The sequence below is a fragment of the Phyllobates terribilis genome, unplaced genomic scaffold, assembly GCF_046119375.1.
Source record: "Phyllobates terribilis strain yellow unplaced genomic scaffold, ASM4611937v1 Scaffold_3__8_contigs__length_932513732, whole genome shotgun sequence".
Taxonomy (NCBI): domain Eukaryota; kingdom Metazoa; phylum Chordata; class Amphibia; order Anura; family Dendrobatidae; genus Phyllobates; species Phyllobates terribilis.
In genome coordinates this window covers 208966188-209110366 of record NW_027362763.1, presented here as the reverse complement: position 1 = coordinate 209110366, position 144179 = coordinate 208966188, and the positions used below count along the sequence as shown (strand labels likewise).

At 42.6% G+C, this 144179-nt stretch overlaps 1 protein-coding gene across 4 annotated transcripts; it reads right to left on the bottom strand.

Annotated features, from left to right (window-relative positions):
• Positions 1-31270: 31270 nt before the first annotated feature.
• EPHA4 (EPH receptor A4) lies at positions 31271-103373 on the bottom strand. 4 transcript variants are annotated; one of them, XM_073674619.1, is made up of 18 exons: positions 103143-103373; positions 99087-99154; positions 96401-97064; positions 73935-74090; positions 67826-68161; positions 57599-57723; positions 56788-56947; positions 55728-55839; positions 51635-51693; positions 51371-51517; positions 51097-51282; positions 49323-49384; positions 46982-47191; positions 38794-38943; positions 37656-37849; positions 34295-34453; positions 33448-34151; positions 31271-33056 (listed from the first exon to the last, which is right to left on the bottom strand). In XM_073674619.1, the coding sequence occupies exons 1-17, from the start codon at positions 103234-103236 to the stop codon at positions 34037-34039; spliced, it is 2997 nt and encodes a 998-aa protein (XP_073530720.1). In that variant the 5' UTR covers positions 103237-103373; the 3' UTR covers positions 31271-33056; positions 33448-34036. The 4 variants fall into 4 exon arrangements, with proteins under 4 accessions (XP_073530720.1, XP_073530721.1, XP_073530722.1 ...); XM_073674620.1 differs by having other exon boundaries at positions 34295-34450; XM_073674621.1 differs by having other exon boundaries at positions 51371-51484.
• Positions 103374-144179: the final 40806 nt, after the last annotated feature.

The window sequence follows — 144179 nt, the reverse complement described above, 5'->3', positions numbered from 1 at the left end:
TCAATACAAATATAGGTGCAAGGAGGTTATGTACATGTGTTGTTTCCTGAAATAACAGAAAGTTACTGTCTAAAAAGAGCCCCAGTGGCCAGTGTGAAAATTGCAATATTTCTATTTTTATTTGTAATACATATTGTGATATGTAAATAAACAAACATTACCAAAAAAATTAAAATAAAACATTTAACAAAGGAACTTGAATCAAACAATAGGCCATTTTTTGATGATAGCTTCCCTTTACATTTTCTATCCCAAGCCATCATCTTCTTTGGCTAAGTGCACACTGCTTTAGTGCACTGCACTTAAATAATAGAAAGAACCACTGCAAAGAAACTACATTTTTTGGCATCCATCCTGAGTGTGACCACTGTCGACAGCATATGTCCTGAGGGTATGTGCCTGACAGTAGGCATACATGCACTGCGTACATAGCATTACTCTATCCAAAACAGAGTGGCTTCTTGGTTTCTTCTGCATCACCAGTAGGGGATTATATTTCTCCTGACTCCCTCTCCCAAATATCCCCTGGTCACAGTGGCCACAGGCAACTGATTACTAGTGTTGAGCGAGCACTAAAATGCTCGGGTGCTCGAAGCTCGGGCCGAGTTCGTCGTGATACTCGGGTGCTCGACCCGAGCAACGAGCCCAATCTTAGTCTATGGGAGACCCGAGCATTTTTGCGGCGGCACCCCCGGCAGTCTTTTAAAAGCCTAACAAGTGCCCAAAACGATAGTGACAGTGCTCAAATGACATGGGGACAGCATGGGGATCGCCCCAGGAAGCATTTCTGACCCCCAGGTCACTGCTGTCAACAACGTGGTCAGAGGTATTAAGCCACTTTTAAGGGCTCACAATAAAACGTTCAAAAACGAAACTGAAACTGCTTTCCTGTGAAATATGTTAAGGAAGTTCCTTTCCAGGGTAAAGACTTGTGTATAAGGAAAAATAAATAACCCCCCAAAAAAATACTCCTCCACACCTTGGGCTATGTTCACAAGTAGCATTTTTTATGCGTTTTTGCACTCTTGTATTGCTTTCAACCGTGAGAAATGCATTCACCGGGAAATGTCATTTTAACATTTTACAACCTTATCTGGCCATGTGCTGTGTGACACATGCATACAGTGCTGAAAAGACATGGGAACAGCATGGGGAAGACCCCTGGAAGCATCTCTGACACCCAGGTTACTGCCTAAAAGTGTGCCCTTCAGAAGTCATCCTTGCCGCATCAGAAGATGCAGACTTGCAACTATCCCCGTGCAAGTTCTTGTCCCAGGGCACTGTTCAATTGTACCTCCCCCATTACTTGCAGTGCAAGCTCAAATATGCAGCCAACCACCCACCCACCCCCAGGCTGCAATACTATACTGCTTGCTTTCACTTGAAATTGGGCCTTTAAGGCATGTTGAGGCTGCGTTGGTGGCCGGGAGTCCATACTCGGTCCCCAGCCGCCCCTCGGCCGGGTTTCCACACACGGTCCCCAGCCGCCTGGGGGCAGCCGGGTGTCCATAAACGGTCCCCAGTCGCCCCTATTTCTCCTTGGAACTTCCCCCACACACTTTTCTTAGCCCGGCCTGCTTTAGGGCAGCATTGGACGAGCCCACCAGAGAACCAGATTCCTCCGGTGGGCCCTGGCTTCTCCATCAGGGGAGTTGAGAGTGCCAAGGTGAGGAGCATGATGATGATGATGGAAGTTAGCATCTGCTTTGTTTTCTTGGAATGCAAGCGCATGTATGTAGTAGTGGCTAGGCCTGAGGTGGTCAGCGTTTTGGCGCATATCCTACCTCCTCCGAGGATTGCTGGATGTTTTCCTGCTACTATCCCAGTTCTATGACTCCCGTTAAAACAAAGCTTCAGGTGATAAATGATGGATGAGGTAGTGGCAAAGGAGAAAGAGCAGGAGGAACAGGGACCATTCACATCAATAGTGGGTCTCCTTTAGTTTTCGCCTTTTCATTGAAAAGCAAAAGCTGACTAAAATTAGGAGGAAATGCAATGCCCGTTGGAAGAGTCGTGGAGGTTAGAGGTAATTAAAAAAATCATTTCAATGCCCCTTGGAAGAGCTGTGGAGTTCAGAGTGGCTTAAGAAGACACTTTTTATGCCCCTTTGAAGAGACGTGGAGGTCACAGCAGCTTAACAAGACGGTTTGAATGCCCCTTGGAAGAGATGTGGAGGTCCCAGTAGCTTAACAAGACGGTTTTAATGCCCCTCGGAAAAGTGGTGGAGGTCACAGTAGCTTAACAAGACGCTTTTAATGCCCCTCGGAAAAGTGGTGGAGGTCACAGTAGCTTAACAAGACGCTTTTAATGCCCCTCCGAAGAGACGTGGAGGTCCCAGTAGCTTAACAAGACGGTTTTAATGCCCCTCTGAAAAGTGGTGGAGGTCCCAGTAGCTTAACAAGATGCTTTTAATGCCTCTCAGAACAGACGTGGAGGTCCCAGTAGCTTAACAAGACGCTTTTAATGCCCCTCAGAAGAGACGTGGAGGTCCCAGTAGCTTAATAAGACACTTTAATGCCCCTCAGAATAGACGTGGAGGTCCCAGTAGCTTAACAAGACGCTTTAATGCCCCTCAGAAAAGTGGTGGAGGTCGCAGTAGCTTAACAAGATGCTTTTAATGCCCCTCAGAAGAGACGTGGAGGTCCCAGTAGCTTAACAAGACGATTTAAATGCCCCTCGGAAAAGTGGTGGAGATCTCAGTAGCTTAACAAGACGCTTTTAATGCCCCTCAGAAGAGACGTGGAGGTCCCAGTAGCTTAACAAGACGCTTTTAATGCCCCACAGAAGAGACGTGGAGGTCCCAGTAGCTTAACAAGACGCTTTTAATGCCCCTCGGAAAAGTGGTGGAGGTCACAGTAGCTTAACAAGACACTTTTAATGCCCCTCAGAAGAGACGTGGAGGTCCCAGTAGCTTAACAAGACGCTTTTAATGCCCCTCAGAAGAGACGTGGAGGTCCCAGTAGCTTAACAAGACTCTTTTAATGCCCCTCGGAAAAGTGGTGGAGGTCACAGTAGCTTAACAAGACACTTTTAATGCCCCTCAGAAGAGACGTGGAGGTCCCAGTAGCTTAACAAGACGCTTTTAATGCCCCTCAGAAGAGACGTGGAGGTCCCAGTAGCTTAACAAGACGCTTTTAATGCCCCTCAGAAAAGTGGTGGAGGTCACAGTAGCTTAACAAGACGCTTCTAATGCCCCTCAGAAGAGACGTGGAGGTCCCAGTAGCTTAACAAGATGGTTTCAATGCCCCTCGGAAAAGTGGTGGAGGTCCCAGTAGCTTAACAAGACGCTTTTAATGCCCCTCAGAAGAGATGTGGAGGTCCCAGAAACTCTACAAGACGCTTTTAATGCCCCTCAGAAGAGACGTGGAGGTCCCAGTAGCTTAACAAGATGCTTTTAATGCCCCTCAGAAGAGACGTGGAGGTCCCAGTAGCTTAACAAGACGCTTTTAATGCCCCTCGGAAAAGTGGTGGAGGTCACAGTAGCTTAACAAGATGCTTTTAATGACCCTCAGAAGAGACGTGGAGGTCCTAGTAGCTTAACAAGATGTTTTTAATGCCCCTCAGAAGAGACGTGGAGGTCCCAGTAGCTTAACAAGACGCTTTTAATGCCCCTCAGAATAGACGTGGAGGTCCCAGTAGATTAACAAGACGCTTTTAATGCCCCTAGGAAAAGTGGTGAAGGTCGCAGTAGCTTAAACAGGCGCTTTTAATGCCCCTTACAAGAGCCATACAGTGCAGCATCTTAAAAACATTATTCCCATTATTGGGGAGTGTGTCTCCCATAGTATTTGCTTATGCCTTCCAAGCAAAAGCTGCCAAAAATTAGGACGGAGGAACTTGCAATGCCCCTTACAAGAGCCATGCAGTACAGCATATTACAAACATTATTTCCATTATTGGGGAGCGGGTCTCCCATAGTCTTTGCTTATGCCTTCCAAGCAAAAGCTGCCAAAAATTAGGACGTAGGAACTTGCAATGCCCCTTAAAAGAGCCATGCAGTACAGCATATTACAAACATTATTCCCATGATTGGGGAGTGGACCTCCCATAGTATTTGCTTATGCCTTCCAAGCAAAAGCTGCCAAAAATTAGGACGGAGGAACTTGCAATGCCCCTTACAAGAGCCATACAGTACAGCATCTTAAAAATATTATTCCCATTATTGGGGAGTGGGTCTCTCACAGCCTTTGCTTATGCCTTCCAAGCAAAAGTTGACAAAAATAAGGACGGAGGAACTTTCAATAATGGCAACACGGACCATGGTCACCCTGGTGGTATAGTGATGGTGGAGGCTGAGGATAAGGAGAAGAACATAAAACAGCCGAAATGAGGAAGCGTATACCCATGTGCATGTGACTACACCTCCCGAAAAAACACAGTGGATTTGACTTTATGTTACTCTGCTGTCATTTGGTGGTGATGAGAAGTCAGGCCCAATCCAGCCCTTGTTCATTTTGATAAGGGTCAGCTTGTCAGCATTGTCAGTTGACAGGCGAGTTCGTTTATCAGTTATAATTCCACCAGCGGCACTAAAAACACGCTCCGATAACACGCTAGCGGCAGGGCAGGCCAGGACCTCCAAGGCGTACAGAGCGAGTTCATTCCAAGTGTCCAGCTTGGATACCCAATAATTAAAAGGCACAGAGGAATCACGGAGGACGCTGGTACGGTCGGCAAGGTACTCCCTCACCATCTTTTGAAACTTTCCACTCCTTGTGAGAGTACCCCGCGCCTCAGGGCCTGTAAGCTGGGCAGGTCTCAGAAAACTGTCCCAGAACGTTGACAGTGTTCCCCTGCCTCTGCTGGATTAGAGTTGCCTCTCTCTCGCTTGTACGCCTTGGTTGGTCAATGAACTGTGACCTCTGCCGCTAGCGTGTTCAGATGGGAACTTTTTTAACAGTTCTGCAGCAAGGGCCTTCTGGTACTGCCCCATTTTTGTAGACCTCTCCACCTCAGGAATAAGAGAGTGAAAGTTCTCCTTGTAGCGGGGGTCTAAAAGTGTCACCAACCAGTAATGACTGTCACCCAACATTTTGACAACGTGAGGGTCACGGTCAAGGCAGCGTAACATAAAGTCAGCCATGCGTGCCAGACTGGTAACGGGCAAGACTTCCGTGTCCTCACCAAGATGACGACTGACCATGCTCTCCTCCTCCTCCTCCACCTCCCTGTCCTCAGGTCACCCACGCTGAATCGACGGTATGACAGTTGTACAGGTACTACCGTCTACAGCGCATGATACAAGCTCCTGTTCTTCCTCCTCCTCCTCCTCCTCCTCCTCTCCCTCATTGTCCCCCAATGCACGTTGGGATGAGATGAGGCTGGGCTGTGTGTAATCGACCGCTACGGCTTCTTGATCCATCTCATCATACTCTGGCTGCAATGCCTCCTCTTTAATTCTCTGCAGAGAGCGTTGCAAAAGACAGACAAGTGGAATGCTGACGCTAATGATGGCGTCATCGCCACTCACCATCTGGGTGGACTCCTCAAAGTTTGTCAAGATGGTACAGATGTCAGACATCCAGGTCCACTCCTGAGGTCTTATGTGTGGAGTCTGACCTGAATATCGACGGCCTTGTTGCAGCTGGTACTCCACAACTGCTCTCTTCTGCTCACAAATCCTTTGCAACATGTGGAGGGTAGAGTTCCAACGTGTGGGGACATCACACACCAGTCGGTGTGACGGAAGCTGCAAACGCTGCTGTAACACAGCAAGGGCGGTGGAAGCTGTAACCGACTTGCGAAAATGAGCTGACAGGCGGCGTACTTTGACGAGCAGATCTGGCAACTCGGGGTACGATTTAAGAAACCGCTGAACCACGAGGTTAAGCACATGAGCCAGGCATGGTACGTGTGTGATCTCGCCTCACCTCAGAGCCGCCACCAGGTTACGGACATTGTCACACACGACGATGCCTGGATGTAGGTTCAGCGGTCTCAGTCACAGATCTGCCTGCTCTTTCACAGCTGTCCACAACTCACAAGCAGTGTGAGGTTTCTCACCTAAGCTTAGGAGTTTCAGCACAGCCTGTTGCCGCTTGGCGGAGGCAGTACTGCAGTGCTTCCAGCTTGTAACTGATGTGGTGATATCTGAGATGGAGGCTGAACATGAGGAGGAGGAGGAGGATGACGCACAGGAGCTGTACACTGTGGGGGCAACTCTGACTGACATAGGGCCCGCAATCCTCGGTGTGGGGAGGATGTGTTCCGTCCCAAGGTCCGACTGGGTCCCGGCTTCCACTATGTTTACCCAGTGTGCCGTCAGGGAGATGTACCGTCCCTGGCCACAAGCACTTGTCCACGTGTCCGTTGTCAGGTGGACTCTCCCAGTAACTGCGTTGTTGAGGGCACGGCAGATGTTTTTGGACACGTGCTTGTGTAGTGCGGGGATGGCACACCGGGCAAAATAGTGTCGGCTGGGGACCGAGTACCGAGGGACCGCCCCCGCCATAAGGTTGCGGAAGGATTCCGTCTCCACCAGCCTAAAAGGCAGCATTTCCAACGCAAGCAATCGTGAAATGTGCGAATTTAGGACTGTGGCCTGTTGGGTGTTAGCTGCGAATTTCCGCTTTCGTTCAAAGGTCTGGGATATGGACAATTGAACGCTGCGGTGGGACGTGGACGTTGATGCTGTTTCTTGAGAAACTGCCATAACAAGTGAAGACTGAGAGGAGGGGGCATCTTTGCATGCAGTATGGACAGGGGATTGCCTTGCACACACAACAGGGGGTTCTATTGCATGCACAACAGTGGAAGAAGCAGTGGTGACTCCCGCTGACACTGGTCGTGGACCCTGGGGTTCACCCCACAAAGTCGGGTGCTTTGCTGCCATGTGCCTGATCATGCTGGTGGTGGTCAGGCTGGTAGTTTTTTCACCCCTGCTGATGCTGGCATGGCAGGTGGTACAAATGGCCTTTTAGGGGTTATCAGCAGAGTCTTTAAAAAAATTCCAGACTCTGGAAGACCTACCGGTTGTACTGGCAACGTCCCTCGTGTTGGTGTTACGGGGAACGGTTGCCCGCCTTCTGTGTGCGGCCACCACACTGCTTCTTCCTGCCTGTTGGGGTACTCTGCCTCCCTCCCCCTGTGTGCTGCTGGCCTCACTCTGCATGTCCTCCTGCCATGTTGGGTCAGTTAACAGATCATCCACCACCTCCTCCTCTTCCACTTGCGCACCACGATCCTCCTCCTCACTTCCTGGCAATTGTGTCTCGTCATCGTCCACCTCTTGTGACAAATTGCCAGTGTCGATTTCCTGTGGCCGTGGCTGTTCAAATATTTGGTCATCGCTACATGGGATCTCCTCTTCCACCACTTCAAGCGGAGCAGGCGAGGGGCACAAAACTGGAAATGGACCAGTGAACAGCTCTTCAGAGTGTTCAAGTGTGGGATCAGTTGCTGTCTGACGACACTCAGCATGGTGGGAGGAAGGAGCATCAGGGTGAGGAGGAGTATGCGGTCAAGACTCACGGCTACTAAGAGTCGACCATGTGGAAGACAGGCCGGAGGTGGTGGTGCCCGGGTAACTGGAAGTATTATCTGCTATCCAATTAATAACCTGTTCACACTGATCAGTTCGCAATACTGGTGTTTTTCTGTGCTTCCCTAGTAATTCGGTCAAGAAGTGGGAGCGAGAAGATGTGGCTGTTGGTTGTGGCACATTTCCACCTTGGCCACGGCCCCATCCTCTGCACGCACCATCACCAGAACGTCCACTTCCACGTCCCTTGCCACGCGCCTTGCCCATTGTAAAGTAAGTAAAATAGCTTACACTCGCACTATCAATGGAAAAAGGGTAATAAAAAGTAGATTAGAACCGTGGAAGAGGAAAACCACAGTTCTATTTCTCTGGCCTACACCTGACTCTTTTAAACAATCTGAACAATCAGGGAGAAAATATTACTGTTTTTCTTTACGAAAAAAATACCAAAAGCTGAATAATAGAGATTTCTTACCGTGGCACAGCAAAACCACCGTTATAATTTACTGGTTTATGTATACCAGACTTTTTTAAATATATATATTTTCGGCTGAACAGTGAGCGACACACTCAAACTGTTTTTTTTAGATACAAATGGCCTAAAAGTGGATAATACAGAGGTTTGAACCGTGGAACTGCAAAACCACACTTGTATTTCTCGGGCCTACACCTGACTATTTTCAACAGATATTTTTGTGTCTGAACAATCAGGAGACACTATTTATTTTTTACGGCAAAATATGCCAAAAGCAGGATAATAGAGATTTTTTACCGTGGAACAGCAAAACCACAGTTATAATTTACTGGTGTATACCAGACTTTTTAAAATATATATATATTTGCGGCTGAACAGTGAGCGACACACTCAAACTGTTTTTTTTAGATACAAATGGCCCAAAAGTGGATAATACAGAGGTTTGACCCGTGTAACAGCAAAACCACACTTGTATTTCTCGGGCCTACACCAGACTATTTTCAACAGATATATTTGTGTCTGAACAATCAGGAGACACTATTTATTTTTTACGGCAAAAAATGTCAAAAGCAGGATAATAGAGATTTTTTACCGTGGAACAGCAAAACCACACTTGTATTTCTTGGGCCTACACCAGACTATTTTCAACAGATATATTTGTGTCTGAACAATCAGGAGACACTATTTATTTTTTATGGCAAAAAATGCCAAAAGCAGGATAATAGAGATTTTTTACCGTGGAGCAGCAAAACGACAGTTATAATTTACTGGTGTATACCAGACTTTTTTAAAAATATATATATATTTGCGGCTGAACAGTGAGCGACACACTCAAACTGGTTTTTTTTAGATACAAATTGCCCAAAAGTGGATAATACAGAGGTTTGACCCGTGGAACAGCAAAACCACACTTGTATTTCTCGGGCCTACACCAGACTATTTTCAACAGATATATTTGTGTCTGAACAATCAGGAGACACTATTCGAACCAGTCACGGAAGATGAAGTGATCAGGCTCCTTGCATCTTCTCGCCCTACCACCTGCACCAGCGACCCTATTCCCTCACATCTCCTTCAGTCCCTTGCTCCAGCTGTCACCTCTCACCTAACTAAAATTTTCAACCTTTCCCTCTCATCTGGTATCTTTCCCTCTTCTTTTAAACACGCCAGCATACAACCATTACTTAAAAAACCATCCCTCGACCAGAACTGCACGGCCAACTACAGACCTGTTTCCAATCTTCCCTTTATCTCTAAACTCCTGGAATGCCTGGTCCACTCCCGTCTAATCCGCTATCTCTCAGACAACTCTCTTCTTGACCCTTTACAATCTGGTTTCCGCTCTTTACATTCTACTGAAACTGCCCTCACTAAAGTCTCTAATGATCTACTAACAGCTAAATCTAATGGTCACTACTCCCTGCTGATTCTCCTGGATCTCTCTGCAGCATTCGACACTGTGGATCATCAGCTCCTCCTCACTATGCTCCGCACTATTGGCCTCAAGGACACGGTTCTCTCCTGGTTCTCCTCTTATCTCTCTGACCGCTCCTTCTCTGTGTCTTTTGCCGGCTCCTCCTCCTCCCTACTTCCTCTTACTGTCGGGGTTCCTCAAGGATCAGTCCTCGGCCCCCTTCTTTTCTCCTTATACACCGCTCCTATTGGACAAACAATCAGTAGATTCGGTTTTCAGTACCATCTCTATGCTGATGACACCCAATTATACACCTCTGCTCCGGACATCACCCCTGCATTACTACAAAAGACCAGTGATTGTCTTTCTGCTGTGTCTAACATTATGTCCTCCCTCTACCTAAAACTGAATCTGTCAAAAACTGAACTACTCGTCTTTCCTCCCTCCATTAATCTACCTGTGCCCGATATTGCCATCTCCGTTTGTGGCTCAACCATTACTCCCCAGCTACAAGCCCGCTGTCTTGGGGTCATTTTTGATTCAGATCTTTCTTTCACTCCTCACATCAAATCACTCGCTCGTTCATGTCATCTACACCTCAAAAACATCTCAAGAATCAGGACTTTTCTCACCTTTGACTCGGCAAAAACTCTTACTGTCGCTCTTATTCATTCTCGTCTTGACTATTGCAACGCTCTACTAATCGGTCTCCCTCTTACTAAACTCTCCCCTCTCCAATCCGTCCTGAACGCAGCAGCCAGGATCATATTCCTCGCCAACCGCTACTCAGATGCCTCTTCCCTGTGCCAGTCATTGCATTGGTTGCCCATCCAATATAGAGTTCGTTTTAAACTTATCACGCTTACCCACAAAGCGCTCCATGCTTCAGTACCCCCCTACATCTCCTCCCTTGTCTCAGTCTACCACCCTACACGTGCCCTCCGTTCTGCAAATGACTTGAAACTAAAATCCTCCACAATCCGAACTTCCCACTCCCGTCTCCAAGATTTCTCGCGTGCTGCGCCAATTCTCTGGAATGCACTACCCAGGACAGTTCGATTAATTCCCAATACCCACAGTTTCAAGCGAACCCTAAAAACACATTTCTTTAGACTGGCGTATCACCTAAACACACTCTGTCCATCCCAGCTTTCCCCCATATTAAAATCTTCTTCAACTTCGGGTTCAAACCAACCATGCACATAAAAGCCTCTGTCAGGACTGCACACATACTGGCTGGCGACCAGTCCATGTATTATTATTTATCCTATTCAGTATATCAAGGCTGCATTATACAATATATGTACTTTTTACCTTTTGTGTCTCCCCCACTTCCTCATAGACTGTAAGCTCGCGAGCAGGGCCCTCACTCCGTTCGATATGAGATATGCTTATTCTGTATTGTCTGTATAAGTCCCCCCTAAAATTTGTAAAGTGCTGCGGAATATGTTGGCGCTATAAAAATAAACTATTATTATTATTATATTATTATTTATTTTTTACGGCAAAAAATGTCAAAAGCAGGATAATAGAGATTTTTTACCGTGGAACAGCAAAACCACACTTGTATTTCTCGGGCCTACACCAGACTATTTTCAACAGATATATTTGTGTCTGAACAATCAGGAGACACTATTTATTTTTTATGGCAAAAAATGCCAAAAGCAGGATAATAGAGATTTTTTACAGTGGAGCAGCAAAACCACAGTTATAATTTACTGGTGTATACCAGACTTTTTTAAATATATATGTAGCACCCCGAGGGCTCGGCTGCTACAGGGGTATTGCACCTCGAACCAGAGGTGTGGTATTCCACTTCCGGGTAAGGATGGAGTGTGGACTAGAACTCAGTTAGCTGCATGCACCACATACATCCCATTTCCGGGGGACAGATCAACAGTACTCCCACCAGATAGATGTGCAGGTACGACAGCGTCTGTCCCTGGCTGGAGTGGGAGGGGGGGAGGAATATCCCAGTGGTGCAGGAGCAGAGAGGGGAGGGACTCTGGGCATAGGAAGGAGCCCATTGGTGGCTAGTCACCTGGGCTCGGGTGTCAGAGGGAGTATAAAAGGTGGGCACCATCTAAGGAGTTGAGTCAGACAGAAGAAGAGGAGAAGAGTAGTGATAGGGAGCAGCAGCCCTGTCTGGGTGCTGCTCCTGAAGGGAGCAAGAGAGAGAAAGACAAGAGGAAAGGAACAAGGAACAAGGAAGGAATGGAACCTGGAGAAAGGCTCAGAGACATGAAGGAAGAGGGAACCCGAACACGCTAGGAGTCAGCGGGTGAAGGGTTGGCAGATCAGGGTACCGGATCCCGAACTGGTGGAGGCCACTTATCCTCAGCCAGGAACCGGAGGTCGTGGCCACGTCTTGGCGCGACCACTCACTACACTCACCACGAAGGCACGCCACATAGGGTCAGGGAAACCGGAGATAGGTTTCGCCACCAGAAGGCCCGAGGAAGCTGGACATGGGTGGGTCCCTAGTGGGGACGGCCAGAGAAAGGAACGGAGAAAGGAGTTCAAGGTCACACTCTGGAACTGCCTGGGGGTTGGTCGAGCCCCGTACCTGGTGGACGCAGCACGGCTCGGGTCGTCATCACCTGCAGGACTGACACTGATAACATCTGTGAGTAAAGCATTGAAAACTGCAATCAGTCTCTGTGTTCTGTAACGGGTCTGGGAGGCGGAACCTCTGAGCTACTATACAAGGGGGCGGTCCTTGTAAGGGAGCGGGTGGCAATCAGGGATGACGGGCAGGCAGTCACAGCAGGTGACCGGGACAGTGTCTGAGTGGACGGGCTGGAGGTCACGGAAAGTGACCGTGGCAGTGTCTGGATAAACGGGCAGGGAGTTACGGCAAGTGACCGGGGCAGTCTCTGGATGAACGGGCAGGGAGTTACGGCAAGTGACCGGGGCAGTCTCTGGGTAAAGGGTAGGTACGACCTATGATGGCAGAGCCTCCGGGTAGGCTAGCAGGCAGATGGTAGATGTGTGCTCCCAGGTGAGCAAGCGAGAGTCTCTGGAATGGTAGGTGGTCACAGCACGTGACGGCGAAGCCTCCAGGTAGGCTAGCAGGCAGGTAACAGGTGGGCGCTCCCAGGTGAGCGGGCAGGAGTCTCTGGAAAGGCAGATGGTCACAGCACGTGACGGCGGAGCCTCCAGGTAGGCTAGCAGGCAGGTAACAGGTGTGCGCTCCCAGGTGAGCGGGCAGGAGTCTCTGGAAAGGCAGATGGTCACAGCACGTGACGGCGGAGCCTCCAGGTAGGCTAGCAGGCAGGTAACAGGTGTGCGCTCCCAGGTGAGCGGGCAAGCTGGTCCATAGACAGACTGACAGGAGTTGGAAGGCAGACCGTCGGACCTCAGGCTAGCAGGCAGGTGACTGGATATCAGGCAGGACAAAGGCAGCAAGCTGGCAGGAATCTGGCAGGTAACTGGCAGGTAACTGGCAACGGGACCTGAGGGCTGAAGCACAGGTGAGACACAGGTGCAAACAACATTGCTCGGGCACCTCCATTTTGGAGGAGGTGCCCTTTATATGGGAGGTCCTCCGGCAATTGGCCGGGGACTCCTTAGGACGGCGCGCGCGGTCCCTTTAAGAGAGGGGGAGCGCGCGCGCCCTAAGCACACTGCCGGGGAAGGAGCGCGCGCCGGAAGCAGCGGGGAGAGCAGCGCTGGAGGACGCCGCGCCAGGAGCGGGGAGGTGAGAGGGACGGCGTCTCTGCCTAGAACGGGGCAGAGACGTCGATGCTACAGTACCCCCCCCTTTAGGCCCCCTCTTTTTTAGGCCAGAAAGAAATTTTTCAAGGAGAAGCGGGGCGTTGATGTTCTCCCTGGGTTCCCAAGTTCTCTCCTCAGGACCAAACCCCTTCCAATCTACCAGAAAAAAGGTTTTTCCTCTTACCCTCTTAGAGGCCAGAATACTCTCTACCTCAAAGATGTCATCAGTGGAAACCGGAGCAGGAGGGGCACCTGGATTTTTGGAAAAAGAGTTAAAGACAACGGGTTTGAGGAGAGATACGTGGAAGGAGTTGGGGATCCGTAGGGTGGCCGGGAGTTTTAATTTGTAGGCCACAGGGTTAATTTGCCTGAGGACTTCGAAGGGGCCGATGAATCGAGGACCCAACTTGTAGGAGGGTATTTTGAGCCGCACATGTTTGGATGAGAGCCAAACCTTGTCTCCCGGACGGAATTGGGGCGGATCCAGACGTCTCTTATCAGCATATCTCTTCATCCGCTCAGAGGAGAGAAGAAGAGCGGACCTGGTGCTCTCCCAAATAGTAGAAAATTCGCTGACAAGAGACTCCGCAACAGGGTTGTCCACAGAAACGGAGACAGGAAGTGGAATCCGGGGATGTTGGCCACCAACTATAAAGAACGGGGATTTGGAAGAGGACTCGCTCTCATGGTTGTTATAAGAGAACTCGGCCCACGGTAGAAGATCCACCCAGTCCGAGTGGTGAGCATCCACGAAGTGCCGGAGGTAGCTGGACAAGATCTGATTGATCCGCTCCACTTGACCATTGGACTGAGGGTGGTAAGCGGAGGAGAAATCCAGGGTAATGTCCAGCAGCTTACAAGTGGCTCTCCAGAAAGGAGAGGTGAACTGAACCCCACGATCCGACACGATGTGGAGGGGCAGACCATGGAGACGGAAGATGTGGCGGATAAAGTCTTTAGCCAACTCGGGTGCAGACGGAAGACCAGGCAGGGGAATGAAGTGGGCCATCTTAGAAAAACGGTCAGCGACAACCCAAATGACGGTACAACCGGCAGAAACTGGAAGGTCGGTGATAAAGTCCATAGCGATGTGTTGCCAAGGAGCAGCAGGTACGGGAAGGGGCAGGAGATGGCCGGCAGGTAGATGTCGGGGAACTTTGTTACGAGCACAGGATGAACAGGCCGCGACGAAGTCTACCACGTCCTTACGTAGGGTAGGCCACCAGTAATGCCGGGCAATAAGTTGAAAGGTCTTTTTTTGGCCAGCATGGCCAGCTAGTTTAGAAGAATGTCCCCAGCGAAGAACCCTCTCCCGATCTGGCACAGCTATGAACGTCTTACCGGGTGGAAGACAAGTTAGATCCAAGGGAGCCACATTCATCACCTTGGAGGAGTCGATGATGTGCGTAGGTTCCTCCTCTTGATCGGAGGACAGGAAAGACCGAGACAAGGCATCAGCTTTGACGTTCTTGTCCGCCGGACGGAAATGAAGAGTGAAGTCGAAGCGGGCAAAAAACAACGACCACCGGGCCTGGCGAGGATTGAGCCTCTGGGCATTTTGGAGATATGCCAGGTTTTTGTGATCCGTGTAGATAATTACCGGGTAGAGAGCCCCTTCAAGCAGATAGCGCCACTCTCCTAGTGCCAATTTGATGGCTAGCAATTCCCGGTCTCCAATGGAGTAGTTGCGCTCCGACGAGGAGAAGATTTTGGAGAAGAAGCCGCACGTTACCATTCTCCCGGTAGAAGACTTCTGGGTGAGCACCGCTCCGGCTCCGGAGGAGGAAGCATCAACCTCCAGGTAGAATTGTTTATTACAGTCCGGACGGTGCAGGACGGGAGCAGAGGCGAAGGCTTTCTTTAGGGAAAGGAAGGCCTCCTCGGCTTCAGGCGACCATATCCTGGGGTTAGCCCCCTTACGGGTAAGTGCAGATATGGGAGCAGTCCGAGACGAGAAGTGTGGGATGAAAAGACGATAATAATTAGCGAAGCCCAGGAATCGCTGTATCGCCTTCAAACCTTCAGGACGAGGCCATTTTAGAACGGAAGAGAGCTTCTCGGGATCCATTTGCAGACCTGTTTGGGAGATGACATAGCCCAAGAACGGAAGGGAGGTCTGATCGAAGAGGCACTTCTCGTATTTGGCGTAAAGGTGGTTCTGCCGAAGCCTAAGCAGGACCTGACGAACATCCCTCCGGTGTGTGGGGAGATCCGGAGAGAAGACCAAGATATCGTCCAGGTATACCACTACGCAGGAGTACAGGAGGTCACGGAAGATGTCATTGACTAGTTCCTGAAAGACCGCGGGAGCATTACAGAGACCGAAGGGCATCACAAGGTACTCGTAGTGACCGTCCCGGGTATTGAATGCCGTCTTCCACTCGTCTCCTTGACGGATACGGACCAGATTATACGCTCCTCGAAGATCCAGCTTGGAGAAGATCCTGGCGCCCTTGAGCCGGTCAAACAATTCAGAGATGAGTGGCAGGGGATATTTGTTTTTTACCGTAATGAGATTGAGTCCTCTGTAGTCAATACAGGGACGTAGCGAGCCGTCTTTCTTTTTGACAAAGAAGAATCCGGCTCCAGCCGGGGAGGTAGATTTTCGGATAAATCCCCTAGCCAGATTCTCTTCAATGTACTCAGACATGGCTCGGGTCTCGGCTGCAGATAACGGGTAGATACGCCCACGGGGAGGAGTGGTGCCAGGTACCAGGTCGATCGGGCAATCGTATGGCCTATGGGGCGGCAACGTCTCAGCTTCCTTCTTACCGAAGACGTCCGCATAGGGCCAGTAGGGAGCCGGGAGACCAGGTAAGTTAGCTGGAGTAGGCTGAGGGCGAAGTGGACGGACCGGAACCAGGCAGGTCCTATGGCAGTCAGGACCCCATCGGAGTACTTCACCGGACCGCCAGTTCAATACGGGTTCATGTGTCTGGAGCCAAGGTAGACCTAGCAACAAGGAGTGAGAAAGTCCGGACAGCACATGGAATGAGATCTCCTCAGAGTGCAGCATTCCCACCTGTAGGGTTATAGGTTCGGTGACGAGCAGGATGGTCTCCGAGAGAAGTCTTCCATCCACGGAAGCAACTGACAATGGCTCCGCCAGGGACTTGGTGGGAATATGGTATCTCTCTACCAGAGACTGGGCGATGAGGTTTCCAGCAGCTCCAGAATCCAGATGGGCGAGTTCGAAGAGACGGTTTTCTCCCCAAGCAATAGAGACCAGTAAGGTCAGAGACGGAGAGGACTTACTTTTGTCTAGGATGACCTCTCCGAGTGGTCCTAGACACTGGCGTTTCCCGGCTTTTCCGGGCAGGAACGGATGAAGTGCTTCTTACTGCCACAATAGAAACAGCTTCCCTCGGCTCGGCGAGATTCTTGGCGAGAACCGACCATCTTGGTCTGGTCGACCTGCATAGGCTCAGGAGAGACGGAGGGAGTGACGGGTTGCTGAAAAGTAGGAGCTAGGCGTGGAAACCTCCTCTCACGGGTGACCTCTTTGGCACGCTCCTGGAACCGCAGGTCAATCCGGGTGGCAAGAGCTATCAGGTCATCGAGGGTGGTAGGAATGTCCCGACCGGCAAGTTCATCTTTAATACGGCCGGACAGACCCTCCCAGAAGACTGAAACCAGAGCGTCATTATCCCAGGCCAGCTCCGAGGCAAGGGTACGGAACCGTATGGCATATTGGCCCACGGTGAGGCTTCCCTGACGGAGGCGTAGCAGTGACGATGCGGATGAGGTCTTCCATCCGGGTTCGTCGAAGACTTTCCGGAAGGCCGTGAGAAAGGCAGGCAAGTTGGACACCAGGGGGTCTCCTCTCTCCCATAGAGGATTTAGCCAGGCCAGAGCCTCTCCGGTGAGATGGGACATGATGAAGGCAATTTTGGCCCGGTCGGAGTTAAACTGGTGGGACAATAGTTCAAAGTGCAGGGTGCACTGATTTATGAAGCCCCGAGCCTGAGCGAAGTCGCCTCCGAAGCGAGGAGGTGCAGAAAGCCGGGGTCCGGGGTAGGATACCATAGTGTTGGTGGATAGCGGAGCTGTCGGATTGCGAATCATGGCGCTGGCGGAGGTTGCTGGCGGAGCAGTCAGAGTGTCCAGGCGAGAATTGACATTCCGCAGGTGACCCAGGATGGACTCCTGTTGGGACCTCTGGCGGGACAGTTCATGACACAGGTCCGAGAGCGAGGGAGCTTGGGTGCCACCGGGTTCCATGGCCCGAGCAAACTGTAACGGGTCTGGGAGGCGGAACATCTGAGCTACTATACAAGGGGGCGGTCCTTGTAAGGGAGCGGGTGGCAATCAGGGATGACGGGCAGGCAGTCACAGCAGGTGACCGGGACAGTCTCTGAGTGGACGGGCTGGAGGTCACGGAAAGTGACCGGGGCAGTCTCTGGATAAACGGGCAGGGAGTTACGGCAAGTGACCGGGGCAGTCTCTGGATGAACGGGCAGGGAGTTACGGCAAGTGACCGGGGCAGTCTCTGGGTAAAGGGTAGGTACGACCTGTGATGGCAGAGCCTCCGGGTAGGCTAGCAGGCAGATGGTAGATGTGTGCTCCCAGGTGAGCAAGCGAGAGTCTCTGGAATGGTAGGTGGTCACAGCACGTGACGGCGAAGCCTCCAGGTAGGCTAGCAGGCAGGTAACAGGTGGGCGCTCCCAGGTGAGCGGGCAGGAGTCTCTGGAAAGGCAGATGGTCACAGCACGTGACGGCGGAGCCTCCAGGTAGGCTAGCAGGCAGGTAACAGGTGTGCGCTCCCAGGTGAGCGGGCAGGAGTCTCTGGAAAGGCAGATGGTCACAGCACGTGACGGCGGAGCCTCCAGGTAGGCTAGCAGGCAGGTAACAGGTGTGCGCTCCCAGGTGAGCGGGCAAGCTGGTCCATAGACAGACTGACAGGAGTTGGAAGGCAGACCGTCGGACCTCAGGCTAGCAGGCAGGTGACTGGATATCAGGCAGGACAAAGGCAGCAAGCTGGCAGGAATCTGGCAGGTAACTGGCAGGTAACTGGCAACGGGACCTGAGGGCTGAAGCACAGGTGAGACACAGGTGCAAACAACATTGCTCGGGCACCTCCATTTTGGAGGAGGTGCCCTTTATATGGGAGGTCCTCCGGCAATTGGCCGGGGACTCCTTAGGACGGCGCGCGCGGTCCCTTTAAGAGAGGGGGAGCGCGCGCGCGCGCGCCCTAAGCACACTGCCGGGAAAGGAGCGCGCGCCGGAAGCAGCGGGGAGAGCAGCGCTGGAGGACGCCGCGCCAGGAGCGGGGAGGTGAGAGGGACGGCGTCTCTGCCTAGAACGGGGCAGAGACGTCGATGCTACATGTTCCATCGCACTACCAGCACTAAAGGTACCGGGACGCCCTTTCTATCACTCCCTTCACCCGCACCAGCTGCCCTGAGGCCATACCTCTCCCGTTGGGGGTTATACCACCATTGCTGCACACATACCACCGGCCTCAGCGGACTGTTCTGCAGCGGCGGCCTTGCGACCGCAAATCAACGGGTGGCGTAGTCGACACTTAAACAACATCTACAAAGACTGCCACACACTTAGTTTGACCACCCTGGGCACGGACCGGGTCCCCGCCACTCGGAGACTACTACCCCCATCGGATCCGGCTCCGGGTATTCCCCCGCGCACACGTGCGCCGCACTACAGCACTGGCCCAGGGGGCGCATCATATATATATATTTGCAGCTGAACAGTGAGCGACACACTCAAACTGTTTTTTTTTAGATACAAATGGCCCAAAAGTGGATAATACAGAGGTTTGAACCGTGGAACTGCAAAACCACACTTGTATTTCTCGGGCCTACACCAGACTATTTTCAACAGATATATTTGTGTCTGAAAAATCAGAGAGACACTATTATTTTTTTTTTTACAGCAAAAAATGCCAAGAGCAGGATAATAGAGATTTTTTACCGTGGAACAGCAAAAGCACACTTCTGTCTCTCTGGCCTACACCAGACTATTTTCAACAGATATATTTGTGTCTGAAAAATCAGGGAGACACTATTATTTTTTTTTTACGGCAAAAAATGCCAAGAGCAGGATAATAGAGATTTTTTACCGTGGAACAGCAAAACCACAGTTATAATTTACTGGTGTATACCAGACTTTTTTAAATATATATATTTGCGGCTGAACAGTGAGCGACACACTCAAACTGTTTTTTTTTAGATACAAATGGCCCATGGGACTGCAAAACCACACTTCTATTTCTCTGGCCTATACCAGACTATTTTCAGCATATATATTTGTGTCTGAAAAATCAGAGACACATTTTTTTTTTTTGGGGGGGGGGGGGGGGACACACTAAAAGGTTAATAAGACGGGTATTTGTACAGTGTGAAGGAGGAAAAAAAAAAGAGGATTTAGATGAAAAAAAAAGGATTTCTACTGGCCCCCGAGACCTGGACCTAAGTTTAGCAATTTCAGCAACATGAGCACACAGGACTGTAATGCAGCGTTTGCTGGTATAACCACTGCGTCTCCTATACAGCCTGCCTGCCTGCCTGATATACCTGGCATGGATATTAGTCCTGAGAAGGACTGTTTGTTTGATCTGGCAGCCTTTACAGACCCTACACTATTTCGCAGGATATATCTCTCCCTAAATCAGCAGCGCTGTCCCTACACTGTCTGATCCGGAGCGACTGTGTCCAAGATGGCGGCGCCCGGTTTTAAATACTTGAGGTGACGCTGTGCGGCCAGCCAATCACTGTAATGCCCACAAACATCATGGCTGCGGCATTACAGTGACTGGCTGGCAATCCCTGAATGTTCATTGGCTCTGTAAAGAGCGCCAAACATGCAGGTCGGAGACCCGAGCTCCCGCCTGAGTAACCCGGGAATGCTCGGTGCTCGCCGAACATCCCGAGTAGCGTGATGCTCGGGCGAGTACCGAGCAGTGTCGAGCATGCTCGCTCAACACTACTGATTACCAATCACCTGATTACCAGAGTGACAACATTTTATCTACACTGTTACCATATAGATCTATATTAGAGCTTATACAGTAAATGAGGTGAAAATCATTGATCCTGTTAACCCTCTTTGAAAAGAGAGTGTCCCTTTGAGTTATTTCATCTCTCCCCTGGACTTATGTTTAGTGCACTTATTTATGTTTTGTTTTTTTGATCTGCTAATTTTTATCTTTGCATTCTGTGTACACTTTGTGTCTGTGGAAAATGTTGAGTCATGCCACATGTAGTAGCCCAGACAGTTAGGCATTAAGTGTGTGGATGACTGAAGTCAGAGAGGTGAAAAAGTTTGTTGATCAAGGTTATTTAGGGGCTGGTGCCCTGCCACATGGGTTCAGTCAAAGAGGACACACAGATCAAGTAGGAGCTAAGCTACCTAATATCACAAGCAATTTGTAAATGGATAGAGGATACATTTGAATATGGTTTGTCACACTAGATTACAGAGGTGATATTCCCTCTGTGACTGACTGGGGTCAAGGAAGCTGTGCCTACCAGTAAGGAGTAAAGCAATAGACCGCTCTAGGATAAAGCTGCTCCCATAGTAAGACAAGAGCCAGGGATAGGTAGATGCCTACTGGAGGGTTTGGTGGCAGAGAGATGGAGCTATGGGAGGAGAAACTGACCCCTGAGGAAATAGAGAGGTGTAGTCACCAATGGGAGGTGAGTGACTGCTGCCTAAAGTAAGCTGATAAGTGCAAAGACCAGGTGAGGTATTTGAGAAACAGGAACTGTACATGAAGGTTGTGCCACTTCAGGGAGGAGGGCCCGAGGTGAGAAAGAACTGGGCCAAAGTGCTGTGAATAAGTGAAAAACTGTCTAAAGTGTGGACTAAAGCAAGGAGGGTCTGGAGTACAGTCTGATGTTGAGAGGCACCTGTGTAAAGAGAGAGTGAGATACTATAAAAAAAGTTGTTGCTGAAACATTTAAAGAGACCGTTCCTTATAAAACAAAGTAAAGTTGCTACTTGTGTCCCTAATGCTTTGTCGCCCTGAGAGGATAATCCCCAGCCAGGGCTGTCGCCATACTGTACGTTAAGGCTCATTCAGATATCCAATATTTACGTACGAGTGCTATCTGTGATTTTGACGGATAGCACTCGTACCTGTGATAAGTTGTGGGGCCATACACATGTCTGTGGTCCGTGAAAAATCGTGGAGACATGTCCGGTTTTGATCCGAGGATCAAAATCAATAATGCAAGTCTATGGGTCCCGTGAAAAAGTCGGTCAACACTTGGAAAACATCTGAGTGTGATCTGATTTTCACAAGCAGTCAGAAAGGAGAAGGTGGAAATATGTTTTATTTTTATTTTCTCCACGTACGATAAAATCGGATGACACTCGTACCACACGCTGTTCAATCTCTGATCAGAATAATGGAGCCGATTTTCTCGTACGTGGAAAAATCGGACGTCTGAATGTTCCCTTATACTGAGGTTGTTGCCTACCACAATTGTGTGACGCATCTCTTACAAAAAGTTTTTTTAGACTGGTTACAATTGTAAGAACTTCTCCGGATGAATTTTCAGACTTTGGATTTACACAGGTCTGTTCTCAATCACCAGCAGCAAGCAGGAATCTCAAAATTAGCGATGATTTGAAACAGAAACTATATTAGAAAGTTTATTAATAGTTCACACATAAAAATTATTACTACCATTTATTACACTATGTAAATCATTCCTGGTACATATGATATTGGTAATGGAGTAAATATCCTACTTATGGGCGTAGGAACTAAGGGATTCAGGTGGTCACTAGTTGGAGTGTAAGAAATTTATACAGTAACATGTACAGTAAATGTGTTATACTGATCCCATCTACAAATTGGTTACCGCTCAGTGTAAAATAAAGCAGAGAATAGTATTACAGGTCATTGGGAAAGGAATAGGGACAACCACAAACCCCACAGGACCGGAGGAGCTAATTATATCTTCAAGTGAAGTGTAACCCATTAAATAGATGGCATCTCTGGACTATTGATTGCAGTTCACAGGGAAATCTCAGCTTGTCGTGTCGAAAGGTTAATGTAATTACATGGTCGGATGGTGGGACTGGCTTATGCTGGGGATATGAGGTGGTGGAGCACTTCATTCACAACATATAAAGATGTCAGAATATAAATAATAATATAAATAATTCATCGTGGGCGGCTATCTGTAGACGATCTCTCCTGGCATGTAATCCTTTCCACTTTTCAGCACCTGTTTCAGCTTAGCACGTGCCATATTAGTGCAGACAAACACCAGTCTTATGGCTTCTTGATAAATATTTTAATTATTTTTATAGTATGATTGCATCAATGACCTTGTATATAGCCCAAAAACAAAACTATATAGCAACATATTTAAAGATCTATGATGGTAGCATTCATTTACCATTGACCATTGACCAAATTTTTGAATAACTAATAATGATAAGATATTAGTTGAAAGCTTGAAATATAAAAATAAAATATAAAAATGACTCTATGGACACTATACAGTAGAATGATAGAATCCTAGAATGATAGAGTTGGAGGGGACCTCCAGGGTCATCTGGTCCAACCCCCTGTTCAATATATTTAGGTTTGTGGCACATTTGTGACACTTTGAACAATATAATGAAAAGTAAAACTAAAAATACTGCTAAGATTATGTTTTTGTGAGTTTATAAATATACTGTACACCAGTAAAATGTTCTTTTGGCATATCCTTTTGGTAATAGTCTTGTACGCTTTCTACACAGAGGAGCACTGTAAAAAAAAAATGCTTATTGGACATATTGTTTTCCAATGGGAGCCATGGATGGCATTTCACACTTAATGTCTATACAGTGGTATGTGTGACAGAATTACATCAAACGAATACCTCCAACGTGGGCTCAAACAAGATGTGACTTCAGCCTAAAGATGGTATAAATAATGTATCAAACACTAAAAAGTTTTTACGAGTATTTTACATGAAACAGAAATCAATAATTGGCATCTCCACCATAACTGGTTAGTTCTTAGGAGAATCAGAGCCCTCTTAGTTGATATCCATGGCCCTTTATTTATTGACCTGCCCATTTGCTGACCATTACAGGGGATTATGCCAGGGAGACCAGGGACATGATTAACTTGTACAAGTACATAAGTCGCTCATACAAAAAATGTGGTAAAAAGCTGTTTCATGTACAACCCCCTCAAAAGTAACCCCTTGTACTCCATCCATCTGGAGAAAGAACGGTTCAATCTCCAGAGGAGGCAAGTTTTCTCTACCATAAGAACTATTCATCTGTGGAAATGTCTACCTCAAGAGCTGGTAATAGCTGAAACCGTTGATGGTATAAAAAAAAGCTTAGATTTTTTTTAGCAGAAAATAACATATATACAGTACAGACCAAAAGTTTGGGCACACCTCATTTAAAGATTTTTCTGTATTTTCATGACTATGAAAATTGTACATTCACACTGAAGGAATCAAAACTATGAATTAACACATGTGGAATTATATACTTAACAAAAAAGTGTGAAACAACTGAAAATATGTCTTATATTCTAGGTTCTTCAAAGTAGCCACCTTTTGCTTTGATGACTGCTTTGCACACTCTTGGCATTCTCTTGATGAGCTTCAAGAGGTAGTCACCGGAAATGGTTTTCACTTCACAGATGTGCCCTATCAGGTTTAATAAGTGGGATTTCTTGCCTTATAAATGGGGTTGGGACCATCAGTTGTGTTGTGCAGAAGTCAGGTGGATACACAGCTGATAGTCCTACTGAATAGACTGTTAGAATTTGTATTATGGCAAGAAAAAAGCAGCTAAGTAAAGAAAAACTTTGAAGAACCTAGAATATAAGACATATTTTCAGTTGTTTCACACTTTTTTGTTAAGTATATAATTCCACATGTGTTAATTCATAGTTTTTATGCCTTCAGTGTGAATGTACAATTTTCATAGTCATGAAAATACAGAAAAATCTTTAAATGAGAAGGTGTGTCCAAACTTTTGGTCTGTACCATATGTAAATGTGTAAAGTTCTTTCCTGAATGTTTCGTCCAGTGGATTGACAATTGGGATCAGGCGGGAGAGTTTAGGTCTTTTGGGGGGACTGGATCATGCATTGTGGTTTTGCAAGTGCAGGTGCGTATCTGGGGGGGCACAAGGGGCATTTTCCCTGGGTATAGCCGGTAGGGGGGAACCGTTGGGCCGCCTGATGTGACGGTTCAAGGTGTCTCCCCGGCAGCTGCATTTTGCCGCCCCCCATAGTGGGAGTCGGCCGTTCTCTGAGCAGTCTGTCAAGCTCACAGACAGCTCAGAGAATGTGAAGAGCGCGCCGGTTCCCAGTGATCAATTGTACTCGAGCATTTCAGGCCCTGACCTAAGCTACTGCAATACCCTGCACATGATGTAAGCGACATAAGTTATCAGGAGAACTATACTATATTTGTAATTGGAGGTATTTGCTAATAGTATTATTATTTTTACAATTATTACATATTGGGATAGGATCTTGTGGATTGGAATACCCCTTTAAGTCCAAGTGGATGTTTTCACTGAGGGTATGTACTTCTCCCTGTAAGGCCACGTTCACACATTCAGTATTTAGTCAGGACCAAGAAATGAATGTCTTGGACAGCAACACCTTATTAACTCAGAATTCTCAAATAAGATCTATAAAAATGGATTTTTATAAACCATCCAACCTCTTTATTATATCCCATTCATTTAGATTCTGATGACTATATAAAAGATTTGTTGTTCCTTTGATCTAATTATCTATTGCACAAACATGACAAGGAAAGGAGCAGTCTGCACACGATCTATTACATTCATTTTATTCTTCAAGCTTCTTCATTTATCTGAGTATTTAACCCTTCATACAAATTTCATTCATAGCACAGCAAGCTGCTGGTGGGGGGTCCTCCATGCTGTGCTCAGGCTGAAGCAGAGAATTAGACAAATTGCATTATTATTTCTCTGTGTTCTCTACCTTTCAATATCAGAAGTAATTCTCCTGCACAAGAAAATCGTACAATTTCCCTATTTACGTGAGTGCTCATAGCAATGTTCCACATAATTGCGTCTCATGTACTGCTTGTTTACTGTATGTGGTGTTTGTATACTGTTAATATTGCAAACTGTGGTGTAGCAGATGGTGATCTATGAAATGCATGTTTTATCTCTACACATGCTCTACTGGTTTATATTAATGATATGGTAACTTCTGACTCATGTTTAAAGAGTTTTTACTGTAGAATAAACATATACGCATATTCTGAAATTGGATTTCACCAACTTAGCCAAATACTCCTTAAAAATACTGCTGATTTTTCTGGATGAAAATCGGATAATTTTTGGATGAAAATTGGATAATTTTTCATACGCTAGTCTGACCTCAGCCTAACAATCGGAGATCTACTAGAACTGTATTGAAACCCTTTTGAGCTGTTTAACACCTTCACCTCCAGCCTGTATTCACCTTCTTCATCATCCAAATTTTACAATTCTGAGCAATGTCACTTTATGAAGTATTAACTATTGAAATCTTCAACATATTCTAGTAATTCCGAGACTGGTTTTTCATGATACATTGTACTTCATGTTAGTGATACATTTTGGTCGATATGATTTGCGTTAATTTTTAAAAATATCGAAAATTTCCCCCCAAAAATTAGAAAATGTCACAATTTAAATTTTTTTTCATTTTTACGCCCTTAAACCAGATAGTCATACCACACAAATAGATAATAAATACAAATTACCACATGTCTTCTTTACATCATCATCATTTTTGAGGCAGAAGGGTTAAAAGGTTATCAGCAATTTTTCATTTTTCCAACAAAATTTACAAAACCAATTTTATTAGGGACCACAATACATTTGAAGAGACTTTGAGTGGCCTATGTGACAGAAAATACCCAAAAGTGAACGTATTTTAAAAACTGAACCTCTCAAAGTGCTCACAACCACATTCAAGAAGTTTATTAACCCTTTAGGTGCTTCACAGGAATTAAAGCAATGTGGAAGGAAAAAAATAACATTTTAATTTTTCCCACAATAATGTTGCTTTTGCCCCAAATATTTCATTTTCACAAGGGTAACAGGAAAAAATGGACTGTACAATTTATTGTGCAACGTCTCCTGAGTACACCAATACTTCATATGTGGTGGAAACACTGGCTCGACACACGGTATGGCTCAAAAGGCAAGGAGCGCAATTTGACTTTTGGAGTGCAAAATTGGCTAGAATAAATAGTGTATGCCATGTTGTGCTTGCAGAGCCCCTGATGTGCCTAAACAGTGGAAGCCCCCCATAAGTTACTCCATTTTAGAGCTGTAGTGAGTACCTTAAACTCACAGATGCTTTACAGAATTTTATACAGTTGAGCCGTGAAAATGAAAAAAATCTAATTTTCCCACAAAATTGTGGCATTTACCCCAAATTTTGCATTTTCACAAGGGTAACAAAAGAAAATGGATGATACACTTTGTTGTGCAATTTCTCCGGAGTACACTGATATACATGTGGCGGAAAAACACTGTTTGGGCACACAGCAAGGCTCGGAAGGGAAGGAGCACCATTTGACTTTTGGAGTGCAAAATAGACTGGAATAGATAGAGGATGCCATGTCGTGTTTGCAGAGCTCCTGATGTGGAGCTTTTGCCCCAAATATTTCATTTTCACAAGGGTAACAGGAAAAAAATGGACTGTACAATTTATTGTGCAACGTCTCCTGAGTACACCAAAACTCCATATGTGGTGGAAACACTGGCTCGGCACACGGTATGGCTCAAAAGGCAAGGAGCGCAATTTGACTTTTGGAGTGCAAAATTGGCTAGAATAAATAGTGTATGCCATGTTGTGTTTGCAGAGCCCCTGATGTGCCTAAACAGTGGAAGCCCCCCATAAGTTACTCCATTTTAGAGCTGTAGTGAGTACCTTAAACTCACAGATGCTATACAGAATTTTATACAGTTGAGCCGTGAAAATGAAAAAAACCTAATTTTCCCACAAAATTGTTGCATTTACCCCAAATTTTGCATTTTCACAAGGGTAACAAAAGAAAATGGATGATACACTTTGTTGTGCAATTTCTCCGGAGTACACTGATATACATGTGGCGGAAAAACACTGTTTGGGCACACAGCAAGGCTCGGAAGGGAAGGAGCACCATTTGACTTTTGGAGTGCAAAATAGACTGGAATAGATAGAGGATGCCATGTCGTGTTTGCAGAGCTCCTGATGTGGAGCTTTTGCCCCAAATATTTCATTTTCACAAGGGTAACAGGAAAAAATGGACTGTACAATTTATTGTGCAACGTCTCCTGAGTACACCAATACTTCATATGTGGTGGAAACACTGGCTCGGCACACGGTATGGCTCAAAAGGCAAGGAGCGCAATTTGACTTTTGGAGTGCAAAATTGGCTAGAATAAATAGTGTATGCCATGTTGTGTTTGCAGAGCCCCTGATGTGCCTAAACAGTGGAAGCCCCCCATAAGTTACTCCATTTTAGAGCTGTAGTGAGTACCTTAAACTCACAGATGCTTTACAGAATTTTATACAGTTGAGCCGTGAAAATTAAAAAAATCTAATTTTCCCACAAAATTGTTGCATTTACCCCAAATTTTGCATTTTCACAAGGATAACAAAAGAAAATGGATGATACTCTTTGTTGTGCAATTTCTCCGGAGTACACTGATATACATGTGGCGGAAAAACACTGCTTGGGCACACAGCAAGGCTCGGAAGGGAAGGAGCACCATTTGACTTTTGGAGTGCAAAATAGACTGGAATAGATAGAGGATGCCATGTCGTGTTTGCAGAGCTCCTGATGTGGCTAAACAGTGAAAAATACCCAAGTGACCCTATTTTGGAAACTAAACCTCTTGAGGGGTTCATCTAGAGGTGTAGTGAACATTTTTAACCTTCAGGCGATTCACAGACTTGTATAACATTGGACTGGGTAAATGGAAAATTACCATTTTTTCCACTAAAATGTTGCTTTGGCCCCAAGTTTTCATTTTCAAGAGTTAATTATTATCATTATAATCACTAAAATGTTATTTTTAGCCCCAAGTTTTTAATTTTTATAAGGACTAATAGAAAAAAATGGACCTCACAGTTTGTTGTGCGATTTCTCTTGAGTGCGCCAATGCCCTACATGTAATCAGGAACTACTTTTCAGGCTTAGTTGACAGCTCAGAAGGGAAGGAATGCCATATTATGGTGCAGATTTTGCTGTTATAATTTGCAGATGCCATGTCACATTGGCAGAGCCTCTGAGGTGCCAGAACAGCAGAACCCCCCTTAAGTGACTCCATTTTACAAACTACGCCTCTCATTGAATTCATCTAAGGATGCAGTGATCATATTGACACCACAGGTGGGTCACAGAACTGTATACCATTAGGCAGTGAAGAAAAAATAATTAGCCCCAGATTTACATTTTTACATTGGGAAATTGGTAAAAATGGCACCAAAATTTGTCACACAATTTCTGCTGAATGTGAGAATACCCCATATGCGGCTACACACTATTGCTTAGTCGCACGGGAGGGAATGAGCGTTATTTAACTCTTGGAGAACAAATTATCGTAGAATGATTTGCAGACTCCATATACAGAGCCCCCTACGTGCCAGAAGAGCAGAATTCCCTCTCAAGTGACCTCATTTTGGAAATTACACTTTCTGGGAATTTATCTTCAGGTGTAATGACGGTTTTGACTCCATGGGTGTTTTCCAGAAACTAGCAGCGGATGTTGACGAGTGAAAATTGCAAATCTGCCATTATACTGCCCATACATTTTAGTGCCCAGTACATTACAGTGCCTATACATTATGCTCAGCTTGTGCTTCTGGAGACATGCACCTGTAAATTAGGTGGGCTCTCATCACTACAGAAATGCCAAACGTGGAGGCTAACTGTGGTTTAGACACACTGTGGGGCTCAGAAGGGAGGGGGGGCATTTGGATTTGGGAGCGCAGAATTCTTTGGATTTCTTTTGGTGGGTGAGGAGCCATAGCACTTTTCCAGAGTCTTTGTACTACCAGTAACATGGAAGCCCCCTATATTTCCGTTAATAGATGACTGACCTGAGTGGGGACTTGCTTTTTTTATGGAGTGAGTTGAAGATTTTATTGGGAACATTTTACATAACATTTTGGATCACATTTATCCTGTGCTCTTCCCTGAGCACTTACATCGGGGTTTCCATCTAAATCTCCAAATGACGTGATTCAGATGAAATCCCTGAGGGATCCATTCACTATATTGAGGCAGTAGAGTTAATCAGGACTCCACCTGGCCTCTGATCAGCGTTGTCCTTCTTTTTAGATGTGCACAAAACTGTGGCAGACAGCACTTTCCGTTCCGTCTGAATCACATATTTCAGAGATTTACATGGAAACCACAGTGAAAGTGCTCAGAGCAGAGTGCAGGACAGATGTGAGCTGAGCCTTACTGCGATCTTTGGGAGGGAGAATCAACAACAGCAGGTGAAGAATTGGTTTTATTTTTTATGTTGTTCACCGTTCAGTATAAGTAATTTAAGGACTTTATTCTTAGTTTCAGTGTGATTATAGCGATACCAGATTTATGTACTTTTTTATGTTTGTCAGCTGTCACACACTAGATAATACTTTTATTTACATCACCATATTTTGTGAGCTACAATTTCTTCATATTTCTGCCGACAGTCATGTCAGGGCTTGTTATTTGCGGGACGAGTTGATGTTTCTTTGGTACCATTTTCGGGCACATAACATTTTGTTAATCGCTTTCTATTCTGATTTTTGGGAGGCAGAATGAACAAAAACCAGCAATTCAGGAATAATATTGTTTTTTTTTTTTTATGCCGGTAAAAGGTATAAGGCTGCTTTATTCTTCGGGTCAGTATGATTACAGCAATACCACATTTATATAATTTTTTTATGTGTTGCCACTTTTACAGAATAAAAACTAATTTATAGAAAAAAGAATTGTTTTTGCATCGCTATATTGTGAGAATTATAGATTTTTTATTTCTCCACTGACAGAGCTGTATGGTGGCTTTGTTTTTGAGCGACAAGATGATGTTTTCAGCTATACGATTTTTATTTGCAGTAGATTTTTTTATCACGTTTTATTCCACTTTTTATTGCTGGCATGATGAAAAAGCATATTTTTTACAGTGTTTTTTTATATATTGTGAGCCCTCGCGGGCAGGGTCCTCTCTCCTCCTGTACCAGTCGCTGACTCGTTTTGTTCAAGATTATTGTAAGTGGATTTGTTACATATTCCCCTTTTTCACATGTATAGCGCCATGGAATAAATGGCGCTAAGATAATAAATAATGATAATATTTTTTTTTACACTGTTTACTGAAGGGGTTAAATAATGTGACAGTTTTATAGATCGTGTTGTTCCAAATGCAGCAATGCCCAACATGTGTACATTTTTTGTTCATTTTTCTTATATAAAAATAAGTATTTATTGGTATAATACTTTTTTCATGTTTTTTGTTCTTTATTTTGTGATTTTTTAAAAATAGTTTTACAATTTTTGTAACTTTTTTTTTTACTTAGTCCCTTTATGGGACTTTTATTACTCTGATTGCAATTCACCAGCATTGCAATGCATTATATGTCAGTGTTACACTGACAGAACACCTTTTAGACCATGCTTCTGGCATGGTCTAACAGGCCATCGTAGCTGGCAGACTCAGAGGTAGTTATATCACCTTCTGTTGCCATGACTACCATTGGCCCCCGTTCAGTGACCTGCCTCCTATTTTACATAATGCATCTAGTAGTGCAGGGCCAGGTAAAATAGGAGGCAGGTTACTGAATGATCAGTGAGCTGTCATAAGAGCATACAGATGAATATGTAAGCAGAGCACCAGATAGAGCGCCCCCCACAGGCCGCCCCAAAGCACATCAGTATCTCCAAACTGAAAGTAAAGATTACACAAGAGAACTACAGGACGGATTTCATCAACCAAGGTATCATTTTAATCAGTGTAATGGTGCCCACCTGTCATTGTATGTAGTTTAGTGAGCACAATCCTGCTGACAAGTGCGCTTTAAGTGCATATGAAATTGAGATAAATCATAGTGTCCCTTTAAACATCTCTCCAAATAGTAGAAATTCACTTGTTTCCTATGTTTTACATTTTTAGTTGTAGGTGCAACCTACTTAATCACTGTTTATGATGAAAAGACGAATTATACACATACACACACATGTATTCAGTAACTACTTTATTTTTTATTTTATTTTGTCCAGAATGCAAACATTTGCATTAACTTTGCTATTTTACAATTTTACAAACTAGGTATAAAAAGACCATAAATAAAGAAGATAAGTTATGCGTACCTAAGTTCCAGGGAAGAGGAACCAGTTACTCTCCCCTTTGCCAAAACAAAGGCAAAAAAAATTACAAATGAAACAAAATTGGAAAACATAACAAGTCTAAACAATGTGTGAACCAAGAAAAAATATGCTCTGTTAGAATATTTTTTTGTATTTTTTTTTTCATTTTTTAGTAGAAGCTAAATTAATTTTCCTCATTTGCAGTGACAAAAAAATCCTCATAAATGTCCCTTTTTGCTTTTTTTTTGTATTTTCTGGTTAACGTTTGGTGGGTTAGGTACAAATGAAAAATACTGTTAATAATAAACTGGATCATTTCATAATATTTTCTATCATAACTGGGCCTGAAGCATCATAGGGCTCAATTACAAGCATGGAAGTTTAAAAAAATCCCATTAGAATTTGGGTATTGCTAAACTCTTGAAATTACATATAGTTTTTGGCAGTAACACAAAATACTGATTCTTATGCATATCACTCCTCACTTGCAGCAATGCCACAAAGCGCCATCCGAGGAGATGTGAGGGGCTAAAGCACTGAGTGTCATTCTGTTGAGATATCTGACTACTTCTAATGCCCTTCTATGAGTCTCCAAAGGGAGTTCTCCAAGCCGGTGAGATATCTCAAGGTTTTAGACTTAACCACACGTGTTGGAAGGACTATTTAATGTCGGTGTTACAGAATGGAAGAAACCCCTTATGGCTGATGGCACTTTCTTTAGTAGCATCGCTGCCTATAATGCTCTTAATGTCATTGGTTTTAGGAGCTCACATATGGAGGAACGGGATCTCTGTAGGGAATTGGAATAGGATTTGGTGATAAAACTCACTAAAGATGTTCTGCAGGCCCCTGGACTGCCTGACATTCCTAGATCTCCATTGTGGCCAGTCTGCACAGCACATAGGTGAAGGACAAAGACAACGGATTAAGCACAAAAAAAAACATAAGTTCATATATATAAAATTGATTTTGGCCTATTATATATATAAACTTAATTGGCAGCTCTGTCTGGTTGTCACTGGTACCAGTAAGATGCTGAAACAGATAAATTGCATATTTTTTATGTAGAAAGTAAAGTCATATTACATTACAGAGGCTGTTACAGATGAGTAGCAGGCCTTGACCGGAGTACACCATCCTTCATTACCTTATGGGATAACCCATAATGCAAAATTGGCCCATAGCCCATCCTAAGCTGGGTCCTTTGTTAAGGTTAGTTTGGCTTGTAATTTGCTCCATGTCGACCTGCTGTTTGTCCAGAATTCTTTATTCCACAAATGTTCCTCTTATTCTTTGCAGTGTAAGAAAATCTCATCTGAAGTGCCTCCATTCCCTTTTACTGAAGAAAATAAAATGGATAATTCTGAGTGGTCTCAGTAACACCATTAACTAAGGCAAGTACAATATCCCGGCATGAACACATGGCATCCTTAGTAAACATCGGCTGGCCCACATCGTAAGGAAGCTGACTGTAGCTGGGCATGGAGTGCACAGGAAGACCCGTCGGACGGTTTGGAAAATTATCTTGCTGGAGAAAAAGCAGCTGATAAGATGGGAAATCCACGGACTCATCTATAGCTTGTAGCCACATTCTGTCTTCACTGGAACAGTGTCTCCAGACCTGGCCGTGGACGAATGAAGGACGTTGAGGGCAGATTTCTAAGAAAAAAACAGCAAATGGTGAGTGTCTGCCATTTACAGCAGTGAATTCTGAATAAATTCCTCCACGTAATTCAATTATGACTACAAATGTTATCTAGGACCATAATCAAACTACTGATGTTTGAGAATTCGATGATTTATATCACCCTCCACCAACTTTCCCAAATGATTGTTCCGATAAAATAAAAGCCTTCCCCGAAAATGAAAACCGTCTGTGATATCTGAGGGGAAACATGATACAGCTGGAGAGAGAAATCAGATTCTTTGCCTCGCTGTGCTCCCTGCAAACTAAATCCTTGGAGCAAGATGGTGCCTTCAGTAAGTTCATGCAAAACAGCCATGGTGCAGATGGTCCAGCAATACTACACCATAGGAATTGAAAACATACCTTCAAATGCTTCTCTACATTGCTGCTATTAGGTAGTAGAAACACACTTCCATCCTTAACAAGGAACCCGGATATATCCTCCAAGTTAGCAGATGACCAAAAAGTCACATGATCCTTAAGATTGCCAAAGACACCCATGATGTAGCTTCCAAAAGAGATCTGCGTCTCCAGCAAAAGATCACGTAGTAATTCCAGTTGTCCACACAGACGGAAAATAACAAAAAAAAATGCTCGCACCCATTCCGAAAAGATGTCCATGTGACACGCAAAAACAATCCACGGAAATAAGTCTTGTATAACGTATGTATCAAGCAACATGAGAGTGCCCAGTCCACTTTTAATGGTTGTCTGTAGCTTCCTGATGTATGATCTACTGTAAGTGTGGCACAAATGACTACATTTTTGTGTTGTTGTTTTTTTTTTTTTTTTTTTTTTTAATGGGTTTCACCTCACACCTTTGATAATTAAAGTCTCTGTCCAATGGGGTGAGGCTAATAAAAAAAAGTGCAGTTCTTTAATTAAAGTGCATGGATGAGGTAAACTAATTTTTTCAATAGTTCTGAGAGAATCTTTGCCCTGATGCACTAATTCAGACAGGAACCATCCTGCCTTGCATCTGTTGCATCTGGGTCCTCATTCCTTGAACACTGCTCAATATCTTGTTCTGGTGTGCGGGAGAAGTGATCCCAATCCGAGTTAGGTCACTAGACAAAAAATTTATAAAAAAGATATAATATTATTTATGATAATAATAATTTTATTATTCTCATCTGTACTACACCACAAACCCCAACAATACACTACATAAATACTACATAAATCACATAGAAATCACTGAAATACTTACTCTTGGTTGACATGGACAACTGATTCCAGGTTGTTGTACCCCGCTGCTGTAAAGTTATCTTTATATCTGTCCATTTTAATAGCTTGCAGCCAATCCACCACAGAGACCACCTGGGACCATTCAGGCGAGCTGGGGTCCAGAAGAGCTGGGTTTGTTCTGCTAGTGAAAATAAAAAGTATTAATCAAGTGCAGAAAACATATTCCATGCACATGGTGTAGATGTTATTATTAAGCAGATCAGACGATAAATATAGAAATAATGTTGTTATATATCCACCACTGGTACAGTCGCCATATATCCATCACTGTTACAGTCACCATATATCCATCACTGTTACAGTCGCCATATATCCACCGCTGGTACAGTCGCCATATATCCATCACTGTTACAGTCACCATATATCCATCACTGTTACAGTCACCATATATCCATCACTGTTACAGTCGCCATATATCCACCGCTGGTACAGTCGCCATATATCCATCGCTGTAACAGTCGCCATATATCCATCACTGTTACAGTCGCCATATATCCATCACTGTTACAGTCGCCATATATCCATCGCTGCTACAGTCACCATATATCCATCACTGTTACAGTTGCCATATATTCATCACTGTTACAGTCACCATATAGCCATCACTGTTACAGTTGCCATATATTCATCACTGTTACAGTCACCATATATCCATCACTGTTACAGTCGCCACATATCTATCGCTGCTACAGTTGCCATATATCTATCGCTGCTACAGTCGCCATATATCCACTGCTATTACAGTCGCCATATATCCATCGCTGTTACAGTCGCCATATATCCACCGCTGGTACAGTCGCCATATGTCCATAACTGTTACAGTCGCCATATATCCACCGCTGGTACAGTTGTCATATATCTATCGCTACTACAGTCGTCATATATCCACTGCTAGTACAGTCGCCATATATCCATCGCTGTTACAGTCGCCATATATCCACTGCTGGTATAGTTGCCATATGTCCATCACTGTTACAGTCGCCATATATCCACCGCTGGTACAGTCGCCATATATCCACCGTTGGTACAGTCGCCATATATCCATCACTGTTACAGTCGCCATATATCCATCACTGTAACAGTCGCCATATATCCATCGCTGTAACAGTCGCCATATATCCATCACTGTTACAATTGCCATATATCCATCGCTGCTACAGTCACCATATATCCATCACTGTTACAGTAACCATATATCCATCGCTGTTACAGTCACCATATATCTATCACTGTTACAGTCGCCATATATCTATCGCTGCTATAGTCGCCATATATCCATCACTGTTACAGTCGCCATATATCCACTGCTGGTACAGTTGCCATATATCCATCACTGTTACAGTCGCCATATATCCACCGCTGGTACAGTCGCCATATATCCATCACTGTTACAGTCACCATATATCCACCACTGGTACAGTCGCCATATATCCATCACTGTTACAGTCACCATATATCCATCACTGTTACAGTCGCCATATATCCATCACTGTTACAGTTGCCATATATCCATCACTGTTACAGTCGCCATATATCTTATCACTGTTGCAGTCGCCATATATCCACTGCTGGTACAGTCGCCATATATCCATCACTGTTGCAGTCACCATATATCCATTGCTGCTACCCGCACCCTACAAATCTCCCTCTGCTGATAACTAAGTCTTTTTCCAGTCTCAGTTTGGATTTTTAGATAATTTTCTTTATTCTTTTATACCATTTCTGTATTTAGCACCAGCTGTACTATGTACAGATTGTAGGAAACATATATTAAAATATAAAAATAAGTAACTTGCCAACACTGAGCACTGTAGCTAATCACTGTCCTCACGTCTTGTGCTAACCATGCTATCTTTAGCGCTGATAGTGCTAACGATAGCATGTGATTGGTTGCAGCGGTCAAATGCACATGGGCATCAAGTCATAACTGCAGGTCAGGCAAAAGATCGGTGGGGATCAGCAGTGGTGAGGCTGCAGAGGCAGGGAAATTAGCGAGTAATTACATTATTTTTTTTATTTTTCACATTCTTACATTCTATTTTTTTTAGATCCCAGACAACCCCTTTAAGAATCATATTTTCCCTGATGTCCATCTTATTTCATTGAAAGCTTGACTAGCTTTTGGACACTGCAATGTATATGTATATAGCATATATGTGTGAAATGATGATGTACAGGTGGATGGTACTCAGTATAGGTGAGTACTATGGGATATATAATGGAGGCACCAATGGATGGTTTATGGTCATTTGCCGTCTATGGCTCACTGCTGCTGTCATGTGTCTGGCGTCTTCTACAAATTCCCACTCCACATTTTCTATATGAATTATGCTGTAATCAGCCATCATGTACTTACACTGCTTATATTGAACTCATTCGCAGCAAAACCGCCCAATCATCAAGATCCTCAACAAGTTCTCTATGAGCGGACAAAGCCTCAGCTCGCAGGGGAGATAATCCGCCCTTTAATCAAAATGTTCCTGAACTGGCTACATGATGGAATTGGATAGAATAAGGGGGTCTTTGATGTTGGGTTGGAGGAATGTAATTCTCCCCACTTCCCTCTGTGCTGGATCTTTGGGGTAATTGCCTTAGCAGATTCACTGCCCTGATTAGTAACATATCCTGTAGTTGACGCTCTATAAGGCCAGGCAACTGCTGTGGGTTTTTTACTCATACCGATAGAGAAAATCAAGTTTACTTGAATAAAAAACATTTAGAACTCATCATATTCTGAAAAATCACAAGTCACAGAGATAAATCTCCCCAAGTTTTCATCAGTAGCATAGTAAGGAACCATCCCTGACTGTCGAGCACAGAGCCGCTTGCTCTTGATAAGGTAAGGCCTTGCTATGCTCCGATTAGTGGATCAGGTTTCGGAAATGCTTTTACCAAAAACACTTTTTATCCTTTTTTTTTCCCTTCCCCTATACTTAACCCCTGTAAATCTGTATAGAGCTTCAGGCACAAGTTAGACGCTAAAAGCAACACGGAATTGCTTTGTTTTAACCAAAGGCTGCAATAAATTTTTTTAGTCTGAGCTTCTTCTTTGCAGCCCAAGGGAATTGGCCGGCTTTCTAACGTATCCGATCAATATCCATAAACACAGATACTTAAAAATCTGATCATTGCAGTTACAAATGTAAACTGATCGGGGACTGATTCTGAGTCGTGAGAAGGGGGGTCACTCCTGTTAGACTTAACTAATAATGTAACAGATTGCTGGATATTGATCACATCACCCCATGGGGACTTTTAACCAATTAATTCTGCATCGGGGTCATCAAAGGCTAAGGTATTTTAATTATAGGATATTCACTAACCTTGAACCTTCCAGTCCGGTCCTTTTTAAACTATTTGGGTTTCGGATGAGTTTGTCAAGCATGCTGACTATCTGTCCAAATTTGGGCCGGTCACTGCGTTCCTTCTGCCAGCAGTCCAGCATGAGCTGATGGAGGGCAATGGGGCAGTCCATGGGAGGAGGGAGGCGATATCCTTCTTCAATGGCTTTGATGACCTTCAAAAAGAAATTGATAAAAATCTAAATGAAAAACTAATAATCTTAGAAAGTTGATCTCAAAAACTTCTCTGATCTCAAAATGTTCATTTGGCAATAAAAAAAATTGTATTGGTGTAATAGTAAGGCTTAAATTATCTGGAGAATATCACTTTCTAGCTTATGTTTCAGGATGTGCTGACCAGATGACCCCCTTATTATATATCCTTGGCTACCTCCCCTGTTAGGAGACATCAGATTTCAGATGCACCTGGACATTGTCTGAAGGGTCTACCAAGAAGACAACGTCTTCCTAAGAGTGAATGGGATATAAATAACTCCAGAATAGAGGGAAATTATACACAATGCAGATTCCACATATATATACTATGGGATCGCACACTGAATGCGATACTCAAGGAAACAGCAGGAAAATAAACAAACAATCTTCTTCCGTGTTATTGTGTATGAGAACATACAATGTGGGCTATTTCCCTGTCACTATTCTTAGGTTTCAGAGGGTCATCCAGAGACAGCTGTCTGAATACGATCCTTATGAGGCTTTACAGATGGTACACTTAAAAAAGTTATGCATAATTTAAGAAAGGCCATTTAAAGAATTATTTTTTTTTAATGTTCCTTAGAGACAGTCATTTAATTGGCTCAAGAGATAATTACACTAAGCTCATTGTGCTTTACAAGCCGCTTCTCCCAGTGGTGAGAGGGTAATGACACATAGACCATTGCTGTTATATGACTTATACGTGTATAGCCCAGGACTTATGCACTGATGTCATATCATTATATAACCGGGATCCTGCTGTGACATCACCACTGGAGAGCCTAATAATAAGAGAAGGACTCAACCCCTGAGTCACCCCGGTATCAAAGGTGAAACGCTCCTCTCTCATACTAATACAAAGTACCAAAGAATCTACATAGAAAATACTAGCAATGCTGCTTACATCTTGATTTGACATATCCCAGTAAGGTCTCTCTCCGTAAGACATGACCTCCCACATGACAATGCCGTAACTCCACACATCGCTAGAAGATGTAAATTTCCTATAGGCAATGGCTTCAGGTGCTGTCCATCGGATTGGGATCTTGCCTCCCTGTAAAATACACAAAATACCAAATTTAGTCCATAGTTTTACTTTTTGTGCAAAGTCAATTCTTGATCGGTCAATCATCACCATATGCATGCTGTATGGCCAAACCTTGCTAGTTCCTTGTCAGTACAGTAGGTCTATACATGAAATATTAAATATGAAATACAGATGTTATTATATATACACACATTATATATACACACATAGTACTGTGCAAAAGTTGTAGGCAAGTGTGGAAAAAATGCAGCAAAGTGAGAATTCAAAAATAGAAGAGTTTGTAGCAGAGTTTGTCTGTTCCTCACCCAGTTTAAAGCCTTCTATACAGCAGTTTCCGTTTCAATTAGTGACCGTTTCAACTTACGGTACATACTGCATGAAAATAATGATCATTATCACCTGTTTACTACAAAATCCCTGGCTTTTTGAAAGCTTTCTTACTTTGCAGCAATTTTTTTTTAACACCTGCTTGGTACTGAATATCTATCTATCATAACATATATATGCACTCCTCAACGTTAAAATTGCAACACCTAGGAAAATTTGGATAAACATGTTGATGATATGCACATGATGAAAAAATGGAAACAAAATCTTCAAAACATCTCGAGTTATTCAGTATCAGGAATTACATGACACCATAGTTGCTATCAACTGTACAATAGTACAGCCATTTCTCCAAAGTATCCCAGAAGCTGTTTTTCAACATGAAAACTCTAAGCCACATGTTGCTCGTGCTAATGAGAACAGCCTCTGTGGCCTAAACATGCCACCATGGCCTGCAGCGTCTTCAAGCTTGTTTCCCATGGGGCATATCCGAGACATCATTGGTCAGCAATTGCAAAGGAAGCTGCCAGCAGCGGATCTTGAAGATTTGTTGTCCCAATGCATTCAGCGTGGCAGGAAATTCCTCAGTCAATTATTAATAAATTTATTGATAGCAACCAAGGTGTGTAAATGTGGGTATTTCTGCACGTGGCACTCACGCTCAATACTGAATAAATATAGATATTTTGAAAAATCTTTTCCTTTTTTTCAATTATTTGCTCATCATTAACAATTCTATAGATTCTGTGATTTTAATAATTCCACAACTTTTCCATCTTTGGGAATTTTTACAACTTTCTCATTCTGGTCTTGTAATTATTGCAATGTTGAAGAGTATATATACAGTATTAGAGATGAGCGGTGTTCGACTAGAACTGTTCGCCAATCTCAAATTCGAGCTGTTTTGGGCGGTGTTCGAGTTGTTCGACGAACCCGAACGATTTGCAAAAAATTTGGCTGTTCGAGGTTATGTTCGATAACTGTTCGTGCACCAAAAGCGTGTCCTGCATGTCTGGCGCTATTTAGAGCACCAATCATGCAGGGATTGTCTGCCACTCACTGTAATGCCACAGCCATGGTGGTTGTGGCATTACAGTGATTGCCCAAATCGATGGGAACAGTGCTCACAGTGAAACATGAAAAGCCGGCAATTCATCAGCGGCATACACCGGTACCCGACAATTTAGAACAGAAAGAATAGAGCTTCACACATAGATTAGATAGATAGAAACATGTCAGTCACATATATATGAAGTACAGTGACAGTGTTGCTTACTGTACTTGTCATTTAGTGTAAAGGATTTATCAAAAAAAATAATAGTGTTTTCATGCACCGTCTCTTTAAAAAAGCCGGCCGGCAATTCAGCAGCGGTACCCGACAATTTATAACAGACAGAATAGAGCTTCACACATAGATTAGATAGATAGAAACATGTCAGTCACATATATATGAAGTACAGTGACAGTGTTGATTACTGTACTTGTCATTTAGTGTAAAGGATTTATTAAAAAAAATAATAGTGTTTTCATGCACCGTCTCTTTAAAAAAGCCGGCCGGCAATTCAGCATCTGTACCCAACAATTTAGAATAGAAGAAATAGAGAATCACACATAGATTAGGTAGATAGAAACATGTCAGTCACATATATATGAAGTACAGTGACAGTGTTGCTTACTGTACTTGTCATTTAGTATAAAGGATTTATTAAAAAAAATAATAGTGTTTTCATGCACTGTCTCTTTAAAAAAGCCGGCCGGCAATTCAGCATCTGTACCCGACAATTTAGAATAGAAGGAATAGAGAATCACACATAGATTAGATAGATAGAAACAGGTCAGTCACATATATATGAAGTACAGTGACAGTGTTGCTTACTGTACTTGTCATTTAGTGCAAAGGATTTATTAAAAAAAAATAATAGTGTTTTCATGCACCGTCTCTTTAGAAAAGCCGGCCGGCAATTCAGCATCTGTACCCGACAATTTAGAATAGAAGGAATAGAGAATCACACATAGATTAGATAGATAGAAACATGTCAGTCACATATATATGAAGTACAGTGACAGTGTTGATTACTGTACTTGTCATTTAGTGTTAAAATAAAGGATTTATTTAAAAAAAAATTGGCGTGGGGTTCCCCTTAATTTTAGTCTCTAGCGGAGGTTAAGCAGACTGCTGGGGCAGATGTTTGAAGCCTGGGAAGGGGGTAATACCCACGGAGCTTCCCAGGCTACTAATATCAGCCCCCAGCGGAATACCTAGCCTTTACTAGCTATTAAAATGGGGGACCCCCCAAAAAAATGACGTGGGGTCCCCCCTATTTTAATAGCTAGCAAAGGCTAGGCAGACAGCTGGGGGCTGATATTAATAGCCCAGGAAGGGTGCCATGAATATTGGCCCCCTCCCAGGCTAGAAACACCAGCCGTCAGCCGCCCCAGAAATGGCGCATCCATAGGATGCGCCAATTCTGGCACTTAGCCTCGCTCTTCCCACTGCCCTGTAGCGGTGGCAGTGGGGTAATAGGTTTGGGGTTGATGTCAGCTTATAATGCCAGCTGACATCAAGCCCAGGTTAGTAATGGAGAGGCGTCTATAAGACACCCCCATTACTAACCCCATAGTCAAAGTTAAAAGAAAACACAAACACCCAGAATAAAGTCCTTTAATTGAAATAAAGACACATTCCTTTATTGTTCTAAATTAAACCATACTTACCGTCACGCCCATTCCAGCTGAAGCCAACGATCTCCTGCAATAAAAGAAAAATAATAAAGCAACCTCATCCTTACCTTTCCATGGTTCCCACGACAGCTTCAGCTCTGCTACATCGAGATAACAGGCTGGACCGCAGCAGAACGCCGCCATCCAGCCTGTCATCCCGCAGACACTGAGAAGCGCAGGCATTCTTGCGCTCTGCAGTGTCTGGCTGTGACGGCATCCAGATGAGCCGAGGTCATGTCCAATGAACTCGGCGCACCTCATGCACGTCACTGACAGCGTGGGAGAATTCTCCTGCACTCAGCACTTCAGCGTGAGAATTCTCCCACGCTGTCAGTGATGTACATGAGGTCAGCTGAGTTCATTGGACATGAATGAGCTCACCTCATGCACGTCACTGACAGCGTGGGAGAATTCTCACGCTGTAGCGCTGAGTGCAGGAGAATTTTCCCACGCTGTCAGTGACGTGCATGAGGTGAGCTGAGATCATTGGACATGAATGAGCTCACCTCATGCACGTCACTGACAGCGTGGGAAAATTCTCCTGCACTCAGCGCTTCAGCGTGAGAATTTTCCCACGCTGTCAGTGACGTGCATGAGGTGAGCTCATTCATGTCCAATGAACTCAGCTGACCTCATGTACGTCACTGACAGCGTGGGAGAATTCTCACGCTGAAGTGCTGAGTGCAGGAGAATTCTCCCACGCTGTCAGTGACGTGCATGAGGTGAGCCGAGTTCATTGGACATGAACTTGTCTCATCTTTATGCCGTCACAGCCAGACACTGCAGAGCGCAAGCAAGCCTGCGCTTCTCAGTGTCCGCGGGATGACAGGCTGGATGGCAGCTTTCTGCTGCGGTCCAGCCTGTCATCTCGATGTAGCAGAGCTAAAGCTGTCCTGGGAACCATGGAAAGGTAAGGATGATGTTGGTTTATTATTTTACTTTTATTGCAGAAGACATTGGCTTCAGCTGGAATGGGCGTGATGGTAAGTATGGTTTAATTTAGAACAATAAAGAATTGTGTGTTTATTTCAATTAAAGGACTTTATTCTGGGTGTTTGTGTTTTTTTAAATACTTTACTAGAAATTCATGGTGGTCATGTCTAATATTGGCGTGACCCCATCAATTTCGGGCTTAGGGCCAGCTGATAATGCCAAGCTGGCCTTAACCCCTTTATTACCCAGTGAGCCACCGCACCAGGGCCCTGGATGAGTTGGGTACAGCGCCAGAAGATGGCGCTTCTATGAACGCGCCATTTTCTGGGGCGGCTGCGGACTGCAATTTGCAGCGGGTGGGGCCCAAAAAGCTTGGGCCTCCCTGCGCTGCGGATTCCAGCTCCCAGCTGCCTAGTTGTACCTGGCTGGGCACAAAAATAGGGCGAAGCCCCACGCATTTTTTTTTTTAATTATTTCATGAAATTCATGGAATAATTAAGAAAAAAAGGGCTTCCCTACATTGTTGTGTCCAACCAGGTACAAATAGGCAGCTGGTGGTTGGGGGCAGCCCGTCCCTGCCTGCTGTACCTGGCTGGACACAAATATAGTGCGAAGCCCCACGTCAATTTTTTTTTAATTATTTCATGAAATAATTTTTTTAAAAAAGGGCTTCCCTATATTGTTGTGTCTGGCCAGGTACAAATAGGCAGCTGGTGGTTGGGGGCAGCCCGTTCCTGCCTGCTGTACCTGACTGGACACAAATATAGGGCGAAGCCCCACGTCAATTTTTTTTAAATTATTTCAGGAAATTCATGAAATAATGAAAAAAAAATTGATGTGGGGCTTCGCCCTATATTTGTGTCCAGTCAGGTACAGCAGGCAGGAACGGGCTGCTCCCAACCACCAGCTGCCTATTTGTACCTAGCCGGACACAACAATATAGGGAAGCCCTTTTTTTCTTAACTATTCCATGAATTTCATGAATCTAAAAAAAAAATGCGTGGAGCTACGCCCTATTTTTGTGTCCAGCCAGGTACAACTAGGCAGCTGGGGGCTGGAATCTGCAGCGCAGGGAGGCCCAAGCTTTCTGGGCCCCACCCGCTGCAAATTGCAGTCCGCAGCCGCCCCGGAAAATGGCGCGTTCATAGAAGCGCCATCTTCTGGCGCTGTACCCAACTCATCCAGGGCCCTGGTGCGGTGGCTCACTGGGTAATAAAGGGGTTAAGGCCAGCTTGGCATTATCAGCTGGCCCTAAGCCCGAAATTCATGGGGTCACGCCAATATTAGACATGACCACCATGAATTTCTAGTAAAGTATTTAAAAAAAACACAACACCCAGAAAAAAGTCCTTTAATTGAAATAAACACACAATTCTTTATTGTTCTAAATTAAACCATACTTACCATCACGCCCATTCCAGCTGAAGCCAACGATCTCCTGCAATAAAAGAAAAATAATAAAGCAACATCATCCTTACCTTTCCATGGCTCCCACGACAGCTTCAGCTCTGCTACATCGAGATGACAGGCTGGACCGCAGCAGAACGCTGCCATCCAGCCTGTCATCCCGCAGACACTGAGAAGCGCAGGCTTGCTTGCGCTACTCAGTGTCTGGCTGTGACGGCATCCAGATGAGCCGAGGTCATGTCCAATGAACTCGGCGCACCTCATGCACGTCACTGACAGCGTGGGAAAATTCTCACGCTGAAGCGCTGAGTGCAGGAGAATTTTCCCACGCTGTCAGTGACGTACATGAGGTGAGCCGAGTTCATTGTCGGCTCATCTGGATGCCGTCACAGTCAGACACTGAGGAGCGCAAGCATGCCTGCGCTTCTCAGTGTCCACGGGATGACAGGCTGGATGGCAGCGTTCTGCTGCGGTCCAGCCTGTCATCTCGATGTAGCAGAGCTGGAGCTGTCCTGGGAACCATGGAAAGGTAAGGATGAGGTTGCTTTATTATTTTTCTTTTATTGCAGGAGATCGTTGGCTTCAGCTGGAATGGGCGTGATGGTAAGTATGGTTTAATTTAGAACAATAAAGAATTGTGTCTTTATTTCAATTAAAGGACTTTATTCTGGGTGTTTGTGTTTTTTTTTTAACTTTGACTATGGGGTTAGTAATGGGGGTGTCTTATAGACGCCTCTCCATTACTAACCTGGGCTTGATGTCAGCTGGCATTATAAGCTGACATCAACCCCAACCCTATTACCCCCTGCCACCGCACCAGGGCAGCGTGGAAGAGCGAGGCTAAGTGCCAGAATTGGCGCATCCTATGGATGCGCCATTTCTGGGGCGGCTGACGGCTGGTGTTTCTAGCCTGGGAGGGGGCCAATATTCATGGCTCCCTTCCTGGGCTATTAATATCAGCCCCCAGCTGTCTGCCTAGCCTTTGCTAGCTATTAAATTAGGGGGGACCCCACGTCATTTTTTTGGGGGGGGGTCCTCCATTTTAATAGCTAGTAAAGGCTAGGTATTCAGCTGGGGGCTGATATTAGTAGCCTGGGAAGCTCCGTGGGTATTACCCCCTTCCCAGGCTTCAAACATCTGCCCCAGCCGTCTGCTTAACCTCCGCTAGAGACTAAAATTACGGGGAATCCCACGCCAATTTTTTTTAATAATAAATCCTTTATTTTAATACTAAATGACAAGTACAGTAACCAACACTATCACTGTACTTATTATATATGTGACTGACATGTTTCTATCTATCTAATCTATGTGTGAAGCTCTATTCTGTCTGTTATAAATTGTCGGGTACAGATGCTGAATTGCCGGCCGGCTTTCTTAAAGAGACGGTGCATGAAAACACTATTATTTTTTTTGATAAATCCTTTACACTAAATGACAATTACAGTAAGCAACACTGTCACTGTACTTCATATATATGTGACTGACATGTTTCTATCTATCTAATCTATGTGTGATGCTCTATTCCTTCATGTCTAAATTGTCGGGTACCGGTGTATGCCGCTGCTGAATTGCCGGCCGGCTTTTTTAAAGAAAGCGTCTTCTGAGCAGTTTGTCAGCTTTTGGACACCTTTGAAGGTGTTTTCTATGTGTTCCTATGTGTTTTTGTTTGCCTGCCATTGGTTTTAACGGTGTTCGATGGTGTTCTAAGGTGTTCGACGAACAGTTCCTTGAACATCCCGGTGTTCGACGAACCGAACCGAACCCGAACACTACGGGGGTGGCTCAACACTATACAGTATATAAAAATATATATGCATTACGTATACATTTTGCACAGATCATAGTGCATACATTTGACAAACTGTTAATACTCACAGACCACTGTCACATTTTTCAATCCTCTTAAAATGAACTAATGAAGATAGAAATGTCTTGCAATGTATTTCTCACCTCAACCCATACTGTCAGCAGCAACCTTAATCAATAGCTCATCTTGTCTGTCTTCCAGCAAGGTGACTGCAAGTGACAGATATGGCCTGTGGTCATCAAGCTGTCACCCTGCCATTCATTAACAGAATATATTCAAGCCAGGCAGCAGCGAGCTGTAATATATGTAGCACACCAGCAGTGAAGGTGTTACACATCATCTGCAACAAGAGCTGTGCTGGTATGACTTCAATTAATGGTAAAGCCAACAAGGGCTTGGCTTCCGCAGCCGGCCTCAGTGCTTGGATAAATCTGTAAAGAAACTTCTTGATTTTAATCTCTCCTCGATTCACTTGGCTAAGATCCTGCCACTGATACACCTAATTGTTGTGGTAATGCACAAAGTGTGTTCCCGTCCCGTATCCCCCTCCTGCTCGGATACTTTTATTGTTAGGCTCCAAGCTGTTTATATAAACTGTAAGACATGGAGACTCAGGAATGCGGTGCAGTAACAAGGCTTTGCACATTGAGATATGTGAGGTTAGATGCCTTGCCAGTAATTATACAGAGATCTGCTCGCTCCAGCTTTAGTGGCAAGTGAAAGTAATACATAAGACTCCGCTTCTTCTGCTTCTGCCCACAGCCTCCAACTGTGACCATATGCTGTGTCAGATTGTACAGTGCAATGCAATACAGGCCTCGTCTGCTTCTCCCATTTCTGACTTACCCTGGTGGTATAGGCGGCTTCTGGATCATCCTCCAAAACACGGGACATTCCGAAGTCCGACACCTTACACACTAGGTTGCTATTGACAAGGATGTTGCGAGCAGCCAAGTCCCTGTGTACATAGCTCATATCTGAGAGATACTTCATGCCAGAACCAATACCACGGAGCATTCCTACCAGCTGGATCACTGTGAACCGGCCATCATTCTTCTGAAAGAAAAAAAGTCATTACTTATATATTACCCACATAAGAGCAGATAGTTTATACCATGTTTAATTGTATATGTCTTAAAGGGAACCTGTCACATTATTAACCTGCAGATATGGGGTTAATCTGCAGGTTAATAGTCTTCTGAACCGTCCCGGTTCCAGCACTTAGAGCCCCGCTGCCAGGAGGAAATGAACGTTATTCCTCCCGGCAGCATTCGGGTTTCAGCGTTTTTTCATGTGACCGGTTCCCTTTAAGGCCCCCATACACATTAGAGTGGGTCAAGTTCTTTAATTTTACACATCTGATGTGTATGGGGTCCTTCTTACTCTCTCCTGACAGAGGATGCTGGGGAAAAGCAGGATTGAGCAATTTGGATTTGGATGCCTGATCCTTTTGTCCTCGGGAGGGTGTTGGGGTTTTCCTTAAAGAGAGCAGCAGAGTATGGAGTCTGACGAGCAATGCTTCATGGGAGAAAAGTATGCAAATTAGCTCTGTCTCAGCATAAAAGAAACTATCTCATAAGTACCACTTAGGGGAGGTGGCTACCCTATAAGTCAAAGTCCAATCCATTGAACAAACCTTTCAATATGACCAGGGATGAATGATAAGCCAGAAACGGATCTACAGGTATGGGGGAATCGGGAAAGACACCTTTTGGCCGTACGAGCATCTCATGTGTATTGGTACCATAAGAGTCTAACAGCATACGTCTGTGCAATATTCAGAGTTATTGTTAAAACTGGACTTTTATTATATGTACAGTAACAAGCCAGAAAAAAACTGTAGACCCAACAGGGAATTAGGACTCAGTCAATGCCATTTTTTGTACAAGGCCAAGGTAAATAATGATTGTTTTTTTCATAATTAAGGGGTTAAAACTTCATGGGGTGTAACTATTTGAAGTGCAGACTTTAATGGGAGTTTAATCACATGCTTGTGACTTTCCTGTCATTAATTCAGTGCTGAGCTGGAACCGGAGCCTTGCCGCACTCAAGGTGTCTAGGTCAGTCTTGAGCCAAGATTTGGCAAGTAGTAACAAGTAAAAAAAAAAATCAAGTCCCTTAAAAATAATGACTTTTACCAGAACGTGTCATAAAAATTGTCTGGTTTGTGAGAGACACAATGTAATTAAACAGAGTTTGAGGTCTTCTTGGACCTTAATTACAGATCTTAAATACAGCCACCCAGTGGTGCTTGGGTAATGTGGCCTGGCATGTAAAGAATATAGGTGATGTGCCAAATGCAGCACTGGTATATACCAGTATCACCCATGCCAGAGAGTAAAGTCAACCCCCTCTCTAAACTTCTGCAATGTTCTCCAACTTATGTAGTTACGTAAGGTTGAATAAAGACCTCGGTCCATCAAGTTAACCCTTCCTCCGCCAATTGTACATTTTGTCACTAATTTAACTGTAACCCACAATGTTATGTGTATCGAGGAAATCATCCAGCCCTTTTTTGAAAGCGGTTATAGTGTCGGCCATTACTGCCTCTTGTGGTTGGCATTCCACAGTCTGACTGCTCTGACCGTATAGAACCCTTTCCTGTTTAGGTGCCGGAATCACTTTTCTTCCACCCGTAATGAGTGGCCCCTGGTCCTTGGTATGGTCTTTGGAAGGAATAAGTCATGTGCTAGTCCTTTGTACTGACCACACATATGTTTATACATATAAATGAGATATCCTCTAAGGCGTCTTTTTTCTAACATAAACAAGCCCAACGTTTCCAACCTCTCCTCAAATGAGAGCCCTTCCATCCCTTGTAATAATCTAGTTGCCGCCTTTGAACTGGCTCTAACTTCTGAATATCCTTTTTAAAATGTGGAGCCCAAAACCAGATCCCATATTCTGGATGTGGCCTCACAAGTGATTTATAAAGGGGTAACAATACGTTGGGTTGGCGGGATTTTCTCTCTCTTTTTATACATCCTAAAATCATCTTTGCTTTTGCGGCTGCTGCTTGACATTGAGTATTACTGCTCAGCTTACTTGTAACCGGAATACCCAAGTCCTTCTCCTGTTCTGTATTCCCGAGTATACTCCCATTTACTGTATATGCAGCAATAGGATTACTCCATCCTAGGTGCATTACTCTACATTTATCTACATTAAACCTCATTTCCCAACTTACCCGAAGGAAGGCATCCAAGGAGCCATTCTCCATGTATTCAGTGATGATCATGACCGGTTTGCCTAAAACACAAATATAACATTAATTATCATATAAATAATGTATAATGAACGTCCTACATACAAGAACATTCAGGTGAATCATTCTTCTGTCAGTAGTACTGTTATTTCAAAGCATTTATGACCCAGTCTGAGACATGAATACAGGTTCATAGTGGGTGTCTGTTTCTCTGCATAATTACCATCTAAATGTGTATGGAAATGTAAGCACTTTTCAGTCTTAGAACTATTTTTCACGCAGCAGACTTATTTTTTCTCTCCCCTCTTGCAGCTATTAGAGCAGCAGCATATTTTAATGCTGCGCATGTGAGGGCTTTATTCAGATTTTATGGTTTCATAAGTCACGGAGATGATAATAAGACACTGCTGGAATCTAAATCAGGAGCTTGGAACGTACGAGAAAAGCTAGGACCAGCATCGCACAACATTCACACCTCGCAATGAATAATACTAAAATTAGCCACTCAGTCTGTTATTCATGCACATAACTACAACATGCTGCCATCCCACCGGAGCCAAAGCACTGGTATTAGGGATAAAGCAAGGTGGAAATAACAGATGGGAATCATAAAAAGTCCATACAACCCATTAGCTGCTAGGAAGAATTGGGCTGTACTGTCTGCATTAAACAGTTATTGGGCTGGAAATGAAGAAGGCATTTGATAGCAGTGCCGAGCACTTTCAAAGTATTTTGCCGCAGCAGATGACAGTAATGAGATTTAATAAAAGCTGCTTTCCCTGAGATGTGCCATCCATTGCCACTGATGGGATCAGTGTTACAGTAAGGGGTGCCAAGGAAGGTTAAGCTACAGATCATGTTTTCGTTCTTCTATCCAAAAATGAGAAGAGCTGCAGCCATCTGCCTATACGTTAACCAGTCCTAACCTCAAAGTACCCTGTGATGTGTCCTACATGCGCCTCTCCTTGCGGCACTCTTGGTATCACTTCCAAGGCGTGTTTACTCCTCTGACATTAAGATGGATATCCGAGTCCTTCTTGTTTAGGTAACGCTGTAGCAGTGCCATCTGTCATTCCACAGTAAGATTTTATATCCATTGTGGGATGATCTATTACTCTTATGAATATTCATGGAAAATTGAAGGAATATCTGCAGGACACATATCCATTAATACTGCAGAAGACAACTGCACGGCAATCTAAAGAATATATCATCCCTGCTGTATTACCAGTGATCCTGATCACGTCACCTGCCTACAATGAATGCTGTCTGCTCTCTAACACTCAGCACTAACTGCGGACTCAATCTCAGAAGTTGGTTGTGTATTCTCCCATCAAGCATCGCAGCATATCTGTGTAATTAAGGCCTCATTCAGAAGTCCATTTTTTGTGCACGAGTGCTATCCGTAATTTGGGGATAGTCTATTGGGCTACTTACATGTCCAATTTTTACCTCGGACCAAGTGGCCCGAGGAAAGTATCAGAGACGTGTCCGATTTTGATTTGAGCATCGGATCAAAATCAGCAATGTAAGTCGACGCGTCCGTGAATAAATCGTGCAGTCCGTTTTTCACTGTCAGAATGTAGAAGGTGGAAAAATTGTTTTTTTTAACTTCACAGCATAAAAAAAAAAAAATCAGAAGACAATCATACCATCAAACATTGATCATAGTGATCCATCCGATTTTCTCGTATGCGGAAAAAACAGAGGTCTGAATGAGGCCTAATATGGAGTAGTGAGGTTACATAACACTTACATTTGGTGACGACACCTTCGAGATGAATGATGTTCGGATGATCAAACTGGCCCATTATACTGGCCTCACTGAGGAAGTCTCGTCTCTGTTTATCCGTGTACCCGGCTTTCAATGTCTTGATGGCCACATAAATTTCCCTTTTTCCTGGAACTTTAAGACGACCGCTGCAAACTTCCCCAAACTCACCTGTAGGCAAGAAAAGGGGGTTAACATTTACCATATGGAGATCAAAGTTGACAGTCTTGTCAACATAGGGTTTGATGTGTGTACTCACCTACACCAATTACTTTCTCAATCTTGATACAAGAAGCATCAATTTCTTTAGCAAATTCTCGCACTGCTTGGTTGGGGTCTTCATATGTAAAAGGGTCTACGTAGGTCTTCACTCCTGGAAAGTAACTCAGAAGGTCAATTCCATATTCTGAATGAAACAAAGCAAAAAAAATGTTATGAAACAAGAAAACATTCCGGAAATAGTCATGCCGTACATTATATGTGATATATGATACTGCGATTTGTTCCATATAACAACCTTTACCTTGATTTAAATGCTTCTCCTCATCGGCTTCTTGTTTAGCTTTGCTGTATTTGCTCCGCCTTAGGGTATAAAGAAGGAAACCATCAGAACCATGCACATAATACTGTTACAACAACATGTATCAATATAATCTTACTTTTTAGAGTTGGAATTATCTGTATTTTATTTGTATCAATATGGTAACATTAAAAGTCCACATAGAACTTTATTAAAAGGGATGTCTACTACCTGGACTACCCCTATATAAAATAAGAAATCCCACCTTGTAAAATAAAAATACCATACACTCACTTCTACACCTGTGCTGTTCCAGCAATATCAGTGTTCTCAGGGCTCCTGTGACATTATTATGTCACGTGAGCCCTACAACCAATCAGCCAAATAGTGTCGGATGATTGGCTGCAGTGCTCACGTGGCATAACAATGTCCTGTGAACCGCAGGAGACCCGATGCTGATATGGGTGGTACAGCGCTGGTGCGGGAGGCGAGTATATGTTATTTTTAATTTTACAAGGAGGACTAATTCATTTATAAATAGGTTGTGCGGGTAGTGGGAACCCTTTTAATTCTCAAACTCTCAGATCACAAACTATTTGCAATTTTCTTTTTTAAAAGTACAGTAAAAATGTCTTGGATATATATATATATATATATATATATATATATATATATATATATTATATATATATATATATATATATATATATACACACAAACACATCACTCAGCATAAATGAGTACATCCCAATGGGTTTGTCAAAAATCTTTAGGCTCTGTTCACACGTTGCTTTTTGGTGCGCTTTTTTCTGCAGGCAAAACCTGCTTTCTTGGCAGTAAAGAAGCTGCTTACAAAAGGCATGTTTTGCTGTGTTTTTATCAGGTATATTTGTCTCTTGAGCTTGCTGATAAAAAAAACAACAACTGATATCTGCGTTTTTTGCTGCATTTTTACGCTTATTCATTGTTTTCTATGGGTGAAAAAACGCTGAAAGAGGTGACAAGCTGCAGTTTGCAAAAACGCAGTAGTTTTCCAGTTCAGTCAGGAAAAAAAAAACAATGTGTGTGCATGAGATTTCTGAAATCTCAAAGCTTTTGCTGGTACTGTAAAACACAGCTTAAAATTTGCATAAAAAACACAACAACAAAAAATGCAGCAAACACGCGATGTGTGAACGTAGCCTTGGTTGCCTTTCAGAATCAAAATTTTCTATGGAATATTGTACTACAAATTAATGTGGGACATTGTTGCAGACAAGATTTGTTATTTTGCACACATACAAATTGCACTTGTTGAAGAGGTATAAACGCATTGAAGGACACTGTTGGAGCAGACACATGGATTTATAAATTAGATTACTTGTCTAATATCCTGTTTACATCTGTGAGGATAACATTTAGACAGAAATTTAGGTAGAACTGGGATTACATGAAGACAGGTAATTACGACAATCGGTGGTTATATTGTATCTATGGGGGTTTTGTCTAAAGAACACAGGATTACAGATAAATACTAATTGAAGGCTTTGAGCATTTAATGATAGCTTTGCCATAAAACCTTTCCCCACGCATGTCTGGTCACCTGTGCGACCTTTCATTCCCTATGTACTATCGGGGACACTGCTGGATATCATTGTTCCTTCTTGGAAAAGTCTTATATAGGTCTTCATCAGAAAAAAAATAAAGCGATCCATGGGAAAAGCTGACGTTATGTGGTCAGCGTTAAATGAAATGAAAAGAACAAAAGTCATGGTGAGAGGGGATGATAGGATTTCAAGTCCACAATAGTGGAGAGATGGCCAGTTCTTCCCCTCCTCCATAAATCACTACAGGTGAGAGGGTCAAACAAGAGGTAACTGTTCCCATAGGATTTCTCCATAGGCTGGACAAGGCCTGCATTGTGGAACTGCAACCTAGTGTGAGATGTCTTCCTCAAATATCAGATATGTGGACAATGAGAATAGGTGCGTGTATCAGCCAGGTCAGCCTGGATCAGACCTTCAATGACTGATATTGATGGCACAGAGTCAACGGAGACAAAACAAGTGCACATGTGATACCCATCCAATTCTGTCCATATCTAGATAGAAGATATCCACACCCTACTGATTCGTCATATGATGCTGCGAGAAGAATAGTCGTTTTGGAGACTGATTAAACAAGTATTACTTTCAGCAGACATTTGCTTAACGGCAGAAAATGTAATAACGGCATAAAACAGGTTGACTCACTTCCACCCTAAAGGAAGCCTGCTCGATGAAAGCTATAAAGCCAAAAACACCCTTCAAAAAGCAGCATTGGAAATGAAGAGACTGAAGCCATGTACAGAGGTGCCAAGCTGCTATGAAACTACAGAGACACCATCTGCCTTCCTCGCTGTCAATTGCTTACATAACCTCATTAAAGTGCTCAGGAATATCAGAACAGTCCAGCTTGGAAAGGACGCAACGTTAGCAACTTGCCGAAAGTTCCTGTAAAGAAATTCGGACCAGAAATCAGCAATAGCCAAAGTTGCTTAGAAAGACAGAGAGGCCCCTTGAATGCATATTTCCCTAACTATGTGACCATGGCAGGCTGTGAGCTCAGTGGGACAGAAAGGATCCTATGAATAGTCCTTTTTAGTCCACACTAGGTTGCATTCCCAGCAGTTTCCTCCATTATACCATGAATGTCATTGGTATGCTTCTCGTGCATTCAGATGTACATTCCTGTCATTTCACTATGACATCTGCAATTGAGGATTGGATTCAGGACCTGCCCCTTTGTTTATAGTCTTCATTTAAACAGATCAGATCATATAGCTAAAAAAAAATGCATCCTTGATAAGCTTGATGACTTCCGACAAAGAAAAGAAGGCATTTGAACATTTTCAACCCACATAGCGCGGCGCATCTTTCTATGTGTTCAATTGGAAAAGGGAAAAAAAAAAGCAGTTTGAATCCCCATTAGGAGACGTTAGCTTGTCAGCTTCAGGTTTCCTTGGCTGCGTTCCCTAAGACAGCTTTATGGCCGACACTACAGAAGAATCAATGAAAGTCCAAAGGGTCGGCGTTTCATTTTTCTATAAAGTGATCCATTGAGAGCCAATCACCGATGGCCTTCTATCGACCCGAGCCCACCCTCTACACAGGCATTAATAGTGGCCGTGCTGACAGCCTCAGAGAATGATAAACCGCAGGAGACCTGATGAAGTACAACCTAGGCAGAATGATCAGAATGATTTTCTGATTACACGGCATCAGTAGCTTTTTGTCACCTCGCAGCCCTCAAACACAGACGTGCCACCTACACATCCCTTTTAAAAAGAAAAAAAAACATTTGGATAGAGTGGCGGCATACTGGTAGATGCTCAAATAACATAAAATCGAGATCTCGGGAATTAGTGGAATTAATTTTCCATTTGAAGCGGGACTCCTGCTGCAGACATCATGCTTAAACCGCGGGGTGCTTTTGCTGCTGCTCTCGTGCTGGGGAGATCAAAGATCTTGGTAGGGGTTTGTACTGAGAATGCTATGTTTAGATGCTAATCACAGAATATGTCTTTGTTTCAGGTCTGAACTCCACCCAGAAAAGGAAAAGTACTGACAAAAGAGAAAGACAAAAGCAAAAATAGGCATTCTCCGAACTCTAAAAATGTCTAACATACTTTCTCAAAAAACTTCCTTTCCTTATGAATGAAAAATATGAATACAATAAAATGGGTAAAGTAAAAGGCGAGTTCTCGTCCAACCGGTTCGGCTACTAGACTGTAACACTACTACGCTAATATCTGTTGCTTTCCTGAATTATCTAATTTTTTTCTCTAATTGTTGCTCTGACTTCCGTACATCCGGCAGATCCCAATAGGGAGGAGTAATGTTGTTTTCTTTGGGAAAAGCAAAAAGTAATGGGTGTTTTCATTGGGAAAGCAAACAAGCAAATAGAATAAAAAATGAAGCAGAAGATGGTTTTGTTGTAGTTTTGTGACTTACTGTTTTCATCACAATCTCTGAAGATTTTCCCAACACAGCAGCCTATGAATAATTTAGCAATGGTTTACAATGTTTTATTTTACTATTCATTTTAAAGGCTGAAATTGGCAATTCCAACCCCGTACCTTCTGCTGATGACAAAGGCAGCGATGAGAATGACCACGAGGACAATGCTACCTGCCACGGACACCAGCAGGACAGTAGGACTGGTTCCTTCACCGATCATTGGAGATGGCACTAAAAATAGCAAAGGAAACACAATGCATTAGAATGAATTCAAAGCCGCATAGCCGAGAGCTGCTAAATTTCATGCCGAGGATACAGTTTATCCTTCATTTATGGGCCCCATATATTTTCTTTGTATGGGCACTAGGTCTATGTATAGTAAGCTGGCAAAGGCTATAATAACCGATCGGTGGCCATATAATAGCATGTTTAAACAGGCCGATTTCACATCCATGCACTTCTATGCGCACTAAATGAAGGTTAATACGATTGTTCTGTGCGCATAGAATATCAGTGATCTCAGCAGCGCATGTCCTATTCACACAAGATGATGTGCTGCTGAGAACAATGATTTTTAAAGGAGTTATTCAGATTTATGGTACTCTATGTGACTGTAGATTTGTGATTTCTCACACCACATGTACTCGGCGACGTGAGGATTCTCCAATGACAGTGTCAGGAGCAGGCGGTCATGTGGCCGCAAGTAAGAGATTTGCATACTTCTGGCCACATTCAGACTAGACGTGTACGGCCTCTCTCAATAAACTTGCATTGAGTCCGGGCACGTCTAGTCGGTATGTGACCACATGTATGCAAATCACATACTTGCGGTCACGTGCCTGCCACTCCTGGTGAGTGCATGCAATGTGAGGATTCACAGGTCTGCAATCACACAGAGTGACTGCAGACTTGTACCGTAAGGCTGGACAATCCCATTACGTAAACTATACCTGACAAACCAGCAATTTGCTCGTTTGTCAGGTATAGTTTACGTAATGGGGTTGTCCAGCCTTACGGTACAAGTCTGCAGTCACTCTATGTTCAATATGCTCCATAAAATAGGGCAATTATTGGGAGATTAGCATTCCTAAGAAAGCTCGTTTCCAATAATCGGCCAGTGTAAATGCACCCTAATAGATAGCATTTCACTATATCTCAAAGTTTAAAAAGAAGCTTCACCTGTATTTGTAGTGAATTCGAATGGTCCACTGAACTCGCCATAACCTGCTGCAGTTCGGGCTCGGACATGGAATACATATGCAGTGAGTGGGTTAAGGCCTTTAATATCCGCACTACGGGACCCAGTCTTTACAATGCGATAACTGCGATCATTTTGGTCCTGTGGGTAAACACAAGTTTTTAATAAAGTGAATGGTCCATATATTCGGTCTAAATAAAGTAGGCATTGATGACACAAAGATATGCATATATAACCCCCCAACCTACTGTCTCCTTCCCCATTACCCTATAGATTGTAAGCCAGTGAGTACCATGTATGAGTCGGTCAGTTTGTTTACTGTATTTTATGTATGTAATATTTATCTAATATGTATGTAATGTGTATTTATTTTATTTACTTATTTTACTCACTTGTATAGCGCCATTAATTCCACAAAGCTTTACAGACATTATCATCACTGTCCCCATTGGGGCTCAAAATCTACATTCCCTTTCAGTATGTCTTTCGGGTGTGGGAAGAAACCGGAGAACCCGGAAGAAACCCACACGAACAAGGGGAGAACATACAAACTTGCAGATGTTGTCCTTGAGGGGATTTTAACACAGGACCCCAGCGCTACAAGGCTGCAGTGCTAACCACTGAGCCACCGTGCTACCTGTGTATGTAATATGTATGTAATATGTATGTAATGTATATGTAATATGAATGTAGCCCTCTTCACATGTACAACACCATGAAATGAATGATGCTTTAAAAATAAATAATAATAATAATATAATAATAATAAAAAGAATTAGATTGTTATATTACCTTCTCATAGTACTTGACTTCATACTCTAATATGACCCCATTGGCCCGGTCCGGTTCTGGCCAGGTTAGGGACACGCTGTGTCTGGTTATCTCTCTAGGCTGAATCTGGGTCACAGTCGAAGGAGCTGAAAAAAGCAAATATATGATTTGTAAAACATTTTTATTAAAACCATTTCTATTAAACTGTTGGTTGCAGGATCACATAAGTATAGAAGAGCACCAATTACATATATCCAACTATGTGCCACCCTGTTACTAAAATACAATGGCAATTCCTGTTTCTGAAAATAGCAGTGCAGATTTATAGGCGGGATGATATTAATTAAGAAAGCTTATCCTCGCGTGCTCACTGGGTTCCTCCCTTGTGAAATTATGGATGTGGTCTATTCCTTTTTTTTTTAATTTGCACGTACAGGAGGCTGGGAACCTATAGGATGCAAAATCAGTTTTTGTAAATTCACATGTTTTAATAAAAAGTAAAGATTAAGATTAGGTGTGTGACATCAGGGCTGACTCAATAGTTACAAGGTCTCCTGAATCAGCAGCTAATCCCGACACCCAGGTGACATCAGCAACGTGAGGCCTAATAAATAAGACACTAACGCAAATTAATGGTCGGCTTTAGCGTTGGAGCATTTTATTGTTATATCCCTCTTATACTAAGCCTGTAGTATGACAATAGGTCACTGCCCATGACAAATTAGGCTATTATTTGTGATGAGGAGCAGGAAGTTAAAGTGACACCCTCGAGGACACCAAGAAGACTTGGCCAATGAATCTATCAACCAGTTTTATTATGTTCAGTGGAAATTCGTGTCATGCACACACCAACCCTAGTCACCCTGTAGGAGGATCCTATATTTCTGTCACCTACGTCACACAGAAAAGCCATTATTTATGATTGAATTTACATTTGTATGAAGCTAGTGGAGTGGTATTCCCCATTCCATCCTATGACAGAATACTTCTATCCTCATTTCTTCTGTGTAGAACTATCACTCAGCATCTCGTAATGAGATTTTTAAGATCTGTCAAGTCTCAAACACAGAAAATAGCTTGTAACAAGTCTAAAGTGGGCACCATTTCTGGAGTCTTTGAAGAGCTCAGAATAGCAGGTCTGCGCTTTTTATTGGGGTAATTCAGCTGTCGTGCCATTTACCCTCCAGTAAAGGTTTAGGGTCTGCAGTGATGGCACACAACATATATGATGGAGTTCAAAGCTCTGATTTGTGTGTTTCATTAGGATTTCACATCCAGGTCTGACACCGACTTCCGTAGACAGGATAATTAAACACCTAACTCCAGTTTTACTAGTAGCACCCATGTGCGGGTTGGCAATACAACAACACAGGACCCCTACCCTCCTCCCAGGTGTCCTAAAATGTTTCCAGAGGACTGTGTGTTACAACAGGTCCTGGCCCAGCACTGAAGTCACAAATGAGGACAAGAAATGCTTAGGAGGAAGCAAATAGCTACAATAAACCTTCTACAGCCTCAAGGCAACTGCAAGAGGAACAGCTTTACTGACAGGAACCTGTAACCTGACCTAGACCTACAAGGCAGGCTATCAACGGTGACTCCAAGCCAAACAATGCTCCACATGTGACATGTCTGATCATCAATGTTAGCCAGACACTCCAAGGTATATGAGCAGGCCGAACACATTCGTTTAATGTTGGCCAAACCTGAGGATATTGGCACAACTGGCCCTCCATGTAATCTATATGGGGCCCTCCAGATGTCAGGGGTAAAAGGGATCAGGAAGTTGGATTTTGACATGCACACTTTTTTGTTTTCAGGGGAGATAAGTCATTGCCGAAGATGTCTGGCAGCAGCTTTCTCCCCTCTCCCTATACTCAGCAAAACGGTATTCATGGGAGTTTGTTAATAATAACTGACAGGAAAATAAACCTTCTGCCGACAGTAGAAAGACTTTAGGGGAATAAACCTATAATGGAAATCGATTGTCACAGTGGCTTTAGTAAAAACCTGGACAACTAAGATGTTCCTTAAGGCTCTTAATTGCTTTTTTTTGCTGATGCTTATAGAATGCTAAAAGTTAACATGCTAAACACAAAAAAGGTGGTAAAAACGTAAAATCTAAAGATGCTACAAGAGGCCGTCCTAGCTGTTTCTGGCCCAGGAGAATAGCCAAGGGACAGAAAACATGATAACTGCTACCTCCTTCTACTGGAAATTCCTAGTGCTAATGGAGCATGCCTTTCATCCATTCAGGTGTATCCCAGGTTTGTCCAGACTAGGTTTTTCATTATTTTTTAATAAAAAGGACAAATCCATAACCAAACACATAATTGCACACGCTCTGTGCCACCTATGTTTATGCTGCTGCTTGTGCTACTGTGTATACATGTCTGTACCGCGTTATGTAATCCCTTCCTAAGCGCCTTCACTCTCCATTTCACCGCTAGATTTAGTTTGGTTTTTCAGCCACATTCCACAAAGTAAAGTTTGTGCAGTCACTTCTTGTCTTGCTTTGTTATTTTTGACTCCTAAAAACCTTTCCACAATACAAATTTCCTTTGACGTGTTTTTAACTCTTAATATCTTTCCTATAGCATTACAATAACATGGTTGTGATAAATTTCACTGTAAAGCAGCACTGTACATTGCTGTGCCTGGAATTTAAAACACCACTCCAGCGGGGGTTTTTGTCAGTGCTGGAGCGATGCTACTAATCTAAGTTCCCTGTCTCTAGTCTTATACTCACAAGCTGCTGTCTTCATCTGTTCTCAACACCGCTCCGATTGCTCCGGCAGTTTGTGACCTACCGGATCGCTCCATTGTTTGCTGGGAGATCGGAAGTCACTGCTCAATGTAAGTCTACGAGAGCCAGAATGAGGTCAAAATGAGGCCTCACAGACTTACATTGAGAGCCTATGACCGTTACCTCTGACTTCCAGTCAGTCAGAAGTTGATGTTTCAAGATAGCATCGTGGCACAGGAAGAGCAGAAGATGGTGGCTGGTAAGTATAAAGGCCCCGTCACACATGACGAGATCGCTAGCGAGATCGCTAATGAGTCACGGTTTTGGTGACGCAATAGCGATCTCGCTAGCGATCTCGTTATGTCTGACAGGTAGCAACGATCAGGCCCCTGCTGCGAGATCGCTGATCGTTACAAAGCTTCCTGGACCATTCCTGGGTCGTTGCGCTCCCGCTGGGCAGTGTGCATCGCTGTATTTGACACCTTATCAACGACCTCGTTAGCGATTCAGAACTGACACATGTAGGCGTGCATAAATTGGACTTTTCTGCTCTCCTCGTCCCCGATTGGTAGTCGCTACTGCGTCCTTGTTTTTCAGATCCCACCAGCGCTCTCCGGCTGTGAATCCGTTTGAAGAAATCAGGCATCTTTAGCGAGGTGGGTATTGTTTGGGGTCTCAAATGAGTTTCCATTTTTAATGGAGACGCAGTAGAAATCCCATCTGACCGGAGACGCAGTGTTAAACCAAGGCCACCTAATCAGAACGCAGTAGCATCCACCAATTGGAGATGAGGGGGGCGCGGAAAAGGAATTTTATGCACGCCATTCTGACACAGTACAGTTCCTATCAAGGTGTGGATCGTTGAAATAGCTGCTGTGTGAAAGTGTCCCAACGACCGCCGAGATCGTTGGTTAGATCGCTGGGGTGGCCGAGATCGTTGGGAAGTTCTGCATGTTTGACATCTCCCCAGCGATCACAAAACGACTTAACAGCGATCCCAAAATCGTGACGCAATAACGATCTCGCTAGCGATCTCGTTATGTGTGACGGGGCCTTAAGACTAAGGTCAGGGAACTTAGATTAGTGGCACCACTCCAGCGCTGAAACAAAAAGCGCAAGCAAATGGAGATTCAGATGTAGCCAGTCATGACTGCAATTTACAGTCGCCACTGGCCCGATTTTAAATATGGCCGTCTGCACCCAGCTTACCCAGATTTTTCTCTCCTGAAGCCTACTTTGTTTTAGGAGTTTTTATGCAACATTTTTCTTTTTCTATTGTCTCTATAAAGCTGTAAATTAATTAAAGGGAACCTGTCACCATGAAAATGTAGTCCAATCTGCAGACATCATGTTATAGAGAAGCGGGAGCTGAGAAGATTGATGTACAGTTTTGTACAAAAAGGTTCAGTGTGATTTGTGTTTTAATCATTTAATCCTCTTCTCCTTTTGGGATTTTGGGTCCAGTGGGAGGTCCTATCAGTGACTGCTAGCTTTATTTGTATAAGTGTGCACACAGAGCTAGCAGGCAGTCAATGAAAGGACTGCCCACTGGACCCCAAATCCCAGAAAGAGCAGAGAATTAAATTAATAAAACTGAATAATACAGAATCTTTTATCCCAAAACTATATATCAATCTACTCAGCTGCCTGCATGTCTATACCATGGTGTCTGCAGATTGAACACAATATCATGGTGACACCCTTAAGGTGTTCCTTAGAAGCAGTTCTAAGAATAATTCAAGGAACAGACTCTGTTCAAAAATGGGGGTCGCGTCTAGCACTTTGAGCCTTCCTTCCCCCATTTCCTTTCCTAATTTCTCTTTTTTTCACTCCGGTATCCTAAATTCTGCCTTAATGACGGCTTATCATGTATGGTATCTTGTAATGCTGACTTACCACATTCATTTGGAAGACATAAATTTTGACGCCATATTTTCAGACCCCTTTTTGAGCCAATATTACAAAAATGAGAGAAAATATTAAAAATCAGAAAAAAATAAAACTTTGTTCAAAATGGTGACGTTTTAAACTGACCGCTATAGGTACATCTATAATTTCTACTTTTAAGAAATATCTTTTTATCATTCCCAGATAAGTTTATAGATAAACGCAAGGCATCTATTTTTTTTTTAACACGTGCAGGAGGAAGCAATTAATTAAAGTAAAGGGAATAGTTACACATTGTAGTGTAGCCCTTGGAAAAAAAAAAGTTATTAAAGTAAAGTAGATGTTGAGGAGCAGGACAGGAAAACACAGAAGTGCAATCCATCATCTTGTTAAAACACAAGCCCTGCCTGTGTGTTTGATTAGTCTTGTGTCCTCCTGATTTCTTAACATTACTCAAACACCAGCTCTGTGCCCCCTCTGTTTCCCCAATCAATCATGTGGCATCGCAAGAGCAGATTTGTCTCCAGGGAGGGAAAAGAAAGTTTCTGGAGAGTGAAAAGAGGCAGAGCATATTGGGAAATAAGAGTTAAGTGCTGTGTTAAGTTCTGGTACTCGGCATGTTAAAGGGCTTGGTGACAAACATCTGAAGACATTATGGCTGCTGGTGGGACACATCTTCAGCAATGATCATTCACATTGCATGATCCTTCCTAAAAACTTTAGTAAGCCATTAGTTTCTTAAACTATTACATAAGATACACTTGTAAAAATAATTTAACAAACTAAAAAAAAGCATAGCCAATTTTAAGAAAAAAAGTATGAGAATTCTATAAATTTATAAAATAGGTAATACTCACCTTACCAATCTCCCGTCACGCCCCTCCTGGTCTTAATAGCTTCTGCCGAGTCCAGATAGACAAGCGATTGCGGCGGCCAATCACTGACTAAAGAAGTGACCAGCCCATCACTATTACAACCAGTGATTGACTCCAGAGGTCACATGTCTGTCCAGACTGAGCAGGAAGCACAGAGACCAGCAGGGTACCCAGGAAGTGTAGTTCTGGGATCGGTAAAGGGAGAATTACTTGTTTTATTATTTCACAGCATTTTCAAAAAAAATGTTTGTTTAAGTAACTGGACAACCCCTTTAAGAATAATTATAATGATTGTGTTCAATTTCTTTCTAGCCAAAAATATTTAAAAAAAAATTACCTCCACTAGAGATTTCTGGAATGTGGCCATGCACCATAATAACTGCTGAAAGACTAAATTACCACTTATACGTTAAACTGAAACATAATTCTTTTTTGTAACCTTCCTCCCCTGAAACCCCCAATTCTCCTCCTGTTACCAAGGACAAATGTGGGAGGACAGCTGCAATTTTCTAGTTCCATAGCCCAAAATATTGAAAAATGCTAACTTCAGGGACACACTGCAAACTGCAGGGGTCAGGGCTATTTCTCCTGCCGTACAGAACGGCTCTTTCCTTTCAAAGCCGAGCAGGTGATAACATTTGCTTTTGACAAGCCGACAATGGTGGTCTGGCTAATGCCATCGTTAATATTAGAGCAGGAAGTGTCCCCTCTGCTCAATGCCTCCTCGCGGGGTGCGTGGAAGTCCGCAGCCATTAGCAGCATATGTCTTCATTACACCAGTTTTCATTTTCGAGAAGCCGCCCACCCGACGAAACCAGTCACAGATAATAGTAAGCCAATGTAATCACTGCTTAGCTCTCGGAACGTTGCGGGTTAACCCCGTGCTCGCCAGTACACCGTAAACGTCATCAGCTGCAAGTTATTAGCAACAAAACTAGGACACTGGGGAAAAAAAAAAAAGTCTAATGCATTGTGAAGGATACGTCTCGCTACTTCAAAAGCAGCCAATAAAGTACAATTATGAAAAGCAAATGTTTCTTGGCGCTGGAAGAAAACTGGTAAGCTTCGTCTATGCCACTAAATAGAAGGGGGCAGATGTCCTATATTCTGGAGCCTTTCTGTATCATGTCTTACTCATTAGCGTTGCAGATTGTTTATAACACGCAGTGTACGGGAGGCAGCGATCACACCAGCCAGTGATTACATCTTCAGCACATCACCCACAACATGGCAGTGTTGGTAAACAATGAGCGAGTGGGAGCCACCGTTCAACCTTTGGGGCAATACCTCCACCCAGACTACAGGGGTTCATACTTGTGGGTGTTCCTATTAACCAGATAGTGGCTTCTAGAGAAAGTGGCTTACACAGTGATTGTAGACAGTCTGATTATTGCACATTGGGTTCATATGGTATTGTATAGATGGCTAATTATTAGAGTTCATTAAAAATATTGGCAGTAACTTGGTCTAGCAGCCATAACTGTTGTCACTTGTCAGTGGAACGCTAAGGAATACGGCCAGGTATAATCTAAGGTTCAGCGCTGGGGTCTTGGGTTCAAATCCCACTAAGGACAACATCTGCAAGGAGTTTGTATGTTCTCCCCGTGTTTGCATGGTTTCCTTCAGGTTCTCCAGTTTCCTCCCATACTACAAAGACATACTGATAGGAAATTTTGATTGCGCATTAAGTCCGTAAAGCGCTGTGGAATTAAAGGGGCTGTCCGGTCTTAGACTATGTGACTGCAGACTTGTGAATCCTCCCATCGCGGTCACTGTGCGCTGTGAGGATTCTGCGGTGCTGGCGCTGAGAGCAGCAGGCTTGTGACTGCAAGTATATGATTTGCATAAAAGCAGTCACGTGCCAACTAGACAGGTGTGGCCTTGCCCAATGTAAGTGTATTGAGCGAGTCTGGAGACAGTCTAGTCGGAATGTGCCTGATCATCATGAGATGATCACACAATTCTTCTATAGAAGAATATGTCTGCAATAAGGTCCAGATCTGGGTTATTACACGTGGCACACTGTGTGATCATGGCAGCGGATCATGGCAGCCATAAAGATTGTGCATGTCGCCATGCTTCTTGGGCACAAAGCATTTAACTACAGTATCATATAAAGCAAGCAAATGACATAATTTGGGAAAGACATTTTCGTACATCTGTTATAACATTCATTTCCTTTCGCTGGATCTTGCCGATACCGATGATGCCGCATCATTACACACAATGCAGCAGCTGAACAGAGGCCCGGCACCAATGAAAACACACCATTGGGTGCATCTGGGGATGCTAAAAAGTGCTCTGGAAAGGCTGGCAATTAGCGTGGTGATTGTCTGTGTCATTATACAGTTTTGTAATTTCACAACCCACCATAGGAACAATGCAACCATCACTGTGTTTGGCATATTTCTTAAGAAGGTCTCGCATCGAGCAGCCGACAGCTGTTTAAAACTATCTGTCGCCTCTCTGAGGAAAAAGGCTTGTTCAATTTATTTACACACTTTCGGTGCTAATTGGCGTATCCTGTGTCCAGCAAGCTGTGATGTGATGGAGGGAAAGAGCAAGAGGTGACTCGTTTGGGTAACTGATCCCAAACGTGTTTTGTTTATGTCTGTTGGCAAAGCCAAGACTGCGGAGACCTTAAAAAGAAATAGTATTCAGCAGAGAGGCCCCCCTCGTAAACCGAGGGGAGCAACAGAGAGTCTTTCTTTGCCGTCCTCATCTGGTTTACTTTCCTACATTTCATGGGTGATGGATTGTGATCACAATCCACTATTTCACTCCACTATTTGTGCAGGCCGACTCCCCGGCCCTATCTAAACACACAAATCATCTTTATGGAAACGCATAGTTTAACTTTGTAATTGTATTGTCATTAAACCGAGGGTGACTTTTCCTACTGCGTAACCAAAATATGGACTGTCATTGTAATCAGGGGCGGAATAGCGGGGGGTGCAGACATACCTGGGACTTAAAGGGGGGTCCTAGCGGATATAGAGCTATAAGTGGCTTGTGAGAGTTGGGGGCACAGATTTGCAATCACTCGCTATAAACAATCATTGTTAATCCAACTTTAATTGGAAACAATCTTCAATGGAACCTCTCACGAGACGTGGCGTTACTAAGCCCTGTATGTAGCTGCAGTCCAGGTTTCCTAAAATGCGGAGTAAGGGCTTGTTCACACAACTGTATTTACAGTCCAAGTGCTATCGCATGTTTTTTCTCTGAAAATTGGATGAGACTCATTTATTAGGGTTCGCTCAGATGAGTGTAAAACTCAGACGGGTGCAATCCTATAAAAAAGGGATTGTACTCGGACCAATGTTATTCAATGAGGCAGTGCGGATCTGCGTTTTTTTCTCAGCTGTATTTGGCATGAGAAACAAAAATGGCAGCATGCTGCTATTTCACTCCGAAATCAGATGGGTGCGTGAAAAAAAAATCAGATGCCATAATGAGCCACAGTACAGCATCCGATTTTTATGGATACATTACAATTCTTTATGATGAGAAAAAGTAAATGGTCCTTTAAAAGATTATTAATTGCTCAGCAAAAAAACGGATTGTATACAGATGACAAGAGAGAAAAAAAATCATCCCACTTTTCCGGATGAAACTCGGACCGATTTTTTTATACGCTTGTGTGATCCCAGCCTTAAAGTCTATGGATGCGAGAAAAAGATTGGATCCCATAAGGATCATCAGTATAGCATGCGATTGTTATGGATACATTTCAGTTCTTTAACATAGGAAACTGTAAATGGTCCTGTAAATGATTAATAGCTGCTGAGTAAAAAAACGGGATGTATACAGACAGCACATGGATGACAGTGAGAAAAAAATCGTCCAACTTTTATGGATGCAACTTTGAACGATTTTTTATACTGTCACGTGACCCTATAAGATTAGTCCAGATCTCTAGTTCGGCAGTGTTGGGCATCACATTATTGTATATATTGCTAAAATGCCATTGCGTATGCACAGCAAAGCAGAATGTACTGTCCTCTGCTTTATCTGTGGAGTACGCATGCGCCTGGTGGCCCTGGATGGGAGGTTTGGACTCATCTCATTGGAATTTATAAGTTCTTTTTGTAACTATTGGCGAAACGGTTGATTTTGACATTGGCGTATTCGGAAAGCAAAACCCCAGCTGCATAATGCCATGCTAGTGGTTTAGTGGCCCCAAATCAAGTGACAAGTTCCCTTTTAAAAAATTTATTCAGGGACCGCATTGTGATGTCCCAAATTGTTATATGAATGGAGTCCCCCCACGTTGCCCTTCCTCCCTGCGGAGTTACTGTCAGAGAGCAACACCATTCAGACTTTGAAGCTGTCACAATTTGATCAAGAAAAATAAGATTCCTGATGGTTAAATGCACTGTCCATGGAAATAAAAAAAAACAAATGAATTATGAAATATTTGCATATTCAAATCAGCATGCTTCCTTTGCATATTAAAATCAAAAGCGGCTGCAGACTTTCACATGGTGCAAGCTGGTGACTGCCTAATGTTCCAGCTTCTTCACATGGCATCTAAGACAATAGGACAGTGAGAATATCTAAACCGCCCTTGTTTAATGATGGGGTGGAGGGGGTGAATGTTACACACCTGGCCCATTAGTAGAGCACGTTCTAAGCTCTGAACCACTCCGTCCTACTGTCAATATATTAATCATTGATTGTTTCCTATCCAAGTCGTTATTACACTGCTTACTTATATGTATTAAGGCAATCACTTACCGGCTTGGTTGGTTGTAACGGTAACAGACACAGCCTGGTCCGGGCTAGGGTTCTGTTTGGAAACGCCATTCACAGCCCAAATTTCAAAGGTATAATTAGTGTGAGCCTGAAGGTCAGTGATGGAGACTTTGGATGTCTTCAAGCCATTCTGCTGGGGACTGTAGTGAACTCCACTACCACACGGCCGACAGCGAGTAAGGTCAGCACCGCACCTCTTACAGACTACATTGAAGGAGACATCATGCCGTCCACCTGTATTCTGTGGAGCCGTCCACTCCAAATTTACTGAGGTCTCATTGACATTGGAAATGAGGTTTTGAGGAGCTGATGGTGGTCCTAAAATAAAAAAGCAGATGTCAAACATCCCAAAAATGAGATTAGGCATGGTGCATTGAACGGGAACCATCTACACACAGGTAGAAAGTATATACCTAAAACAACACATGCCTCATTTAATGTTGCAAAATATACTATTATACTACATATGGTTAAAATGAAGAAACATCATCTCTAACACCGCTGCACTACTTTCCCCATCTTTAACACCAAAGGGCACCTTTCCAAACGGCTATGTCCACTTTCACGTGGGAAAATGTGCCACATTGAATCAAGATCCTCAGAAAGCAAAAAGTCAGTAATTGGTATGTGGGACGAGGCCCAGGCAGCTTCTGAACACAGGGGCAGCCAAGCGGAAAACTAGGCACGCAGATGCTGGCAGGTCTGAAGAGAGAGATGGGTCAGAAAGAGACCCCCACCCTCCCCTTCCAACATGAATGGAGATGGTCTGTGTAGAGGAAGGGGTGACAGTAGAGCAGAACATCAAGGAGGAGACAGGCAAATGGAGAATAAAACCTTGACATTATCCATGAAAATGAGTAAAAACAGAAGTGCCTTTCCTGGCAGGGTGATTTCAGGCAATCTACAAAGATGATATTTTTTTCACACTTGTTTTTCAAGAAATGTCGGAGGCTCATCTTCTTCCATCTACATACAACGCAGCAGAAGAGGCTTTATTGATATAGATGTTTAGAAAATGTTTATATTAGAAGGACCTATACAAAAAGCTGCCGGTTGACATCTTTTCGGCAACCGTTCTCATTATAGACAGATACGCTATGTCTGTTTTCTTTTTAACAATGATGATTTTTCTTTTTGCATCACACTAAAGTAGTCGTAGAGTCTTTTCAAATTGGAATGAACCTATTAGATGGTAGAGACCATACAAAATGTTGGACTTGGATAATTAAAACTAATTTCCCTAGATCAGTAATTTACCAATCCCCTTAAGACTTCCATTGTCATACTAATCACACCAAGACCAGGCTGACCTTTCCATTTTTCATCAAGTGACCTTGAAGGCTTGCATCATGGTCTTTCATTGAGACTAGCAGAATCGCTGGTATTAAGTCTACTCCTCCAAAATTTATTTCCGTCGTTCAGTTTCTGTTTACAGGCAATTTTAGAGTCAAATTTTGTTTTTGTAGAGCTTGTCAATTTCCTCATAAAGACTCTGACACAGTCCTGTAAATTACAGTTTTTTGTTTCTCTGCTAGGCGAGTTTGGACTAGAGAGGGTGTGTGTCGTGGGCTCGGATTAGGTATAAGAAAAGGCAATGACAAAGAGAAGCCAAGCTCAGTTTTTCTGTGGTATTGTTTTCTTTCCCTTGATGGCAACAGACTGTCATTCAGGATCCAAATATGCCCGGAGCGAAATAATTAATTTCTTGCTCAAAATATTGTGTAATGATGAGCATTGATTAGAAAGAGCTGTTTAGGTTGAAGAGATTACAACCATTTAAAATCACTTCCTTAGGGAAGTATCGGAGCAAAATTGTGAAAATTATAGTACCAGCTAATGAGCTTGGAGCAAATGCAAGAGGAGCAATTGCAACTTTGCACTTTTACAGCCAGATACTTAAGATTAAGCAGAGGGCAGAAATCCCTCAAGCCCAGATACAGTCAATAGTAATGTGCATTAATGGAAATTGTTTACGAGTCTCCGGACAACCTGGGGTGTGTATAAAACACTTTAAATTATCCAAGTAAGATTTACAGGCTGGTAAATTAACATTTGGACACGGGTGATTGGGAAGGATTCATCGCTCAGTGCAGAAGGCAATCAGAAGACTTTCAGTCTTGGTTTCAAGAAGGCAGGAAAGTAGTTGCGGATTGATAAGTAAAGTAGCGGCATGTGACAGATGTAAAAACAAGATCTCAGCTCTCTTTCTTCAGATAATATAACCTGAGATGCAATGTCCCAAGCCTAGGAAATGATTAATGACCCCAAATGGAGGACCGTGGAACCAGTCTGGCTATGTTGAAAGAGAGAAAGAACCAAGGTGGAACCTGTAGCTTATGTTATATAATACAACGCAATGTCAAGCTTAATTACCTGTGAACAAATGTTGATTTTATGCCCATGATCAATCTCTTTACTAGACGCTTCAAGTTCTGGACAAATCCCAGGAGCTAAATGACCAAAGTGCCTAGAAGTTCACTATTGGCACCAATTCTTGGCCGCTTTCCAGTGATGACAAGCTGATGATTAAATGTGTCTGACTGGCTACCAACACCTAGATAACGTGTACTATTACGGATTTACTTGTCAGCTTCGATGAGGTCTTTCGCCCCAAAAAGATACTACTTGGTAGCCATCAACAACAAAGTACATTTTGAAAACAGATGCCATTTAATGGATATTTTTTTGGGTTTCCTCTATATCTCATGGCCAATGAAACTTTTCTAGTTTACACCATCCTGAGTTATCTACGCGAGTGGCAGAAACAAAAGAGCGTATATTGGAAGATCTCAAAGACGCTATACAAAGAATTTATGAAGCACTGGTATGTGTTTCAAGACATTTCAACCTGCAATTAATCCAGTGTTCCCTAGAGGTTAGCAGAGCTCTCAAGTACGGCTGGAGTGGAACTTCTAATACAATTGTGGAGTCTAAACTTTTACAAAAGAGATTCCTATTAAACCAATGACACCATAAACTCCCTTAAGGTCAGCGTGGCTCACAATGAAGCAGCTGGTTCTCTCAGACTAAATTGCGCTGTGTTGCTTGTACTTTTGGGAACACGGGGAACCTAAGACAGATGTGCCACTAGTAGTCTGCCAGGCTAATTAATTGTGTTCATCCATTCAAGTGTTGTACTCATGGTGATGACAGAAAAGGAACTACTGCGGCGGATTTCTAATAATAACCAAACCGAGAAAGACACAACCACTGTCCCTCGTTAGCCTTGTCAAGCAGTCGTCAAGAACTATCCTGCTACCTGTTCCTCAAACGTAGCAATAGGGCAAAGATGGCCAAACTATTAACAATTCTGTTCCTGATTAGCAAGTCATAAAAAATATTAATGATTTCTTATTTTTGGCAAACATATACAACGGAATTCATACTTAGGATCTGATCTTTATAATCTTGAGCAAACACACAGCTTTTCATCTGGTGGCACGCTGCGGACCATCCAACGATACGAGCAGCATAACCCTCAATGTTTTGTCAAGGCTAACCATCGCTCTTGCTAGAATTTTGCTGTAAAAGCTCTCCGAATCCGTTATGCCAGCACCCCTGGAGAAAATACCAGGCACTGCAGATTCCCTGATAATAGCTTTTGTGCTGTTCCGTACGTGCTACGGAGCCAGCGAAAAGATCAAATTCAGATGAAGGTTAAAAACCAAAAATGGAGCTAAGCTTATAGGATAACAGCTTTAACTCTTCTGTTGCTGAGGGATGATGAAAACGCTGCACTGCAGATACTTCCAGCAGTGAAAAAAAAAATACACTCAGCGTGAATAAACCCCGCTGAGAGATGTTCACCATGCACAACCCAGTGAAGAAATGCTACGCTTTCATCCTTGACCTTGGGAGCGAGAGAAGGTTGGCCGGGCTTCTCATTCTGCCCTTACATTTCAACAAGCCGGCTCCCGGCGGCAGCGGTGGAATTCACAGGCAGGTTCCACCAGTCATTTCATTAGGGTTCATTACGCGGATAACTGTCAAGATGCATTAGAGGAAGTGACTGAGATTAATAGGGCTGCAATGGCCATTTAAAAACAATATAGTTACTTGAGGAAATAACAGTCCAAGCAGCAAATCTGATTATTTAAAGGGAAAAAAAAAGATATGAATGAAAGACTGCAGAAGCGTGCTGGTGGAAACCTAGAGGGCACGGATTTTATGATGGAGTCATACGCTTCATTTCAGGCAAATAATTGCCAGAAAGTGATAGTTTACCGCAGTTTTTTTCTATGTAGATTAAACAGGAACAGTCAAAAATGTATGTGGTTCTCTGTAAATCTGTAAAAGGTGTCTTTATGGTATCAGCTTAAAATGAAGTGTGAACAGGTTCACTATATCTCTCCACATCAACAGCCAAGTCTGACTTGACAGGATCATTTTCTCTGTTCATTCAATTAGACTGGTCTGAGCTATCGGGTAGTGACAGATCTATCAGAGAATGGACATAATGCAGCTACTTTAGTCTAATAAAAACTGGAATTTGTAAGCTTGTGTGCACTGACCGGCTTTATAAATAGTTGTCGCCTGCTTTTAATTTATTTAGAAATATTTATTACAGAGCTTTCTGCACTCTAATACAATGCTGACATACTAGAGTGCACCGATATAAGCAAAGAATACCCTAACTAAAGACCCTATTTATCCCCAACATGTTTCACCACTTAGGCTTTATCAGGGGAATAAGGCTATAATATAGCATTGACGCCTGAGTGGTGAAACATGTTGGGGATGCTAGTAGCTGATCAAATTTAACGGCATATACCAAATAGGGAGGATAGAATAAGTAGGATAGAGTAGTGTAATACGATTGCGGTAGATACCACACTAAATCCATGGCAATCAGCATTTAGCGCTGAACCAATCAAAAGTTAAACCATATACGTAGCTGAAGTTCCCCCTATCATGGTTATATGTGTTTTTAATATGAGGGTCTTTTTTGTTATTCACTTTAATTATGAATTAAAAGCTATGTTTTAAAATAGGGTCTTTAATTAGGATATTTTTTCCCATGGCAATATGGCAACTGCAAAATAGTTGAAATTGTGGTACACCGATCTAAGAGACACCATTTACTTTTTTTAATAATGCCACATTCAGACTTCAGTCATTTTTTTCATACGCAAAACACGGTCTGAGTTTCATCAGTGTTTTCGATCTGATTTTCACCAGTGTTTGGTCAATGTGTCAGTTTTTACCGCTGAAATTTGATCTGTTTTTCTCGTCTGAAAAAAAATGTTGGCTTCTATCCAACAGTCCGTGAAATATGGACAACACAAGGACGGCATCCGACTGCTGTCAGATTTTTTTTCATGGACCCATAGATTTGCTTTGATGAGATTCATCCAAGACTCGGATCAAAATAGGACATGCCTATGTGATTTCGTGCAGAACACTCAGTCCGCAAAAATACACGGACGTAAGAGAAGCTCTATAGGGCTTCAATTGGTACAAGTTTTACCGTGAAAGGCAACTCGTACATGTAAAATTGGTGTCTGAATGAGCTCCCATGTGGACCCGATCTTAGACCTCATACAGAGTAAATCGTACCTATGGTACTGTAAGTTTGGTTCCATAGTACCACTGGGGGATTTGTTACATCCAGAAGTTGAACAGTTAAACATGGTATAATTCATCCGTCTGAAAAAGGCCATAGACTTCTTGGGCTACTTACAGACTATTGCTAATAATTTTTGGAAAAATACAACATTAAGATTTGTAAAAACGAGATGTATTGGTGGCATTTGCTAGCATCTGATCACAAATGATCCTAGATGACAATGAGCCACTTCACAGTGAGCCCGGGCTGGGAGGTCAGCAAGGCTGTGGGAACCAAGGATCTGAGCTTCTTTTAGTGCAACATAAACCCCGGCTGCACAATGGGTGGCACCTTCAGAAATGCCCCTGTACTTGTGACAGCTGCTGTCAAGTAAGTGCTATACTGTATGGATTGTACAGTACAAAAGATTTAGGAAACATATATCAAGATGACAAACAGCAGGGTCTAGAGAGTGACTGCATGCAGAGACAGAGACAAGAAGGGGATTTAGATTTCACTGAAAGACTGAGGCATCAAGTAACTTACGAGTGCAAGGCATGGAGGCAGGGTCACTGTCGGCTCGAAAATAGCCTCGATCACAGGTGCAGGAGGTAGAGCCTTCTCGAAGTGCAAAGCTATGCGGAGGACACTTTGAGCATGCTTTATCCGATAGGAGGGCCTTGTAGTAGCCAACTTTACAAGCTGCGGGAGAAAGAAAACATGACTGTGAAAAAACATGGTGCAGCACAAGCTTCAGTCCCTTATGTATTACATTATAAAAATAAAGTGATTTTAAGCTTATCCAAAAAATACATGCAGCTAACAAAATTGTTGTTCCTGTGGCCACCATCTTGTAAACTGGCAGTGGTACAGATATAGTGGCAATTCTTAGTTAAATCTTAGGCCTCTTGCACATGTTCAGTATTTGGTCAGTATTTTACATCAGTATTTATAAGCCAAAACCAGGAGTGGAACAATCAGAGGAAAAGTATAATAGAAACACGTCAAACGCTTCAGCATTTTTCAACCACTCCTGGTTGTGGATTACAAATACTGAGGTAAAAAACTCACCGAATACTCAACATGTGAACGTGGCCTTAAACGCAGATTTTCTTAAAACAAAATACAGCATTTACGTTATGTGAGAGCATGACCTAACAGTTTTGTCTCTAGTTTTTACCAGCTGTTCTAACCACCCGACCAGCTGTCTCCTTCCACATTAGGGTGCAGTCAGGCGGCCATTTTACTCGCGCGAGGATCGCATTGCAATCCTCGGATTGACCTGAGCGTGACAACAGGTATTTCTATGGGGCTCACGCTCAGGTCAATGAGAGTAATATGGCTGTCTGTCTGCGCCTTTGCCCTGCAGATTGTAAACCCGTGAGGGCAGGGTCCTCTCCCTTCTGTAACAGTCTGTTACTGGACTTTATATATGTGTTTTATATTATTTAACCCTTTGCACAAGTACAGCACCCTGGCATTATAATAATTTTATAATAATAATAATTTCTATAGCGCCAAACATATTAAGCAGCACTTTACAATTTTAGAGGGGACTTGTACAGGCACTAAAGGCCTTAATGGGGCTGTAATTAATAATAACAATAATATAATACAAAAGAAAATCATAGCTGAGTAATGATACCATGCCGATTTATACCAAAAAACACTCTGGGCTCAGCTACATCTATATAACCGTGCTCTGCGGCTATTTTGCTAGTCACAGTCATTTTTCCTGCCATAGCTGTGTAATATGGCTATTATCGATAGTTTACTTTCTCGGTCACAGATCTCTTTCCCAGGACATGGAGTAAACTTTGCTTACTGTGTTACATCGGCCTGATGACTTTCTAGGTGTTTGATTAGTTTCACTTGAGAACGGACCCCTGGGAGAGATTGATACGAATCACAAACCACAGCTTGGCAGACAGATAGGCCCAGGTCAGGGCCCGATCCCCACATCAAACACGGCCGCATCCCCTGCACACAGAATCCAAACCCAGTGGAAACTGCCTGTCACTCAGCCGTCACTGATAAACAAAGACAGCTTGTGTACAGCCAGCCACTGTGTGCGCGGAGGCCTCACTTTTCTCCTTTGGACTTGACAACATTTTACATACGGCTGAATGAACACAGTCAGCCTCTGTGTATTTACCGCTGCATTTCATGTTCAGGAGGAACAAAATGATCCCAGTGAAATGAATATGCTCCATTTTATAACATGGCCGTCTCTATAAAATCCGGCCTTTGTGTCTATAATAAAACGTAAGGGTGCACTCTTCAGAAACTTATTTGAAACCATGCCATCAGCACTACACCATGCCATCAGTACTACACCATGCCATCAGCACTACACCATGCCATCAGCACTACACCATGCCATCAGTACTACACCATGCCATCAGTACTAAACCATGCCATCAGTGTTAAACCATGCCATCAGTGCTACACCATGCCATCAGTACTACACCATGCCATCAGCACTACACCATGCCATCAGTACTACACCATGCCATCAGTACTACACCATGCCATCAGCACTACACCATGCCATCAGCACTACACCATGCCATCAGTACTAAACCATGCCATCAGTGCTACACCATGCCATCAGCACTACACCATGCCATCAGCACTACACCATGCCATCAGTACTAAACCATGCCATCAGTGCTACACCATGCCATCAGCACTACACCATGCCATCAGTACTACACCATGCCATCAGCACTACACGATGCCATCAGTACTACACCATGCCATCAGCACTACACCATGCCATCAGCACTACACCATGCCATCAGTACTACACCATGCCATCAGTACTACACCATGCCATCAGCACTACACCATGCCATCAGTACTACACCATGCCATCAGCACTACACCATGCCATCAGCACTACACCATGCCATCAGTGCTACACCATGCCATCAGTACTACACCATGCCATCAGCACTACACCATGCCATCAGTACTACACCATGCCATCAGCACTACACCATGCCATCAGTACTACACCATGCCATCAGCACTACACCATGCCATCAGCACTACACCATGCCATCAGCACTAAACCATGCCATCAGTGTTAAACCATGCCATCAGTGCTACACCATGCCATCAGTACTACACCATGCCATCAGTACTACACCATGCCATCAGTACTACACCATGCCATCAGCACTAAACCATGACATTAGTACTAAACCAAGACATTAGTACTAAACCATGCCATCAGTGCTAAACCATGCCGTCAGTACTAAACCATGCCATCAGTGCTAAACCATGCCATCACTACTACACCATGCCATCAGTGCTAAACCATGCCATCAGTACTAAACCATGACATTAGTACTAAACCATGCCATCAGTGCTATGCTAAACCATGCCATCAGTACTAAACCATGCCATCAGTGCTAAACCATGCCATCATTGTTAAACCATGCCATCAGTACTACACCATGCCATCAGTGCTAAACCATGCCATCAGCACTACACCATGCCATCAGCACTAAACCATGCCATTAGAACTAAACCATACCATCAGTGCTAAACCATGCCATCACTACTACACCATGCCATCAGTACTAAACCATGCCATCAGTACTACACCATGCCATCAGTACTAAACCATGCCATCACGACTACACCATGCCATCTGTACTACACCATGACATTAGTACTAAACCATACCATCAATACTAAACCATGCCATCAGTACTAAACCATGCCATCAGTACTACACCATGCCATCAGTACTACACCATGCCATCAGCACTAAACCATGACATTAGTACTAATCTATGACATCGGTACTAAACCATGACATCAGTACTAAACTATGACATTAGTACTAAACCATTACATCAGTACTAAACTATGACATTAGTACTAAACCATGTAATCAGTACTAAACTATGACATTAGTACTAAACCATTACATCAGTACTAAACTATGACATTAGTACTAAACCATGTAATCAGTACTAAACTATTACATCAGTACTGTTAGAACCCTCCTGTTAGTTTTTTCTATCTTGTGTTTTGCGGTCACGTGACCATCGGCCTATATTTTCCAGCTCCGCCCTTCTGGCTTTGCTGGACTTCAGTGTTGTTTGACTTTTTCTCTAGCCTGGTGCTTCGATGCCTATCTCTGTCAGTTTGCTTGGTCCTCTTGGACCTCTAGTACTTTTTGTCAGTTTGTCTTTTGTGTTCTACAACAACTTCTGTTTAGGAGGTGTCCCATTTTTTTCCCAGTCCTTAGTTCTTTTAGGGACCCGTCCCTTAATTATATAGGTCTTTGTTCAGACTAGCCGAGGACGAAGGCGGGTCTGTTCACTAGGAACAGGCAGCCCGCTACATCGTAGGTATTCAGCTTAGTCTTACTGTAGGGACAGCTTTCCCCTATCTTTCCTTAGTTCTTGTTGCAGATCATAACAAGTACTAAACTATGACATCATTATTAAACCATGACATTAGTACTAAACTATGACATTAGTATTAAACCATGCCATCAATACTAAACTATGACATTAGTATTAAACTATGACATCATTAGTAAACCATGCCATCAGTACTAAACCATGCTATCAGTACTAAACCATGACATCATTACTAAACCATGACATCATTACTAAACCATGCCATCAGTATTAAGTCATGCCATTAGTACTAAACTATGATATCATTACTAAACTATACCATTACTTCTAAACTAAGACATCAGTACTAAACCATGTTATCAGTAATAAACCATTACATCATTACTAAACCATGACATCATTACTAAACTATACCATCAGTACTAAACTGTGACATTATTACTAAACCATAGCATTATTACTAAACCATAGCATTATTACTAAACCATGGCATAGTTACTAATCTATGACATCATTATTAAAGCATGACATTATTAGTAAACCATAGCATTAGTACTAAACAATGACATCAGTACCAAATCATGCCATCCAGGGAATATATCATATCAAACTATATCAAACATATCAAACTATGACATCATTAGTAAACCATGACATTAACTAAACTAACATCAGTACTAAACCATGACATCAGTACTAATATGTGACATCATTACTAACCATGACATCATTACTAAAGCATGCCATCAGTACAAAACTATGACATCATTACTAAACCATTACATCATTACTAAACCATACCATTAGTACTAAACTATGACATCAGTAATAAACCATGTCATCAGTACTAAACCATGCCACCAGTACTAAACTATGAGATTATTACTAAACAATGACATAATTACTAATCTATGACATCATTACCAAAGCATGACATCATTACTAAACCATAACATTAGTAATAAACAATGTCATCAGTACTAAATCATGCCATCCAGGGGAGATATCATTGGTGCAGCATGTGCACATAGGGTCCCATATATTCTTCTAGCACAGGTGCCCTGTGTGTTTGCCACTGATGCCATTAATACTAAACTATGACATCATTACTAAACCATGATATACGTAGGGGAGATATCATTGGTGCAGCATGTGCACATAGGGTCCCATATATTCTTCTAGCACAGGTGCCCTGTGTGTTTGCCACTGATGCCATTAATACTAAACTATGACATCATTACTAAACCATGATATACGTAATTACTAAAGCATGCCATCAGTCTAAACTAGGATATCATTACTAAACCATGATATCATACTACACCATGCCATCAGTCTAAACCATGACATCACTACGAAATCATGACATCATACTACACCATGCCATCAGTACTAAACTATGACGTAATTACTAAACCATGACATCATTGCTACTATTATTACCATTGCTATTGTATTTCTTTACCAATATTTTACATACACTACATTAAATTCTACATGGACTTGTTTAGAAATCTCGTTATCAAATGCCATTTGGAATTTTTAAATGCCACTAAGAAATTCTGAGTTCATGGAGGGGTTCTCTATTCAGCAACATTATCTATTAGTGAGAGGGAAGAGGGTCTCTAGTTCAGACTGTGATTGTTCTCTGCGGCACATGTCCTGTTCACAATGGACGAGGTGCTGCTGAGAATGAAGATTTTTAAGCAAGCTTAACAATTATTTTAGCCAACTAACAAACTCATTTGTTGGGTGCTTGTCAGCCTGTTTTCATTGCCCAATTATCGGGAAACAATTTTTAATCAGATTAACGTGGCCAATTACACGCACCATTTTAGATCAATATTGACCCAATTGATCAGAAATTTATCATAGAAAGGTGCTCAAAAGCAGACCCTACACATTAGATAGCTGTTGGCAAAATCATGGTTCAGCTAATAACTACCTGTCCAGACACTCTCATTCACAGGAGCGATCGGCTGTGCTGAGCATTCCTGTGTTCTCTATGACAGAGCCAATGCCAGAATTAGCTTATCCTCCCGCCAACCAGAAGGATGAGGTGACTGAATTCTAACTGCCCAATCCTTATGTCCCCTGGGAACAATGGAGAGGCCATCATACACATCAGATGGTTGGCTGATCTCGCTGATATAGGCAGGTTCGGACCACCTTCAGATAATATGCATGTGGGCATTCATGGCTGCATTAGTACACCCTTTAATCAGTTTATTGTTGAGGGACCCTTCTAAAAAGAGAGATTGTACAAAACTGACTATCACCTTAAAAAATATCCCTACTAATAAAAAATCTAGACAAAAGTCAGTAGGATCAGTTCACACTCCGCATCACATATTCTTTCACATTGTCCAATAATTTTTTCTGATATTTTTCCATCAGACCCAGACTAAAATCAGAAAAACTCAGGTCAGTTGGATCTATTGGAGGCTGTTTTCATCAGTCATGTGATGAATCCGTATCCGTCTCCGGCTCATATTCAGTCTTTCTGTTCCTATGATGCAGATGTGAACAGAGCCTATATCTGTTTTTAGGGAAGATGGATGACAATCAGTAACCTGGTAGGTTTATCATGGTAAAATAGTCCGTATATTCTGGGTCAAATCACAGGGTCCTGAATGTTTAAGGTCAATAATTAACCATATTCCCAATCTATGTACGTTCAATAAACCAATGGCGGATAGAACCGGCTGGCCAGAGACACTCATTAAGTGTGTATGTGACGCTATTGTGTGCCTCCTTGTGTCTCGTTAATACATTCTCACACCAAATCCCTATTCTCAGTGCCACAAATTAAAGTCTTTGGTGCGTGCTTAATTCTCTGTCCTCTGTTTTGTCCTTATGCTTTTCTGCTCAGGATTTGCAGGGTAAGATTGTGAGGGGAACGAGGAGGAGGAAAAGGGTTATTGCCAGAGCTTTAGGTCCATCCTCTTTGTCCCCAGCTTAGTTCACATGTTCAATACAAGCCACAAATTCAATATCTTTGGCATGGCTTTGATGAGTTTTCTTCCCTTTTTTTTCATTAGTCCACAAAAGCAGATCCACAACCAAAATAACACAGAAGCACCGGCAGGTTAAGGTTTACGACCAAGAATGGTGAGAAAAAAAATTCTTAAACACAACAGAAGGATTCTCAGATACACAACCCTGTCCAAATAGATCAACCTCACCAAGATGCACACTCACTTCTCCACCTTAAAGAGTGACCATCCTATCTCCTGGACTGATGGTCCCCAAAACATCCATCCGTCCATCCATCTATTTATCTTCTATAGCCAGAGATATTTCAACAATGATAAGGTCAGTTTCCAACATGGGTGTCAATAGTGACTGCATCCAAAAAATAAACATATCTACTAGTCAAATGTGTTTTTGTGCATTGTGAAAATTTGTAGCCATAAGCAAGGTAATGAATGTAGACTCGCCAACTCTCCCGGAACATCTGTGAGATTCCCAGATAAAAGGGAAGACCTCTAGATTCCAGGAAGAGATGGAAAATCTCCTGGGTGCTGATGAAATCTCTCCAAAAAAAAGTATTTCTGGAAGGTTTCTTGTACTTGATTGTAGGGCAGAGCGCCCCGCTTCACAAGGCACATTTAGTCGGAGCAAAAGAGGTTTGGATTAGCAATGCCTTAAAAGGAGTTATGGGAACACTTTTTAGGGCCACGATCAATGTTCTTAAAAGGGGTTATGGGAACACTTTTTAGGGCCACGATCAATGTACTTTCAAAAAGCAAGGCAATACTCAATATCCAAAAAGTCATACAACACAAGACCATGAAGAATCTTCAGAACCCTTCAAGTATTGCTTTCTTTAAAATCCATTTACTTCTATTCCATAAGAAGAATGGAAATCATGCGTTGCAGACCGGAATAAAGTTTCCATCATTTTAATGTAACATATCATATATTAGGGATACAGGAAATATGGTGACTTCTGAGGTTGCTGTCAAGCATAAGCCGCAGCACAGGATACATGCATTATGCACGCATTTATATATACAAATTATATACATGTATTCACAAGTTAAAATGCATATTTTTCTGAGCTGGAAAAACAGTCAAGTCACTGACTTGTAACTTTATTTTACCAAACCCAATGGAATAATGGAATATTCCAGACACAAACAGGCTGTCACCATGATCAAGAAAATGAAAATGACAAACCGAATAACTCCTTCAAGAATGCAATCTGATTTCTTTTTTTTTTTTTGTAAGCAGCTTGAAAAGCTCAGTAAGAGGGTGCCCCTACTGCAGAAAGCAAAGGAGTGCCAGTCGCCTGGTTGCCCATGCTCCGAGCTAATTAATTGGTTAACTGCTGAGTGACAACTGTTAATCCTGTTATTTAAAGCCCTTTCTTCTGTACTCTCACCCCTGGAGAGAAGAACAGCTTTTTGCCCTGTCTTCTCTGTAAATAGTACGCATTTATCCCTTAATTTTCCCATAACCCAAGATCTGACAGGTGTATTATATGATGTAAGTCGTAGGAGAAGAAGCATACCAAAGCAATGAATGTAAATCATGTAACACGGTGAGCTTGTTAGGGCAGGGCTCTCATCCCTAGTCATGCTAGCGTTATAATTATTTAACTATTGTATTATCTAGTATGGAATTCTAATTGAATGAGTTCCATATGAATAATACATGTAATAGCACATAACCCTGCAAATATAGAGCCTTTCAATTGTTCTGTACTTGTGAGATTTTAGTATTCCTTTCCAATAGGAAAGTTGGGTTACACCCAATATGGCCGTCATTAACTCTCTCACCCGGTTTGTCACTTAACTTTCCTAGATTCCGAAAGAGAGAATCTACCAAAATATCTAACAAAGCACCAACGTTTCCTATACAATATATATCATTACTACTATAATCACTTATATAGCCCCAGAACTTTACAGACATCATCACCACTGTTCTTATTGGGGCTTAAAATCTACATTCCCTATCAGTATGACTTTGGATTATGGGAAGAAATTGGAGAACCCAGAGGAAACCCACGCAAACACGGGGAGAACATACAAACTCCTTGAAGATGTTGAACTTGGTGGGATTTGAAACCAGGACCCCAGTGCTGCAAAGCAACAGTGCTAACCACTGAGCAACCGTGCTGCCCATATTAGCTTTATACTATTTAGAAGTGGATTATTTTCAATTTTAAAAGTTATCACCTATCCCATAACTTGCTGATTGGTGGGGTCCAACCACTGGGACTCGAGCCCATACCTAGAACAGGGCTCTGAACCGTCAGAATGGAGTGGCAGCCGTGCATGTGCGCCGTGCATGGGCATTCATTGTCTATGGGACCGTCAGAGAGAATGGAGCACTGTGGCTCCAATCCAATGGGGCATTTCAGAGCCCTGTTCTCAGTATAGTGGATGCCCCAGAGGTCATATCTCTACTGATCAAAAAGTTATCATCTATCCTGTGTACAGAATATGGCTTGAAATAATCAGATAAAAAATAAAACCTAAAAAAAAATAAAAAATCGAAAAAGACATTTTGGCCATTATTGTCTTCTGAGAGCATGTTCACTTATATTTCAAGCACCGCAGCAGCTTGCAATGCAGCTAAGCACAGAAACCCATCCTAACAAACTGAACAGCCATCACTTAGCAATCTGTTCAAGAGATGCAATCGTCAAAGTCGGAGGAATCAGCTGTTGTTAGCAAAGTGTTGGCAGAACAAAGTTTTCCAGTTCTGTTAAGAAAAAAATAAAAAAAAATTCCCTCTCCAGGTTTAGCGCCACTGAATTCTCTATCTGTAAATCATCATTTGAGGAGCTAGAGCCTCCTCGAGCAGCGATTCAGCAGTACTTACACCAAAATTGTCTACTGAGAGCAATAGTTGTTAGCAGCCATAAACCGAACACCAGCAGCTGGATAAAACTTCTGCAAAACTTTTCTTCTCCCCATTTTACTTGCAATGCGTGTGGGGAACACAACCCTAATGTGATATATTTCCCCTGGCCTTTCCCAACATATCTATGAAAGAAATTAAATGAGGGGCGGACACTTTTGTTATAAGCATTGTACGTATTGTTTAGGGGAGGCAGTAAATGTTCTGTGCGGCCCACCTTGGTGTGTTGTGAACATATTATTAGCGCTGACCTCTTTTTTTTTTCTACTCTCTGCTATTTTTATATTTGCATTAGACTATACATGGAGAGTCACGGTAGCCATGATGGATTATAACATTTCCTGCCCACCAAATGCAACAACTGGCCCAAATGGGTGGTCTCCCACAAAAAGAAAAGACAAAGAAATGCAGGACATCTTCAAGGGGCTGTGACTACTGCTGACATTTTTATGGAGGCTATGAAATACCTCCACTATTTGTTCTACCAAACCTCGTACTCTTGGAATGGTAACCTCATCACAACTCTCTTCTGTCCTTTAAGCAACGGACAAGGAGAAATGCCTGAGAATGTGTTAATGACCTGAGGAGGCCTGAAAAGTAAGTCCACAAATAGGTTCGTCCACAAGAATCGGATTTGGAGTGAAATTCATGGTGAAAATCCACAGGAAGCAACTGATTTGCTGCAAATTTAAAACCTGCGCCCACAGGTCATTTTCTGAGCTGATTTGTTCAGTATCTTGTGTATGAGATTTCTTAAAGGGAGTCTGTCACTCGCAAAATACCAAATAAACTAAATAAACAGTAATTATGGGTACTTTGTAAAAAGAATACCAGCAGTGTTCATTGTAGTGTATTAGTGGCTGAAAAATCGATTTTTAATTGCTATGCAAAAGATGGAGCTTTGTTTCACCCTTGGCGTTACGTCCAATTTTGCCTTTTTAGAACTCGTGACTTACAGTGCTTACCTGCATAGAGCAAGCACCCGCATTGACCCTTTGTGTGTTCTTCTGGGCTCCTGCAGTGTCAGTGCGTATGTGCAGGGACGCAGATTGAATCCAAGCACTGTACCTTCAGAGAGAAGGACAGCGTAGAGAACATCTCTTACATGCGGCTCCTGACGTTATTCCATCAAAACGCAAGGATGCAGACTAAGCTCAGGTGCATTCTCTGGCTAAGCAAATGCTGTCAATCAGGATCATGAGATTATATGGATTAAAAGTCAAATTTTCAGCCATTAATATACTTAAATATATACTGCTGGAATGGTTTTTATAGGGGCTAAGTCCCTGAGGAAGCGTTTGCGAAACGCGCGTTGGAGGGTGAGGTCATGGAATCCTCAGGCCAATATTTATTTATTTATTTGTTCACCATCATGGATTTTATTGTAAACTGTTGAATTAATTTGGTCTCCTATTCAAATTGCACAAATTTTGAATTTTTGCACACCACTATTGGTACTTTATATGTGCATTATATAAATATTACATAAACACTGATTTTACTTTGACATTGTGCTATATTGCAGTTTATTTTTTCCATCATGGTGTTCATTTATGATTCAATCATGCTTTAAAATATTCAGTATCATACTTTCCATGTCCACTATTTATTCATGTATTTTGCATTTTTCATGTTACATGTGCTGTGTCCCTCCACCGCCCATGGTTTTGAATCTTTTTTTGTCATTATATTTTTTTGTTTTATTTCTACCTGTATCCAGCCTTATTTACTAATTAATAAAATATTATACTTTTATATGTGATTTGCCATAGGTGTTTCATAGGTTATAGTACTTTTTCTTGGCAAGCAAATGAATCAGAGGGAGTGAACCCATTGGTGCACCAAAGTCAGCTCATTTGCATATGGATTAAAAAAAATGTATTTGTCAGCCATTAATACACTAAAATGTATACTGCTGGAATGATTTTTATAGGGACCAAGTCCCCTATTATAACTACTTTACTTTGCCTTTTGTTGACAGACTCCCTTTAACATCCCATCCACTACTGTACTACTTTAATACGCCGTCTCCAGCCATAAAATCTGCTGCGTACCCGCCATGCGTGAACTTAGTGTGTCACTCCGTATCTTCAGGATATGGATCCAAGACAAAGATATGACATAATTAGTATAATTTCATAACTAATAAAACCGAAAAATGAAATGTCCCTTGATATTACAATTACAGACAGGCTATAAGTTTGCAAGCATGAGCTGAAGCAATTACTATGGAAAATAAGCCTTCGTCGGATCTTGATGATTATGGAGTTGACCCTACGTATTGCTAAGACCTATGTGTAAAGCATATTCCTTATGTAATTATTTTTTCCAATCAAATTGAATGGCTTTAAAGCAAAGCAAATTAATATCTACCTCTAGTAACCCCATCCTAATAAGAAATATGTCCACCATGACCTGTAGGGCTTTCAAGGAAAATGTCTCATTTCACATAAGCAGATGAGAAATATGTAGATGACCTTTGGAAATAATTGAGGCTTTTCTCATAAGAAACATATCATTGCTCTGATTGACTTCCGTTACATGGTCATGTTTATGCATTAAAGCCAACAATCACTTCCAGACTCGCCAGATGACCAAACCATCAGGTAGACATGTACGAGGCTCAATATTTCCTGCTTACTTTTCACCAGATATATTGGTCAGGAGCAGCTGTTTTAGATCATTTTTACTTTTTTCCATTTGTTATCAAATCGATCTTAGGCACGAAATTCCAAATTCATTATATTTCTAAGAAATGTAGCAGCGCTGAAGATATGAAGCTGTAATTTTACTCTCCTCGGTATTGATTACATCTCACTATATTAAGCTATCAGGAGCTCCCTCATCAGTGTCAATTGGCTTTTTTTCATCAGCTTCCCGTTAGAAATGACTTGTTAGGGATTTCCTTTTTCGCAAAATTGGGCAAAATGCCAAGACAACACACAGGTGAATACCAGAAACCCTGGAAGCTCATCTCTATGCAGAGAGAGCTGGTAGGAGATGTTATCCCTCAATTCCCTGAGTTATTAATGAGCGCAGGGTCCTCTTAGTGCTGGATGCTTTATAAATCAACCTTTGCACAGCCAGGCAGATAATGAAGAAGCAGTTTCTCAGGCATGTTACAAGGGGGCAGGAAACCCTGGGAGGATTTAATGTTGCAATCTCTCCAAGGACATTAGAGAACCAATACCAATCATAGGGGACAGAAGCCATATCACACAGCTATGAGGCTATAAAGTATTGCTGTGTGTAGTTAAACATCACAATGCTTCAACTGCAATGTATGCTGGTCAACGGCACCATGTAATGGTCATCGGCATTGTGTACTGATCAACTGCATCATTTACTGATCAACTGCAGAATGTAGTGGTCAACTACAGAGTGTACTGGTCAAATGCATTGTATACTGGTCAACTGCATAGTGAACCAGTCAACCCTGTGCTATACCAGTCAACTGCGTAATGTACCGGTCAACTGCATAATGTACAGGTCAACTTCGTAATGGTTTGGTCAGCTGTTTGATCTACTGGTCAACGGCATAGTGAGTGTACCAGTCAACTGTTTGGACTACTAGTCAATTGCAAAGTGTACCGGTTACTGTTCAGTCTACTGGTCAAGTGTATCGGTCAATTGTTTGGTCTACTAGTCAACTGCATAGTGTACTGGTCAACTGTTCAGCCAACTGATCAACTGCATAATGGACCAGTCAACTGCCCAGTGTTCCAGTCAACTGCATAGTGTACCAGTCAACTGTTCGGTCTACTGGTCAACTGCATAGTGTACCAGTCAACTGTTTTCTAAACTGGTCAACTGTATAGTATACTGGGTAGCTGCAAAGTGTAGCGGTCAACTGCATAGTGAACTGGTCAGCTGCATAGTTTACTAGTCAACTGCTTAGTGTACTGGTTGTGATGCAGGTCTGAGGTTTTACTCACAAAAGGTACGAATTCTGGTTGTGGAGACTTAGCTAGAAGTACCGTAAGTCAAGGCAATGGTCTCTTTAAAGGGCTGGACAGTGACCTACATGATAGCCACCCATAGGTGGCACAAGAGAGGAGAAAGTGAACTATTTTAATACTCTTGAAGGTATTTTTCTGTTATCTGAATCTTTAGGACAGGCCATCAGTATCAGCTTGGTGGGCATGGGTATCTGTCTCTTTGCAGCCCCACCGATCAGCCATTTGAAGGGGCTGTACAGAAAGTAGAGATTGTGGTTGGGTAAGTATAGAACAAAGCTGCAATACTCAGCACAGTGCTGCTATATGTACAATTTTATCTGGGTGTATGGAGCAGTGTAAACAATGGAGAAGCCGCGGGGCCACATTTCCTTTATCCTGCTCATTAGGAGGTAATTACAGATATAGGAAGAACAAGAAGCAGTCGCTCACCAGTAACAAATCGTCCTCTTGCTCCAGCAGCTGAGAGAGTTCTTGGAGGGTGCATGGATAACCTGATGGATATTCAAGGCACGAGTGGATCCAAGGGGTGTACATTCGGCACTAGGGGTGAGGTTCAAATCCAAGAACTTTATTCAATAAATATTTAAAAATACTGCTGGCAATAGTGACAAGGCCAACGCGTTTTGAGCAATACTGCTCTCAGTTATGACTCATGCTGCTTTTAGTCATGACTCATGATTAGCAGCTGCATTGATCGAATGTGTTGGCCTTGCCACTATTGCCAGAAGTATTTTTAAATACATGTTGCATTAAATTTTGGGATTTTAACCTCACCCCTGGTGCTGGATGCACAACCTTAGGATCAGCTGTTTAGCTTGGGCGTCAAAAGTCGAACCCCCACGGTTTCAATAAGAATAGGTCATCTATATTTGGTTCTGGAAAACTCTTTTCACCCTTTAACAAGCAGAGTGTCCTATCAGTGGACATCACTAAGTTGTCTTCATGGCTAAATTCTTTCCTATGCACATGAGGATGCTGGAAATAATCATTGGGACCAATGGTTCTGGAGTCATCTTTCTCACATTGGTGCACAACATAATCAGTTACTTTTTAGCAACATTTATTTCCTGGACTGGTGGCTATTATGTTACCACCACGCTCCCGAGTCTATAGATCTAAACTATGTGTCAGGGCCCAAATATTCAAACGCTTGTATTTTAACACAAACAAGACAGTCATGTCCGTGCTGAGCCTCAGTCCGACTTCCTTCCTGGGCAAACAAGTATACATGGCGGTCATCCAAGGTGACAAGTAGATGTGTATACTCTGTCTTTGAGTTGGGCTTGTGCCCATATTTCACCAGCTTTACTGGTGCATAGTGAAATATCACACTACAGGACTTCCTATTTAGGGTAATGTGTGTCCAGGATATTCAACAACTTCAGGTGTGAACAGTAACAAACATCATACCACTGAACTGGCATCCCTTCTAATGGCCCCCAACTGTACAAAGGGACTGGAGGCCATGAAAGCCTTGTGATCCTATTTACACAACCTACACATTTCAAATGCAAATTGTCCCTTTGTTTCCTACACCTAGACGTTAACACATTCAAGAAAATAGTAGAAAACAAAGCATAAATGAATGAATTCTACAGTACAGGACTGGTATGCATCCTACAACCTGATTAAAAATGTTGACACCAGCCATAGGGGCTGTTAAACCTTGTAAACATTTTTTTTTAATAAATGCATTTATGTGGGGCTAGCAAAAGATTTCTGGGTTTCATTAAAAATGTTGCACCATTTGCCTTCCATAGCCATATTGATGGCTGCAGAATGAGTTAACTGAAAATTCACCAGTGAGCTCTTACTGGCAAGAAGTTTGTAACTGTCTATGTTTTTTCTGAGCTCTTCTCAGTTGATTTATGACCACAGAATATATCAAAACTGAATGTGCAGGGAAACAATCAACATGGAAAAGATGAACGGTGCAAAACTGAAATGAAAACCAATAGCAAAATTTACAGTTAACATCAAATACCTGCATTTAGGTTTTAAAAAAATATATACTAAGCAAACAGTATTTCATTTAGAAGACTACACTACTGTCTGATGTGATGTGCCTCTTAAGCTATGTTCCCACGATGAGCTTTTAATGAGTTTTTGATGTCGCATGCATAAGAGACAAAAACTGCACCATCAAAAGTGTCAAAATCTCACCAAAGGGTCATCGTGGGAACGTAGTCTTAGCCTATGTGCGCATGTTGAGTTTTTGCAGCGTTTTGTTGCTGCATTTTTTATGCAAATTAAAAGCAGATTTTACAGTACAAGCAAAAGCTACGTATGAGATGTCAGAAATCTCATGCACACATTTGTTTGCTTTTTCCTAACTAGAAATTGGAAAAGTGCAAAGCTTTTGAAATCTGCAGCATGTTAATTCTTTCAGTGTTTTTGCAGCAATTTTCACCCAGAGAAAGCAATGAGAGAGGGAAAAAAAAAAGCGCTTAAAAAATGCAGCAAAAAAATGCTGTTTCTGGCAGCAATTTTTTACTTTCTCATTGCTTTCTATGGGTGAACTCTGCTGCACAAAAGCTGCAAAAACGCTGGTGAATTTTTTTGGGTGAAAAAAACTAACCCCATTAACTATACCGTAGACGAATCACAAAAAAACGCCTCAAATAAGGTGTGAAAAAACTGAAAAAGAGCGTTTTGTAAGCAGCATTTTTCTTGCCAAGAGAGCAGGTCTTGGCAGCAGAAAAAAATAATGCAGCAACAATGCTGCGTGTGAACATAGCCTTATCGAGTACAATAAATTCCTAGAAAGACAGACTGGTAACGGGAAATGTAGGCAGCATAATGTTAATAGTTGAGATAAATAAATAAATATATTTTTATATCCAGTATATAATAATAGAACAATATATATGTATAATAAATAAATCTGTAGACTATTGAAATATACACTGTTTAATATGTAAATGAATTGTGTTTTCTTCTGCTTGTAACAGCAACAATTGTTAAAAGGACGACTACCAGCACACGTTTTACAGTTCCCATGGTCCTCCATAAAGAGCCGGCAGATATTAATGAATTGCTTGGACTCCCTTAGGGAGTTGAAAGGTGAAAATAGCAATGAATTCTTATCAGCAAGTCGCAGTAATAGGAAGAGTCGGACAAATCCAGAGGAAGGAAGTGTTTTTTGTTTTACTACAGCACAAACATGTACTTAGCATGAAGTAGGGGAAGATTATGAGAACATGCAGGTCCTACAAAACATAAAGAGCTCAGGCCAGCGTCAACGGTGGCGCAGCCCCGACCCACCCTTCTCAGAGCGTTACACCCTCCACCCAGGATTCAGGGCTCTGAATCACCGGACACTTTATGTATTGTGTGAGGATCAGCAGAATGACTCCTGACCACAGCCTACATATTACCTATGGGACGAGAAATGCAGGGTTAAATAGTGGTGTGGGGTGGGGGCACGTCCTGGATGTTTTTTACTGCTTCAACTTCTGGAAAAATAAGTCTTCAAGCTGTAGATTTGCTATTAAAGCCGGCATAAAAAAAAAGCACCTTTAAAAGAAGATTAAGGAGGGAGATTGCATCATTTGTGGCTAGACACGACATTTTAACCCTGCCTGAGCCGCAATTTCTAGATAAAATGTAATCCTTGTCTAAAAGGGTTAATAGGGCTTTTTCAGCACCGTCCTCCTGTTATTACGGCAGTCTAGGCTCCTGCTCCATGTAGAGCTATAATAAAATGACATCCTCTTTTTCCAAGCACAGACGGATCATCTGGGCTATTTCTTCCTATAACCAATGCCAGAAATCTGCACCGAGGGTGAAGGTGGCACGGTAGAGGAACGAGAGTGCCAAAAACATAAAGCAGATGGGGGTGATTAAAAAAAAAACTGAGGCACAGGAAAACAGAAAGAGTATTGATTCAAGGAAAGCATTGACATGCTAATTTATTTGCAATGGTCGCACTCTTGTTTTGGTCCACTGCTGGCACACTCCGAAAAGGAGACGGATTTTCAATAGTAGATGAATTCTGCTTTTTTTTTCTTTTTTTACAGGCACAGAGCAAAGCTGAACTGGAAACAAACTATTCAAGGAGGGGCGGATTGGGCTCGGGGGGGCACCTATGGGACATTGGAAAATCCCTCCTAATACAGCCACAAAGCAAAACTGCTGAAAGCTAGTAATATAACTTACCCCAGTTTTTTTTTTCCCCTTACAGGAAAATAAGTTGGAAAATTCATTATGTTCACAGCGCCACCCGTTAATACAATTGCGGAAGATAATTTGTTTTCTTTTGGCACAAGCCTGAATGGTTTCTTTAGGGACTCACAGATGAGGGTCACTGCCGAGGCAAAGTACACTGCTGAAAAATCATGACTCTGACTATGCATACGTCTCTTACAACCTATTAACTTATATTGCTTTTTTTTTGTATACGTGGTGACAATGTTTTCCAGTGATGGTAGGCTACCCTAAGTGTAGACCAAGTCAAGTCAAGGCATTCCCACCATTCATGATATTCTCCATAGTGACGCGTTCTACTAAATGACTTGATGAAATAATTTCACTCCTATGCGTTTAGACGTTCGGGTTCACCGAGCGAGGAGAAGGAACTCTACTCAACAAGGGTTAGCTCTTGTCCTCATCTACGGTTTATAGTTGCTTAGACCTAGATCCAGCTATGGAACAGTTGAAGAAAACCTCTTTCTACCCAATTTTCCACCAGCAAGCCGCTTAGACTTCATGCTGATAGGAATAAAAAACTTAGATCGGCTCAGCGAGCCTGTTTGGTGTCCTAATTACTGTTTATCCTGTGGTTCGCCCCTTATTAAAAAGCAAATAAATGCAAACCCCTACAAACCTCCCTCCTTTCCAACAAAAAAAATCTCCCATACCAACGGCTTGCTGCTCTATAAAGCGAAACACAAAGACACGGGGGAGAGCCCATTGTGAACCCCCCGAAAATTCTGGACAGATTTAAAAAGAGCAGAGACAAACTTCCATACACCACCTCCCCCCCCCCCCCCCGTTCTGAACTTGTGAACGGCATCTATTTGCATTTGCTCACAATCAGGCGGCTCCTCAATAAGTAGGGGGGTTAGGCCTCAATCCTAGAAAAACTATGTTTATCCCCTTTGAGGAATATATACAAAGAATGATATACAATATGTAAATGGAAAACCATTGCCATGCCGTAGAAGAATGGGAGAAGCTCTGTGGACAGCTGACTATCTCCATTCAGTAGGACAGAAGGCGCAAAAGAAAAGAAAGATACACATAGAAATGGTTTCCTAGACAGTATTTGGTATGGGTGATGATACTCATGAATATTCATCATATCACCATGTAGTTCGAAAAATTATTGTTTGCAAAGCTGAATATTATTCACCTGCTGCTCCATTGAAATGAGTAGGCAATGTCCTTACTAGTGATGAGCGAGTACGTTCTGTTAACCCTTTCAGTGAGCATGGTGCTCGCCGAGTATCTTCAGCGTGCTCGGGTGTTATGTTTTAGTAACTCTGTGCGCATGAATTGCGACTATTTGACAGCTTTAATACATGTAAGGAGTGCATAAGAAACTGGCATTCCTCACATGTATTAAAGCTGTCAAACAGTCGCAAATCATGCGCACGCTGTGACTCAAACATAACACCCGAGCACGCTGAAGATACTCGGAAAACACCCGAGCATGCTCGTAAATCTCGAGTAACGAGCATGCTCGCTCATCACTAGTCCTTACTACACATTAAAGACCTTTCACTTGACTTTTTTTTATTTAAAAGGAGCCTCTCCACCAACTGGTGTCGCTAATCTGATTCTGGAACAGTTTTACTCTTTCTTTTGTGCGCATCCATCCAAAGTTATGACCCACGGTAATAATGGCAAAACCAAAGAAAAGACAAAATGAACATATACCCTATAGTAAATAAGTAAATAGTAATAGTACACGTAAACAACATACTGCACACAGTCAACACTATTTTGATCAAAAAAAGCGTAAAAGCCATCCCACCCCAACAAGGTGTACCCAATCGGAACGACCCTAACCGGTCTCTAGTATTAAAGCCTTACCATGTATCAAGCGACCTTAATGTAGATGGGGGCAGAGCAGGACAGGGGCCCGACTGTTCAGCCTCCTGTCCAGATGAAATGCCCAGCTCAGAAAGAAGGCTTTTACACTTTTTGGTTTAATATAGTGTCGACTAGGTGCCCTATGTTGTTTACATGTACTATTACTACTGACTTACTGCAGGGTATATTCTCCTTTTGTTTTGTCTTTGAAATGGCCACAATGTGAACATGCTCTTACACATTGCCAGCTTATGCTCCTGCTCATTTCTTTGGTTTTGCCCCAGTAATAATGGTGTACGTTTTTCTTTCAACCAATTGGGCGTATACCACAGAACTACTCTATTCTGATACCGGCCAATCAAACCACAGCCACACCCAGAAGGGACTTTTGTGGTATACGCCCAGTTGGTTGAAGGGAAAAATTGCATCTGAGGGCATAACTTTGTAACGGAGGGGCACAGAAGAAATAAAAAATCTGTTCCAGAATCAGCACGGATTTGAAAATTAAAAAATCCAGTGAAAAGTCCTGTGTTATAATAAGGAAGCCTTTAGAATGGACTTTGTCTCTTATAGGTAAAAATATGAAAAGGGGCTTATTGTGTATGAGAAGCTACCTATGGCAGAAATGATGCATGTGCAATGAAAACACTGTCCGACGGAAGCCAAGATGCATTCATATGTAAAGCTGGCCATACACATGAGATATTTATCTGCAGACAATTTGCAGATAAGGTTAATTTGGGAGAGTTCTGCTGAGGATCTGGTGTCTGTGGTGGTCACACACATACGTTTACAGCAGACGCAACATAAAAGATGATCTGCAGAAAAATATGAGAGCACACGTATGCAAGGGTGAAATAGACTTCAAGAAGCAAAAACATACAAGGTTACAGGCCAAGTGCTCCCATCGCGTTGCTACTTATCTTTGTGCGTTGTCCTACATGATAGTATCACAACGTGTCATTGCTTTCACTCAACATCACAGATAAGATCAGATATCTCCAGATATGAGGACGGATTTTACAAGGACGGTAGAAGATCATAAATATATATGAATAGCTCCAGGCCTTCAGCAGCAGAACATTATATCTTATACCTAATCAGGTAATTGTAGACAAGGGAGCGTGTATTTGACTACTTGACCCAGAATCAATGTGTTTCTGATGCCCTTAAACCAATGAAGTGGTTTTCAAAGGCCTTCAGGTCTGAGATTCTCTGCCCCTGACCCCATGTCCACTGAGAGCCAGCAGCCCTTGTCAAACTGAAGATTTCAATCAATCTTTGGCTGTGACTCAGGAATGACAGGAGAAAGATAGATGAGGGATTAAATGACCCCAGGACCTCCTTCTTGTCTTCAGTCTGCTTGTGTCCAACCTCCTATGGACAGTGAAGGAACAACCTGCTAGCAGGGGTCACAACCTCCAGGCTGGTGTATCTTTCTTATCCTCTCACTGGGACAATTAATTTTCTCCATATTTACGCCCATAGCTTTCATCTGTATAAGATCTATGACCAAACTGGACGTTGACGAAGGAAATCCCCGAGAGATGGAATGAATGCAGATAATTTAATAACAGGCACAGTGCCATGACACCATGGAGCGAGTAGGGGCATGATACAAAGCTAGCCAAATGGTGTCCAGCATGCCAGATGCTGCAGCCATCAAACATAATATTACCAACAAAGCTCAGGCCATACACAATGAGATACATATAGTATTACAGAGCATAAAATGTATCTATATCTATCTACTATACACATCTGTGGATAGGTCTACATGCACTTCGACTTTTCTATTTGGCCTGCTAATGATCTTCTCCTAATCAGAGGTTTCCACACAACATCCTCAGACACGGGGTTTCAAGCCTGGATCAATCTAAGACTGGTGCCATAAATGCTTTACAAGAGAACTGAACCCTAAGTAATTTGCTTAAGGACCTGTGCTGGGATTACGGCACTCTGAGCTACAAAAGGGTGGCAAGACTTAAAAGCAGTTCACAGTTCTTTCAATTAAACGGATCACGGGCGACCTGTGGCTACTTAGAAAACCCTATTTCATTAGCAGACCAATGTATTCTTTAGCTGAAAAAAATTATCTTTTGTCAAGTATATGTTTTTTTATATATCGTCAGATAAACTAACACCATACAGTACACATTGGGCAACCCCAACCAATGTGCCACACACAATGGATCCAACAGAAGCGGTAAGATGATCGACTATTCTCTTAGACAACTCAAATGTCAAAAAAGAATCTAGATTTTGATCCCAATTTTTTAAGCCAAGACAAAGATGTACTGAACATAAGACCATGGATTCTTAAGAAGAATCCTGTACACTGGGTTAATATGGGTGGATTCTTCAGAAATTAAGGCCTGAGTACGTCCATTTAATATTTTAATATATCCACTGTGTTGAATTACCCTTAAGACATAATGGTGTATTACAAGGCGGTAATAGTTAGAATTTAACTCATCCAGCCAACTTATATACTTTTTGGATAGGACAATGGTTAATTCATAGTCATATGCACTCAGCCAGTACTTGACTGTATCTCCCTTCCTTCTGCCATGCCATGTGTTCATTCTACCTTCCGTGCCAGCCCTTGCCACCTGGACCTCTTGGCCTTGTGCGTACACCCTTCTGTCAACAGCCCTCCCAGGGGATCTGCTAATTAATGGCTTGTTTCTATTGGTCTTATGTCAGATTCAATTACACCATTTAATACCAGATGGAAACATACAGTTGAGTTTCTTACCTTGACACCCTCCGTTGCGCTCTTCATACCCAGCATTACATAGGCAGTTCCCAATAGGGACCAGCCACTCTCCGTCAGCTCCACAATACATCTTAGGCACTTCTTTCTCTTCCGAGTTATTGACACAGGACCCTCGAACTTCCACCAGTGAAGAGGTGTCAGCCCCTGTGATGGTGTCAGGGAACTGGGCCAAGTTTCGCACAGTCAATGGACATTTCTTGTAGAAAACACGAACAGACACAAGGGCAATGCATGCTCCCACATCCTGGAAAGCCAGGTAGAAGCCCTCCATACTCAGTGGACCAACATCTCTGACCTCCGTGTTGAGTTTCATAATTCTGTCTCCAATGTCCACCTGAGTGAAGCTCTCGTCGGCTGCAATTGTGTCAATTTTCACATACTGCGTTTCGCGGATATAGCGTTCCTTATCATTGTTGGATTCATAATAGTACAAATTGAAGGTCTCTTTGCATGTGCCCATCACTCCGGGCAAGCTATTACAGTCCCTTAAGGTGAACTTAATCTCAACATAGACCCTCTGTGCCCCACTTCTCGGGATCCAGTCAGTCCTTAACCAGTTATTCTGGCTTGGCTCCATTACATTGCAAACTTGATAGGTTCGGATAGGGGTGTTCTTCTCATCCATAATGCTTACCTCTTCCCACTGCAATAAAATGAATCATTAGAAACCCTGTTTTCTATGTTTTATCATTAGCAAAATACCTATTAAGAAACCATGGCCGAATCACAGAAACCTATTCTAGCGCCCCCTGTTGGACACAGAAAATAAAGAGCAAGTCGACTTAAAAAAAAAAAATCTAATACTAATATTTTATAACTGAACCTGTTCGTCACAGATCCCAAGCATAACATTAAAAAATGAACCCAAAAAATCGACGGACTATTCTATTGTCTCAGTCTCCCTTATGGAAAACAGGTGCTGTGAAAAATCACCAAGTTCACCAAAAAAAAAACGAAACTATTATATTTAAGGAAACTTTAACATAATATTGTATTCATTCTGTCACTGGAGAACCTGAGAAAGAACAAACGCTACCTAAAGAGGATTCCTGACTGTCCATGTACTATTAAATTTTTCACTAGCAGTATAAAAATAGCCAGCGTACATATGCGGGGTTTGGAGGAAATTGTCATATCCGCAGGGAGACAGGAGAGTGGCAAGTGAAATCAGCATCACTTAACAATTACAGTAGCCCTGACAGTCTGGATATTACCAATAACGCAAGACATTCATATTATGTCAAGTTATAGGTTACTGTCAAGATTAGACGTCTATTTATAATACAGGGCTGGAATATCCGGCAAAAAGACTAAATAAAATCCCTAACTTGTGTGCCGAGATATAAAATGGACATAAAAGAGAGGCAAAAATATGCAGGTTTAGGCTCTGTTCACACGTTCTGTTTTTTGCTGCGTTTTTTTTTTTCTGCAGCCATAACCTGCTCTTTTGGCAGTAAAGAAGCTGCTTACAAAAAGCAGGTTTTACTGTATTTTTTGCACTTACCCATTGATTTCTAAGGGTAAAAAAAAGCAAAAGTGCTGAAAAAACGCTGAAAAAAGTGAAATGCTGCAGTTTGCAAAAACAAGGAAAAAAAACAATGTGTGTGCATGAGATTTCTGAAATCTCATAGACTTTGCTATTACTGTAAAATTGACATAAAAAAAGCATAAAAACACATGCAACAAAAACGCAAGGTGTGAACATGGCCTAAGTGTATTCTAGGCACCGAACAATCCTGAAGAGCGGTCTTCTATCAATGATGTGGAGGCAAAGGACTAATACTGGATAGTCTACCGATATGGTGCCGGAACCAACCCTTGAAGGGATTTGCATTAGGCCGTAGAATAATATTAGGGTTTATTGCATGTTATAAGATTCAAGAGATAAATGATAATGTTCCACAAGGTCATAAGGAACAACCCATCAGATGGAGAAACGTGAAATGTATGTGATTCAGTCTCCCTGATCTCCTACATGGCTTATGTGGGAAAAGGATAGGCTGCTCCTGAACAAAAGCCCCATGGGCTACGGAAATGTAAGGCACACTGTCGACTGCAACAATCGGGAAGCAAATATAAGCTGGACCCGATGCCAGCTGCCCGTCAGTCATCCTGGATCCCGTGTCATTACATCAACCGGGGATGTGAGGCAGTAGATCCCCTACAGGGACTCATTGGGCCCATCTTCCCTATGGACGACTCATGGAAATACATCTATTTCACATTCTCTTCTCGTATACGTCATTTATGCACCAGAGCAGTAACAAATCAAGCTCAGGATCCAAGGAGGGATTGTTGGGGCTAATATTATACAAAATGCAATACTTATAATATTGACCAATCTGGAACAGTAACCTCTTTCCCCATCTATTGTTAGTACATAGATAACATAAAAAACATTCCTAGCATGGATAACTAAATGCTGTTTCCGATTTTGGCAAGTGATCCAATGCCATCTTAGTATTCACAAATTAAGAAAAAAAAAGGTTTCATTTGTCGGCGATAGTTATCCCACTAAAATATAGAGTTTCAGGCCCAGAAAAGGTAACTGATATGGAGAACTGCAGAGGTAATAGGCCACTCCGTATAATCAGCCCGAAATGAGCCCGTGCGAATCACATAAAGGGTCAATCATCCCATTACCTGTACAAAATCAAGAACTTACCCCTCCTTCTAAAGGACTAGCTATCCAGCCAAGTTCTCCCTGTACAGACCTGGAGTCCAAGAGGGTCACTGCAAAGAGAAGAGCGGGGATACCTGTGAGACATGTACAATAAGGAGGCATTCACAACAGCCTAGGAACTCCATGTTGGGATATTGCATAGAAATAGTTAAGTCTCGGAGCTCCATCTTGGAATATTATGACTAACAATAGTCTACGTGCTCCATCTTGGAATATGATATGGTACTGCATCTGGTAGTGCTGCAATAATGCTTATTTCTAGATCAATATCTAATATGTTTTTCAACTTACAAGTCCAAATACATAAATGTTTCTATCTAAATATATATATATATATATTAGACCTACTAATATAATGTGCTCAAACAGTAAGTTAAACAACTAATTTATATAATAAATATGTTTCTTTGTTAAAAATTACAGAAAAATGAATTTACTACAGGCCATATGGAGAAATGTAAAGAAGATGTATCTGTATACATGAATGAGAATTCTGCATCTCAGCTGTAATACAGTATCACTTCTAACACAATTATTGCAATTAATTACTATTGGAACTATATGGATGGAGATCGATATGGATAGATAGATGATATATAGATAGATATATGGATAGATAGAGATATATGGATAGATAGATAGATAGATATGGGATAGATAGATAGATATGGGATAGATAGATAGATAGATAGATAGATAGATAGATAGATAGATAGATAGATAGACAGATAAGCAAAGTCCTCGTACGGCAGCAATGTGACCCATGGATATTCATTGTCTATTATTCTTCAAAATGACAGTTCTCTATTTTCAGGAACCTATCCTCAGATCCCGCACTCGCTCAGCAACCCTGAAACCCCCATCCATCTAGATTCTTATAAGGTAAATGGGACATACAAAGAGAACAATGAGCCCCATTTTCTACAAAAAGAGGAAATAAGGGGAAAGAGAAAGGCAGACGTGACCAGCATTCACACCGCCTCTAGTGCAACTTTATGGCTGCCAAGTTCACCCTGGGCATAAAGCTCCACATCTCACAAAAAGCCGACACCACATAATACCTGTACTATGTGGAGACACAAATCCTTTAATAAATCCCAAACATTGCAGAATATATTCAAGGATGGATGAAGATAGATAACTATACACAGATATCCGCAGATACATTTTGTTGAGTCTCTATATAAATGATATATAAGGTCATTTACACCCCTACAAAGCCCTAAGCATTCTTAGACCATGTACAGTCATTGCAGTAGGCTCCTACATACATGATAGCACCATAGACACAGCTGTATGTGTAATGGTATTTGTGCAAAGGTGCAATTCACTACTATACGAGCTTATACTCCAATTCTAAGTGATATGCCTTATATACAATCCATCCCATAAACCCTGAGACGCACAATGCAATAATGCAATATAAAGCTATATGCCCCAGATACACCCCAGTAGAAAACTATATACCCCAGATACACCCCAGTATAATGCTATATGCCCCAAATATACCCCAATATAAAGCTATATGCCCCAGATACACCCCAGTACAAAGCAATATGCCCCAGATACACCCAAATATAAAGCTATATCCCCAGACACACCCCAATATAAAGCTATATCCCCCCGATTCACCCCAATATAAAGCTATACACCGCCAGATACACCCCAGTACAAAGCTATATGCCCCAGATACACCCCAGTACAAAGCTATATACCCCCAGATACACCCCAATACAAAGCTATATGCCCCAGATATACCCTAATATAAAGCTATATCCCCCAGATACACCCCAATATAAAGCTATATATCACCAGATACACCCCAGTACAAAGCTGTATGCCCCAGATATACCCTAATATAAAGCTGTATGCCCCAGATATACCCTAATATAAAGCTATATGCCCCAGATACACTCCAATATAAAGCTATATATTCCCAGATACACTCTAGTACAAAGCTATATGCCCCAGATACACCCCAATATAAAGCTATATACCCCCAGATATACCCTAATATAAAGCTATATGCCCCAGATACACCCCAATATAAAGCTATATTGCCCAGATACAACCAAATATAAAGCTATATACCCCCAGATATACCCCAATATAAAACTATATACCACCAGATATACACCAATATAAAGCGATATAACCCCAGATACACCCCAATATAAAGCTATATCCCCCAGATATAACCCAGATAGACCCCAATATATAGCTATTTTACCCCAGATACACCCCAGTACAAAGCTATATGCCCCAGATACACCCTAATATAAAGTTAATGCTCCCATATACAGTCCAATATAAAGCTAAATACCCCAGATACTCCCCAGTATAAAGCTATGTGCCCTCAGCCTACTGTACTAACAGAGCTCACTACCAGCATGGTTTCATGAATCCAGATTAACAAACTAATCTGGCTCCGCAGAAGGCGCACTGCCCAGGGAGAACACAGGGAGCTGGCACCCCACTGACTGCACTCACACTAAGCTCCCCTTGGTAATAAGGTGGGCAGTGCCCGGGTATTCCTGCCCTGCACACACATCACTGTGCGGGGTACACAGCCCTGGTCATATACAATTATTTATAACCATATACATCTCATGTGCTACAGACAGACCCCATATTCCACAGACATCGTGTACCACAAGGAGCAGCAAATCCATCCACGGCATACAGTATGCAACCTAGTAATCCAAATAGCCATAAATCATCCTAATAATCCACATACACATCCTTCATCCCAATTAGCTAGTAATCTAGATAAACATAATACATCCTAATAATCTAGTAATCCACATACACATCATTCATCCTAATTATATGTTAATCCAGGGATATATCACAATACACCAATATATATATATATATATATATATATATATATACATACAATATCTATCTATCTATATATATATATATATATATATATATATATATCCCGATGTACAAACATTCCAGTATCATAAATTACCAGTATTCTAGATTTCCTCCGAATAATACACATATGCATCTATTATTCCACCAACTATGTACCGCACATTGTGCACATCTACAGCCTAGACTTCTAGGGTCACATACAGTCATTTGCTGATCCACAAACACTCTATAATCAATAGGAAATAATATAGGACACAGCATAGTAATCTACATATGTATCTAATACCACACACACATGGATATCAGTATCCCACATAGTCGGTGTTGTGGATACACATCATACTCCCTAGTAATCCAGTTTGCCACATTTAGATCTATTCATCCACAAGGACATGTCCAATTCTGAGAGTAGATCCACTAGTAATCTATATAGCCTTTTTTAAAGTGCACATTTAAACTTCCATGTAACTGAACATCCTTGGGATCTAGCAATCCACATACTCAGTACTAATCTACATATACACTGTGCAGCCAAGTAATCTGCATATATACATAGCAATCTACATATATACATGGTGCAGTGTAATAATCTACATATATACATAGCCATACATATATAATCTGTGCAGCCTAGAAATCTGCATATATCCATAACGATCCACATATAATCTGTGCAGTTTATCCCTCTAGTAATTTGCATATGTACAAAGTAATCCACATATAGACACGGTGCAGTGTAGTAATCTGCATATATATACAGCCATCCATATATAATCTGTGCAGTGTAATAATCTGCATAGCCACATATAATCTGTGCAGGCTATCCCTCCAGTAATCCACATCTACACATCTAGTTTGCACTTGCACACGGCGCAGAGCTGTCAGGGCTGCAGCACTGAGCACTCAGGACCCAGGAGTGCGGAGGATGATCCAGATCAGGACGACATCCAACTTCTCTTCCATCCACAGGAGCCATCACGGAGAAACTTTGTCCTTGTGCGGAGCTCCTCGTCCGGGAGAAACTTCTGCGGTAGTAGATCCTGGAGATCTCCATAAATCCACTTTATCAGGGTCCCCTGGATTCCTGACCCAAAAGCTCCGTGCACAGAGGATCCGCGGAGCAGTAGTGATCGGCAGAGATCCCCGGCTTACCTTCACTGGGTGGATAGATCCTAGACCCTGTAACTGCACAAGTTAAGCCAAAGAGCAGAGAAGACAAGATGCAGTGTACAATAATCCCAGCCATGGCGGCTGCTGGAGCTGTGGACGGAGGAGGAGGATGAGGATGATGATGAGGATGATGGGACTGCACACTCTGCGCCCGCTCCGCTTCCCTGCAGTATCCCAGTGGAATAAATGCTTCAAGTTTTAGTGCGGCTGCAAGACATTGCTTGGAGGGCGGGGCATCGGGGCTTTTCCTTCACTCAACCCTGCTCCAGCCAATCACAGAGACAGGGGCGGGGAAAAGGGAAACAGAATTCTAAACTCCGCCCCATTTACCTGGACTGGCCCGTCATTACCAGACGGAGGGAGACAGGGACAGACGAGGAGCTCGGTGCAGAGAGCGCTGTGTAATCCGACTGTTTACATATATATATATAGCACTGTGTGTACAAGTATATATATACAGTACTGTGTGTACATGTATATATATATAGCACTGTGTGTACAAGTATATATATACAGTACTGTGTGTACATGTATATATATAGCACTGTGTGTACAAGTATATATATACAGTACTGTGTGTACATATATATATATATAGCACTGTGTGTACAAGTATATATATACAGTACTGTGTGTACATGTATATATATATAGCACTGTGTGTACAAGTATATATATACAGTACTGTGTGTACATGTATATATATATAGCACTGTGTGTACAAGTATATATATACAGTACTGTGTGTACATATATATATATATATAGCACTGTGTGTACAAGTATATATATACAGTACTGTGTGTACATGTATATATATATAGCACTGTGTGTACAAGTATATATATACAGTACTGTGTGTACATGTATATATATATAGCACTGTGTGTACAAGTATATATATACAGTACTGTGTGTACATGTATATATATATATAGCACTGTGTGTACAAGTATATATATACAGTACTGTGTGTACATGTATATATATATAGCACTGTGTGTACAAGTATATATATACAGTACTGTGTGTACATGCATATATATATAGCACTGTGTGTACAAGTATATATATACAGTACTGTGTGTACATGTATATATATATAGCACTGTGTGTACAAGTATATATATATAGCACTGTGTGTACAAGTATATATATACAGTACTGTGTGTACATGTATATATATATATATATATATAGCACTGTGTGTACAAGTATATATATATAGCACTGTGTGTACAAGTATATATATACAGTACTGTGTGTACATGTATATATATATATAGCACTGTGTGTACAAGTATATATATACAGTACTGTGTGTACATATATATATATATATATATAGCACTGTGTGTACAAGTATATATATACAGTACTGTGTGTACATGTATATATATATAGCACTGTGTGTACAAGTATATATATACAGTACTGTGTGTACATATATATATATATATATAGCACTGTGTGTACAAGTATATATATACAGTACTGTGTGTACATGTATATATATATATAGCACTGTGTGTACAAGTATATATATACAGTACTGTGTGTACATGTATATATATATAGCACTGTGTGTACAAGTATATATATACAGTACTGTGTGTACATATATATATATATAGCACTGTGTGTACAAGTATATATATACAGTACTGTGTGTACATGTATATATATATAGCACTGTGTGTACAAGTATATATATACAGTACTGTATGTACATGTATATATATATAGCACTGTGTGTACAAGTATATATATATAGCACTGTGTGTACATGTATATATATATAGCACTGTGTGTACAAGTATATATATACAGTACTGTGTGTATATATATATATATATATATATATATATATATATATATATATATATATATATATATAGCACTTCAAAGACTCATTGTGGGAACATAACCTTACTCTGTGTGTACACATATATAGTAGTGTGCGTATATATAATAGTACTCTGTGTATACATATGTAGTAGTGTGTATTAGTAGCGTGTGTATATATATTATATAGTAGTGTATGTGTATACTATACATATATATATAGTAGTGTATGTATTATACATATTAATGGGTGTATACATATATTGTAGTGTGTTTATATAACATATAGTACTGTGTGTATATACTACAGATATATATATATAGTAGTTAGTATAGTAACACGTGTGTGAATGTGTGTGTGTGTAAGTGTATATATATATATATATATATACACTGCTCAAAAAATAAAGGGAACACTCAAATAACACATCCTAGATCTGAATGAATGAAATATTCTCATTGAATACTTTGTTCTGTACAAAGTTGAATGTGCTGACAACAAAATCACACAAAAATCATCAATGGAAATCAATCTTATTAACCAATGGAGGCCTGGATTTGGAGTCACCCCCAAAATTAAAGTGGAAAAACACACTACAGGCTGATCCAACTTTGATGTAATGTCCTTAAACAAGTCAAAATGAGGCTCAGTATTGTGTGTGGCCTCCACGTGCCTGTATGACCTCCCTACAACGCCTGGGCATGCTCCTGATGAGGTTGCGGATGGTCTCCTGTGGGATCTCCTCCCAGACCTGGACTAAAGCATCCGCCAACTCCTGGACAGTCTGTGGTGCAACGTGACGTTGGTGGATGGAGCGAGACATGATGTCCCAGATGTGCTCAATCGGATTCAGGTCTGGGGAACGGGCGGGCCAGTCCATAGCTTCAATGCCTTCATCTTGCAGGAGCTGCTGACACACTCCAGCCACATGAGGTCTGGCATTGTCCTGCATTAGGAGGAACCCAGGGCCAACCGCACCAGCATATGGTCTCACAAGGGGTCTGAGGATCTCATCTCGGTACCTAATGGTAGTCAGGCTACCTCAGGCAAGCACATGGAGGGCTGTGCGGCTCTCCAAAGAAATGCCACCCCACACCATTACTGACCCACTGCCAAACCGCTCATGCTGAAGGATGTTGCAGGCAGCAGATCGCTCTCCACGACGTCTCCAGACTCTGTCTCGTCTGTCACATGTGCTCAGTGTGAGCCTGCTTTCATCTGTGAAGAGCACAGGGCGCCAGTGGCAACTTTGCCAGTCCTGGTGTTCTGTGGCAAATGCCAAGTGTCCTGCACGGTGTTGGGCTGTGAGCACAACCCCCATCTGTGGACGTCGGGCCCTCATACCACCCTCATGGAGTCAGTTTCTAACCGTTTGTGCAGACACATGCACATTTGTGGCCTGCTGGAGGTCATTTTGCAGGGCTCTAGCAGTGCTCCTCCTGTTCCTCCTTGCACAAAGACGGAGGTAGCGGTCCTGCTGCTGGGTTGTTGCCCTCCTACACCCCTTCCAGGTCTCCTGGGGTAGTGGCCTGTCTCCTGGTAGCGCCTCCAGCCTCTGGACACTACGCTGACAGACACAGCAAACCTTCTTGCCACAGCTCGCATTGATGTGCCATCCTGGATGAGCTGCACTACCTGAGCAACTTCTGTGGGTTGTAGAGTCTGTCTCATGCTACCGAGTGTGAAAGCACAACCAACATTCAAAAGTGACCAAAATATCAGCCAGAAAACATTGGTACTGAGATGTGGTCTGTGGTCCCCACCTGCAGAACCACTCCTTTATTGAGGGTGTCTTGATAATTGCCAATAATTTCCATCTATTGTCTATTCCATTTACACAACAGCATGTGACATTGATTGTCAATCAGTGTTGCTTCCTAAGTGGACAGTTTGATGTCACAGAAGTTTGATTTACTTGGAGTTATATTCTGTTGTTTAAGTGTTCCCTTTATTTTTTTGAGCAGTGTATATATATATATATATATATATATATATATATATATATATATATATATATATTGCGGACCGTAGCTCCCAAAGGCAGGGCCCTCTCCCCCTGTGTGCAAGTCTGCCATTGTTAGTTCATTGTAATGTATATCTGTATTTTCTGTAACCCCTTTCCACATGTACAGCACCATGGAATCAATGGTTCTCTAAAACTAAATAGCAATATTTATAAAGTATTCTGTAACAGTAGTATGTGTATACACACACATATATATATATATATTATTATTATTATTATTTATTATTATAGCGCCATTTATTCCATGGCGCTTTACATGTGATAGGGATATACATAACAAAAGCATTTACATAATCTTAACAAAACGAGTCAGCGACTGGTACAGGAGGAGCGAGGACCCTGCCCGCGAGGGCTCACAGTCTACGAGGGATGGGTGAGGATACAGTAGGTGAGGGTAGAGCTGGTCGTGCAGTGGTGTTTACTGCAGGTTGTAGGCTTGTCGGAAGAGGTGGTTATATATATATATATACACACATATAGTAGTGTGTATGATCTAGAGACACTGCCCTAGTGTGTATATATATCTCATTTTCATATCTATCATCTACTCTACTATCTAAATTCAAATTAAAATGAGCTTTATTGGATGGACCGTATACACATTAGATTGCCAAAGCAAGAATCTATCTGTCCCTCAATCCTTTTTACACAACTGTGTTCACATGCAAAAGAAAATTTCTGCATGGATTATTGTTTGGCTGCTGCAGAAATCTCGAGAATTCTACTTATTTCTCTGCAGACTTCCACATGGTTAAGCGCAGGATTATTGCCACTGAATGACTATGTGGTAATCTCATGCAGATTTGTGGCAGAAACCTCAGATTTCTTCCTTGGCAATATCTGTCAGATCTGCATTGGGCTGGTGACGTGCCCCTGGGCTGGGATCACACATGTCTTATTGCAGTTTTTGGAGCCAAATACAGAAAACATTTTTTGTGTATAAGGTCTTTGTAGATGCCCCCCCTTCCCTCCCGGTGTCTAGACATTAGCATGTTAGCTCTGCAGTGCTAGAGGAAGTGTAGAATAAACCAGCAATGTGCCATGCCGTTCACACCTGCACTTCCCCAGGTTGTAGCTTTGCCCCAGCACATCACACAAGTGTAGCCATTTCTGTGTCCTCAGTCATTCACCTTGCTCTTCACACATCCTCCCTCCCCACCATGTGAAGTATTACAGGCATGCACACAGTACCTCGGTGCTTCCTGCCTCACTCCTCGCCTTTGCTGCGAGCAATCATTTTGCTATTAAAACATAATCCCCCTTGGATCTGAATCTGCAGCATCTCACTTATTTCAGCCTCTGATGCAGAACTGCATTGCACCATGGAAAATGTAAACCCGTCGCTTTCCATGACCCCTCTACTTTCACATCTTGTCCTTTATTCCAAATCTCAGCTTCAATTGAGATACAGTTATAAAGGTAAAATAAAAAAAGCCTAAATATCTCCCTCCTCAGGATGGAAACCACAGCAGCATCAAAGATCCGTCAGCAGGACTAAAGTTTTAGATTGCCCATATTTATGTAAATCCTGCACAGACCACAACAAATAACTTTGATAGAGGGTGTAAGTGGACACTAATACTGCCATTAAAATGCAAAAATAATAGTCCTATATATTGTCTTAAGTAATACCATCATACAATGCCAGATAACCCAGATAATGCTGCCACAGAGTACATACATAATACCGCCATAAGACTGCAAAATATTGTCTCAGTAATAGCTTCATACAATGTCAAATAGCACAGATAATGCTGCCATGGAGTGCCTACATTATACTGCCACAAGACTGCAAAAATAATAGTGCTATATATTATGTAAGTAATATCAACAGACATGATCAAATATCCCCTGTAATGCTGCCATAGAGTGCTTACATTATAAGACCAAAAGACTGCATAAATCATAGTGCTATATATATTGTCTTAAGTAATACCATCATACATTGTCAAATAGCCACTATAATACTGCCATGGAGTGTCTACTTTATATAATAGTGCTATATATTATGTAAGTAATACCATCAGACATTAACAAATATCCCCTATAATTCTGCCATGGAGTGCCTACATTATAGTGCCACAAGACTGTAAGAGTAATAGTGCTACATATTATCTAAGTAATACCATCATACAGTGACAAATAGCCCCCATAATGCTGCCCTAGAGTGCCTGCGTGCTACAGCCATCCAGTGACATAGCCGATTTAAAGCCCAGATAATACCACTATCTAGTGCCTAAATAATACCACAGCTCACTGACAATTTAGGGTCTCTCTGGGTCTGGAGTCCTGCGTCCAGTCCTTACAGTCCATACTTAGACCGTGAAACATGGATGTGTGAGACCGGCCTTAGTCTTGAAATGCTGGAAGTGCCAGTGACACCGGATGGCGCTATAATAAAAGCCTATAATAATGAATTGATATAAATAACAGTTCAGTGCTGTCATGATAGTAATATTGATTCTTCATTACTCCTCCTTCCCCTCCCCCGCACTGTGCTAATGTTTCCATTCTCTGATACTATTGTATAAATGTTATAAATAAATATATAACGACAATTATTATATATCATCGTGTTTAGCGATCTTGTAATAATGGGTTCATCTACGTCGTCTACACTTGTAATTATCTCATTGTTATAAAGGTATGGGAAAGTTCTCATGTAATTATTAAACACACCACATTCAGCATGTCATTATGGCGTGCAGGATGCTCATTATATATCACTATCTGCCACACAGGCAGCTAGGACTGCACCCTCACATATTGTGAGGCAGAATGATCATTTATTGGACTACAGGTCCAATAAATGTAGATATGTCAACCCTTCTTGTAGGGGTCTCCTCTTTACCCAGTTCTTTTAGTAGAGCTTGTAGACTTATTGTCAAACAGTACCCGAAATGGAAAGTCCCATCCAATGATTATTCCTTGTTCTTGAAACTCTTGAGAAAGGCTCAAACTTTGAGCCGAAACCGTGTGTACCTTTGGCATGGAATAAACTTTTTTTTCACACTTTTTGCTATGTTTGGAGTGCGACCTCTTTTTCTCCTATATATCCCTTGTCTGGTAGAAAAAAAAATTTCCATTGAAACTTTTCTGCAGATCTCAGATGATCACAGTAGCGATTCCCCTCCTAAAGAATGGGCAGGCATTGTCTTAGCTTGGGTTGCCAGCGCCAAGGGCAAGGCAAGTATTGAGCCCCCTAAACCAGTGATATTGTCCCCTAAAAACAATGTCTCATTAAAGTCATGGCCACCTGAGTGATTATTGATGTTCCCTCTAAAAGTAATAAGGCCACTTTTGTGCTACCAAAATTAAATTTATAATCAACCAAGCCACAGAGTTCTCCTTTCCTTCGGCACACAGAGTTGGACCGCGCAGGTGGCGCAATGCAGTGACGTCATTGATGTGATGCTGATGTCTTGTAATCCAGGGTGGAGAGCGGTGAGGCAATGAGCACCATGCCGTCACCGATACAGTTCAAAGTGGTGCTATGTCAGAGATTTAGAGCTCACAGCCAAAAATCTGGGGCATGTGCACTGCCATCCATGGTGCTAATGGCGCCACTCCTTACTGGTACTACTTTTTAAATTTTTTTTAATTGCACTGTTAAGAATTTTGCACAAAATGCAACCACCCCTGTGGCCCCCAGATTTATGTCAGTGCTGGCATCTGGACAACCCGTATATATAGTAATGATATACAATAGATGTATATATAGAGTCCACATTAGTTGAACAGACAGGAACGTGACAGTAGAATAAGCAGTATCGTCCTAGAAATGAAGCCACCCTGTATCTGAGGCCTGTATAAGAACTGGGAGATGGCCTATATAATCTGCAGAACATCATTTCCAGATATTAAAACTATGACAGATTTCCATGTAATGTATTCAGTACATTTACATTCCCGGTTATTTCTAGTAGGCCATTATTGAGCGCTCGTGTTTAACTCTTGTGATGCTGGTATGGGAAGCCTCATCCTGTGGTGTAGATGATGCAGTGTATGGAGCTCAATCACTCCATGACAATACAGCATGACACATAGGAAGCCCTATACAGTGTGAGCAGCCCGTCTCTATATTCCAGATAATCTCCATACAAGCAGCAGTATGCATGACTCCAGGCAACTCGGCGAGTGCAGTGCAATTGTCAGTGAAAAATGGATGGCTCTGTTAATGAATTTGGTTGTTAACAGTGTTTGCGGTGCAGAAAGTGGCAATTTAAAGCCTTTTCTACTTTCATGTGGCGAGCTGCAAGCTGAACAATGATTTAAACAGTGTCGTGGGACTTCCTAGAAATGCCGACTTCTCACAACATGAAGCAATGGCGCCACCTAGTGAGCAATATAAGAAATAAAGAAAAATTGTTAAAAAAACAAAACTCAAAAGCACCAAATTAGGAATGCATTCATAGCAAATTCTCAAGACAATAACATCAATGTTATTGACCCAATGGGAAAATGATGTCGACCGATTCCGTCTACAAGTCCAAAAGAAACCATTTTAATCTTAATCACATCTGCAGATATTCATCCCTTGATCATCTCAACCAAATTATAAATTGAAGTTTATTCCAAAAATGGCCTAAATTTAGAGAGAATAATCCTGCTTATCCTCCAATATTTATACCAGCCTGAGATCCGTCCACATTAGTGAGCTGTGTGGGATCTGTTTTATTTATGGAGTGGAATTACTAGAATTTCCGGTTCTTCAAGATCGCGGGACAAGTATATCATCTATGAAAAGATACAGGGCCGGTCCATGTATGATGGTCTATATGCTAGCCTGAAATGGCATATTCTTCCAAGTTTAAAGAAAAAGAAGGGAAACTTGATACATATTTTATAAATGAATCTATTTGTTTAGAAATAAAATTAATAGGAATCTTTAGGATTTATTTAAAAATGTATTCCATATCGCCTAAATTTACGTATGAAAATGGAACCCGGTGTGAACCGAGCCTAAAAGACGATACATTCTGGAAACCATAATGCAAAATATAATTTATGTGCTATTACAAAGAATCTTGTGTTGGTGACATTCCCAGCAGAAACGACCCCAATCAGTGGTGGATTATCCCTCTCACATAACATGGGGCCAACATAGAAAAGTCATAGCCGTAGACTATTCACCAAAGACCTGGCTGGCATAAGAAATGGGAAGATCCCTTTAGGTACCATCTGTCATAGTAATCTATTGCTATAATTAAAAGTAAAAAAAATATTATAAATATTTACATTATGTTTTACACTATTTCACTGCAAGTGTGTTATTTCATGTTTCATTCTATTATTAATTGTGAACATTATTATTGGTAGTAATAGCACACCATCTATCCACTCAATATTCTTCACATGATAACAGATTAGATGTCATGTCTCAGAAACATATTTCAATGAATGAGAGAAAAGACTGTGAACTCTATCAATGCATAGAATCAGGTCGTTCTTTTTTTTATTCGGAAAGTCTCTTCTTCCAGATCCAGTCCTATTGATCAGTGGGTGACTTTCTGGCCCCGCTCACACAACACTGTTAAATATAATTTGGGCTGTAAAACATTAAGGGTGGTTCAGAAGGTAGGTGTCATGGGTGAGCGCTTTCTCATTAAAAGAGTGATTCACAGCAAATATAGGCTGTTAAAAATTAAATACGTTATTACCTTATATATTAAAGAGGTTACACACGTGTTTTGTGCAAAACAAATATGTAATAGTTTGTCAGTGACCAAACAGGGGTATAGTCACACACGGAGGAAGCCAGGTGTGGGTGCCCTTAAAATCTGCAGGATATGTTAACAGGAATTTAATAGTTAAGGTCTTAAAGCGCACCTGTCAGGATTGTGCTCAGTAAACTACAGGCAGTGTTAGGTGGGTGACATTACACTGATTAATATGATACCTTGGTTGATGAAATCCGTGCTGTGGGTCTTGTGTAATCTTTACTTTCAGTTTGTAGATGATGATATGCTCGTGCTCCGGGGCGGCCTGTGGGGGGCGCTCTATCTGGGGCTCTGCTTACATATTCAGCTATATGCTCTTATGACAGCTTCTTTTTAACATATTTATTAATGACCTTGTAGGGGGCATACAGAGTAATATTTCAATATTTGCAGATGACACTAAACTCTGCAGGGTAATCAATACAGAGGAGGACAATTTTATATTACAGGAGGATCTATGTAAACTAGAAGCTTGGGCTGATAAATGGCAAATGAGCTTTAATGGGGATAAATGTAAGGTAATGCGCTTGGGCAGAGGAAATAAAATGTATAATTATATGCTTAATTGTAAAACACTGGGCAAAACTGTAACTGAAAAAGACCTGGGTGTATTGGTGGACGACAAGCTCACGTTTGGTGGCCAGTGTCAGGCAGCTGCTGCAAAGGCAAATAAAATAATGGGATGCATTAAAAGAGGCATAGATGCTCATGAGGAGAACATAATTTTACCTCTATACAAGTCACTAGTGCGACCACACTTAGAATACTGTGTACAGTTCTGGTCTCCGGTGTATAAGAAAGACATAGCTGAACTAGAGCGGGTGCAGAGAAGAGCGGCCAAGGTTATTAGAGGACTGGGGGGTCTGCAATACCAAGACAGGTTATTACACTTAGGGTTATTTACTGTGGAAAAAAGAAGGCTTAGGGGTGATCTTATTACTATGTACAAGTATATGAGGGGACAGTACAAAGACCTTTCTACTGATCTTTTTACTCTGAGGCCTGAGAGGGGGACAAGGGGGCATCTTCTGCATCTGGAGGAAAGAAGGTTTAATCATAATCACAGATGCGGATTCTTTACATTAAGAGCAGTGAGACTATGGAACTCTCTGCCGCATGATGTTGTAATGAGTGATTCACTGTTAAAATTTAAGAAGGGCATGGATGCCTTTCTTGAAAAGTATAATATTACAGGTTATAAATACTAGATTCCTTGATAGGGCGTTGATCCAGAGAACTAGTCTGATTGTCGTATGGAGTCGGGAAGGAATTTTTTTCCCCAATGTGGAGCTTAGTGTTTACCACATGGGTTTTTTTGCCTTCCTCTGGATCAACATGTTAGGCTATGGGTTTAACTAGATGGACTTAGTCTTCCTTCAACCTTAAAAACTATGTTACTATGTTACTGTGCCTTCACTGACCTGCCTCCTATTTTACCTATCCCCACACTACTAGATGTATTATGTAAAATAGGAGGCAGGTCAGTGAATGATCAGTGAGCGGTCATAAAAGCATACAGATGATTATGTAAGCAGAGCACCAGACAGAGCGCCCCCCACAGGCCGCCCCGGAGTACCGGCATATCATTATATCCAAACTGAAAGATTACACAAGAACCACAGGATGGATTTCATCAACCAAGGTAACAAATTAATCAGTGTAATGTCGCCCATCTGACAGTGTATGTGGTTTACTGAGCACAATCCTGACAGGTGTGCTTTAATGGGGTTGTCTACTACTTGGACAACCGCTTCTCAGTTACTATGTTCCCCATGTAAAATAAATACAGGCAATATTCACCTCTGGTGGCTGGACCATTCTTGCGACGTTGGTGCCCGGGTCTCACTTGACGTTTTTATGTCACGTGAGATCCAAATCAGAAGCCGCTTCACTCTCACTTCCTGACATCCAGAAGAGGTGAAAACTGCTGCTGCTCTCTGACGTCAGTTACGTCTGAAGGAAGCAAGAGTAAAGCGGCCGCTAATTGGCTGCAGGGATAATGTGGCATAACAAGGTCACGCAAGCCCCGGGAGAACTGACGCCATCATCTTTGGAACGGTGTTGGCACAGGAGGTGCGAACTGGTCGTTTTTACTTCACACAGGGGAACATAGCAATGCAGGAGGGGTTGTCCAAGTAGTGGGCAACCCCTTTAATGCATTTGGCCAACCTGTACCTATAAGACCATACTGTATATCACCATGTAACTCGGATCTCACACAGAGGCATAGAAAGTGATTTCTATCGGAGGATGCAAGAATCCATCAAAAGAGGATGTCTTCTTTCCTAGATTCATCAAGTGAAATGTAAGAGAACATACAAAGCTGTGTAAGCGGTACGGCACTGTATGGACTACAAATCTTACCCTACACATCTTTGATATGTAAAAATCTTTCCCTAAGGCTTCATTTAGATGTGTGTGAAGAATCACTTATGTTACATATCGTATAAGTGTTTTTCATGGGTAGAACAGATAACCAAAATAATATATGGAGCTGTTCACATGTCCCTGTTTTTTGTGAACTGTGTGTCTGCAGAAAAATCAGGATGATATGTCCATTTTTGATCAGAGTCTCTGATCAAAATTACTCATATATGTCTATGAAAATCATGGACAGTAGATGGATGGCATCAATGTACAATTCATGTGGTGTCCATAATTAACATTGTAATGAATATATATTTTATTTATTTTACTCGCTTATATACATCACTGTCCCCATTGGGGCTCACAATCTACATTCCCTATCAGTATATCTTTGGAGTGTGGGAGGAAACCGGAGAACCCGGAGAAAACCCACGCAAACACGGTGAGACCATACAAACTCCTTGCAGATGTCGTCCTTGGTGGGATTTGAACCCCAATGCTGCAAGGCTGCAGTGCTAACCACCGAGCCACTGTGCTATTCAGTGAATACAAGAAGCTTTATACTTTATTTATTTCTCCATATGTGAAAATCACAAATGAAGCATAGGACAAGCTCCATGAGACATTTAGAAATAACCTGCCATTTGTGCAACCTTCTTCCTCTCACGTGGGCTGTAAAACAATGAGCACTGAACAATGCAGTTCAGTAAAATACAGGTCTGGACAGTTTCCTTAAGTTTTTTTTTTCACTACTGTGCGATTTTAATGGGTATGAAGGTAGAATATCAATGAAACGTTTAATGGACGTAAGTGACGGTATTTAGTGCTACCTTATACAATGTGCACAGGAAGGTAACATTTCATTGTAGCAGTCATTTGTAACAATTAGGACTGAAGCTCCCAGTACCCAAACTACCTGCAATCCTTCAAGGATAGAGAGAATCTGGGGAGTGTTAGTATTTAGGAATAAGCAATCTGTATCTGTAAAACTGTCCCATATGTGCATGACATGGTGCAAATATAATGCACGTACAATGCCCATGTCAGTGTGCTATACAGATTCTACAAGAAGTTCTTTTATTGACCCACGAGACCCCCTCCCACGTGTACAGCTAGGACGGCAGCCATTAGTGGTGAGACCTGGAGCCTGGGTTAATTCACTCTTCTGTCTTGCCCACCTACTCATGTCCATCCATCTCCCTGTCACATCAGGGCTGTCAGTCAGGCCCCGCGCCCAGTGGGACGCCATAGAGAAGTGCACAGAGCTGCAGAGCCTTAGCACACACTGTGATGATGGAAGAAGAGACAAGGTGCTGAATTGTATCCCTTTAGTATGCAAGTCAGCAATCAGAAGGAGGGAAAGCACAATGAGAAGCAGCTGATCTTCTGGATAATAAGGAGGAAAGCAGTCTGCCCACACTTCTGACTCCCACACCTCTCCTTCCACATCTGGTCTCTGCCTGTCCCTGCTGCAGACATTCCTGCCACGCGGACTGCAACAATGGTCAGGAAATGGAGACGATATACGGTATAACGCTTCTGCTGACTAGTTGTTATAATGTAAGGACTGGAGGACAAAGGCTCTGATCCTGGTGCCCCAAACTCAAAAAAAAGTATCAGCGCACTGAATAAGGCCACGTGCACACGTTCAGTATTTTACCTCCGTATCTGTAAGTCAAAACCAGGAGTGGGTGATAAATACAGAAGTGGTGACGGGTTTCTATTATACTTTTCCTCTGATTGTTCCACTCCTGGTTTTGGCTTCTAGTAAGATACTGAATGTGTGAACGTGGCCTAATATAGAGTACATTTCCATACCTATATCATCAATGGATTGCGAAGAACATGCTGTCGTTGGTTTTCTTCTATACTTTCCAATCTAGATTCTGCCTTGATGTGGTTTATAGAGACATAGCACATATGAATATAATATTCCTAGGTTCACATTTGCATTTCCTGTCCGTAGCAGACGATCTGGTATATTTTCTCATTCTGTTCAGTAAAAGGAACACAATGTATGGCTTTTTGATCCAATTGCATATTGAGCATTTCTAGTACGTCCTGGGCCACGTACATAGGTACGCAGTAGAAAGCTCTCGCTGTAAAACAATGAAATGGCCATAAGCTAACATTAAGAGGAAATTTAGCGTTCATTTGGCTTTAAACCTGCTTGTATTTTTATGGAGAGATTGCCCTTATATGAAATGAGTCCGTGCCAGTAACGAGCAGATTAAGATCTTGTGTGGGCTTTAGCCAAAAATATCTATAAATCATTGCTGTATAATAAATAGCCATTTTGTTCATATACTGGGAGGATGGGGGGGGTGAATATAAAAAGTAATTCTATAAAAAGTCTTTTGTGAAACATTTATATAAAACAAGTTACATACATTACTTGCCGTAAGAAAACAGGATGAATTCATTAAATAGTATTATCGATTATAGTAAGAAATAACATTCCTAAGGCAGGAGTTACATTCTGTAAAAGGGTTTCAGATGTAAATGACTAAATCCAGATTTTTTTTCTTCCCTGCTACAAGTATAATAATGATGATGATAATAATGATAGTGATAAACTGGTTTTAAAATGTATTTTTAGTTATTTGCTGAAAAATTTTCATGGGGCTTTATATCATCAAGCTGTAAAAAACTCCTATTTCTTCCTGGCTTCATTGAAATGAATGGAAGCCCTGTGAGGATAAGATTGCCTTTACACTTCTCTGATTGCCTGCCAGCAGGGTCGACCTTACGTCGGAGGGTACCCTGTGCAGGCACTTTCTGTTGATGTCCCTCACAGTACAGATGGATCATCCTTATTCACATTTGCACGTGGAAACATGAGAAGCAATGGAATGAAACTGAAAGGGAGAAGATACAGATTAGATATTAGAAAAAACTTTTTGACCGGTGATCAATGAGTGGAATAGGCTGCCACGATAGGTGGTGAGTAGTGATGAGCGAGCGTGCTCGTTTAACCGAGCATGCTCAGGTGCTTTCCGAGTGTCTTCGGCGTGCTCGTATGTGTTAGAGTCTCTGCATCTGCATAATTTACTGCTGTTAGCTTCAACACATGCAGGGATTGCCTGTTTGTTAGGGAATCCTCATGTGTTCAGGCTGTCTTAGAGCTGTAAATCATGCAGACGCAGTGACTCGAACATAATATACGATAACGCCAAAGATACTCGGAAAGCACCTGAGCATGCTCAGAGAAAGGGTTAAACGAGCACGTTCACTCATCATTAGTGGTGAGTTCTCCTTCAATGGAAGTCTTCAAACAGAGGCTGGACAGACATCTGTCTGAGATGGTTTAGTGAATCTTGCATTGAGCAGGGGGTTGGACACGAGGACCCTGGAGGTCCCCTTCAACTCTAACATTCTATGATTCTATGTATTGTCTCTGGAGAACAAATGCCCATATTAAACAGAGCCAAAGGGTCCTTTTGCACTTTTGTGACTATCAGGAAGCCTACACAAAAACAATCATCCATTTTGATCATCCATATAAACCCTATACATTATTTTCAGCAGCACATAATATGTTGCGGATAAAGAAGAAAAAAAAAAATGTGTTGCGGATAAGCAGTTTTTCGGGCCACATAAAATTTGCGATCCATGGCAAACAAGGTTTGATGGTAGAGTCTGTTTGCTCGTACATTTGAGCAATCATTGCCCAATGTAAAAGGCCCTTTAAGTGGTTGTACTCTACTGGAAAACCCCTTGTTAATAGGTCAAAAGAGATACAAATAATTGATAACTATCTCCCAGACTGGTGGCGCTGCCACTTACTGTGGGACATTCTGAGATGTTGTGCCTGTTCCAAATTAAATTGTAAAGTCCAAATACATGCAGTGCATGGAGGGAGCCATGCTGATACATGGAGCATCAAGGCAGATGTCTGTTTATTACATCATCAGAATATATACATATATTTATATTATATATATATATTATAGGCATTTCCTGGACATAAACTGAGCCAATTATATAGCTGCAATGCATCTTTACATATGTGCTGGCATTAGCATAGATACATCTCATTGGCTAAGGTGAATACTGTCTACACCCACCTGAAGACTTTAGGTGTGGTTCTACTGCTTACTTTCACTTTCCTATATGATATCCTTAAATTTCAGCAGACACAGTCAGACTCCATTTTGCAAAGCAAGAAGATGCACGTAGAATAACCAAATGGAGTAAAGAGAGATACATAAATCCTTCTCTCACACTGGCGACTTTCCAATGTCCTCAGCCCTACGTCCCCCACTGGTCTACTGGGATCATTATCTGGAGTGAGCTCTACAGCCACTGTTTCTTTTGCTCAGACTAAATGTGAACCCTGCAGCCGATCAGCGGCCATAAATTGAATGCAGCGCTCATGTGATACTCCTGTTGGACGTTGAATCCAGCAGACTGGTGTGGGATGCAGGGTTGAGTACACAGGAGCGACACAGGTATGGACGATTGCCTGCAGGATTCATATTTCTGCCATCAGCAGTCATTGATAGACTGCAGCGGTGACGTGACATAAACAATGTCACTAGAACACAAAGCTTAAGACTGAATGCCCACGATGCGGATTTAATGCACTTCCACAGCAGAAATGCATTAAAATCGCTTGTTAAGATGTCTGCCATGTTCCCCAATGATAATCCACATGTGCTGTGCACATGCTGAGGAAATTTCCGCTGCGGATTATCATTGCGGAAAAAAACGCAGCACTACCAATTTGGCCGCGATTTTGCGGAGAGAACTGCATAACATCTGCATGTATACATGCGGATGTTATGCGGTTCAATGCGTGGATGGTACCTGGGTCGGGAGAAGAGGAGACTGCTACTCCTCTCATCCGACACGGGTACCATTAAAAAAGTATTATAAAGTAAAAAATAATTATTCATACTCACCTCTCCGGCGGCTCCCGGTCTCCTCCCGGCGCCGATCCTCTGTCCTCGGCGTCCCGCGGTGTACTGGCAGGACCTGCGGTGATGTCATTTAATCAGCTGATGGTCACGCGACCATCACCTGAACGCTGACGTCAGCGGTCGCGTGACCATCAGCTGATTAAATGACGCCACTGCAGGTCCTGCCAGTACACCGCAGGACTCCGAGGACAGAGGATCGCCGCCGGGAGGAGACCGGGGGCCGCCGGAGAGGTGAGTATAAGTTTTTTTTTTCTTTTTACCTCTTTTTTTTTTTTTTACTTTAGATGCAGTATTTGAAGCAGAGATCTCTTCATAAGTTGGTCACACAATATAAATCCATGCCGGTTGATTTATGTTGTGTGACCAACTTGTCAAGCACTTTTCCAAGTGATGCTCAAAATCGCTTTAAAAACCGCTTGAAAAAAACGCATGCATAAACGCATGTAGAAACGCTTAAACGCTGAAAAAAACGCATGTAGAATTCGCATGCATTTTTTTCTGCCAAGGATATGTAGAAATGCTTAGGAAATTTCTGCTTCAAATCTGCATCGTGGCCTTAAGCAGAGGTCTGGGTTTTTTTTTTATTTTACTGTGCACATTAAGGAGATTGAAAAAGGGTTTTCAGTAGCAGATAAACCCATTAACCATTATTTAGTGAAAAGTGATCTGATGTTTCATATCTGCTTTAATTACTCATCATATTATGATTTTTTTTTATAAACAGGACAATCTCTTTATTAAAGTATTTAAGACACCATTGCAGCATTTACCCCCTTTTCTATCACTGCATTGTGACAATAAGAAAATGATGGACGGATATTGAAAGCCAAAATCAAATGTCCAGCATTTAAGCCCTTTAAAAGCCATGTCATTACTGGGTGGAAATCGGCCACATGATTCTGCTCTTGAGTTACAGATGATGGATGAGGCACTGATTTCCAGGATGACATGAGGACTCTTTCTTCTTCACTCAACCTTTGTGTGGTTGGATGAATAAAGGATGACCATTGCAAAAATAAAGTAAACCCCTCTCATGTGTCCCACCTTACCCCAGGAGAATTTCACTTTCCCAAACAAAATACAGCATATCCCTCGTTCGCCATTTTATAAACTCAGGACTGATAATTTTGTAACGGTTATTTGATAAAGTTACTGGATAATCCATTTTTCCCCAATATTAGCTTTCATGCTCATTAATGAGCATGGAAACTGTACCATGGTACATGGAGTCCTTGTGGTTCTATTTTATGAAACTGTAGATACTCTCTGTCGTACCACATTACTGAGGGGTTTTTTTACATGCCACAATAATTTAGCATTTTATTTTACATACTTCAAAGCTTACCTGAAGCTACAATATGGGTTTCTACATGGAGACCTCTAATGTGTCGGATCAGTGAGCGCTCTGTACTATTAGGCAAACTAGAATTGTGTTTTCTAATATATCTTCCTTTTCTTACATGTAAGGCTATCTTAAATGCAAGCTAACTTTTTTATTTTCTTTTATAAATCAAGGTGTATCAGAAGATGTCCATTGTAGAGCACAAAATAATATTGGCTATTATGTTGCCTTGGACACATAATTACTAGGATTGTAAATCCTGGATCCTAAACACAGAAATTCTACAATAAACCCCGTTATTCTACTGACATATTAAAGTATACTTTTCTGACATGAATAAAAAAATTAGACGGTTGTTCCCATCTGGTCAGGTATATTTGCCTAGCTCTTTTAAAACAAGCTGTAATGCACACGCCCGGGCTGAGCGGCGTGTGCGTGTGATTCCACTGGACCGTGCCGGAGAGTGAATGCCTGCAGGGGCGTAACTAGGTATTCACCCGATCCGACCAGGGTCGCACGACGGCATACGACGCCAGTGCACCAAGGAGGAACCGAGCAGAGGGACCAGGTGCTACTCCAGGACAGACCCTGGACATGGCTGTTGACCCACACAGGGGAATACAGGAACAGGCTGGTTAGGCTGGCGCACAGACTGGTGGGTATAGGCAGGCACGACTGGTATGCAGGCAGGCGGTTATGCAGGCCGGGGGGTACAGGCAAGCACAGCTAGAGTACAGACAGGGAGGCACTAGCAGGTAGGAACACAGGCGGGATAGGACCCAGTACACACTGGGACTCAGGAACAATACAGGCAGAGGGGTACAGGCAAGCACAGCTAGAGTGCAGACAGGGAGGCATTAGCAGGTAGGGACACTGGCGGGATAGGACCCAGTACACACTGGGACTCAGGAACAGAACCACAGATGTGGCGGACAAACACAGCAGAGTGAGGCCGCCCAGAGAGGTGAGCGAGAACAGGGCAGGACAAGGCCGCCTGGAGCGGTGAGCAAGAGCAGAGCAGGACTAGGCCGCCAGGAGTGGTGAGCAAAGGAGTCAGAGCAGGCTAGAACCGCCGGAGCGGTGAGCAAAGGAGTCAGAGCAGGCTAGAGCCGCCGGAGCGGTGAGCAAAGGAGTCAGAGCAGGCTAGAACCGCCGGAGCGGTGAGCAAAGGAGTCAGAGCAGGCTAGAACCGCCGGAGCGGTGAGCAAAGGAGTCAGAGCAGGCTAGAACCGCCGGAGCGGTGAGCAAAGGAGTCAGAGCAGGCTAGAACCGCCGGAGCGGTGAGCAAAGGAGTCAGAGCAGGCTAGAACCGCCGGAGCGGTGAGCAAAGGAGTCAGAGCAGGCTAGAACCGCCGGAGCGGTGAGCAAAGGAGTCAGAGCAGGCTAGAACCGCCGGAGCGGTGAGCAAAGGAGTCAGAGCAGGCAAGGCTGAGCAGGGGGGACAGGGCTCTGTTCACACGGAACAGACAGGAAGGGAAAGGCAGAGCCAGATACCCACAGGGTACTTGCAGTGAAGTAGCGAGTGGACCACAAACTCACAAACGGGAGTACAGAGACAACAAGCAGGAGTTAGGTACGAGTTCAGACTCTGCAGAAAAAGGAAAGGAACGGACATAGAGGCAAAACAGGTAAAGGATAGGAGAGAGTTCAGACTGGAACTGAGTGTACGGAAGAGACCGACACTGCAGCGGGATACAGGAGCGGGTCTGGGAATACGGCCCCCAGAGAGGCAGGACGAACAGGCAAGGAGCGTGTTCAGACAGGACAGACAAGATACAGGAGCGGGTCTAGGTAATCGGCCCCTAGAAGGCAGGAGGAACAGGCTAGGAGCGTGTTCAGACAGGACAGACAAGATACAGGAGCGGGTCTAGGTAATCGGCCCCTAGAAGGCAGGAGGAACAGGCTAGGAGCGTGTTCAGACAGGCCTGGAAATACAGCCTCCAGGATAGGCAGACAAGACAACACAGAACGGGACCTGGCACCTTCAGAGTGCAAGCACACACTGAATGAAACACTATGCTCAGGCAGGGATTGATTGGAGCAGCTGAGCTATATACCAGGTGACAGACAGCAATAGGCTGAGGACGCACAAGGGGTGTGACCCACAGCAGGTACAAAAAGCAGGAAGTGATCGGGCGCCGCCCTTAAGCAGCAGAAACAGACACAAACAGACAGCATGGAGGGAAGCCAGAGAGACATTCTGGACAGGAGATCAAGTGCGCGCTCTTGCACAGTGGGAGATGGACCACTATGCAAGGACGCCGCTAGGTATGTTACACAAGCAACTTTGCAAATCACATTTTATTAGTGTTGAGCGAGCACTAAAATGCTCGGGTGCTCGAAGCTCGGGCCGAGCTCACCGTGATACTCGGGTGCTCTACCCGAGCAACAAGCCCAATGTTAGTCTATGCGAGACCCGAGCATTTTTGCGGCGGCACCCCCGGCAGTCTGTAGAAAGCCTAAAAAGTGCCCAAAACGATAGTGACATGGGGACAGCATGGCCATCGCCCCAGGAAGCATTTCTGACCCCCAGGTCACTGCTGTCAACAACGTGGTCAGAGGTATTAAGCCACTTTTACGGGCTCACAATAAAACGTTCAAAAACTAAACTGAAACGGTTTTCCTGTGAAATATGTTAAGGAACTTCCTTTCCAGGGTAAAGACTTGTGTATAAGGTAAAATAAATAACCAAAAACAAAAATACTCCTCCACACCTTGGGCTATGTTCACAAGTAACATTTTTTATGCGTTTTTGCACTTTTGTATTGCTTTCAACCATGAAAAATGCATTCACCAGGAAATGTAATTTTAACATTTTACAACCTTATCTGCCCATGTGCTGTGTGACACATGCATACAGTGCTGAAAAGACATGGGAACAGCATGGGGAAGACCACTGGAAGCATCTGACACCCAGGTCACTGCCTAAAAGTGTGCCCATCAGAAGTGATCCTTACCGCATCAGAAGATGCAGACTTGCAACTATCCCCGTGCAAGTCCTTGTCCCAGGTCAGTGTTCAATTGTACCTCCCCCATTCCTTCCAATGCAAGCGCAAGTATGCAGCCTGCCACCCACCCACCCCCAGGCTGCAATACCATACTGCTAGCTTGCACTTGAAATGGGGCCTTTTAGTTTTGAGGAGGCCAAAGCGGGTAACTACCTCATGGCTGCTTTGGCAGCGAGGTATGCACGCTCGGTCCCCAGCCGCATGGGGGCGGCCGGGTGTCCATAAACGATCCCCAGCCGCCCCTATTTCTCCTTCAAACTTCCCCCCACACACTTTTCTTAGCCCGGCCTGCTTTAGGGCAGCATTGGACGAGCCCACCAGAGAACCAGACTCCTCCGGTGGGCCCTGACTTCTCCATCAGGAGAGTTGAGAGTGCCAAGGTGAGGAGCAAGATGATGATGATAGAAGTTAGCATCTGCTTTGTTTTCTTGGAATGCAAGCGCATGTATGTAGTAGCGGCAAGCCTGAGGTGGTCAGCGTTTTGGCGCATATCCTACCTCCTCCGAGGATTGCTGGATGTTTTCCTGCTACTATCCCAGTTCTATGACTCCCGTTAAAACAAAGCTTCAGGTGATGAATGATGGATGAGGTGGTGGCAAAGGAGAAAGAGCAGGAGGAACAGGGACCATTCACATCAATATGAGGCCAGTCAACCAAACATGTCTTGTAGGATATGTTTCTGTACCAAAAGGAGCGGTTTGGCTACACAGTTATAGGGCATGCAGTGAGTGCAATGCCTACCAAAAATTTCGAGGCACTCCAATGCCCCTTGGAAGTGACATGGAGGTCAGAGGGCCTTAACTAAACCGTTTTTCCCATTTATAGCAACTGGGTCTCCTGTGCACTGTTGGCCTAAGCAGTGAATGGAACGCTTTCCAAAAATTATGAGGAACTGCAATGCCCCTTGAAACAGACGTGGATTACAGCATACTAAAAACCTTCTACCCATTATTGGGGAGTGGGTCTCCCTTAGTGTTCGCCTATGCATTGAAAAGGAAAAGCTGTCTAAAATTAGGAGGAAATGCAATGCCCGTTGGAAGAATGGTGGAGTTTGCAGTGGAATAAAAAGACAATATCAATGCCCCTTGAAAAAGTGGTGGAGGTCGCAGTAGCTTAACAAGATGGTTTTAATGCCCCTTGGAAGAGATGTGAAGGTCGCAGTGGAATAAAAAGACAATATCAATGCCCCTGGGAAAAGTGGTGGAGGTCGCAGTAGCTTAACAAGATGGTTTTAATGCCCTTGGAAGAGACGTGGAGGTCGCAGTAGCTTAACAAGACGGTTTTAATGCCCGTTGGAAAAGTTGTGGAGGTCGCAGTGGAATAAAAAGACAATATCAATGCCCCTGGGAAAAGTGGTGGAGGTCGCAGTAGCTTAACAAGACTGTTTTAATGCCCCTTGGAAGTGATGTGGAGGTCGCAGTGGAATAAAAAGACAATATCAATGCCCCTCGGAAAAGTGGTGGAGGTCACAGTAGCTTAACAAGACGGTTTTCATGCCCCTTACAAGAGCCATGCAGTACAGCATATTAAAAACATTATTCCCATTATTGGGGAGTGGGTCTCCCATAGTCTTTGCCTATGCCTTCCAAGCAAAAGCTGCCAAAAATTAGGACGGAGAAACTTGCAATGCTGGCAACAGGGACCACGGTCACCCTGGTGGTATAGTGGTGGTGGAGGCTGAGGATAAGGAGAAGAACAAAATACAGCCGAAATGAGGAAGCGTATACCCATGTGTGGGTGTGAAGCGGTGCATGGGAATACACCTCCCGAAATAACACAGTGGATTTGACTTTATGTTACTCTGCTGTCGTTTGGTGGTGATGAGAAGTCTGGCCCAATCCAGCCCTTGTTCATTTTGATAAGGGTCAGCTTGTCAGCATTGTCAGTTGACAGGCGAGTGCGCTTATCAGTTATAATTCCCCCAGCCGCACTAAAAACATGCTCCGATATCACGCTAGCGGCAGGGCAGGCCAGGACCTCCAAGGCGTACAGAGCGAGTTCATTCCGAGTGTCCAGCTTGGATACCCAATAATTAAAAGGCACAGAGGAATCACGGAGGACGCTGATACGGTCGGCAAGGTATTCCCTCACCATCTTTTGAAACTTTCCACTCCTTGTGAGAGTACCCCATGCCTCAGGGCCTGTAAGCTGGGCGGGTCTCAGAAAACTGTCCCAGAATGTTGACAGTGTTCCCCTGCCTCTGCTGGATTGGAGTTGCGTCTCTCTCACCTGTACGCCTTGGTTGGTCAACGAACTGTGACCTCTGCAGCTGGCGTGTTCAGATGGGAATTTTTTTAACAGTTCTGCAGCAAGGGCCTTCTGGTACTGCCCCAATTTTGTAGACCTCTCCACCTCAGGAAAAAGAGAGTGAAAGTTCTCCTTGTAGCGGGGGTTTAAAAGTGTCACCAACCAGTAATGACTGTCACCCAACATTTTGACAACGCGAGGGTCACGGTTAAGGCAGCGTAACATAAAGTCAGCCATGCGTGCCAGACTGGTAACGGGCAATACTTCCGTGTCCTCACCAAGATGACGACTGACCATGCTCTCCTCCTCCTCCTCCTCCTCCTCCCCCCTGTCCTCAGGCCACCCACGCTGAACAGACTGTATGACAGTTGTACAGGTACTACCGTCTACAGCGCATGATATCAGCTCCTGTTCTTCCTCCTCCTCCTCCTCTCCCTCATTGTCCCCCAATGCATGTTGGGATGAGATGAGGCTGGGCTGTGTGCAATCGCCCATTACGGGTTCTTGATCCATCTCATCATACTCTGGCTGCAATGCCTCCTCTTTTATTCTCTGCAGAGAGCGTTGCAAAAGACAGACAAGTGGGATGCTGACGCTAATGATGGCGTCATCGCCACTCACCATCTTGGTGGGCTCCTCAAAATTTGTCAGGATGGTACATATGTCAGACATCCAGGTCCACTCCTGAGGTCTTGTGTGGAGTCTGACCTGAATATCGACGGCCTTGTTGCAGTTGGTACTCCACAACTGCTCTCTTCTGCTCACAAATCCTTTGCAACATGTGGAGGGTAGAGTTCTAACGTGTGGGGACATCACACATCAGTCGGTGTACCGGAAGCTGCAAATGCTGCTGCAACACAGCAAGGGCGACGGAAGCTGTAGCCGACTTGTGAAAATGAGCTGACAGGCGGTGTACTTTGACGAGCAACTCGGGGTACGATATAAGAAACCGTTGAACCACGAGGTTAAGCACATGAGCCAGGCATAGTACGTGTGTGATCTTGCCTCGCCTCAGAGCCGCCACCAGGCTACGGCCATTGTCACACATGACCATGCCTGGATGTAGGTTCAGCGGTCTCAGCCACAGATCTGCCTGCTCTTTCACAGTTGTTCACAACTCACAAGCAGTGTGAGGTTTATCACCCAAGCTTATGAGTTTCAGCACAGCTTGTTGCCGCTTGGCTGAGGCAGTACTGCAGTGTACCTGACAGCCGCGGTAAGGCGTTTCTCGATGTCAGGACCTACCAATGTGAATACCTCTCTAAGAGACCTCCGTCTGCTTATGTGTGGGAAAGACAGATCCTGATGCATTTAAAACCACCTGCGGCATGGGGGTGGGGGTGCCACCCCCATGCCGCAGGTGGTTTTAAATGTATGGTGCTTTTTCCCACACATCTGCTTATGTGTGGGAAAGACAGATCCTGATGCATTTAAAACCACCTGCGGCATGGGGGTGGGGGTGCCACCCCCATGCCGCAGGTGTCTGTCATAAGCAGACGGAGGTCTCTTAGAGAGGTATTCACATTGGTAGGTCCTGACATCGAGAAACGCCTTACCGCGGCTGTCAGGTACACATGAATTGGCCAATTTATGCGCTAAGATTTCTCATTTATTTACAGCAGTAATGCTATTCATTTTCCATACTTCATATTTCATGCGCTAAAAAAATTTTTAAAAATGTTTTTTATTTATTTCTATTCTTTACAGCAGTTATGCTATTCATATTTCATATTTCACATCTATATACTCAGTGTTACAGTGTGCTACTTTATTTGTTCATTATGTATGGAGGTAGCTGCTCTTAGTAAGCACCTGTTCACACCTAGTTTTTGTAGTGGAAGTGCCGTCATTTTCTTTGTTACTAGATTTAGCGTTGACTGAGCACTCCACCCCCACCCCCATGCCGCAGGTGGTTTTAAATGCATCAGGATCTGTCTTTCCCACACATAAGCAGACGGAGGTCTCTTAGAGAGGTATTCACATTGGTAGGTCCTGACATCGAGAAACGCCTTACCGCGGCTGTCAGGTACACATGAATTGGCCAATTTATGCGCTAAGATTTCTCATTTATTTAGAGCAGTAATGCTATTCATTTTCCATACTTCATATTTCATGCGCTAAAAAAATTTTTCAAAATTTTTTTTATTTATTTCTATTCTTTACAGCAGTTATGCTATTCATATTTCATATTTCACATCTATATACTCAGTGTTACAGTGTGCTACTTTATTTGTTCATTATATATGGAGGTAGCTGCTCTTAGTAAGCACCTGTTCACACCTAGTTTTTGTAGTGGAAGTGCCGTCATTTTCTTTGTTACTAGATTTAGCGTTGACTGAGCACTCCACCCCCACCCCCATGCCGCAGGTGGTTTTAAATGCATCAGGATCTGTCTTTCCCACACATAAGCAGACGGAGGTCTCTTAGAGAGGTATTCACATTGGTAGGTCCTGACATCGAGAAACGCCTTACCGCGGCTGTCAGGTACACATGAATTGGCCAATTTATGGGCTAAGATTTCTCATTTATTTACAGCAGTAATGCTATTCATTTTCCATACTTCATATTTCATGCGCTAAAAAAATTTTTCAAAATTTTTTTTATTTATTTCTATTCTTTACAGCAGTTATGCTATTCATATTTCAGATTTCACATCTATATACTCAGTGTTACAGTGTGCTACTTTATTTGTTCATTATATATGGAGGTAGCTGCTCTTAGTAAGCACCTGTTCACACCTAGTTTTTGTAGTGGAAGTGCCGTCATTTTCTTTGTTACTAGATTTAGCGTTGACTGAGCACTCCACCCCCACCCCCATGCCGCAGGTGGTTTTAAATGCATCAGGATCTGTCTTTCCCACACATAAGCAGACGGAGGTCTCTTAGAGAGGTATTCACATTGGTAGGTCCTGACATCGAGAAACGCCTTACCGCGGCTGTCAGGTACACATGAATTGGCCAATTTATGCGCTAAGATTTCTCATTTATTTACAGCAGTAATGCTATTCATTTTCCATACTTCATATTTCATGCGCTAAAAAAAATTTTCAAAATTTTTTTTATTTATTTCTATTCTTTACAGCAGTTATGCTATTCATATTTCATATTTCACATCTATATACTCAGTGTTACAGTGTGCTACTTTATTTATTCATTGTTCAAATATTTGGGCATCTCTACATGGGATCTCCTCTTCCACCACTTCAAGCGGAGCAGGCGAGGGGCACAAATATGGAAATGGACCAGTGAACAGCTCTTCAGAGTGTCCAAGTGTGGGATCAGTTGCTGTCTGACGACACTCGGCATGGTGAGAGGAAGGAGCATCAGGGTGAGGAGGAGTATGCGGTCGAGACTCATGGCTACTAAAACTTGACCGTGTGGAAGACAGACCTGAGGTGGTTGTGCCCAGGTAACTGTAAGTATTATCTGCTTTCCAATTAATAACCTGTTCACACTGATCAGTTCGCAATACTGGTGTTGTAGTGTGCTTCCCTAGTAATTCGGTCAAGAAGTGGGAGCGAGAAGATGTGGCTGTTGGTTGTGGCACATTTTCACCTTGGCCACGGCCCCGTCCTCTACACTCACCATCACGAGAACGTCCAGTTCCACGTCCCTTGCCACGCGCCTTGCCCATTGTAAATGAAGTAAAATAGCTTACACTCGCACTATCAATGAAAAAAGGGTAACAAAAGGAGATTAGAACCGTGGAAGAGGAAAACCACAGTTCTATTCCTCTGGCCCACACCAGACTCTTTTAAACAGATACATTGGTGTCTGACCAGTCAGGGAGACCCTATTACAGTTTTTTTTTTACGGCAAAAAATGCCAAAAGCAGGATAATACAGAGATTTGACCCGTGGAACTGCAAAACCACAGTTATAGTTATGTAGCGTACACCAGAACCTTTTAAACAGATATATTGGTGTCTGACCAGTCAGGGAGACACTATTACAGTTTTTTTTTACGGCAAAAAATGCCAAAAGCAGGATAATACAGAGATTTGACCCGTGGAACTGCAAAACCACATTTATAGTTATGTGGCATACACCAGAATCTTTTAAACAGATATATTGGTGTCTGAACAGTCACAGACACTAAATTTTTTTCTTTTTGGGGGGGGGGGGGGGGGATACCAAAAGGTTAATAAGACGCGTATTTGTACAGTCTGACTGAGGGGAAAAAAAAAACAGGATTTAGATGAAAAAAATAATAATTTTTCCTGGCCCCTGAGACCGGGGGATAAGTCTAGCATTTTGACCAACAGGAGCACACAGGACTGTAATGCAGCGTTTGCTGGTATAACCACTGCGTCTCCTATACAGCCTGCCTGAGATCTGGGATGGATATTAGTCCTGAGAAGGACTGTTTGTTTGATTTGGCAGGCTTTAGAGACCCTACACTACCTATTTCGCACTATATATCTCTCCCTAGCTCAGCAGCACCCTCTCTACACTGTCTGATCTGGAGCGACTGTGTCCAAGATGGCGGAGTTAATTCATCGCACTCTCATAATTTTGCAAAAAGTGATTTATTTAGAACAAATAAATTATAAGATACTTCAACCAAACCAGAGATGGGTGACAACAATATAGCGAGTATAACGAGACGTTTCGGCCCGAAATGGCCTTATTCAATTCAGTCACTACTGGAAAACAAGAATAAGAGTATAAATACAAAGTAGTATAAACAGGCATATTAATATGGAACTGTGTTAATAATCACAGTGCATTAAAGATATTTATAAAACATAAATTCCAAATTAAAAGTAGATGGTGAAATACCAGGAACAGGGGAGGGGGAGGTGGCGGGGTAGGGAGAGGAGAGAGGGATGAGACTTAAGGAGAGTGAGAGACATCACTAGCGTTTTTTTTCACACATTTATAGTATAATTACAATGCAGGTCAAACCAATTGCAACAATATAAAGAGACAGAAAAGGAACTCACTTTTTACTGGATGGTATGTATATATGAGAGATTTAAGCAGTATGCTCAGGAAGGTCAGACCCCTTTGAAGAGAACAGTGGAGTAGATATATTAGGGTATGATATCGTCTAGTAATGGCAACATACCTAGGATAAAGGTAGGTACCTCTTAGTCCAAGGTGTGCTGGTGTGGGCAAGCCTACGGGGAATAGCATAACCAGTATAGGGAAAATGTGAATGAGCAATAAGGGAGGTCGTTATAAAGATAGTATACTCACAAGTAAGAGCCGGTATCTGTCCGGTGTCTGGTAAGTAGTAGCGCGTAGCGGTGCTGTCAACACCAAGCTTGTGGGGAGGCAGTGATTCCATAGTGGAGCGGTGCCCTTTTTAAAGTCCGCATTACCGCCGGACCGGAAGGGGCGGGGCAACGGATGTGACGTGCATCCGTGTCTGTATAATGCAGCCAGGCGTTCTGTGTTGTTCGCGCGATAGGTGGAGGGGGGCGGGTCGTCGGAAATGATGTCACTGTGTACATAATGTTGCTATGGGGACCTGAGTGTCCTGTCCCTGCAGCGCGATAGCTGGAGGGGGCGGGTCGCTAGATATGGTGTTCGTTGAAGGGGACCAGTGTAACTAAGAGGCATGCCAACTTAACCCCCTATTGATGTGTCCAAGATGGCGGCGCCTGGTTTTAAATACTCGAGGTGATGCTGTGCGGCCAGCCAATCACTGTAATGCCCACAAACAACATGGCTGCGGCATTACAGTGACTGGCTGGCAATCCCTGCATTTTCATTGGCTCTGTAAAGAGCGCCAAACGTGCAGGGCGGAGACCCGAGCTCCCGCCCGAGTAACCCGGAAATGCTCGGTGCTCGCCGAACATCCCGAGTAGTGAAATGCTCGGGCGAGTAACGAGCAGTGTCGAGCATGCACGCTCAACACTACATTTTATTAAAGTTTGTCTACGTTCACTAGATAGTTCTGCTATTTTTAATTATTTACTGCTTTGTTACCACTCTGTCTAGCAGTGGTGGCCAAACATGTACAGGGTTTATACACTCTTTTCTACAAAGTACTGTACTGTTAGCTCGCTGATAGCTCCTGATCCAGGCCAGCTTATGTTCCACCATGCTTCTGATGCTACAGATTCAAAGCTGCCTCATATAGTGACATTGGACTGCACATTGTTCACGCCAGGAGCATTATCGTGTCAATCAAGTAGGATCACCTGCCCCTGAGGAATCAAAAAGTCAGGAGGCTAGGGAGCAGTGCGCTGCTGAGCAGTCAACATGGGACCAATCCTTTTATCACAGTACTGTTGCAGGATATCCCGGCAAAGGGCTCCTTCCCTATCCCTCAAGCTAGGGGGCACCCTAGTCTATCCCTGTCCCCAGGATTACCCGGAAAGGTGGAGATGCCAGGGTCACGTGCCTTGCTATGCTCCTGTCTTACCCTTATCTGTTCCCTCCCCCACCCATGACGGCGTGAGGCCAAAGTGTATAGTATTAAACTAACCAGACAGACAAGGGAAGACAGGGATAAATGAAAACTACAATCATATAAAATACACTTGCTAAACAGCAAAGTGGAACACAGTGTAGCAGGAAGGTGAAACCAAATAGGAGAGGATGAGGTTGAACACGCAAACAAACTCCTAGCAGAAATCTGTAGAGCAACTGCCAACTCCAAACAACTCTTCCAACTCTGAACCAGGCAGAATAAACTATCACTGGCAATTCCCAAATGTCAGTGGTGAGCATACAGGTGCATCTCACTAAATTAGAATATCATCAAAAAGTAAATTTATTTTAGTTCTTCAATACAAAAAGTGAAACTCATATATTATATAGAGTCATTACAAACAGAGTGATCTATTTCAAGTGTTTATTTCTGTTAATGTTGATGATTATGGCTTACAGCCAATGAAAACACAAAAGTCATTATCTCAGTAAATTAAAGTAATTAACAAAAAAACACCTGCAAAGGCTTCATAGGCGTTTAAAAAGGTCCTTTAGTCTGTTTCAGTAGGCTCCACAATCATGGGGAAGACTGCTGACTTGACAGAGGTCCAGAAGGCAGTCATTGATACACTCCACAAGGTCCCAGAGTTCCAATTTTCATTTGGAAACACAATTCAAGCTGCTTGAGGTCTAGTGTGAAGTTTCCACAATCAGTGATGGCTTGGGGAGCCATGTCATCTGCTGGTGTAGGTCCACTGTGTTTTATCAAGACCAAAGTCAGCACAGCCATCTACCAGGAAATTTTAGAGCACTTCATGCTTCCCTCTGCCGACAAGCTTTTTGGAGATGGAAATTTCATTCTCCAGCAGGACTTGGCACCTGTCCACACTGCCAAAAATACCAATACCTGGTTTAAAAACAACAGTATCACTGTGCTTGATTGGCCAGCAAACTCGCCTGACCTTAGCCCCATAGAGAATCTATGGGGTATTGTCAAGAGGAAGATGAGAGACACCAGACCCAACAATGCAGACGAGCTGAAGGCTGCTATCAAAGCAACCTGGACTTCCATAACACCTCGGCAGTGCCACAGGCTGATCGCTTCCATGCCACGCCGCATTGATGCAGTAATTGATGCAGAAGGAGCCCCGACCAAGTATTGAGGGCATTTACTGAACATACATTTCAGTAGGCCAACATTTTGGATTTTAAAAACATTTTTCAAGCTGTTATAAAGTATTCTGATCTACTGAGATAATGACTTTTGTGTTTTCATTGGCTGTAAGCCATAATCATCAACATTAACAGAAATAAACACTTGAAATAGATCACTCTGTTTGTAATGACTCTATATAATATGAGTTTCACTTTTTGCATTGAAGAACTGAAATAAATTGACTTTTTGATGATATTCTAATTTAGTGAGATGCACCTGTATATTCTAGAGGGGAGTGTCCAACACAGAACAGCTGAGGCAATCCATGATGAAAAGCTCCAGGAGATCAACTGAGCTGATTAACCCTAGCAATGCCAGAGAAAAGAAAACCTGCTTGTTTAGTAGAATGGTGAAGCAGGTCTAACCAGCGCAGAAGTTCAGGTGACCAGACGCCGCAATCTTCTGGCCCCCTATTGTTGCATCATCCCCGTTACACCTTTTAATACAAAAACCATAGAAAAAAAGGCAATTTCTAGTACTCTGTTGACTAAATAGCCATATAGAAGCACTCTCTGTAATTTCTTCTGCATGCAAATCTTGTGTTTGGGCATAACACAAACTACTACTGAGATTAAACTAAACACATTATAATCTGATATGGTCAAACCAGATTGGGCATATTTAACTCAGTAATCCAGCTGTGGCAAACAAAAATATTCTACCCCAAATCTATGAAACGCACTCTACCCACACAATTTGGCCATCCTCCACTGACCCTCTGAGCCCTTGCACCCACACTACAGAAGGCACACACATATGACCCATTGTGCAGATGTGTCACAGTGTCAGCACTAGAGGGAATAATTAAACTAATAATGCCATCCCCTTTGTTGGTCCTTGTACCCATATCAGTCCTCCACTACTTATATTTCTGAACTCAGGAGAAGTATCTAATTAAATTAGGGAAATAAATCTGAGATGTACTTAGGGGAATATTCACACATGACAGTGTTGTTGCAAAGGTTGACCTTTCTACTGAATGGTGTTTACCGAGAATTGTGCACATGCTGCGGATACAACCTCATTCGCATGATTGGAGTGGAGTTTTCACTAGTATATTTTCTTAGGATATGATTACATGGATTTTTTATGTGGATTCTTGAAGTGGATTCACTCCAAAATCTGCATCAAGGTGTAGTCAAAGACTATGTAAGGCTATGTGCAAAACGATGTTGCAGTCGTTCACGCCGACGTCTTTTACTCTGTACTGTGAAGATTGAGTAGTCTGCAAAAAATCATGGAGACATGTCTGTTTTTAATCCGAGTCACAGGCCAAAATTACCTATACCAGTCCCTGTGTCAGTAAACATCCATGATTAACATTGTAATGGATCGGGTAAGCTTTGCAGTTTATTTATTTCTTCATTAGTAAAAATCACTGATGAAATCCCGATGGTAAAAACTGTCAGAGAACAAACACTGATGAAAATCTGATGAAAAATATTCCAGCCATTTTTTGCGTACCTAAAAAAATCAGTGACGTCTGAATGAGGCCCAAATTCTAGGAAAGTGGCTGCTTGGCAGGTACACCTCGGAAGTGTGTTAGCCACGTGACAAATGCTACATTGAACTCTATTTCCCTGATTGCTCCCTATTTACTCTATTGCTGATTGCTGATCGCCAAGTTAGAGATCAGTTCTCCTGCATCTCTGTATCCAGATTTAGTTTGTCAGGCAGTGATCATTTGGAGTTCCACACAGAAGAAGGCAGATCCTCTTTATGAGCTGATTGTATCCTCATTTAGGCTAGGTGCTGACGACCGTGTATTCTCTCATACGAGATAATTGACCGATTATGCAGATTATCAGAGTGTGATCCGATTCTCTCGGATTAGAGGATGAAAAAATGTCTTCGATTTCCACAGACTGATAGAATGCGGAAGATGGACTGCACTCAGATGTCATCCAAGTGCAGTCCGATGGTTTCGATGGACTCAATGACTGCCGAGTTTGAATTGCCGAGGGCAATTCAAATATTGGATCAAACTTGGACATGAAGCTATTTTTTTTCCTCTGACTGAACAGATACAAGGAAAAAAATCAGACATGTGCACGGCCCCCTTGAATAACATTGGTCCCACTGCGATCCAATGTTTTATTGAATCGCAGTGGGACTGAAAATACGGCCATGTGCACAAGCCCTATAAAATCACTGCTAAAAGTAAAACTACCCCTAAAAAATAGTTTTACCTTCTGTCACCAAGCCTTCACAGATTCCTGAAAGTCATCCATTTGATTAGGAAGCAACTTTTGAGTGAGGAAGGTATGATTGTAGCCAGATTTCATCATGTAAAGCTGGGTGATGACTAGGAAGGAGCGAATTGATTCATTGTGAATCAAATTCAAGTCAAATTCTATGAAATTCAGAGGTCCTGGCAAATTTGAACATTTTGCGAAAAAAAATGCCTATTGACTTTTTACTGATTGCAGAAGATCATATCAGCATTCTCTGGTTGATACAACTTCAAGCAGGCTTCCTCACAATTCCTTGCTGCTATCATATCACATGCTATAGTGCAAGCAATCGTGAGTGACTATCAGAGCCTGTATAAAAGCCTAGGCAGGGATTGCAGCAGCCATTTTAGTGTTATTTAAGAGTGTCAAAGCTCAGCAATAGAGATAGAGAATGCCCTAAACATTGAACAAATACTCCAGTCAGTAATGTGTTGCATAACTGCAGCAGTGAAGATGATGAGTAGTAGTCGGGGAATAATATAGAGATTCAATTGGTAGGGAGAGAGGGATAGGTGAGGTGCCAGCAGCAGTGCCAGACTCAGTGTGATTGATCAGTGATATGCTGGAGCTGGCATCTGTCCTGCTGCATTTGAACTAAACACATTATACATTTTTTTTCTTCATTCATTGTGCACTAGAAACGAGAAACAGCACAATATGTTTTACAGATAAAGAAAATTTGAGATCCATGTCAGTCAGAGATGGAGTGCTTGCTTGTCACAAGCGACTGTGCTGAGTTTTTGCATTTTTTTGTGCAGTCATTTTTGTGACTGCGCAAAAATAATTGTGTTTTTTTAAATACTAAAGAAAATCCCGAAAATCCAGGCACATAACCTCACAAAGTGTGCATGTCGCAAACCATTTATTTTTGCACATCTGTTTTCCTAATTAAATTTCACATTCATACATGTCACTCAAATATAGCACCCCATTGCAGGTTCTGGCCTTTTGAACATCTACCTACCTATTCTTTCTTCTTGTGATATTTTTGGGAAGAAGGGTTGAATTTTGGTTAAAAAAAAAGTCTGAAAAATGTAGACATTAAATTGCATATTTGTTTTTGCACACCTGTTTTATTAGTCAAATTCAAGAACTGTATATGTCACACCTATATTGTGGCTTGCTGTCACATTTTGCTTTCTTTACATGTACCTTCCTACCTAACATTTCTTGTTAGATCCTTTTTGGCAACAGTTGAATAATTGGGGTTTAAAAGGTTGTCAAATGTAAATTAGAGAGTTGTACAAAATGTATGGAAAATATAAAAAGTGGCAATGCCAATGAGCAGGTTAGAGTAAAAGAAAAAAAAGCTACAGATAAAATGTGGGATCCACTTGCAGCAGTAAAAGCACCATCACCATGACTGGCAACGGCTGTCTGGGCAGTAGTACTACCAAATGCAGGTCACAATTGGCCTGCTTTGCCTCTGGCAAATGTATTGGTGTGGAGGAAGCAGAGGGCATTATGGAACATAAGGCACAGCTCTCATCTAAGTCACAGTAGAATGACGTTACCTCTGACAGCGACACCATCAGTTTGAGTCAGTATTCTGCAAACAGTCTGTCTTCTGTCTAATCACAAATGACTAATATGGATTAATTTTGGACCTTTTTTAATTTAAAAAAACATGAAAAGTCTGTCAGTGCAGTGTGTTATTACATGGGCTTTTAGTTACCACCACTTACCATCCTTCTATGGTGAGGTCACTTGACATTACTAAGTCAGTGTTTATATAAAAGAGCTGCATACAGTCCTAGGAAACTTTCAGTATTGAGATTCACAGCGAACTGATTTTCTGCAAATCAACTTTTTGGGTGAAGTTCAACAAACCCGTTAAATTTGAATTTTAAAAAAATTCGATCATCTCTAATAATGACTCTTGTACACGTTAAGTTTTATCTATATTGTTTGTCACTTAGCTATATCTAAGAAATTTGTATAATTAAGAACTCGACAGAAGACGATAACTGAAGAATTTACACGTAGAAAGAGCAAGAATTCTAAATATAACGTGTCCTGGTCAGAATGCAGGAACATTTCTTCTTTTGATTGCTTATCTCCATATTCATACATGGCCCAGAGATTCCTCAGTGTAACTCCTCATATGTCTGGAAATGAAGTGCAGACTGCAGATACATGCATTATACATTGTGAAGGAGTAGACCATTGTGCTGTGGCTTTTGTTCAAGGAATGTCAGGAAAAATAGGAGGTAAGTGATGTAATATTTTGTAGCAGATGCGAGGAGTTGTCCTCATATGACTGACTTCTATCTGCTCTGATAAACGGACCGTGCCTCACCACTTCTTTATGTGGCGGTGTACAGAAGGGATCCATTACTACTGCAGACTGCTGGGTTATGTGATAATGAGAAGGTTATCTTTCTTCTCTGCAAATATCTTTTGACACTAATGTTAAAAAATGAGCTTGACTGAAAAATGTGCTAATATATGCTTAGGTAGCTAGGAGGAGGAGGAGGAGAAGGCTTTTGCACAATATTCTTCAATGACTGTTGAGAAATGACAGATGTTATTTTAAAGTGAGTCAGTAAATCAGACTTCTTATTACCTAAAGCATAAAACCTGAGGGCAATGACAGAAGGACCTGAGAGGAGAACAGGGAACAAAATTATACCAGTGCTTGGGATGGGCTGATTGGGCAATATTGCAGTGCCATAGACCGCCAACAGCTCCTAACGAGACACAACTCTTCATAAAGTTTAAAGCCGTTCTATCACCTAAATATAATGCCCTATGTATGGGCTGCAGATAACATGGACAGGTCCACATTACTATTAACCCAAATTAATCCAGTCATGAGTCCACTGTATTCTTTGTTAGCTCATTGCATCCAAACATGACAATTGTTTGTGGCAATTGAGCCAATAAAATGTCCCATGGAACATTATGGTGGAAAAAAAATGATTATGAAAGGGAGCAGCGGGAACAGTATAAAAGCAAAAACTAGTCACTTTTGACCTTGTGACAGGTCCTCTTTAATGACATCACGCCGTTGCAGTTTGTAATCTATGCCCTTACAGATGCATTTTTCAATAAATAACTCCATATCATGTCTTGATGTGACTGTACTTTTTGATATAGAACTGGATCTCCGCATTTTGCTGTTTTCTAAAATGATGAAGGAAATGGCCCAAGAATGCAAAGAGCACATCTTCTACTACAACACACATGTAATTTTTTTACTTCCTTTCTACTTTAACCTATACCTTGAAACATTACTGAGGCCAGTTAATTATCATTAAGCTAAATCAAGAATTAATATGGTAACTAATTGATTTGTACATTTTGGGGATCAATCGCATCAACAGCCCCAAGAAAAAGGAGGAAAAATATAAAATATAAAATATTTATGTGTTGTCTACACATATTTCTGGATCACGTTACACCTTATTTTTGTTACAAATACATCTAGATTAATTTTTTTATTGATTTGTGCTAAAAGTAAGAGATACATAACAAACCATCTTTTGCGGTGTACCAGTTACCTTGGGGTTCCCACTGTGACTCACCCACCAATTTTAACCTTTGTTTGAATTGCTGGAAGTATTGGTTTTCATATTTATATCCAAATAAAGTTTTTTCATCTTTTGATAATTTGGTGTATTTTACTTCGTCCTAGCATCCTGTCAGGACTCGAACCCAAAAGCTCTTGTGCACTAGGCTGAAGCTCTTCCCTCTGAGCCATTTAGCTCACTGGACAGTTCCTGGCTAACCTAGATTCTAGTGCCTGTGTTGTTCCTGAGCGGCTCCACTCTGTATTGTTCCTGATTGGCTCCACCCTGTGAGTTCCTGATTGAACATGCTATTTAAACCTGGCCTGGCACCTCCTTCCTTGTAAGATTATTGCTCTCCCTTCACCTCATACAAGACTATACTGCTTTTCCTGTGTACCGATTCCTGGCTTTTCCTGACTACACAACCTGCTAAATCCTTCAAGACTATACTGCTTTTCCTGACTATGCAACCTGCTTGTGCTGCCCCTAGTGGTTGCAATACCACTACTCCATTCCATTTCAGTTCCTAACACACCCATTTTTCTTTTTCAGTTACCTTCATTGCATTGGTGCCTTGTGGGGACACTAATACTTGTTACCTTCGCAAAATTTTAAGCAACTACAGGTTGCACAGTCAAAAATTGTTTGATAAATCAAGGCCTAATGCTATGTGCCCACGTAGCAGATTTGATGCAGAGTGTTTTTGCCTCTCTCTGGCAGAAAAAACGCATGCAGATTTACATGCGTTTTTTCTGCCAGAGAGAAGCATTTTTGCATGCGTTTTTTCAAACACTTTTCCAAGCGATTTTGAGCATCACTTGGAAAAGTGCTTGACAAGTTGATCACACAATATAAATCCATGCAACCGGCATGGATTTATAATGTGTGAACAACTTAGATGCTTTAAATGCAGCGTCTATAGTAAAAAAAAAAAGAATTAAAACGTTAAAAATAAAAAAAAACTGTATATTCACCTCTCCGGTGGCCCCCGGTCTGCTCTACGGTCTGCTCCCGGCCGCGTCTTCTCTCTTAAGCGTCGGGTGCTCTGAAGTCCCTCCTATCTTACTGGAGTTCCCAGATCTGCTTGACCCTCTCGGGGATTAAAATAAGGCTGCAGCAACTGGTCTATGAAAGCCAGAAGCCTCCGGTTTTTCCAGCCGAGACTTGGAGTAACACGGCTGGTCCAGGGGCCGGTCCCCTTCTTGCGGCCTACGATCCCTCTGTCTTCTAACAGATTCGGGGCGTACGGGTGCCGTCCTGCACTCGCCGTAACCCCTGGGATCCCTTCTATAAATCGGAGCCTACTCCTCTGCTCCCTTCCTGGGCCTCTAGGAATGGGCCCTTCTTGTGGAGCAGAGCTCCTAAAGAGACTCTGCTCACAGGCTGTCTTCTCCCACTGACTTACCTGCCACCCTAAAATGGCTTCCCTTTATATACTTCCTTCTATGGTGCTCCCCTAAACTGCTTCCTCCACCCACACCCACTACTGGTTCCCCCTACCTTTGGGTTCCCCCCACTCCAGCAAGGGACAGGGCTCAGCAGCTGCGCACATGCATCTTGCCCTTCCAGCCGGCCTGGAGTAGTGTAGTGTTCAATGTGAGTGTTGGGGTTCCGGGCAGCACTCCCTCCTTACCTGAGAGAAGGGGATACCACACAGTACCTCTGTGTCAACTGAACCCTCAGGAGCGACACAGCCCCCTTGTTCACCTGATCTGAACCCCATAGAGAACCTGTGGTCCATCATAAAATGTGAGATCTACAGGCAGGGAAAACAGTACACCTCTTGGAACAGTGTCTGGGAGGCTGTGATGGCTGCTGCACGCAATGTTGATTGAAAACAGATCAAGCAACTGACAGAATCTATGGATCGAAGGCTGTTGAGTGTCATCATAAAGAAAGGTGGCTATATTGATCACTAATTTTTGGGTTTTTCTTTTTGTATGTCAGAAATGTTTATTTCTAAATTTTGTGCACTGATATTGGTTTACCTGGTGAAAATAAACAAGTGAGATGGGATTATATTTGTTTTTTATTAAGTTGCCTAATAATTCTGCACACTAATAGTTACCTGCACAAACAGATATCCTCCTAATATAGCCAAATCTAAAAAAAAAAACACTCCAACTTCCAAAAATATTAAGCTTGTATATATATGAGTCTTTTGGGTTGATTGAGAACATAGTTGTTGATCAATAATAAAAAATAATCCTTTTAAAATACAACTTGCCTAATAATTCTGCACACAGTGCATAGTATGTGTTATGTATTTATTATATGTAGAGATCAGAAGAACGATTCGCAAAGGATAGAGTTCGAGTAATTTCCTGAAATCTGCGTTTTCACACAAATTCACACTCTTTTAAATTTGATTTGCAGTTTGCAAAAAATAAATATATATATACAGTACAGACCAAAAGTTTGGACACACCTTCTCATTTAAAGATTTTTCTGTATTTTCATGACTATGAAAATTGTACATTCACACTGAAGGCAACAAAACTATGAATTAACACATGTGGAATTATATACTTAACAAAAAAGTGTGAAACAACTGAAAATATGTCTTATATTCTAGGTTCTTCAAAGTAGCCACCGTTTGCTTTGATGACTGCTTTGCACACTCTTGGTATTCTCTTGATGAGCTTCAAGAGGTAGTCACCGGAAATGGTCTTCCAACAATCTTGAAGGAGTTCCCAGAGATGCTTAGCACTTGTTGGCCCTTTTGCCTTCACTCTGCTTTCCAGCTCACCCCAAACCATCTCGATTGGGTTCAGGTCTGGTGACTGTGGAGGCCAGGTTTCATAGTTTCATAGTTTATAAGGCCGAAAAAAGACAAGCGTCCATCCAGTTCAGCCTATTTCTTGTGCACTGCAGCTATTCCGCAGCGTTGATCCAGGGGAAGGCAAAAAAAAACATGCGGTATAGGCCAATTTACATCATTGAGGAAAAATTCACTTCCCGACTCCAATCTGGCAGTCAGATTAAATCCCTGGATTAATTAACTATCACTAAGCATAAGATGTAATTTTATTGTTCTCAAGAAAGGCGTCCAGGCCTCTGTTGAACTCATTAAGTGAGTTGGACATCACCACTTCCTCTCCCAGAGAGTTCCAGAGTCTCACGGCTCTGACCGTAAAGAATCCCCTTCTATGCTGGTGCCGGAACCTCCTTTGCTCCAGACGCATAGTGTGCCCCCTCGTCTTTGTCACCATCCTTGGTATAAACAGATCATGGGAGAGATCTCTGTACTGCCCCCTGATGTATTTATACATGTTTATGAGGTCTCCCCTAAGCCTTCTCTTTTCCAACGTAAATAGGCCTAATTTTGACAACCTCTCTGGGTATTCAAGTCCCTCCATTCCCTTTATTACCTTAGTCGCCCTCCTTTGTACCCTCTCTAGCTCCAATATGTCTTTCCTGAGCACCGGAGCCCAGAACTGTGCACAATATTCTAAGTGCGGCCTTACCAGCGCTTTATACAGAGGAAGAACAATGTTCTCATCATATGCCCCTATTCCTCTTCTGATGCATGCCATGACTCTATTTGCCTTCGCAGCTGCTGCCTGACACTGGGCACTCCAATTTAATTTGCTGTTAACCAAGACCCCCAGGTCCTTCTCCATGTCAGATTTCCCCAACGGTTTCCCATTTAATATGTATGGGTGACTGCTGTTTTTCTTTCCCATGTCCATGACCTTACATTTATCGGCATTGAACACCATTTGCCATTTTTTGGCCCAACTCCCCAATTTATCTAAATCCTCCTGTAGCTGTGCCCTATCCTCATCTGTATTAACTACTTTACAAAGTTTAGTATCATCTGCAAATATTGCTATTTTACTATGCAACCCTTCCACTAGATCACTAGATCATTAATAAATATATTAAATAATATAGGGCCCACGACAGACCCTTGAGGCACCCCGCTAGTAACCCTGACACACCCTGAGCTTACTCCATTGATAACTGCCCTCTGCTTTCTATCACTCAGCCAGCTATTTACCCACTTGCACACATTATCCCCCAGACCAAGCATTCTCATTTTATATACCAACCTTTTGTGTGGCACGGTATCAAACGCTTTGGAGAAGTCAAGGTATACAACATCCACTGACTCTCCCCTGTCCAGCTGTGAGCTCACCTCCTCGTAGAAGGCGATCAGGTTTGTTTGGCAGGAGCGATCCCTCATGAATCCAT

What these genes read in the sequence shown, in the direction of transcription:
- EPHA4 (XM_073674619.1), bottom strand. Translation starts at nt 103,236, where the DNA reads ATGGCTGGGATTATTGTACACTGCATCTTGTCTTCTCTGCTCTTTGGC. An exon ending in GCGCAACGGAGGGTGTCAAG is followed by an intron (nt 74,091 to 96,400) that starts GTAAGAAACTCA and finishes TTTCTCCCGCAG; the next exon opens with CTTGTAAAGTTGGCTACTAC. An exon ending in AAGTCAAGTACTATGAGAAG is followed by an intron (nt 56,948 to 57,598) that starts GTAATATAACAA and finishes GTTTACCCACAG; the next exon opens with GACCAAAATGATCGCAGTTA.